The 144,179-nt window shown below is 30.1% G+C and overlaps 2 protein-coding genes across 3 annotated transcripts; one reads left to right on the top strand and one right to left on the bottom strand.

Moving 5' to 3' along the window:
• The first annotated feature begins 20,410 nt into the window (after nucleotides 1-20,410).
• LOC148226095 (netrin receptor UNC5C-like) lies at nucleotides 20,411-98,582 on the top strand. Of its 2 annotated transcripts, XM_088204358.1 has the most exons (14): nucleotides 20,411-20,623; nucleotides 52,636-52,787; nucleotides 58,791-59,200; nucleotides 60,425-60,638; nucleotides 75,139-75,344; nucleotides 75,730-75,808; nucleotides 75,890-76,063; nucleotides 76,158-76,208; nucleotides 76,814-77,017; nucleotides 95,645-95,785; nucleotides 95,867-96,047; nucleotides 96,126-96,238; nucleotides 96,309-96,554; nucleotides 96,620-98,582. In XM_088204358.1, the coding sequence occupies exons 2-14, from the start codon at nucleotides 52,706-52,708 to the stop codon at nucleotides 97,834-97,836; spliced, it is 3,318 nt and encodes a 1,105-aa protein (XP_088060484.1). In that variant the 5' UTR covers nucleotides 20,411-20,623; nucleotides 52,636-52,705; the 3' UTR covers nucleotides 97,837-98,582. The 2 variants fall into 2 exon arrangements, with proteins under 2 accessions (XP_088060484.1, XP_088060485.1); XM_088204359.1 differs by lacking the exon at nucleotides 76,158-76,208.
• Nucleotides 98,583-115,434: 16,852 nt separating this feature from the next.
• Nucleotides 115,435-126,256, bottom strand: LOC148226096 (uncharacterized). Its single transcript, XM_088204582.1, has 2 exons — nucleotides 126,221-126,256; nucleotides 115,435-116,354 (listed from the first exon to the last, which is right to left on the bottom strand). Exons 1-2 carry the CDS (start codon nucleotides 126,254-126,256, stop codon nucleotides 115,467-115,469), a joined length of 924 nt encoding a protein of 307 aa, XP_088060708.1. The 3' UTR covers nucleotides 115,435-115,466.
• Between the last annotated feature and the right edge of the window lie 17,923 nt (nucleotides 126,257-144,179).

Genomic DNA, 144,179 nt, shown 5'->3' on the forward strand with positions numbered 1-144,179 from the left:
TATTTAAATCATTACGTGCTGATACATAGATTGAGGCAATTTCACAAAAGCAAAGGAAACCTTGCTCTATTTAAAAAGGATCGTAAAACGGTTTTTTGTACGTTACAATAATTCGTTTGAAAGTATATATACCACAAACGAATGCATTAGTAATCTTATTCAAAAAACTTTGGGTTGCACCTCGTAATATGGAATATGATTTCATCGTTTCACTCAAAAAAGCAATGTAATTGTGTATATGTACTTCTAATAAAGATAATTTATTTAACAATCATAACTAATATCTTAAAAATAGTATATAATATAATACATACTTGAGTCAATATATGTTCCAATATTTTTATTTCATCCATCATTTCACAAAAGTGCAGTTCTATGCATTTTGATTTCGCAATGATTTTCATTTCTCGAGAAATGAGAATTCTTATTTTTGCATCTGGCACGGAGACACCCTTTCTTATGCAGTGATATAAAAAATTCAACGGTTGTAAAAAATTTAAAAATAATCGTGCACATTTAATTTTTAACTAAAATAATCACCATACTGCTCCTCAAGCAGTTTATCGCCATTTTTTATTTTTTTAAAGAAACCACTAATCATAAAAAGATTTTGAGATTTTAAAACTAAAAGAAAATAATTTGAATAAATTAACAAATCATGCTTGAATTCGGCGATTAATGAAATTGATATGACACTGAATTGCTGAATTATATATATTCATATTCTATCTTCTCATTTTTACCTAGTAAAAATGATTTATTGTTAGTCCTTTTATAGATAAATAATGAGCAATATCTTATAAAAGCGTTATACTTGATTTTTAGGATAATCTTAATATTAGCCTAATAAAGCGATACAAAACATATATTCCTTCACATTCGAAACATGGGGATATAACCTATAGCATATATTTGTGGGTTAAACGCACTTCAGTGTCAGCCTAAGACACTGTCAAGTCATTGTCTCATCTGATTGATTTTCGTCATATTGTATGCCATAGGCAGATACGAGGGTCACTCAATGGGACAATTAATAGATCTTAACTTGCATTCGACATTTCAATTAGACCCGGTATGTTATAACTATTATTTTTTTGTTCTTCACTTTTGTGATGTGCGTTTCACAATCGCGATCGATAGGCAAATATGAAACGGTGGGTTGAAAAACGAAGCCGAACAGTCACCGATAAAGATCACTCGGAGGGTACTCTAAAAACGAACAATGGAGAGAACAGAACCAATCCGACGCGCGATGTCTAAAGGCAATTCAATTTGTTGAAGCCTTACGCGGGGAGTGTGATTAGAATCTGTTGACAAACGAAGCGGTTCTTGTTATTGTAAAAATATATATGTATAGGTATATTTATAGCAACAAAGAGCTGGAAATAAATAATGAAACGGAGTAAATTAAACGCAGTAAGAAATAAATGTGAAGACTTTCATTTTCATATTTATATTATTAAAATCCTATAAAAATATTTTATTTGTGTTATTCATATAATTTTGAAGGTAAGATCTTTAATTATGAGTGTAAGAAACCACCGTAATATTATGATAAGTATAATCCAAACACATTATAAACATATCGTATGGTTTGCATTATTTATTAGCATTCTAGTATTTTCATATTTTACTTTACGATCCATTTCTTATCATTGGGGTGTATAATTTAAATATTTTTTTAATTTAATTTCTTGTTTTGTATGTTTGACGTGCAGGGAAACAATATGAAACGACTTAAAATATACTTATTAGAGTCGCACAAATGATCGCATTAATTTTCTTAAAGATATTTTAAGTAGACAAACAATGTGAAAAATATCGCAAAAGTTCGAGATTTTTCAATAGCTGGATAATGTTGTAGTGCTAAACAGTTTTTAATCAAAAAAATTCACATTGTGTAAAGTAAATTAGTAATATCGAAATAATCATTTTATTCAAAACAATGCAAATATTTTAATTAAAAAAAATGTTGTAGTACTGATTACTTGAAGGATTTTAATTTCATTTATTTTTATCCTATGATCTTCTGACGTATTGAAGAAAACTTCATCTTACTGAGATTACATATTCTATTATGTTTAACAATAAATGTGGGATATAAATTACAAGGGCTACGTTGTTAGGAAATAATGTATATATTACAATTGTTATGGTACCTCACATTTTGTTTGACTTGTTCCTTCTTTGTTGAAATATAAAGCTAAGTTGTAAAATATAGAACAGCTAGTGAACAAGTGTATGTAAATATGTTTAAATGTGAAATCTTAAAAACATGTATTATTAAAAAAAAATATGAATATAGAAACTTTATTTACAGTTTTATTTGACATTAAATGTAAAAAAATGTTATGTTATAAAATAAAATTAAGTATATACAAAACAATAAATAACGATTTTTTTAAATTAAAATCTAACTTTAATATAAAAATATTAACATAATTAAAAATAACTCATAAGCTCATAAGCATAATCTTGTACATACGTACATATTAATGGTTTAATTTTTTTTTAAATGCATAGCTAAAAAAATGATATAATTATAAAAAAGGCATATAAATAATACTTGGCATTTTTCTTAAGCCTTTATACAAATATTGTGTGCTTTTTAAAAAATGGCTTTGAAATACCATAGAATATTAAATTATCGTTTTTTTATTTCATTTATTTTATTACAAATTTACTTAATTTTGGCATTGTATTGTATTGTATGTATATTTTTCAGTGAAATCATATTCGAATATATTTTAACTGGTAGATCTAATTTCTATTAGCGAAAATATAATTTAAATGATAGGGGCTAGTTCAAATATATGCTGCTCTAAAATGTATATGAAATTTAATTTGACAGTTGCGAAACGTTCATTTGCTGTTCATACCCTAACCTAACATAATCGTATAAGCCACACCCAACTTGACTTTATGAAAGTTCCAAATTATATATTACTTTTAGAATTTACATTAGGTCAAGTTGGGTTTGCTTTGGGGTTGAACAGTTAAATTAAGTCCCAACCTAATGTTAGTAGAAAAACTTTAATTATTTTAATAATTTTCATTAAGTAAAATCAAGTTTGGGTAATTCGCTTAGGTTAGGTTTGGATTTGAACATAAAATCGAGTTTTAATGATAGTAGGGCGACACATTACCTGTTAACTCAAAAATATTTAGAACTTATGCATTGCTATGCAGTTTTACTGAAATGCCCAATAAATTAAAAATCAATTGCTGAATATATTTTCACTGACCTAGTTAGTGAAATTATATTTCTACTAGTGAAAATATAATTTATTTGCCATTTAATAATTTATTTTATTAACTATTACACATTCACTGTAACATATAAACACATACATATTATAAAAAATATATTTTTTCTTCTGCAAATTCTCTTTATCGCTTATGACTAGCAATTATTAAAATAATCCTAAATAAAGCGGCATTTCAGTAAAATTTCAATTGTTAATTTTCTATCAATTTTTTTATTGTGAAGAACTTAATTTCATTTATTAAAATAATACTTTTAATTATTTATTTTCTGAGTGTCGAGTTAAATTATTGCAAACTGTGATCTGTTCTGTGAGCAGTCGTGATGTGTTATTGTGTTGATGCTGGACGATTCGCTGATGCTGTAACTCTTTTGCGTTTCCACTGGTGTCTCTGGTCGCGTCTTTCTTCATCGTCCCTCTATGACCATGTGTCATATATTTAACATTAGTGGTTCGAAACAACTCAGGCGAATCGCAGACGAGGATGTTAGCAGGCCAATTGCAACGCTTCTTAAACAAACACGAAATGTGTTTACGCCTTAGATGTGAAATGCTTCTTTTTATACACATAATAAATAAAAGGAGCAGAATATTGCCTTCAAAAGCACCCACATTCTATGTATTACTTTTACAATAAACATTTTTATTGAATAGGACAGATTAAATGTTTTAACGTTAGTTGTGTTAGATATTTTGGGACTTAGGGATTAAATTTATCCTATTGGAAAAATTAAATCCCTATCTATTTATTTATATAATGATTTTTTATATTTAATATTTGCTTATTTTAATAATCTGTTGTTAGCTTGAAATTTATTGTAATAACAATTGTTCTAAATTATTGCAACAAATACACATTTAAACCTTTTTATATTTGGAACATTTATTATTTTTAAGAAAGCAGTAAGCATGTAAAATAAACATAAAAGCTTCAGAAAACTAATCGGATCGTTCTGATCATTATTTTTTATTCTCTTAATTTATTAATAATACTATCTGACATTTTACCATTATTTCATTAAATATATTGCATTCCAAGTTAAATATAACACATTCACCTAGTGAATATTTTCACGTGAAAAATTATTATCTCCATTTTGTTCCGCTTAAGTGGTCAGCGACACACATTTTCCGAGATCTGTCCAACATCATTTCAGCTTGGCGGTTTGCGTCTGTATATCTTAGTTTTTTATATATACAACTCGAACGCTTCACATTTGCCCTTTATTTATCGGTCTTTATGTTGATTTAGGGCGCGAATTAAAATTAAGTTTTAGAGGAAGACACAAGTTGGCGCCCGCACTTGAGTTATGGGATATTCATTGCGACGCCCGCTAATGCACCGCTAAATATACCATGGTATAATTTTATATCTACTTACTTGGGATGTTCAAAAAGTTATCGAACTTAATTATATTGTTTCTGAGCTTATTTACAATATATATGACGATGTGACTTACATAAGAAGTCTCTCATCAGTTAGTCACAGCTACCAGTTGAAATTGTTTTATTCACTATTGCAAATAATACATAATTTGTCAAATATTTTACAGTTATTATAACTAACTTTGATACCAAAAAAAATACATCAGAATTCGTTATTCGAAAATTGTTTTGTATGATAATTTTTGTCTCTGTTTCTGCGGAATCTGCGGTGTATTATTTTGTTGTGCTTTAATTGCACTGGAAAATAATTTCCTCATAATCCTTCAGATTATTTTATGGCAGTGCATTCAAACACGCGTAGATAAAAAATATTTTACTAATTTTGTGTCACTATAGCTTATCTAGGAAGCAGTACAATAGAGTGATGTGATAAAAAGTAAACTAGCGATAAACTATTACAAGAGTTCGGTAATTTTTTAAACAGCTAGCGTACATACAAACAAACGCCGTGGTCGCTTTACGTTTGTCAGGATGTAAAATTATGGGTTATTAAAATTTTAGCAATGCTCGTTCGTATGCAATAATTTACGGTCGAGCCCGCGAAAAGTGATGGCTCGTGACCAGATTTCGGGTCAGATGTTTTGATAAATCGCCGGCGTGGAACTCACCTTGTTTATTATTGTATGATATATGAAGTGCGTATGCGGGGCTATTAAATTCGTGGTAAGATATTTTGAGGGTGTGCCTGGGTACTACGTTGAATGGATTGGTCCTTTTTCGGTGATAACTCTGCGATGATTCATGTAACTTAGTTGTAATAATAAGATTAATAGACTTGTAGCAAGATGTAATAATAATGTGAAAACTAACATTTAATTTAGCAGTACTTAATCTAACTTTGATTTTTTAGGTTGTAATTAGTCACATTGTAGCAAAAATAAATAATGAAACATACGTGGCCATCGACATTTTTCGGATGATGCAATCCAGAAAATCCAAAATTTTTAAGGCGTGACACCACCGATTTAAGGAGTACTTTTTACTATACAACAAACTGTAATATTCACTAACTTCTAACACAAACAAAAACATCTGTTCAAAGTTTTCTTATTAAACTTATTACATATTAGGTTAAGCTCTTCCCATTCGGCTTTTAAATACTAAAAGGTGTAATAAATTAATAAAATCTCTAGATGTTAAAATTACTACTTGTCTTCGTTAATCTAAGTTTATTCAGGGGACGACAACAACACAACACATTGGTATCCGTTTGTTATTCACACACAGTGTGCTTAATAATATATGGTCGCATTAAGCGCCGAAATTCATTGTTATTCGTCTTGTCGGTAGATTTGAACGGGTCATGATTCATTAAGGCCCTCCACAAAGGAGCTCGAACCGATACATTTCGTTCCGGCACAACGGGGTTAAATTATTGCCTAATTTACGCTACCAATGCAACGACAATGAATGAATATAGAGAATGGAGAATTTAGACGGGCCTAGAGGCGAAACTATCTCTATATAGATATACATACATAAATAAATATATATTGATATGATCACCATAACTTCAAATATAAATGAAACAATTTTGTGTATACACAAAAAAAAACTTGCTGATTCTTAGATCTGTATGATTTTTTTCACCCAAATATAAACATATAAGATGACATTTTTTTATTTAAAACATTTGTAGGAATTGGAAAACTAGATGTATTTTAATAAATTATGAGCTTCTTATATTTAACCGTTTGTATGCCACGGACGCCATACAAAGCTCTATCGAGTCGCGACCGTTTTGCCACGAGCTTCCTACGAAGCTCTCGAAAAAATTCGCAAACCTTTCAAGTTTAGTATTTTATTATTTCTAATTATTTTTTGTATGAAATTCGACTTAGGTAGCAGAAAAAAGGCCTGTTGTAAATCGATAACTGACTTTACCTTTTTTTTAATATTTCAGATGCTATTTAAAGGAAAAAATGTAGAATGGAAAAATTTTGGTATTTAAAAATAAATGCAAAATAAGAAACTTTTAATTTTTAAATTTAGTCTTTAAAATTATTAAAGAAAAATTTTGTAGACGAATAAAAATCTGTATTTTTTGTATTGAGCGATTTAAAAGGCTATTAAAAGAAAAAATGTGGAGCTAGTAAAGTTCATAAAAAATTAGTTTTCTTTTTGTAAAAATAAAAATAATGTCAAATGATTTATTTTGTTTTTTTGAAAACAGTTTGAGAGGTTTTATTTGCTTGTTAAAAAGCTTATTTAAATAATAAAAAACAGAAAAAGAAACTTATCGTTTTTAATATTTAAAGAAAAAGTTTGTAGAGTAAAAAAAATGTTGTATTTTTATGGGTTTTAAATGATAAAAATTGTGAGCCAGAAAAGTTTTTTATAATTAGTGTTTTTGAACATATTAAAGATAGGTTTTGAGTAAAGATTTGAAAAAAAAATTTAGTCTTCAAAAATAATAAGTTTTTTCTTTTCTTTTTGAGACTAAGGATAAATTTATTTCATGATTTGAGGCTGTTATAAAATCTATTTTAAGACATTATTTGTGAAAAATTTTCAGTTATTTGGATAATATGAACATAAAATATACGTTAAACTTATGCTTTAACCGTTTATGTGCCAAAGTACCTTGGCTTAATATAAGACCGTAATGCCAGCCATTGTTAATAAAAATTACAAAGGCACAAGTTGCTTGCGACAGCTCTGGCGACGTTGAAAAGTTAACATCCGTCATTGAATGAATGCTATAGAGTGGTAATAATTTTAAACGTTTCTTTTTAAATGGTTCTATATAAAGTCTTGTAATATCATTTCGGTCGCGACTCGATAGAGCTTCGTACTAATTATACCAGCATTAAACCAGCATTTTTGATTCATTTTTGGAGATTGATGCTACAAAAAATGAAGAAAAATAATAAACTAAAGATTTTTTTACGTGCTTTTTCATTGTTTGTTTTACAAAAGATACATCAATTAACGTAATCAATATTTTTGCGCTACTGTTTATTATATAATTATTAATTGTACAGCCAAAAATTTTTATTTTACAAACCAAAAAATACATAAAATATTACAGTTATACTAATACACATTTTATAAAGGTTTTTTTAATTTATTTGAAAATAAACTGCAAAAAAACTGATGGGTTCGTATTATGTGTATTATTTGTCTTCTACAATGTGTAAAAGTTAAAAGCATTTGTAGAAGTATTTTATTAGTGTAAAATTTAAAGTACCAAATATCAGTTGCATAAGTAATAAAATTGATAAATATGTAAATTGAAATGTAAGAATTGATACAAACGTGTATTTTGTTATGCTGACGTACGTGACGATCGGAGATTTTGACGGATTAGGGAAATGCATCCCCAAAATGGACATCCAGTGCCTTTACAAATGTTATTGTTTAATATAACTCATATTGGTAATGTGGAAAATATATTATTTGTAAAAATGAATTTAAAAAGATATGTTTATTTTTTTATAAAATTTAAAACTAACAGAATTACTAACTGGTATATGTATATTCGAAGCTTTTTCGTTATATGCTCAATATTTTATCAAAATTGAGCACAAAAATGATTAGTTTTATTTTGAGAGTATAAGTGAATGAACTATAGATATTAAAATATTGTTCTTTTATAACAAAATTAAAATAAGTAAATCTCACTTGCGTCATATCAAAAAAATCTTATTTTTTGTAACCCAATGATTTTTTATATGAATAGTTATAGAACCATCTCTTATAAATTAGTGTTCCGCTTGGAAACTATAATATTATGGTCACTCTAAATTCAGTCAGATGATACCAAAACTCTAAGAAACTAATGAGAGCAAATAAAATAAGTTACAATCAGGAACTTAAAGACGATTAAGTCAGATGACATGTCACGTCAGCCGCCGGTCATTTGAGAAACATTCTAATATTATGACCGAAGCAGCATAGTGCTGGCGGCACTATAATAAATTCTAGAAGTAGCTTATAGCGACTCGGATTTTGTTGTAAGCCGGTGTGAAGTAATGCAGCTTTGCGAGCGTTTTCGAAACGGTCCGAAGATTGAGTAACAATTTATATTATATGAAGAGCTTTTACAAAGAGAAACTCGCCGGTGAGGGTTTATCTTAAAATATGTGCGTTTCATTCAATGAGCTTTCTTTGAATTCAGATAAAAATACTATTAATATTTTATGCTTTGTAATAGAAATACACAAACTAAATACTAGATATTATTTTTATATACTAAATATGCTTTTTTATGATATATGATATTCTAAAACATTTATACATTAGTAAGTGTCACAGGAACCGATGGAACAAGGAAAAATCAAATTTGTATGTTTAAATTGATTTCTTAAAAAATATTAAAAATAGTTTTAAAATAATATTTTCACGCACTATTTTACTTCAAATTTAATCAGAAATAAAGCTGCTATTAGAATTATTAAAAAAAAATTTATTGATCGTGTGATTTTTAAACATTAGAATTTAATGTATATTGTATAATAATAGGCTTTATAAAAAAAAACATATAAATGTAAATGTTTTGCAATACATTTATTGTAAAATTAAAATATATGAAAAAGATTTATAAATGATTACATTTAATCAGAATGCGCTTATTACTGTTTTTACATCAGTAACGACAATAATGATATAAATGTCGACAATCTATAAATAATTTTAAGTAATATTTTTAATATAATTTACACTGTAATTATATATAATAAATTATTTACAGTCTAGGTTAATAAATACAAACAAAGAATAATAATTACCAATGGTATTGTATTTCTTCATTTCAATATTATATGTACTCATTGAGGTAGATAAAGCAGCATCACAATAGTTGCAAAATGTAATATTAATTTCATCGTAGAATTTATATGACTTTTCATTAAACTGTAATAAGAGTAGTATTTAATTATTGTATTAACATTTATACAATAAAATACAATTGTTCAATAATAATAACATATATTATAATTTGAGTAATTTTGTAGTACAAGCCTTATGAATATCATTAAAAATATTTTTTCTCATCTCATTGACAAGTAGAGTTATAATATAATTTTAAATGTTATTCTAAGTAAATTATTATATTTCCGGATGTTTTACGGCTTCGACGTGGTAGTGCATTTTTGGGTTTTTAATTAATAAATTAATAGTTTTTATATAAATACCGAAATATTTACTGTCAACGTCATTTGACGTTGATTATTGCCCTGTAAAGAATGGGGTTGATTATTGCCTTCAATATATTTCTCCATTTATTTTCTTCGAATATATAGCATGCTTTTAAGACTCGCATTTAAAATATTTATACTGACACCAAGCGCGGGCGGTGAGATACTTTTCCTCTCGATCGCTCGCGTGAGAGATAAGAGCATGCGGTCCGCATGCCTTCATCTCTCATTCACTCTCGTCACTTAGCACGCGAGCGATCGAAATGGAAAGTATCAAACCGCCCGCTCCTGACTGACACATTCAGATTTAGGCGCCCAGGACTGCCACTCCCTTCTCTGAACAACAATTATTTGTGGACTAGCTCAAAATTTTTGCACAATAATTAATTATTTCTATAAGATTATACACACTGACACTCAGGTTAAGACAATATAAATACATAAATATGCATATACATATACTATAAATCTTCTCTAACTCTGCATACACTTCGCTTCTTCGTCAATAATATTTATATTAAATTTTTAAATTGACCTATATATTTTTTATTAAAAATCCCCACCACTTATCGATCATCTCCCGAGTAAAAACGCAACGTTAATTTATACGCCGCGCAAATTTATGGTGGGCCTTGTCGCCTTTCTAAATTATGTCCCCCAGATTTCCCGAAAGGTCCTCCGAGGCACGTTCTGGCAGATTACTTTGGACCATTATAAAGTTACACACGTGCCCGATTTACGCGACGACGTCGTTGCGGTTAACTTACAATTATTTTCCGCGCGCGCGCCCTTGTAATGTTTATTTTCTAGAAGGAAATATACAACGGGGTGATGTACCTGAGATGATAAATTACACAACGTAATGATAATGTGGATATATTTAACTTTCATCTCAAGTTTTGGGTTGGGATATTTTTGATACATACACGTGCTTAATTAGTTTAAATAATTTAATGAAATAGTTATTTTAATATGTCTAGCAAAAGAAGCAAATATTTGTGAAGATGTACTCGGTCAGACAAGGGATGCAAGCAGATTATTTTGTGGAATTCTAGGACACGCACCACTAAGCGTTTCTCATTAAAACATAATTTTAAAATGGTTGTCTGTCACATGAAATTCTCGTCGATATTCTAGGCTGCATGGTTACGAATTACTGACAATTTAGTTAAACCCTTAAATCAGCAAATCTAGATATTCAAAATATGTTTATACCATTCAAACTATATAGAACTACTTAGCATATAGATGAGTTGATAGACGTGCTAATTCATTTTCTTTTAATGGGCGCACAAATGGCGAGTGAGATTTTGACTAATTTTACTAAAAGCCAGTTTTGGCGATAAGTTTTAAACACAGCACGAAACCGAACTAGCGATTAAGTGACAGATAGTTCGACAACTCCAAATTGATTCATCGCGTGCTGGATGAGAAGACACGAAAGGTTGTGGCGCCTTAGGCCATTTCGTATCTGAACCCACGGGATAATTGATGTCACACGTTATAAAATGAACGATAACAATCTGTATGTTTGATGGCGACACAAAGAGCGTGCGTGAGTTTATAATCATTGTGTAAAGTAATGGTTTTATATAAAAATAAACGATAATGGAGCTGTAAGTTAATGAGAACGGACGGCGAACGAACGATCGGCGTGAGAACATTCGCTTATCAATTTTACTTAAGAATTACAGGAAATATCTAAAAAGATTTGGTTGTAAATAAAAATTATATTTAAGCAACTTCAAAAATATGGTATAACTCGATCTATACTATATTTGCGTTAAAACAGTCAGTTCATAGCTATACATTAAATCATTATACATAATTGATTGATAATACATTAATAATTTTAATTTCTATGAATTTGCTTAAAATATAAACAGATCGTGTGTTTTTGAGCTAATAGTAGAGGAGTAAACCCTAACTTGCCATGAATAAAATGGATAGCTCTCGTACTGACTATGTAAACGCAAATATAGTATATATGTAAAATAACACGTGATTTTATATGCATTATTAAACGCTTTCTGATTTATTCTCGCTTTAATAATTCCAAATAAAGTGTTATTTGTTTAAAAAAATCTATTAACAATAATGTGCTTTAATAAAACACTAAAATCATTTACAACCAATTTTTTTGATTTATAAAAATAATTAAATTTGCCCAATTTAATTAAATTTGGAGATGTATTCGAACAAACAAAAAGAGGGATCACCTCGTTTGTAAATTGAAGGCTACACACACGACGGAAGAGAGATCACAATAATTTCCGATCGTCTGTGTAGCCATTTAGACCATTTTTAAAGGCGTAAGGGCATTTCCGGGGTGTTTGCAAGAAGCGACGCAATTATCACGCAAACATCCTCATCTACCATTCTCTAACAATGTCTTGAACAGATTTATAAAATATATAACTATTGGTCAGCCGAGATAAGCCAAAAAACTGTATCGACACAATCAGCGGATCGTCCAAAACACAGCTCGACAAATCCTAGTTGCTCGACCGAACTCACAGCCGACAATAATAAAACTCGACACGCCAGCGTAGACTCTCTGACTTTCAAGAGCCGTATTCGTGATTCGACACTATTTTTGATATTATTGTAAATTTAACCTAATTAAAATAAATTGTTATCATTTCATACGGATAGAAAAAATATAACGGAATTTTAATAGCCCTGCGGTTAAAAAATGAGGACTTTTTATTGCTAATTACAATGAGTCATCAAAATCTTTGAATTTCGTTTCCCAAAAACTCCACCAGGTGAGACATAATTGAAGTCGCTTACGAGGAGAGATGTAAGAAAATTGTTGTTATTATAATATTATTATAACACATGCTATTTTTAAAACATACATTTACGTAATAATACATGTAATGTTTAGTACAATGTTATACTTTTTGGAAATATTTTTACCTATATTCTTGGTATTCTAATATTATCCTATCTTAATCTAACATCTTTAGACCGTTCCTTCCATTTTGGAATGTTATAAATATGTCGTCTTCGACCCTAAGCGAATTTCGACAAATTCTATTTATGTAGACAACTGTGAAGTTTATCTATTTTTGGATATCCTCCTTTTCTTTCGCCGTTTATGTAAATCCTCAACTAAAGTAGGACAGTAGCGGAACTTTAAATTTTGGACAAAACTATGTTTCTCCCTGGCTATAATATGCTGTAAAATAATCAACGCAAACTTTTAAAAACATTTTTAATATAAATCATAAACGTATGTATTTACAAAAATCGGGAACTCTTTAAAATTTAAAAATAACCAAGGGACATTTTGTATTACATTGCATTTTTTGGTACATGACTTTTATGTTTTGCCAAGATACTATTTTGAGTTTATTATAAGCCATTATAAATCTGTCAAAGAAATAGTGCTTAAAAACATTTTTTTAATTCTGAAATTTAATTTTTAATTAAGTGCTCTTATATTCATTAATAATCCCGAGTATTCCACAAAAGTTTATATAATAAATATCTATATATGTATAATATCTACAATGTACAAATACGTGTGTATATTTATCGTCTAAATAAAATTGTTCGAGCGGAAATGAAATTCTTAAGCGATTTATAAGTAAGAATCTGATAAATTTAATCTCGTTTTAATTAACACTGCACCGCCACGAGTAAATACCTAAAACAAGATAAAGCCTTACAGCGCCTTTGAACAAAATACAGACCCGCATTATAATTTTTAACTTTTAAATAATTCGTTATTCCATTATATTTAACAGTATACTCTTTTTTACTTTTTATGTATGTATTTTTTTGCTAAGAATATATCTTCAAAAAATATTTGATAAAAAAACTGTCACGCACTTACAGATCATATTATGGGATGATTCACTTTACAAATACGAAGCTTGTGTTGAATTCTCACATTGGATAATTTCAGGTATTTTAATTCAAATAAAGGTTTCCTTGCAGCAGTAAAAGTTGCTCTTTGTGACGGAATTCTGTGTTATGATAATTAAGTCTCGTATTTTTTTCCTTCTTTTTCGTTAGAAAGAGAGAGAGAGGAGAAACTGGAGAGCCGATAATGCGAGAGAATTAGACACCTGAGGGGAGCCAATGAGTTTTATCTCCTCTTGTCATGCTACCTGTCTTGTAACTGGAGACTGAGCAAGAATTCGATACCGCACGTATTTCATGATTCGACGCCCAAAAAATATAAAATAAAAATAAAAATAAGCAGAGCGACAAAAAAGTTGTCAGATGAATTTCTGGTAGATAATCAAGAAATACATTTAAATAATCGTTAATAAGGTGCGTTAATGGAACGTTTTAATAATAGTATTTTTAGCACTCCTAAAAGATAAAACTTTTAGCTTCATATAGTAAAACAAATTAATACTTTTTTGTCTAAGCAAATTCTTATAATATATATGTACATATATATAATATATATATAACTTTCATTTTTGCTATTATTTCTTTAATAAATATTTTATTTTTTATACTATATAGTATGATACTAAACCTTACTTCAGATTATTAGGCTATTTTATCTCACATCTTTCAATGCTGTAGATATACATACATATGTACATATATATTTACTTATGTATATATATATGTACATATGTATGTATATCTACAGCATTGTAGATATACATACATATGTACATATATATGTACTATATATATATATATATATATATATATATATATATATATATATATATATATATATATATATATATATATATATATATATATATATATATATATATATATATAATTAAGAACGCTCTTACATAATATACATATTATTCCATTGCGTTTCTTTGTATTAAATCAGATTATTACTTATAATACTGCAGTGATATATTTTATTATTGAGTTTCCAACGATCTCAAACTTTTATTATCGACTCAATATTCTCTTGGACAAAAGTAGCATTGCATATTACACGCTAAATGATACATGCCACACAATCCATGACGGTGAAGTCAGCGTGTCAGCAGATTTTCTGTTTTAGTACAAAAAAACTGAAAATATACAAATTTGCTTTATATTGTTTCGAATGTACAGTTGGCTTTTACGTATTAATTACTCAAAAGTACTAATAGCGAATAACAATTATGTTAAATAAATATATTTTTTAAATATTGTAGTCTTCAAATTTTAGAATCACACACGTATACAATAAATAACAACACACTCCGTATTCTACTCGCAGGTTCGTATTTTATTAAATACCGGAAAGCGAGATGTAAAAAATAAGAAAAAAACAGGTTTTTCCATGTGTTGGTAAATGTGGATCCAATAATGGAGAAAAGAGCTATAATTTCGGATTACATCGTATGCTGAGGTAATAAAAATTTGTGATATTTGAGACGTTTGACTAATGTTGTTTTATTGGTTAGTCGTTTATTTAAATTGTGGGAAGTCTCGCGTGTTTTACATATGAATTTGTAAAATTTCAATTTTAGAATCGTTAGAATTTTTAACTAAAAATTAATGTTTTTTTAATTGAAACCGAAATGTCTCGCATAAATTCCATCGTAAATTTGAAAATACATTTATTTTTTTCAAAGAAAAAAATTCTAAAGCAGCAAAATTATTTCCTTGAATTTGTTTGTCATAGGAGTTGCGAAAATATTTCTCATGAATTTCTCAGCAAATATTTATCTTGAAAATCCCTTGTATAATATGTTGCTGTGTATTTTTGTAGTGTATTCGTGTACGTCGAATACATGTCATATCTGAACATGATTTACCTTATGTTCATAAGAGACATAAAACGGCGTTCGAATAATGGATGTTGCAGTGATAAACATGGGAAGCAATAAAAATCTGTGGATTTCCTCACGCACTCGCCAAGGCTTGGCAGTCGTCTCGGGTTAATAAGAAATCTATTGTGTAAATGTTTTAGTATCTTTTACCATAGTCAAATGTAATTTAATTCCTATTCTTTGTTATATGTTATAACAAAACACCTGCTTCAGCATTATATATTGTTAATTTAAGTCTTGATAAATTATATAATTCTCTTTTCTATATATAATATATAAATTAAAAACATCAATGACATTTCATAACTTAAAAGTTTATAAAAAGTTCAGTTTCATAGACGACAATAGCTTAACATATTATCATTATATGGTCAAATATATGCATTTTTAAATCAAATATATTCTTTGCTTAATGTTTATTCTGACACCATAATCAGCCATAGTTTGCTACATTGTCTGTGTTTACACATTTAAATACTGTCTGTATTAAAACAAAATATACAACAAAGTTACGATTAGAAGGTGGATTAAATTACTTTTAAAATTATTCAATTTCTAAATATATAGGATACCAGGTAAATAAAATTATAATATATTAAGTATAATATAAAATACTAACAAAAAATATTTTCCTAAAATAAAATATGTTTTCAAATAATTTAAAGATTAATAACTTAAATTAAGAATAAAATTAAATGTGAACATATAAGCTACTTTTAAATGTACCTCTTTTTGTTTCAGTGTTTAAATCAATTTTATTATAAAATAAAAGATTTGATGAAAAAAAAGTGGACAAGCAAGAATATTGCATGTTTTAAAAATAGTGTCGATGACTGATTGTATCAGATACCTTAATGAGATTTTAATTACATACATATATGATATACATACATACATATATAATATAATATAACAACAACTGATAACTTTTTCACAAAAAAATCGCTTAGCACCAAATGATCTTATGACATAATTTTAATTGACTATGCAAATAAGATATTGCATTTTTTATTATGATCTTAAAATATTGATAGACAGTTAATTAATTATTAATATTTAAATAATATTGTGGTTTATTATTGAGGATTTAATGTGAAAAAATAATGTTAGAAATATTTCATATTCATTCAACTATATAACATTTGCTTAGCAAATTTAATTCTGTCTATAATTAAAAAAAGTATTGTAAATATAAATTTTAAAATATTTCAAAATGATCTTGAAAAAAATTTTATGCAAAAAAAAAATGAATTTGATTACAATTAAAAAAATTAATTGAATATTTTAAATATTATATATTACTTAGATATTATATTTTATATTAAAAAAGCAAAAAAAATAAATAAGGAATGTTGAATAGAATGGTTTGCTAATCAGATAACGATTATATTTGTAATTTTAAATTATACACCGGAAATGCAGGAAGATAGTAAACACGTCGATTAAAGTACTAAACCCCTATCTGGACAAGTTGCATCGTGTTTATTCTGATAATTTTTAAAATAGCGTCTTACTCACAAAATATTTATTTTTACGGAAATAGAACTTTGTAGCACAATCCCGAAAAAATAGTGTCTGCCAGAGTCTCAAAAATATAAAATAAGGCCCCCTACATATGAAACATGGCAGAAAAGGTAAAATGCTTAAACAAATTTGGAAAACAAATAAGAAGAGATTTCAGAATGATATCTACCTTTCATAACAGCCAGATGATAGACACAGAACGTAAACACAGAACGACCAACCTTACAATATATAATGAATTGTAATAAATATATGAGGTATTATAATATTTCGAAAAACAATTGAATAAATAAAAAAAAAATGTTTTGTTTTGTTTTATTCATTCAGTGTCTATCAAAATTTGAATCGTAACGGCAAAATTAAATTCAAAGATTTTCTTTTGAGTAAGGCTAAAGGACGGATGCAGAATTCAGTGGAATCTATCGATTCTGAAGACATTTCAACGGTTTCTACCATATTTTGCTGTGCCCGTGCTGTCGATCCAACAGAAAGGCTTTCGGATAAGCTAAAAAACCATCAACCAATAAAAATAAAAAGTGGGGAGTAATATGCGAGAAGAAAACGTTGCGCTTATTCTGCACATGGAATAAGAAAAGATACAGCATACAAGAGCAGAAGTTGTGAAATTCCTCTTCATATTGACAAGTGTTTTTATAGGTATCAAAAAATAGTGAAATAGATAAAAAAAAGTGTAAATAATAAAAATAAATAGTGTGGTTTATAAGTGTAATAATAAAAATATATGTGTCCATGACAGTTGATGTAGTGTGGTTTATAAGTGTAATGATAAAAATATATGTGTCCGTGACAGTTGTAAGCAGAAAAAGGACGCCGAAAAATTTGGTGAGTGCAAATTATATTATATTATTAATAGATATTTTTTATTAATCGTTTATACAAAAATTTATAAAAGCATTTAAGCATACAAATTATTAATTTATAAATATATGGTTTGTAACAATTGCAACCATTTTAAATTTACACAAAATATTAGGAATGAAAAATACATATTTATTCGTGTATGATTTTATTCCTCAGAGATTCTTTTAAGTGCAATAATATTTTTTTTTCAATTATTTCACAACAAATGAATATGTTGATAATTAATCTGAATTGTAGCGTTCTTCCCCTGGTTTCTTAATCTGTGAATCATTACGGTTACCCAAATGGTGAGGAAATTGCAAAATAACAAACACCCGGTAAAAATGTTCATAAGTTAATGGATGATATTTTTTTGAAGTTCTTTGATTACTGTGTTATCTAATTTATTTATATATACCGTAACGATTTTACTTTTTAATTTTGCAATAACATACAGTATTTTAAGTTGAAAAACTTTGTTATTTGAAGTACTATTAACCGGGATTATTTGATTTCTTTTGATTGGATTTGTTTTATGATTACATAGGCAGACAATTTGACCCTGAAATTTTTTTATGTTCAAGAAGTGTAACGTAATTTTTTTTATGCATACATTTCATAAAAAAAATTCACGAGCCCCAAAAAGGTGATGTCTCATTGTATTGCGTCGCAATGGGATAAGACGACTCTTTTTACAAAAATTTAAAGTAAAATTTAATTTATTTTTTATTTGATAGTACGTACAAATAGTATACTACTATGTTTGATTATCATATAGAGGCAAACTTGATGGTATCTCAGTATTTTTTAATAAAAGAAAACGCATGCCGCAGGACTCATGCCTGAGTTCACGGCCACTAAGCAATGTTCTTTCAAGACTCGTATACGAGTCCTCGGGCGTTAAGCTGCTGAATATAAAAAATGTTCGTAAATGCTTTAAAGAAATTCCCACATTTTTCAGTTGATCTTGAATCGACGACCAGAGTAGACAGTGCGTATCTTTTCTTAGACATGGGTGTACCCATCAGACAGGAGCCTACGCCCTTGGCTTGTCGGGTCGGTTGCTTCTTAACAGGCTAGTGCTCTCGACGCCAAACTTTTGACTTTGATAGGTTGGGCCAACATTGAGGGCACCTTCTAGAGAAAATACCATTTGCGTTCTTACGCCAATTCTAAAGCTATAAAAACGAAATAAGTATACGCCTTTAGAAAGTGACATTTGCTTGATTGATATCTCTGAGGTCGAAAAATTGTGTAACGGAATGTTGTGGCTTATGATACTATTTGTCTTCCAGTGATATATTGTTTCCAGTGACCATTTCATAACAAAGAAATATTCATTCAATACACTGGAGAATCTTTGCGTGCTATTTATGAGGGAACCCATTAGTTCTATTCGTAACGAGAGTCTTTGTGTAATCGCACTATTGTAAAATGACTTTTGGTCACATTAATTACGCGAGCTTCAAAAATAAGGTCATTTGCAAAAGTGGCTCAGTGTGGTCTCCACAATATGATATTATTAGTATAGTTTTTTTAATGACAATTAGGCGTTTCTTTGGATTTTTAATGACATTGTTTTGGATTTTGAGGCCGAAATGGTGACTTTGCAACTTTAATGTGTTAAGCTATTTTAACGCGTCTCTCACCACGTCTCTTGCCGATTCTTTCGTATGCGCTGCTATTGTCATCTGTGATTAAGTGTCACATATTTAGTATTGCTGGTTCGAGACAACTCAGATGAAGATGTTGGCGGGCCAATTGCATCTCTTCTTAGATACACCCACGAAATGTGTTTACGCCTTAAAAGTCAAACGGCCCAAAAATCTACTTCAGAGATCGTTGACAAGTGTGTAGCATAACAATAGTCCTTTTCACCATTATCTATTTCGCTTCCTTTCCACACAAAGAGTAGTTTTTTTGTATTTATGTACCTCTAAATTATAATGAATTGTGCAGGTGGTTAAGAGAAACAAGAAAAATGTAAAAAAATAGGACAATCCCTGTTTCTAAGACGTTTTTCATTTTAATTGATAGCAGTATTAAATACGTCTTTAATGATTTTCAGAAATATCACTAGATAATTAAATGTCACGCTTAACGAATTAATGACGCAATCAACATATTTCACACCACCCATGAGTGTCATGTTTTTATCGTAAAATCACACCATGAATATGTTAATATGAATATACTTTCAGTGCAAAAAATCACAGATAGATAAACCATTTTTTCTCCACATTTTTTATCGCGTCACATTCTCATCGTCTCTGCTGCAGAGGTCTAAAATATATATCTCTCATATGTTCCTCGGCTGCACCGGCGTGTTTTTATGCCTTTTCTTTCGCTCACCTTCCACTTTTCTCTATCTGTCCCTTTTTAACGCGCATGTCCACAAGAGTACTCGGAACCAACCAGTCTCGGGCCGACCGCGAGAGGGCCAGGTCGCACTCTATCGTAAGGGACATATATCCGAGCGGAGATCGCAAAACGCCGGCAAAACGCGAAATATGAATACCACCTTTTGAACCAAGATATCTAGTGACATTTGTGACATAATTACAGTTAATTAAATAAAAAAGTGACGTTAAAAAGTAACACATGTCGTGTTTGTGATCCTTGTTCAATGGTACGTAATATAATATAATAGAATAATATATGTATCAAGTGTCTCCATACAATGTTTTATTTTTGTGTGTATGTGTATTTATTAAACACGCAATGTATGAAAGTTGTTAAACGGCAGATGTTTTTGCCCACCCTTTCACCCTTTTATGTATTTTATATTGGGTCGTTAATTTTGCTTTTTATTTTTTTTACCCCTACACTTAGATGGATTCGTAATTAAATATTGTTTTGAATCATATAGTGAAAAATAGAATATAGGATAGGTGAAAGCATATACATTTTTTGTGTAAGCTTTTAAAGCTTTCGTGATTTTATATTATTTTTTAGTTTTGTAGTTAAATATTATTTTGAATCATGTAGTGAAAAGTAATAAAAGGGTTAGTAAATACACATACATTTTTGTGTAAGCTTTTTAAAGCTATATAATATAAAGTACTGTTTTTGCATGAGACCAATTATATTTCATTTCGTGTGGGAAAAAATTTGCCAGGTAGATATTTCTTTTACACAGTTGATGTATGAAACAGTACCATTTATTATTTTAATTTTTATTGAAACGGTTATATTATGATACAACTCTTACTAATTATATTTTAAATTAAATTAATTTGATACTGACAAATTTGTATATAAATACATATATGATTTTAACGATAAAATATAATATTACTAAATTTTCAGTATATTAATATTTATTAGAATATATTTGCTAATGAAGCTGTTTTTTGTTCTATTTTTACTAACAAAATTATTTTTTATTGATCCCAATTGAAATAAATTAATATTTTATAAAACAGATGATTTGTTTTTACCTTTGACTTATTCTTTAAAAATGCTTAAAAATACTCCTAAAAGGCTTTCTTTTATATTAAAACATTAAGCTTAGTTATTATTTATTTTTTTCATACAAAGCTAAAATATTTTTTATCTATATAAATTAGTGTTTAATTGAATCTTAAATATTTACCTTTGATTAATAAATTTTTATTACACCTAATCAATTAATTATTATTTTATTATGGAAATTTTCATTTACTTGCTCGAAAAGAAAATCGTGACTGACTTATTAAGACGCTGTCACGATCTTTTTACTTATTTTTATTTTCTTCAGCTATACATATTCATTATGACTAGATTTCGATTTCGAAACATAAGCTAATAATCTTTTTGCCATATGATTAATTGCGGCTATTCATATTTATATTTCAACAGACCGAAGCGTGTGAATGTTTTTATGATATAATTAATTTACGACTGTGGTTTGTGCATATATTTAATGCAGTTTGTGTTCGGAATTTTTACTTTTATAAATAGAGGTTTATTTGTATGCTAAACGGCTATGAATATAAAATTACAAAATACACTTTTAACGTTTCGGTAAATCGAGCCACTTATGTTTATTAAAATAAATCTAAAAACAATAACAGCGGTGTATTTTAGTATTTATATAAAGATAATCCGTTATATTTATATAAAGATAAGTATTTTGCCTGTAAAGTAATATATAAGCACTGAATATTATTTTATATATTTAATTATTGTAAAAAGAATATTGTTTTTTATGTAAAAGTAATTATTAACAACAATTAGATAAGTTTATGATTTACTTTTGTTGAATAAAAGTTTCAGGATATTTTTTTATTAGGTTTTTGCAATGAACGGCGGTAGAATAAGAAATTTATTGACCATTGAAACGATTTGTAATATTTGATTATTCATTAAGCAGTAAAATTGTATAAAATAATTACTTACATATTGTATTTGCTTATTAATCGCTTGTCTCATTCTACCGGTTACTAGGAAGAATTTATCAGTCTATATATACTTGTCGATATAAATAGGGTGCTACTTTCTATCAATCTTGCGATTCTGATAACACGTCTTTTCAGTACTGCAATACTTTAATGAACGTGAAATTATATAAAACAAGATCGTTGAAGTAAATATTTTTTTATTTTTGTACAATGTTCGAGTTTGTTAAAAAACAAATACATAACATTATGTATATAATTCAATTGAATTGGTATTTTTAAAGAAGCCTATTATATTTTTTATAAATGCGTATAATATACGTTAAAACGTAGATTACGTGCTTCGTGTCCGTTGACAGTCCACGTCACAGAATCGAGTTCATTAGACGGCTTACGAGCAAAATCCTCAATTTTGAATAATGATGCGTCGAATGGGTTTTTAATTTTTTACCCAACCCCAGCCCATTGTGCTTAATTTTTTTCATTCCAAAAAGAGACCCTTTGAGCTCGAGCCTTGAATGTGCTTCCTAATCCATTTTTTGAGCTCATTTGCGTCGGTAATCGGTTTACCGATCCGCACAAATGTGGTTTTTTTCCCACACAGAACAAGGGCCACCCCATTTTTTATTCCGAGAGGCGCATAACAAGATTGTATCTAATTTGATTCAGTTCCGTATCAGATTTCGTTTCTTTGCCGTCGTACCGATAAATTCGACTAAATGAAACCCCACCCCTATTTAAAATGTAATAGTACATGTCGTACCGTTTTTAAACATTGCTTCCAGTGGCGTTTCGTGATAAATTATATTTGGGTGTCGCATACATTTTTTTTGAAAATATAATATGTAGTCGATGAACGACGACGATAGGCGTAACGCAATCTCTAGGATAAAAATGCTCTCTATAGCGGCCAATTATTGTACATGGCAATGGGTACGAGAGAAACAAATCAAGCAAATTTTTTCGCATACGTACTTGTCGTATTTGTGCATAAATCCCTCATGCATGTGCATATAAATTTAATGCTGTATGTGTTATCTTATGAATAATCCGATTGCTGCAATTTTAAAAAAAAATTTGGCGTAATAAGTGTCGCCTCACAACAAATTTCTGTCATATAAAACGCTTTTTGTGTATTTTTTTTATTTGCAAGATTATATTTGCTTTGGTAGTTAACTGATTACGCGAAATAGCTAGTGAGCTTTTCCACCTACAAGCCAGTTCAGTTGACATAGAGCCTGCTCATTGTCTTTGCTAGAAACAGATTGTAGATAAAAATTATTTTTCATTTTTTGTAGCAAAAATCAATCTAAAGAGCTAGAACTTTATGGAACTGTAAAAATTTTGCTATTTTTTTTCAAATTTTATTCAAAACAAGCCCTTTTCTTGAATAATGTAAATTTAATGTGCGATGATTAAAGATATTTACAGTTAAAAGAATAAAAATAATATATTACCTAGCCGCGTGTCTCAAACTGTATTTAATTATTGACAGCAGCCGTCTTGACAATAGCGCTCTCTGATTTTTTACATCTATTAGGCTAATCTTATTTTGTATGGTGAGAGATTTTTTTATATAATAAATACTTATGCATAGTTTAAAAACAGACAAATATTTGGTAATCAAATATTCTAATATTTAAATTTAAGTCTTTGCTTGTTACCCATCACATAAAAATGAAGCAAGAAAAGTTCAATTTTCGTTATTGTCTTGTTAAAATTTCCCATACAGTTCCTTTAAATTTTATTTTTAAATCTGGTTCATCGTTGGTTTTTTTCTTTTTATTAACAAGATAATTCTTATTTAATGATAAATTTTAAATAGAATTGTTTATATATTTTTATATTATGTATATATAAACATACTTTTTGTATTTTTTTTAAATTGATATTTAATATATATTTATAAAATGCTCATTAGTATTTTAAATTTATACAATTATTAAAGATACGCTGTTCATTTTTAAAAATTTCAAGGAACAGATTAAAATATCAATATTTTCACAAAATGTGCTCTAACATACATATGGTGTAAATATGTACGAATTTAAGGATTGATAAGAATCGACATAATTTAACTTTATCATACACTTTTATGGGACGCAATATATCTGTCATTATGGTATTTTCTAAAAATAAAATTCGATCGAAGCCGATATTACTAGTCATGGAATTCGTTTGGAAAAGTATTCGGGTCGAAAATAGGTGCGGAGATCACAATCGAACGTTTTGGATCTTGATAAAACGCTTAAATTAGCCTATTAAAAAGTAATACTTATTCGAACTTTTATTTTTGTTTTCTAAATGTAGTACTATATATTATTGTATTTATTGAGTGGAAAATAGAGGCACGTGTTCGTTGGCAGCCTAATCCCGATTATGTATTGATAATCGTATTAGTGCCATTGAAAAGGCATGTAAAGGAAAATATTGTTGTGAATTAAATTCAATATTAATTCAAAGGATTATTGGTTATTTATTTTTAACTGAATATTTCAATAAAAAAGTCGCAATCAATAATTTAGAAATTTTTGCAGATGACTAGTTTAGGCAATCAAACATCTGTAAAAATGTAATTAAAATATGTATGTATATAATATAAATTGCCAGTAGATAAATTAGTGAAAAATAACTATTATAAAAAATATTTTTATAAATGCAAATTTATTTAATAAAAACCTATTTGAGTTATCGGATATACAAATTACATCTATATCTTGGCACGCTTATGAATAAATATTCGCCATCTCTTATGTATGTATGTAAACTAAATACTAGACTGTTTATCCAACACTAGTATATTTTTATATTATACTTCGTAAAATTCTCTTTTCAAAGGTAAACCATAAAAGAGATTAAGAAAAATGTAACTGCCATATGAAAACAGTTTCTTTGAGCGCTTTTCTTCGGATTTATATTGTAAGAACGCTGCAATAAATGTATTACAGTTAATAGAAGTAAATATTAAACTCAATTAGTTACAAATCTTTAAAATATGTATTTTATATCAATTGTGAGATTAAGCATTCCGGAAATAAAAGATTGCTAAAATATCTGGTCTTTTTTATATTTACATTATATTTTATTTGGTCTTTTTTAATGACATATGTTGCTTTATTATATAACATTAAATTATAACAACCGTGTGAAATATTTAACTTTGGTCTTTTATCAGATTATTAAAATATAATTTTGTAAATAAATTTGAGTAAAGATAAATTGTATTATAAGCCCTTAGTTTCATATAGTATTTTTGGCAGCCACTATTTTTTATTAAAACTTGAGTTTCTAAATACCTAATTTTTTTAATTTATGCGTTTATTATGCAAAAAATATTTAAGTTAAAACCATAAAATTAGGGACTTTTTAAAAAATCATATCCATATTTTTTGTAAATATGTATATTATAAAATATTAGGTAATGACATGTTTAGTTTGAAATGATTTATATTCTTATTATTTACAAATATTTTATTATCATTAAAAATTATTTTTGCTTTTTGATAATGTTGCTGAGGTTCAAAAGAAATTTTATCTGTCGTTAATCTAAGCCAGATGGTCTTTCTTTGACTACTGTAATGTTAAGTAAATATTATATAAATATATTAAAATAAAAAATTCTGATTTTATCAAGAAAAAAATGTCGGTTTTTAGCTTATCATTTAATTAATTAATCGGGACATCAATCTTTTATCTACTCAGTCATAACATATGTTCACTCTTATAGTTTTTTTGTGAAAATAGATATTAAGTTAATAAAAACAGACTTAAGTTTTCGTTGGTTGTGGAGTATATGCAACAGATTTAATAGCAAGAAATAACATTATAAAATATAATATATGTAAAATCTTTCTAAATTCTCTCCAAAAGTATTATTGGTCGTTCTTATATAAAGCCACAGATGTATAAATATAAATTCAATATGCTTGTACAAAAGCAACACGTTTATTTGGCGAAATGTTTTAAACAAGCCCATAAATACAATTTTATCCGAGGCCCCTTATTGTTGCTCCCATCGAAGCAATTCCTTTTATCAGCTCGTATTTAGAGGCAACAAAAGCCCGTTTTCCACCCACGTACGGGGAGCATAATGGAATCGAGATTTTCTGCATCAGAAGGCCATTAATAAATTCCTCACTTTGAAGTTCGGTTATTAGCTTCAATCTTTAATGCCTTCGCCGAAATTTTGGCTTTTGCCATCCGGCGCGATAGGCAGTAAACCAATCTATGGCCAGAAAGGCTTAATGGTAACTCTTAGCCGAGCGGCGTTGGGCTGAATACTAAACCGCTAAGGTTTCCATATTAGGGCAGCCTAATAAGTGTTACGAATACAAAGTTGGATGCCTAAATTAAGCAAACTTCCCCATCGGCCAAGAAAGCAATTAGTTCGAGCCAACCCCCGGGTAACACGAAAAAGTGAGCCTACAGAAACACTAAATTCGCGCCACCCCTACACAACAGTTGTACTCCTCCAACGTTATTACACCTTTAATTAACTCTAATTTTTAATTTATACAAATTGCCCATGGTTCCGGCTTAAATCCGCACTCGGAGCAGATGTTAACTTCACGGATTTAAATATCTATCTGACTTTGGGTTCAAATGTACTATGCTGTTTTTAGAAAGAAAAATTATGAATTATAAATTTTAAATCGATTAAAAATTTAGTAACATGTTTAATAAATGTTTAATCACAAAAATAAAAAATAGCAATAAATAATTATATTAAACGAATTAATAATGTACGTATAAATGTGCTGGGACCGCCCGTAATCGTTGCAATGAAATAAGTAAAAGTCCAATAAACTAGTACCCTTATTTCTGTCTTTCAAAGAACATATCTTAATCTCGTTGGCATTATACAAACGGTTCAAAAGCACTTTCAAAGAGAGACTTCAATGGTCAGTGCCAAATACAGAGGATACGGTCGATGCATAGTGCGATAGAATTCACCAATAGGTAGCGAGTGTCACTCGCACACACATTCCATAGAATTACATCGTTGTCTATTTTAAACTATTTTCGAATCATGGTACGCGGATGGTTAAACTAGATATTTATTAAGCAATAATAAATAATATGTTTCCGCTCCGAAGCATAGCATTGGCCAGAAGGGACGTAGACTTTTCGAGCCCGTACTAAATTCACTTCCGCAACTTCAGGAATATATACTATTTTAGGAACTTAATCCAGAACCATGACTTCACTTTTAACTTAGAATAAACGAGAAATCAATTGAATTCAAACCATGTAGAGCTACGCTGAAATGAGTCTTAGAAGACCGAGAAAAGCAAAAAATAATCTCAATAGTTTAATATGCTCTTTGAATTGAAAAGATATCTCACTATACTGTAAGGATCCTAATAATTACTTATCCGAAATAAAGAGGTTTTAAAACGCATTGAAGGGTTGAGAGAGTAATATTACATATACTAAGTACATTACAATAGAAATAAAATATTTTATTTCAATGAGCTTATGTTTCATTCATTTATAAATTTCTTAAAGAAAACTTTGACAAACCATCGTCTCTATTGTTACTTTTTAAAATCTTGATTTACGTATTCGTAAAAGATTATGACACACAACTTATTTTCGTTTAAGATAATCTTAGAGCGTTATTTATGACGCTGATACTAAAAACTGTTCTCGATAAAATAGTTATATCTAAAATATGAACGCATATTCAATATTTAAAAAATCTTATCTCAGCACGATAGTAAAAACATTCAATATTTTAAAACGCCATAAATATCAACAGTTGGAATAGCGGCGAAAGTCCCAATATTTTTTTCTCCCTTATCTAAAGAAAAAATATAAGATTAATGACTGAGAGATAAAGCGATATTTCGTTCCGCCTATCGCTCAAGTAATTAATCCCGGACACACAACGGCAAGGGTGAAACATATTTTCGGAAAACTTATTACCGCAACGGAAAAATATAGGCCAGAGATTCCGATAACGAAAGGCCACATAAAAGAAAAATACATTCTCATCTGGAAAATTATTGGCCCCGTGATATTTACAACGCTTCCTTCTAGCACTGTTTTACCATCAGGATATAATAAGTTGTATAAATAGTGATTATCCTATGGCCATAGTAATCCAAGACAGACGCCTATACTAAGCCATTTCTCTAGTTTCAATCAGTTGTAGTATTAAATTATGGTAATTTAATAACGCCGTTTGCTGCAGGCTAGCATTAGAATGGAATATTATTTCGCACCATGAAAATGGATGAACTATGGCGGAAAAGAAGGCGGAAGGGAAAAAGTTGAAATTCGCCAGATTCGAACGCTGCAGATGACAACGAGAACAAGAAGGGAGAGAAAGAGGAAGATAAGAAACATCCGAAATAAAGGAAGGGCCTTATAAGATGAATGACGCTGCAGAAAAAATGTAATTGATTAAGCCCGCCCTATGCTGTGTACTATGTATAAGACGAACGGAGGATCGTGCAAAAAGTGACTGTCTATGGATGTTCGATGAAAATCTCATAAAGGCGGAGTCTGTTCAAATAGAAGATAAAATACCTATCTATAATATATGATATTGAAGAAGGTTTTCTTTAAATATTTTTAAATATTATATTATATATTTTAATAATGGCGTACTTAATAATTTTATAAATAATTTTCAATAATAATGTAAAAATCATAAAATATTTTTATTTACAGTAACACACTCTATAACATATATTATTATTATTCTCATACATTATGTTTATTGTAAATGAACAGATTTTAATACAATAGCAAAAACTGTATTAAGCTTTGAGTAAATTTATACTACTTTTACTCTGATATTAATAGGTGTAACAGTGATTTATTTTATTATTACCTTAAAAAAACATAATATCAAGAGTAAAGGTCGTATTAAATAAACTCAGCAAATATAATATAATTCAAACTTTTCTTTATACAATGTATGTATATGTTTATATGTGCTACGTGCGGACTTAATACGTACTTATAAATGAACATACATATATTATTGTGACTATGTATACTTCTATCAATGACTAGTATTGCCTTTGTCATATAAAAAAGAGGTGATAAAAATACGTTGAGGGTAATCAACCATTCAATTTAGTTTCTCTCTAATTATTAAAACAATCAGAATAATTGCTTTATTATATAGACTAATTGTATTCTTTATATAAATGTCTTTATTAAAAATGTATTTACAAAGTGCTTAAAGTGGTATATGAAAAAAAAAATACAAAATAAAAAAATGGTTATTCAAAGTTAAAGATCATTAAAAATAAATATTTACTATTGTAATATCAGTATAATGATTCAAGAGCTTAGCTTTTCATAGCTCGTACATAAAAATCGATTCACTTATATTGCGATATTATAACTTTTGAGTATGATTCTTAAGTTATATTGAAAGGTACACAGTACAGTGGGGTTCAGTTCAAACTGATTAGGCAAAACTTGAGACGTACAATAGCAATGCTTATGTAAAATAATTGACAAGGTTGTAAAATATTATAAGATTTACGAACCCTCACGAATGAAGGCTCGTTACTTGAAACCTTACTTCAGTTATATTTAACCTTATGTTTCGCTTAACTCTTTTTGCCATTTATGTGCTATATTTATTATCATTACACTACAGTAAAATATTTATTACGTATAAACCTTTTAAGTTATTTTATTATTTTTAATAAATACTATAGGAACTACTTGACTATTTAAAAATATTTTTCACTATTTCGTTTGTGTTTTCTTTATTAATTTTCCATTTTAAAATGACATACTTTTCTGCTTTTTATTAAAAGAAAATTGCTGAAATACGCATGGTTACTTTTTTCAATATAATATATTAATCAACAATATAAACCCTAGTTCAACGAGAAATCGTTTATTAGTTACAGTTTTTTTCTATTATATTTGGTTTTGTTTTTTGTGTAATAAATATCGGTATTTTTTAGCTTTACTGTTTATTTTAAACAAGTACCTACATACTTAACAGCAATATTTAGTTTATTATTCTTGCTTTGAATATTCAATTAAAAAAATAAAATAAAATAAATATATTTTATAATATATATTAATATTTGTTAAATATATATTAATCCTTGAAAAAACTTTAGGGTTTTGAGGGCAATGGGCTGTGACTTTACAGCCAAATATACGTCTAGAAAGCAAATAACAGTTTATTTGATAAACATATATAAATTATCACATATATACAGAAATGTAAATGCCGATTTCAGGCGTGTCGAGTTGTATTATTGTCAGCTGTGAATTCGTGGAGCAGCTGGAATATATCTTGATGTGTTTTTTGTGATAATGATGGACAATTTGTTGATGTGCAGTACCTCTGCTGCTGTGATGTGGAAGATAGATCTTATGACTAATATGAGATCTATCTTCGATTGTTATAAAATACACTGTGTGTGGCAATACTTTTGAGGTGTGTTTTCAATTGTTCATGTGTTTTTGAAACCCACAAAAAACTTCATAATTTTTAAACCCTCTTATATTTTTTCCCAATCTCATGAATGAATTAAAAAAAAAGCTCTGCAATAACCTAATGTAACTCATTAAATTAAAAGTATAAAAACGTGACAGAATTTGCCAGTATTATTCGTTTGCCTTGAACAATTTACAAACCACTGAATCGAACCGTTCTCAGACATTCCATTCAATCACCCTGCTCATTTCGAATTCCATCAACAGAAAACTCTTTCCTTCACTTTGGCAAAATTATATATGGATCCTGTAATTATCGTTGTTCACAAGTCGACTTCTCGTTATCCACTTTCGTCTGTGAACTGAATCGATTTCGCGTTCATTCGTTAACGACTCGTCTGGCTCGACAGTCTGGTGCTCATTCCTTTTCTTAAAGTGAAATACATATATACATGTACACATACATACAACCATAAATATGTGATATGTATCCACGTTACTGTAAAAGTTTGAAGATCAACAAATATTAAAAAATACTGTTGTATCACAACATTAAATTTAACTAGTAGATAAATAATTTTAATGTCACTTTAAAGCTTTTTTAATGCAATAAGGTAAATTAAAAAAATAAAGCATTAGAAACGAATAAAAATGATCAATCAAATCTAGACGCTGCATGAAATCAAAAACCTATTAATATACTTGTACTTTTTCTATGTATAATAAAATTTAATAACGGAAAATTATATAATATTAATAGATCATGCAACAACATTTTTTTAAATGAACTTCATTGTTCGAAACTATTAGCCAATTTTTTTAGGATCAATTAATATAGATTTATATTAAACGAAAGAGAAGAGGTAAAAATTTGATATAGAATAAACATTTGTCGAACGTTTTTCACACTCTATTATCCCAAATGAGCAATAAATTTGTGCAAATAATTGCTTGAGTATTTATAAGCATTGCTAATATATAAAAAAACAATTGTAGTGCCGACAAGTATATTTTTCCATAATATCATTTAAAATGATGATGTACTAAATTAATTTGCTCAAATAAAAGCCGTAAAGGCACATGTAAAACTAGTTCCTGCTTGTTTCGCCAGATATTGGTAAGCCTTATAAATTACTAGAACGTGAAGGTTTACAGTAACTTGCACCCATTCGTAAGACATACATATTGTATGTGTACATATAATATAAATCTACAGGAAAATTAGATTAGTGTTCCGTGACGGCGGACGTCAAACAGAGCGCACAAAGAGTTTTACGGCAACGTTTACGCGACATAAATGTAATTTAATTTCACGTCTTTGTCGCGCCGTCTTCGTCTTTTTACGGCAAAGACCTCCCCCCACATTAATAATGCGGATTTGCGAAATTATTTTGCATCCCCGGCGATATCCGAGGGTCGTCTGTGGACTTTGGGCTTAAAAAGCCGCAGCAGCGCGCGACATAATGGAGCTTCGGCTCTGGAAATTCGGCTGAAAACGCGGAATTAACCGTAATGCGCAAAATTTAATTTTGATTAATAAAAAATGAGGAAAAATAAATATAATTTAAAGTTAATACAAAGTACGAGCGAGCTTTATTTGATTATATTAATCGCTTTATTGTAATAATGATTAAAGCTTACGTAAAGTTTTCTTAGCGCTATGTATATTTATGAATATATTTATATTATAATATATGTATATATTTTTTATTTATTGAATATGTATTATGAATACTTATACATAGGTATTTAAAAAAAAACACTGTTTTAATTGGTTATTTAATTTATTTTATTTACTAATTTGTTGTAGAATTCAAGTAAAAGTGCAAATTGTTGAAATATTTTCATAAATAAAATTAAAACACAATGAAATTTTATTGTGATTTATTCAGAAACATACTCTGTTTTAATATTGCTTCATTGTAATATATTCAAAATTATTCAGTGTAAAATTAGATTACTTAAAAAAATACAAAATAAAAATATATACGTATGTATTGCCGATATTTCATACGTAGTATGTACAATATATCAAACAAAGCCACTCTTATATTATGTTTTAAAAAAAATATGTTAATTTTTACGTTATTCATAAATATAATATAAACACATATACTACTGGATTGGAATTATTTTATTATTAATGGACATACATATCTATGTAAAAAATAAAACATATAAAATTCCTTTATTTTAGTCTCATTTTTTAGGAGTAATCTTAGATACATTTTATTTTTTTGGCAGTATCTTTCGTTTCTTGACTTTATCAACATATTTGTTTTATTGTAATTTACTATATAGTTATTTAACTTTACTATCAATTATTATGAATTTTATCAACAAAGCTAAAATTGGACTATTTTTAATGTCTCAATATTTTACATGGAAAATGTTTTTTTTTAATATAGATAATTGCTATAATTATTATTGTTGAAGCATATCTTTTTTTTCTTATATTAAAATATATCACTTAAATTTGATTACAAGCAGTATATGTGATAGTCTTGCGACAGTAAATTTATTTGGTTTTAACCAATGGTTTAAATAAAAAGCCAGTTGTTTTTAACGAGTAATCAATGGTCAGTAGTTAAATTAAATAGTATTATAGGGTCCGTCCGTTTTAAATAATAAAAGTTAGATTAAATAAAATAATGTTTTGCTTAAATATGTATATTTTGATAAAATATTATATATTTATTAAAAATAGTTAGTCACTGACCAGATAATTTAATGCCAAATAAGAAAAAAATATATAAAAACACTAAAAATATATTTATATTTTTTTTTAATTTCTGCTTTAAATAATATAAATCTGCTTAAAATAATCAAAAAAAGTAGCTAAATTTTTACAAAAAAAATCTAAAATAATGTCAGTGTAAAACACACATTCCTCTAATATTTTTTTTTTGGTACATAAATTTTATTTATTTATTTCGTTTACATGTAACGCGTAATTATTTGTAATATTTTGCTAGTACTCATATTTATTAATATATTTATTAACTAAAAGCAATCATTAGTCTGATTTATATGTAAGACAAATTAAATACACATTTTTTTTTATTTTGTTAATAACAAAATGCATACATAAAAAATATAAAATTAGTTCTCGACTATATAAGTTGAATTCCTGAATTTCATCATTGATTTAGCTAAAAGCTTCAGCCATGTCTTTTAGCACAATTTTTGGGTAATTCTTCGAGTTTATCTAGTTATTTTAACTTCATTACAGTTATTTATGCAGCTCAATCAAGTTCTGGGTTGCGAGATCCTTAACAGAATTTCTCAAAAGTTGAATTTCATCTTAATTGCAAATATTGGTTCTCTTTTACTTCCTTCTTAAAATTCATATTGTGATTCTACTGTTTAAAGAGATTGTTTCATATGCAGTTCTTATATGACATTGTTACGTTGGACCATCTTTCTCGAGTATTTTATATTGCATAAAAGACGTTGTATTTTTTTTAATTCTCAGAAAGTCTAAGTAAAAGTGATTCTTAAATAATGAATTTTGCCGTTAACAATACATTTTTAATCAATCCGCTGTAGAATGCTTGTGGTGTTGAGCTAAAAAAACACGTTTATGCTTGAATTTGATTCCAAGAAGTGTAAAGGATGACCTGGAGCATTATTAAAAATTAAAAATATTTTAAAAGCTGTTTTTTTTTCATTACAATATTTCTTTACTTTTGGAATAAAGCAGTCTTGAAAAATGCATTGAGTCGTCCATGCCTTTTTATTTCAATGATAATTCAGCGGTAATTTTGACTTATCGATTCCCTTAAAGGCTTTTAGAATTATATATCAAACATGGATTCAGTTTAAAACCGGCGACATTTTCACCCAACAAAAGGTCTGCGAATGCTTTAAAGCCGGATATGCATTTAGCCTTTTTACGAAAATATTTCCGTTCGGGCATTTTATTTCCAAACTAAGGCAGTTTCATCGACAGTTTATTTTTGTTGTTAGTGTGAATGGAGTGGTCGTAGTCGAGAACTTTATATTGTATAGTATTTTACAATATATTTTTTATATCGTTTACCATGACATAGATCTTTCAAAATTCTTCTAAATTCGCAATCTATAAAATTAATTTTTTTAAGGTTATTTATCGCACCCAAGTCATGAAAAAAATTATTCACATTTCCCTCAAATATATTTTTTTTCAATTTTAACTTCATTACCAAAATATTAATTTGCGTATACATCGAACGGAAACGCTCACGAGAGGTTTTAAGTAAAATTATGTTTACAAAATTGTTACGTGTTTGTCGTCCAAAGGGCGAAGGTTTCGTGGGTCCATAATAAGGCGCTGGGGGTTATTTGCGTTTAATCTGACGCTGAAATTGTGTTTGTCAATGTTACCACAGCTACCATGCGGGCCACGTATTACCCACTTACATTATAGTTTCACTATCTAACATACGTGGTTTTAATTTTGTAAAATTTCATACTTACACTGCGGTTTTCGTAGTGAAAATTCCGCACTAAAAATAAGCCCGGGGGGCGTCCCCGTGCCGGTCGGTTCGCCTTCACTGATTATGATTTACAACTTTACTCGGAAATATATTTACATTGTGTATGTATGGATGTGTATTTGTGTGTTGTATTTCGGAGAGTTTAAAACGTCCGGCGGGTTGCATTCTTGTGGCTTAAAATAAGGAGAAAAAATAACAAACGATAAAATGTAAATTATTTACAATGCGTGCGGATGCGCTTTTTTTCTAGAGTGGCTACTGGTTAAACTTATGCAACAAACGATACTTTTGTGATGCATTATAACCTAAAATATATGTTTATATATTATATGTATTCATCATTTCGCAAAAAAATGTATTAATGTGGTTTAATATATTTCATACCTTGAACACTTAAATTCAATACAAACGTTAATAATTATATACAAAAAAATCTTACAAATAGCTTATTTATTTACTTAAATAAACATTTATTAATAAACATTAAACGCCCCTGACTAATTTTACTATAGTAACGCTGCACGAATAAATTAATTGTCATATAATAAATCGTATCATCAATGCTGAAAATTTATATTTTTGTATACGTAGCACAAAGATACAATTATGCTAGAATCTGATTTATTTAATATGTTTCATAATATAATAAAAATACTATAATATAATAATAAGATAAGAATATTACTAAAACATGAAAAGTTAGAACAGCTGTTTTCTGACATATAGCCGCAAGCTATCTGCCAAAATTCTTTCTTTTCTTATCTATTACATGAAATATGACATATTATATTCCTAAACCCTTTTTCAGAAAAAAATATAAATATATATGTATAAGACAAGATATATTTTGTATATAATAAATTTATTATTTAATATAAAAATGTTTTTAATATAAATCTTATATTTGTGGCGACCACACAAATAAGTTTTCTTAACAATTATTTAACAAAATAATTATTTTTGAAAGATAAATTATTTACTTAAATATTATGAATGATCTGTAAATATACCATACTGATTAAATTTCTTAAATACACATTCATTCATTAGGCAACGTGAGATTTTCTTCAAAAACCATACACGCACAAGTAAAGAGCTCTTATGAATCTCAAAGAACTATAAGTAGGCCCTACAAATTTATAATCCGTTTGATTATTTCCAATGTTTGTCCAGCGCTCTTGCATTTTCGGCAAAGAAAGTCGTTTCTGAGACACATAGTTGAATAAAGCCACGATATTTCTACGTCAGCTTTTTAACGAAGGGCTTTGGTCATCGTCGACGTTGAGAGTCACTTCAGAAGCCAAAAGGGACTTGACAGGAAGCAAATACCTAGGTACGCTGCTGCGATTACGTATTCTGAGCGAGGGGAACGTTTTTTCACATGAATATTAATGCTCTACGTCCGATTTCTTAATTTTATTTGCATAAAAAAATTCACAAGCAACACCACCAATTTTGCCGCTGCGGAAAATCTGGGTCGGGAAATTGACAGGAGCCATTAGCGGCTATAGCGTTAAACACTTTCCTTTGAACATAGTACTTCGGCTGTTCAAAATATTCTCGAACTTTTATGGCTTATAATACATTTCAACCTTATTAGGAATTTAAATCAATATTAGCATTTTTAATATCGACAAAATGCTTTTAAAAATAAACCATCACGGAAATTTATTTTAAACAAAGCGATACAGTAGAATATTATCTATGTATATATAAAACAGTATATTACTTTCAATTTAAGCTAAGAAAACATCTATTTAAGTTCGGGAAATCTATGAATAAGTTGTGTAATTAATATATAATTTATAGTGATCCATCTATGATACACTGATCGTAAAAACTACTATTTTAATCATTTATTCAGAGATTCATTGACTGTAAGTAGGTTTAATTGCCTATTTAGCCTTGTTAGCTCAACTGTTAACAGCGTTTTTATTCTAAACAGTTTTAAATGAAGCCGCTCATGAATATTACGTCTAAATTATCAGTAAATAATATTTTTGTAGATATTTTCCCATTAAAAGCTATGTGAATATATTCCCATTAAAATTTCACATAATTTATTTATTTATATTAGATTAATTACATTGCATTTTAAGATTAAAAAGTTATAATACATGCAATTTTGAATAAATTGTTTACTTAGTAAAAAATCTGCCTTCATATATTTAAGGGTTCATATGAAGTCCAATTATGATAATAACAGTAAAAGCACGACTGACTTTTAAAACTTAAATAATAATTTGGGATTACCTAATATAATAAATTCAGTATTTTTTTTTTCAACTACTTGAATATTGATTATGATATTTGTAATTTATTATTATATTCCTAATCATTTTTAGACATTTGTCATATTACTATATTTTCATTAGGAATTTATATTATCATTTTTTTTCTATTCATGCTTACGCATGTCTATTTGTATATTTTTATTATTATCTATTAAGCTTTCATATATCGATGGAAACAGTTCTAGTAAATTATACTAGCTATATTACTACACATATATATAAAAATACAGCGCATTAAGTCAAGTCGATATTGCCTGGCCGGATGATCTGGTAATATTTTAATGAAACGACTTTAATCCCCATAAAAGGTTCCGCCCCTCTGATCGATACTCTAGACCCGCAACTGCCCGATAGTGTAAAAGCAAACGTATCTCTATTGAAATATGAGAGAATATTTAAGCCGATAGAAAAGTTTGTCGAATAAATTTCAAATTCATGACGGAAACGGGCGAGGACAGAGTAAAAGTTCCGTATATGTATATATTTTTTTTCTTTTTCACGCCCTGGGCGTCGGACCCAATTGCTTTGCGAGTTACGTCCCGGGACCGTTTTTATAAAATATCTCTCTCTCGGACATATGATAGCGTAACGAAAGAAAGGAGTAAGTGGGGTCGTTTCGTCGACTCTTTGACCCGTAACTATTTCGCCCTGAGACCTCACGGCATTGAGACGTAGAGGTATATTCAAGAGGTATATGTACATGTTAGGGAAACGCGAGGAAACGTGAAACGAGTGCGGGGTTGAGATACGGCAAACGAGAAAAATATTGTAATAAAGAGTAAATAATGCAGCCGCGTTGTTCAGCACAAGATGTGCGTTTATAAATTTTAATAAAAGGGTGTTTTTTTATGTTGACTCTTATGGAATTTATTATTGTGTATGCATGATGAAAAATAACATAAATATTGTTCTTTTGAATTAGTCGGGATTAGACAAATATTTTTTTTATAATGTTTCAAGCACCTGCTATTTAGGAGTCATTTAAACAACCATTTTTAACAAACGAAAAAACCGTACCACAAATACCGATAAAAAACTTTATTTATTTATTTTGAAAACACGCGCGCTAGATAATGCTTTTTAACATGGGCAAAATACTATTGTTATACTGCCTTTTAGTTACCGATCGCTAGAGTGGCCATCTGGTCCGTTTATATTTTAAGGCGAAAATACTTTTCGTATCTAAAAAGTGATGCAATTGGCCCTCAAACAGCCTCATTTGTGATTCGCAGAACTGTCTCGAAACAGTTTTATAAAATATGTGATACTTAATCACAAGGGAGAGGGACTTCACGGAGTCACAGCAGCAAAGACGAGCTTGGAGACTGCATGAGCATAAGACACGTTTTTGGGGGTGTTTCAAAAGCGATGCAATTGGCTCACAAATATCCTTATCTGCGGTTCGACTGTCAGCGATATAAACAATACAACATTTAGTCAGAGAGGTAGAGACTCAAAAGACAATCGAAAATAAATGAGCTAAGAGATACCAATGTATAGTGAAGAACGCATCGCGACAATTCTAGTTACTTTACCGAATAATACAACTTGACACGCCAGCAAAGACACTCTGCGACTTCCAAAACCTGCAACTTTAACCTTACTATTACCTGATTTTCCGTAGTCTATTTGGCTGCAAACTTAAACCCCTTCGGTTTATAAAAAAATACATTTCTGCTTTTGATAATATATATGAAAGGCCGCCGAGAGCGAATCCGGGCGCTGGAAAAACAATGATTCCGGGCCTTATGACATGTGTGGAGCAATATGTGAAATGCGATATCGGTTTATGTTTATTCTTCCTCTTACTTTCCTTCGTTCTAAAACTATGATTAGTTTAAGAACTTTTATGAGGTTAGGTTTGGGTTTGAACAGAAAATAGACGTTTCGCAACTGTAAAATGAAATTTCATAGACATTTTAGAGCAGCAAATTAGCACATAGAAGTTAAATTTTATTTTCGCTATATATATATATATATATATATATATATATATATATATATATATATATATATATATATATATATATATATATATATATATATATATATATATATATATATATATATATATATATATATATATATATATATATATATATATATATATATATATATATATATATATATATATATATATATATATATATATATATATATATATATATATATATATATATATATATATATATATATATATATATATATATATATATATATATATATATATATATATATATATATATATATATATATATATATATATATATATATATATATATATATATATATATATATATATATATATATATATATATATATATATATATATATATATATATATATATATATATATATATATATATATATATATATATATATATATATATATATATATATATATATATATATATATATATATATATATATATATATATATATATATATATATATATATATATATATATATATATATATATATATATATATATATATATATATATATATATATATATATATATATATATATATATATATATATATATATATATATATATATATATATATATATATATATATATATATATATATATATATATATATATATACTGTTGAAAATGTATTTAGAATTTACTATTGAAAATTTAACTTTACCCAACAATACACATTCGCTGTAACACTTATATATCGGATGTAAATAAATAACGATAATTGTGTAAATATATATATAGCTACATATAGAAAGGTTAAAATCATATAATTTTACTAGCACTTGCCAGATAATTTATATTTTCACTGGTAAAAATATGTATTTACTGGTGAAAATGTATTCCGATATGAATTTATTGAAATTCAGGATAGATTCGAGACGGTTTTTTCTAGATTTTATTTTAGTATATAGGTTTTAAATCAACGTTTTATTTAAAAATTAATTTATCTCATTTTTGTGTATTTTTTTTATTTTTGTCAAATAAAAAAAATACCTATTTAAAAAAATCAAACTCGATTTGTCACTTGATTCGTTTATAAAAATGTTTATTTTAATAACACATGTGACTGGTTTATAACTATTTATATGTATAATATGTTATAAACTACAATATAATAAAAAATAAGGATATAAAATAAATCAAATCATAAAAAACACTTTTTAAAACTATAAAAACCATTTATATTTTTATTGTTGAAATATATTATGGACTCATTTTATTAGTAAGTAGCATTTTTAAAGCGTTAACGTCACAATGGAATTTATTAATTTTTAATTAATAAGTAACTCGCTAATTTATGAGAAGCTCCAATTATTTTTGCAGATTAGATTATTGGGACGAAATGAGTCATATTTAAAATTCCTTTTTACTGCTTATTTATAGAAGACTGGAAATTGTCATTCTTGTTTTGAGAATGACATGTAATTAGATTTGTTTATCTTGTAAAAATATTGCAGAAAAATAAATATATGCAATACTTGAATTTTACTTCTGTCGCTATGCCTTTCTTGTCTAAATAAAAATTTTTCCCTTATCAATCCATGGCTAAATTGGCTTAAAACTGTTTTAGTAGTCATTAATGAAACTAATGTTATTTTTAATAAATTGCTTTTTTATAATTATATGTTATACAATGAAAGGGAAAAGAATCGCTTCGCTCAAGAATTAATTTATTTTTAATTAACCTTCCCAAATTAGCTCAAATTCATCCTACGCACCCAAAGCACAAAAAAATAATCGGTAACATCCCGACAACATAAAATAAACAAACCCATATCTGATTGAAATTCAAAACGCATCCGTACAAGTTACGCTCGGTAATTAATGTTAATTGCGTTTTGAACGGGCGACATTACATACGAAACGGGGTGGAAAACGTTAACGTATTTTTTCGCCTCTTACCAAACGGCAGTTTCTGATTTCATGTACGTCCACATATCGTGTATGTATATTTTTTTTTAATAATTATTTTTTAACAAGGCCCAAAGCGGCCCGCATAAAATATGATATACGATGCAAGCCAACAGCGGGGATTCTATTTCGTCTCGTGTTTAACAAACGCCGAAGGCCCTCCTCCTACGATAATAAACATGTATTTTTAACAATTCCACGCTGAGAATTCAATATATTGGACGGACAGGAAAGCAGGCGGCAAAGGTATAAATAAGAGTATGTATATGGAATCAGAGCAATATGGTTAGCGTACCTGCGCGCAGGTGAAAATATTAGATAGAGGCGGCGGCGATCGTAAAATATGATAAAATAATAAATAGCATTGTGATGTAGGTTGATGTCAAGGGTTTTACAACAAAAGAAAAATGTGTACCGATACATTTTTGTATTTTATTGCGGTTCTCAAAGTTTTTTCAATGCGATAAAATAGTATTGCGAATCTATATTTTTTTTGTGATAATTAAAAACGTATTTGTTTTAAATAAAATGGAAGATATTTAAAAGTAAAGATTTTTTGTATATACTAGGTATATTTAAAAAGTTCATATATAAGTATCACTGATCGCTCAATGAAATATATTTTTTTTCGTGGAATTTTATCTAGGGACAATCTTAAGCATGCACTGCAAACACAAAATAGCTGCCAAGTAAATTAAGGCCTAGTTGAAACACCTTAATAAAAACAGTAGTTTTTCAACCTCATTAGGCAAATTCACGTCTTATTTTAGTAGCAATATATATTTACTTTCCAAAATAGGAAATGTCTTAATTCTGATATTTTTAATTGAAATTTTAATATAAATATATTGGTATATTCATTAATGAACAAATCATTATTTTATGTAACTTAAAAAAGAATACTCAAATAGATTTAGAAAAAGGTTTGATAAAGATCGCTATTTAAAATTATTATCATATTTTCACGTAAATATTTGGAGAATAATTTACATTTTATTGATTATGATTCATAAAGTATTTATTAATATGCTTTGAAATCATATAATGATTATATCTTGATCCACTGATATTACTTATATATACAATATTTGAGTATAAATATTATAAATACATAGTTTGTTTATTTATTAATAAGCCTTAAAATGACATTATTAAATAAAATTATTGATGATAGTATTATCAAAACTATTTATTATTAGCCCATTGAGTAGTGAGTTAATTTGTAAATTATAATTTACGTATTTTTCCATAATTATTATATGTTTATTATTATTTTATATTACATTTTTGGCAAATTATAAAAAAAATCATTGATTTTCAACGTTTTATTGCTTTGATTATTTTTTGTATTATTCAATTACGTTAATTTAATTTACATATAATTTTTGACTTTTGTGGTATTTTTTATATCAATTCAGAGGCTCTCAATTTTTTTTCAATAATATAATTTCTTTGCCATGTTAATTTATTTCGTATTTTTTAATCTATTAGTATTATGTTCTTTAATAATCATTTACATTACATCAAATTTAATATTATATAAATATAATATTTTATATTTACTATTTCTTCAGTTATATATGTAAATATATAGCTATCTGGGGTACCTTAAAACAGTGAAAAATCGACCACCGTACATGTACGGCGATACTCCTCAAATGACATAATGATCATATCTTGATTCATTGCTGTTACTTATATTTAAGTAATAATAATATAAACATATTTAGGTATAAATATTATTAACCCATAGTTTTCATATATTCAAATCCAATAAAACGAATACTGATTTTTCGTCTCTCTCTATAAAACCATTTAGATTCGTCGGAGAGATGGGCTTCGGTGAATCATTTACCGTTCAGCATTGATTAATGTCATCTTGTAACATTTTCTAGAAAGCTAGACGCTGAGAGATTTCCTTACGATCTCGAAGAAATGCTTTACAAAGGATATTGGCATTTGGTTTAATGAGAATTTGAATTTCCCGTTTCTTATAATTAATATTTATGAAAATGGTGTTTCTGATGAGAAATGCGAAACACCTCAATAATGCAGTGTCAGTATTTTAAAGGACACCCTTGTATTTAGCATATTAAAATATGGATTCAATAATATACAAGCTATAAGATAAAATATTCCAAATTATTAAACTCATATTATCTAAGCTGCATATAGATTAAAATTAAATACATTGATTTTTTTAATATAGTATAATATTATATTACAAAAATAAACCTTTATTACTTTAAAATATTTATTATTAAAGGTAAACTAATTAAATTTAGTTTTATTAGAGATATAATTAAAGTCGACATTTAAACACATATATATATATGTACATGACGTTATAAAAATGTAGATACACGTCGATTTTATCGTCGCTTAAATCTAACTAAACTTTTAACCGTACATGAAGGAGGAACCGAACGAACAAAGACAAGTACGTAGGTGCTTAAATTACGACAGTCGTAAATAAATAAAGCAATAACAATTACACATAATTACATACATATATATACACATACACACATACAAGTATATTTCTTTCTTTTACTTGGTCTGAGCCTCGGGTTCGAGAAATTCTCGCGGTTACGGCTCAGAGATAAGAAATCTTGGCGTATAGCATGATATATTCTAGTAAGAAAAACATATAATTTTACGATATGCTTATTTCGGCGAACACGTGACGTTAAATATAAAATATATGTGTGCGTTTTGCGACCCCCCGGTGCCAACCCCCGATCAGGGGATGCGATATTTTCTAGTTTTTTTTTGTGATCAGGGTTTGCCACGTTTTATTACACATCAAGCAAAAAAGCTCATATACACATTATGTGTCAGTATAGGAAACGATTAATCACGCCGTTATGTTGTGGTTTTTTTCGGTGTGTTCTCGTAACAGCAACGCATCAATCTCAATGTGTATAACAATGTCCGATTTGTAGCATAAGTTTGTAATTGAATTCCGTAATCAAGCGTATTCTTGCCGAGGATAATGTGTTAAATTATAACTTAATATTAATAGATTGGAAGTACAACTTGCGTGACGACTCACACCCCCTATGGTTATAAAGGAAAGCTGCTATTTGCTGGGCTATAGAGATTTTTTAATATTATTATTTAAAAATATGTATGTAGTAGAACTTTTTTACCTTTTGAATTCGTAGAAAAAAACGGATGTTGGATTCGTTGAAATTTTTTTTTAATTATCGCGCTATCTTGCAGACGATCTTCTGTTGCGCTTTAAGGTATTATATATTATTATACGTATATGTTTAACCCTTAGAATTCCAAAGACATGTATTTCATGCCTCAAATGGTTTTACTGTTGCAATATATATGCAAGTATATCACGCTAATGCTAATAAATTATATTTTTTAAAGACTTTTTAAACGATTTGGTGATAAAAATTCCAGTATTTTATTCCGTAGGTTATTATAGTACATATATTTTTATTCTTATATTCCTTTTTATATTTTACCTAGAATTTGCCAATTATTAAAATTCGGCGTAAAATCAGTTAATTCATCAATAAATTTAAGACTAGTCAATGCCGACTGCTCGTCGAGAACTCGCCAATTGTTTTGCGAACGTTAAATATAAAATGATTTGCGGTTCACAATCTAAAAAGTTTGTTTTAAATTTACGTATACATTTTTTAAATAAATTTAATAATTGTTTCTAACTACAGCTGTCCATGCTAATAGAAAATGTTATGAAAGCAATAGTAATGAAGATAAAGAGTTATACTTTTATAACTAGTATGGCTAACATATTTGACGAAAAATATTTGCTTTAAAATTAAAATAATATTTCTGTTATTGAATATAATCTAGCAACATAGAAAATATTCCCGATAGTTAAAGTGATAATACCTAGTGAGATTTTGTCTGTGAGTCTAAGTCAGTATACGATACAGCTTCCAATTTTTACTCACGTGCTAGAGCCGAGTCACAAGAAAAAAGTCGTATACATCGCACTAAAATACAATTGTGTGTTGTTTTTGTTTCTACCTGTGCTGCAATAACGGTTATTATCAAGAAACTGCCACGTATCGGCATACTTTGGCGAGATTAGCAAAGGTTGATAAAAGTATTACACGTATGATATGTTATTTAAAAAATGCAATTAAAAACATTTCACAAATTAATAAAAAAAAAATTCTATACATATAATAGATTTAAATTTATATACATAGAAAATATATAAACAGAAAATTTACATATTTTAAAATACAATTAATTTCATTAAAAAAATATTTTTTTTAAATAAAATCACGGTTAAGTTGGAAGTAAAAATTCTATTTTTTTTAATCATATATTATATATACATATATGTATATATGAAAATCTACAAAAAATATTAAACAAACAATTATAGCAGTCTAGCTTTGATGTTTTCGGTTGCGCTAGTTGATGATTTGTGCAGGACGCTTATACAGCGAACTGTACACAGTGACCTTTATGAATATCTGCTTCTGGAAGGCGTCAGTGATTGTCCTTGAACTCGTGTCATGGAGGTTATTGCTTATGCAAGAAGCGAGGCGTAAGTCTGAGGTCAAAGAATTCCGTTCAGCGAAGATGTTCTTCGAGCCAAGGAGTAGAAAAGGTCCAAACACCATCCTTCACAAACACAAACGCCCACAACTTTAAAATTTTAAAAATGTATCGCATATTCCGTAATATTTTCATTCTCGAGCAATATTGTCGTCTAGGAACCGACTGTATAATAATTCAACAACCACAAACGACCACATACATTCACACTTCTTTAATACTATGCCATATTTACAGCCTTTTCCTTGCTCTAGCGCCTCGAATATATGAAAATAGCACTACGATCGATATCGAGATTGGCAAGTTGTTTATACAACGCGAATTCCCATAACGTTTTACCTCACATCACTATGCACTCCCAATCTGAATGTTTCTCAGTGTTTACAGCCTCCGTATACGCACACACACACATACGCTGTTTATCCTTTTTAGACTCTCCATTGCCGACACTTTTCGCGATCACAGATTTCTAATGGAATTTTCGTGTACTGATAGCTTTAATACGGCGCCGGCGAGCTTTGCACAACAACGGAACATATTTCGAGCCTTTTGCGCGAAAGCCTCGTTTGGCAGAGGAAAAAATATGTGTTAGATAAAGTAGGCACCATAACTTGAAGGTCTTCGAAGATTATACCTCCTTATAATAATAATAAATTATCTTGCGGTAAATGTAATTACATTTAAAAAATAAAAAACATCGATATTTATTTTTCAAAAAAGTGTAACAGTGACTGTGTTAATCCTATCAATTTCTTTTAAATGCTTTTACTTCAATTCAATTCAACAGATTTGCCTGCTACGTGTTTCATACCCAAAAAGCTGCTTTCATGAACTGTACGAAATACTATTTTCTCTAGTAGTCTTCCAAATAGTATGTTCTTATTTTTTCTTATTTTCATAAATATTTAAAAAAAACACTTCTTTAATATTTGCATAAATTATTTCAATTGCATACCTTTTTTAATGCAAATTTTGCTCCAAATTAATTTTTTTAAATATAGAAAACGGCAAATTCTTTCCCACTGAAGACAAAAACACATACTATTTCGATCACTCCTATTCCGTTTTATTGAATGTATAATAGAGGGACTCAAATTAAGTTTATTTACTAAACAGTTGTTCACTTTAGTTGTACATATTTTGGATGGTATGGGGGTCATTTATTTGGCAAATATTTATGTACTTTTCTTTGGGAAAGTATTGCAAAAGACATATCCCGCATAGGGGCAATAACGATTCGTCTCGGCATTGTGTGTATAATACATTATATACATTTATAACAATCAACGGCCTGTATGCAAATGCCGGATTGATTCATAAGACCCGATGAAAAATAACCCTTTGAGGGATGACCCGTTCGTGTGTGTTTTATGTAAAGCATGGGGGTCATTACCGATTTACATTTGTATGGTTCGAGTGTCATAAATTTCCATATTTATATAGCGGCTCGATCGCTTTTTTGACGAATCACCATGACCACGCGAGAAAATTGATCTCCGATGTGAGCTTTTTATACACATATATTTATTATTTATTATCTAAATACATATTGCATACAAACAATAATCATGCATTAAAAGTCTAAAAGTATACATAATATAAAATACAAGAAAACCACGAAATCATCAGTTTTAATATTAAATAAAATTATTACTCGTAAGCTTGAAGCACGCTGTTATAATCGGATCGTTATTATACCCATATATTTCCACGGTCGAACAAGTTCCTCGCCATACCTGTAATTATTGATATAATTGATCGCAAGTCTCGTTACTCAGTCAATTAATGATGCGGGTTTTGTAAAATATGACCAGAGAATCTGCTGAAAAGCTCTTTGTGTTCAAAATCCAAGATTTTATTTCGATAGTTATAAACGTTCGGTTATAACCTTTTAACCTTGCATTTATTGCCCAAGATTTATTAAAATAAATGCAGTTAATTAACCAGAGGTATTTAGCGATAGAAAAAATTGAATCAACACTAAGCAAATATTTATTTATAAGAAATAATAGATCTTTGGTAGAAATCTGGGTAGAGTATTGGTTTACTTATGGTAATACGATACTGATATATAACTTTGGGTTGGCAGATGTTACGCATGTGTTAATGGAGTCTCGGTTTTTATATGGATTTCTTGAAATTCAGTCGAATTTTTGGTCAGTGTTTACATCAACGTGTTTTGGAATATCTTATAATATTGAAATATTTGTATTATATGTATTATTTATTACTATATACTCCTATTAAATAAGCTTGAGTTGAAACAGACCACGAATATAAAAAAATATTATGGTCGCGAAAAGACTTTTGCCAATTTTATTATATTGATGTTTAAAATATATGTAGTTTAGAACTAGGTTTATATTTTTATAATTTTATGTACTTTTAAGAAGATAAATTCGAAAGTATGTAGTCTGAGTCAATTCTATCTTTACCTGTCAATAACAAAAACTTCAAATCGCTATATAACAATAGGTTAAAATTCAGAAAACCACAAGTTTCGTTTTCTAAAAATATATTTAAATTAAAAAAAAAATAATTCATGTATTATGCGATATCTTAAAGGCTTATAAAATCTTATCTATTATTTTTGACATAATTGGTAAGACAGGTGAAAATATCGTCTAGTTCTATTGCTTTTATTTTATGAATATAAGTTGGTAAAATAAATCAAGACTGAATTTTTTTACAATAAATAGTGTGAGTTAAAAATATTAACAGAATTTTTTTTTCGCTATCACATAGTTATTATTTTTTTATAGTAAGTTTTAAAAACAACTATTTTAAAATAAAAATATATTCCTAAAATTTTATAAATTTAATATACCTATATTTACATTGTGTCGATTTAGTTTTTAACTAGTATAGCAACGTATTACATTTAATCTAAAAAACTTGATATTGTACAATGTTATACAATGTATATCGTCGATCGTTATTAAAACATTTATTTATTGATTTTTAGCACTTTTCGTTTGGCAAAATACTCGAAAATCATTTTTAAAACATTTGTTATTTTGACTAAGATACCTGTTGTATGTTTTATTAGGATTCTTATGATTTCTATAAACGCTTTATTTCATCAAGGTTTTTTTTTTTGATCCAATATAATTACAATAGCAGATATTTTTTGTATCTAAAATATCTGTATTGCAAAGATACACTTAAATATTTATAGGCTACTTTTAAATGCGCCACTATATAATTATTTACTATTAAAAGTTCATTCAAAAGTATTTTTATCACAAAGATGCGGAGAACTTATTTTTATTTATTGTCATTATTTATATTTTTGCACAAATAGTTATTTGGATTTTTATTTAAAGTGATGAGTTGATTTTATGAATTAATATCCCTCACATTTTAAACTTTTGCCATATTCAGTTATTTTGGCAAGCAGTATAAAACAATTTATGTATATATTGTACATATGTACATATATACAATATTTCCACCCGATTATCTCGAGGCATAGCATATATTTATATTATCTACTTTTAGTAAGCATTAAATCGAGGTGTGATATTTCTAGTAGGCGTAAAATATTCCACTTGTATATTTCTTCGTGCTTAATATTTTATTGGATAGCGTATTCGAGGTGCGAACAAGCAATCATTATCTTGTATTCATCTGGCGCTGTCAATGGATTTCGCGCTTCAAAGTCAAGAATCTCTCTCATTGTGCATGGGACATTCGGGTTATTAGATTCGGATTTGTAGCTATGAATAGGTCGCAAATCCTCTCCTTGAGTGCATAATGCTTTTACAACGGTGCAATTGTTCGCAAACGAACAGAAGCCAAGACAATGATGCGGCGGCGGGACAACAATGGACTGTGCGGAGGTCTCAATTTCACACACGGAACAAAGTCCGAGCTAATAATAAGATTATTCCTTCGGGGCAAAAATTGTTCAATAGTCCTACTTTTGGTCCCTTATTTTTTTTGTTGTTATACCGTAGGGTGCCTCTGAAAGGACACAGTTAACGCCCCGCAACGGCCGCATCTTTTCGGGACTGGGTCGTTCTCAAATATTTATAATATTTTTTTTAATACAATATTTGATGCATTTTTAATTGAAAACCATATTGATGATTAATGATATTACAGGACATCATTAATATTATAAATAAATTATATTTATTTTACTATCTATTTATTTATAATACTGTATTGTAAGTGTCTGGCCTTCACTGTCACTAGGTACCGCAGCTAGTATAAATATTGTATTTTGTGACTTGTATCCAATATTTTAACTAAAGCATTCTTATTATTCTGGTGTCATGTTCGATTCATTCTAATTAGTGAGTATCCCTCCCGGTCCTTGGCTACACGAAACACTTCTTCGGCTGTCATCTTCGTCTATTTAGCAACCAAGACATCTTCTTTCTTCCGATCCAACTTTTAAAATTATCATGGTATGAAAAACTCATATTTCAGAGATTGAATCATATGTCCAAGGTACTACTATCTACTTTCGTTTGATGGTTGAAAGGAGTTCTCGATCGCGTCGTGGGTCTAGACCATAGACCTCATAAATCAGCTACCAATAAGCATATTTATTTTATTTTTTTATTTTTTCGATTAAATTAAGACCATCGTGGCCTAACAGGTTACCCCAATGCGCCACGATGGTCGAAAGCAAATTATAAATTTATAAAACATAAAAAAACGTATATATATAAATAAATATAACAATACTTAAACATAACAAAAAAAATTATAAAATATTAAAATTAAAAGATATAAACCGGATCAGATCCTCGTAGCTAACATTAAATAAAGCAATTTTCAATGCCAGCGTATTAAGGAGCCGTATGGCCACAGCTATAGGCGAGTCGGCAAGTGCGGATGTCCTAGCCCTAACTGCCATCAAAAGAGGTCTCGATCGTGATTCTCGAAAATGTTCCGGAACCCAAAACTGGAATTCCTCGAGAATAGCTGGATTGTCGACAGCACCTTTTAGTAGTTTGAAAAAATGCTTAGCGACATACAGCTTTCTGCGAGAACTCAGCGAATCATATCCCAACGCTCCTAAAAGAAAGGCGCTGGGATATAAGAACGGATAATAACCAAATGTCCTTTTGTAAAGGTATCTTAAATACCTTTTTTGAATTTTTTCTACTAAAAGGGAATATTTGGCTATTCGGGGATTCCAAATTATAGATCCAGATTCAAGAATGCTACGAACTAAGGTGTCATAGAGGATGCGAATAACTGACGGATCGTCAAAGTGAAAGGCATTCCTCATAACAAAGCCGAGCATCTTGGAAGATTTATCACAGACGTCGTGTATGTGTAGAGAGAACCTCCATTTGCTCTCGAAAGTGATTCCGAGATCTTTAATGGAAGTTTCTCTAGTCAAAATGTTACCACCGAGATGGTAGAAATAAGCTGATGGCGAACGGGATCGAGAAAATGACACAGTATGGCACTTTCCGACACTAAAGGGCAGACGGTTAACGGAAGCCCATCTCCACAGAGAGTCTAAATCACTTTGTAGAGAGAAGGAGTCAGCAACAGATCGAGTGCATTTATATAATTTTAAATCATCTGCGTACAGAAGAAAACTTGAATTTTTAATTGCTGTATTTATGTCATTAATAAATAACACAAAAAGCAGAGGTCCCAGATTGGATCCTTGAGGAACCCCCGAAGGGGTAAAATACTCTTTTGATAATCGGCCACCATAGGTTACAAACTGTCTACGATTGATTAAATAACTCGAGAATAACCGAGTTAAATTATCTGAGCAACCGAGGTATATATGACTAATTTGATAATGACTAATTTTCGCCCATATAATTTATCTCCTTATTTAATTTTTTTATTGTGCTTAAATGTAATAATTCGCAGTAAATTTTCAGTTAAAGCAAAAATTTAATGCAGTTTAAAGCAAAAATTTAATGCAGTTTTTATTTATTGCGTTTTCTGTTTGATTGTGACAATGAAATTAAAATCAATTACGATATCTATCAAGTATGTATATTTCTCATCAATATACTTAGTTGGAGCTTACAGCTTTTAATTGATCTAAACCTAATAGCTTATAGATACGAATATTCATTTTAGTTTGCCCTAAACAATGCATGTATTAATTTATTCTCAATCTCGATATGCATTAACCGCTATTCGTCGACCGCTACAAAGCAACACCACTCTCCTAATCATAATCACATCCATCTCAAATAGAATAATAACATCCATAAGTCCAGTCATCGCACTAATCATTCGTTGTTCCGGATTGTTGCTAAGTCACGTAATCGTCGTAATCCACTTGTTGGGAAGCTATGTTCTGATCTTTGTGCGCAAGATGCGCACCCCGCAGGAGTCCCGGTGTTACCTAGAAAGAAAAAAATCATAGAAGAAAGAGACAAAAAAATGACACACGATCCCAGATGAGAAGGAACGAATATTTTTTCTCGGTAGGTAAAAGGGAGATGGTGGTGGGAATGAAGGTTTTCGGTAAGGTCAGGTATATTTGGTTAGTGTTGTTTGCGGCGTCGAACTTTTCGGTTAGGTTAGCTCTCGAGTTTCGTGTAATAGATTTATAATTGTGTTTTGAACTACAGTGCAGTTTTACAGTGCGTGTTTTTTGTTTTGATTGCAGATCGCAACTAGTAAAATCAAAGTTATAAACATGTTATAATGAGACTGAAGGCAGATAACTCTTCGGCATCATGCGGTGGTCATCGTTTGTGTTTGTGATTATTGTGCATTGCTGCTTCGTTTCTTCCGGTGGAATAGAAGATGCTGCAGAAGGTATGGTATAATTAATAATCAAATTAAATTTATAAATTTTATCTAGTATCTCAAATATCCAAAGACATTCATACAAGAAAAGTTTTTTACCCACTTCAAACAAACAATCTTAGTGTGTTATTACGTACTTTAAAAAGCAGGATAAATCTTGTCGGTAACCATAAAAAGCAGAAGAAATCTTGTCGGTAAAAAAATATTACTTCACTTATATAGACTTGTAATTGTAAATTAATAATATAATCTCGCTTTGGATATACATTTTTTTAATATAAAAATATGTTATGTATTATATTATATGTATACAGATTACTAAAACTCATGTTTATTTTTTTTACTTGTTAATAATAAACTGTTCAGTAAGTCTACTTACTCATATTAATTCATTCTCTAATATTGATCATTATATTAACTGTGTTTTTTGTTCCAAATATTAGATGATACAATTTGTATAATATATCAAATATTACATTTAAAAAATCTTGCAGTTTTTTTATCAACAGCTACCAAAAATACACAAAAATGTGATGAATGTATAATATATTATCTTGAAAAATATTTGTTGAATAATATTTTAATACGCAAATATGCGCCGCAGGCATTTTTATTTAATTTCTAAATAATTTATAAATAAAAAATAGACATATACATTACATAAATTCAGTTTTGCTCAAAACTATATTTTTGTCATATACTGTATTGCTTAAATAGACATCTGTTTTTAAGTTGTGAAACTTTCAAAAACGTATTCATTAGGTTATGCGAAACATAGTTTGAGTATCACTTGTATAGATCATGTATAGCTAAGCATCATGTGATTTATGTGGCAACATTCTCATTAGTCATTACTAAGCAACCCACCTAGTCGGCTTATCTTTCATCTGCCGAATTGTCATTCAGATTCGCGCTCCTATGTCGGCATTTTTTCATCCAAACACGAATCTGCGACACATATTAACTAAATGAATATCCGCGAGCAATAAAGTATATTTAATTTTACTTTTAGTGTCCCCTCGTGAATACTTTTAATTCGTGCCGCTCGTTTCCTCTCATTGTCGTGGCGTAAGATTTTTTTTGTACGGTCTTAATAATAATTTAATTCGAAATCACGCGATTCGGCCGAAATCGGATTCATTGTATTTAAATTCGGACCCTTTGGTGGGAGCCGAAGGACCTCGGGATCGTTTTGTCACCCCTTCGAGAATAATAAAACGTGGTCGTTTCCTCTGAATAATGGGAATGTGCGCACGTAACAATTTTTATTTACAGATATACAACGTTTTATTGTTTTCCGAAAAAAAGATACTATGAAAAAATATGAATATGAAATACGCTTTTGGAACTGAGTTTTACAGCAACGCCTGGAGTTAACGAGTGAGGTTAAAAAAATAAACCAAGCATTGCGATTTTTTACATCATTTATCTCTTCGTAGGAACGTCGACAGAATCGATTTCGTTTTATAAAATATATGTAAAAAATTAGTTCATGGTTAAAATTTTAAACAAAAAATGACGTGTATATATCACTATTTTAACAACTGTATGAATATGTATATAACAATGTAAATAATGCGAAGTAGAGATATACTACGCGTAAGGGGAATCTACCCATCTTTTAAAAAGGGACAAAATTTTCAGAGAGAGGAAAGATTTGTTTGCCGCATATAAATAAATAAAAACACCCTTGTCGAGAAATGGCGGGGTTAAAATTTATATGTTAAATATACAAATACGGAATACCAAAACTTATCCTCGTTTTAGAAGCACCATAATAAAACAAGACATGGGCATGATAATATGTATTTTTTCGATTGAATTATTTATAAAATAAAAAATGATTTTACCTTTAGTATATGAGGTATTGTTTTCGTATAAAATTTGCCTTATCTATTTAATATCTTAAATTTAAATGTTCTGACAACAGTTCTATGTTCTAATTGTTTAATAAATAATTATTGCCGATAGTGTAGTTCTTTGTAATTATAAAGTATTGAAATACCTATTATTGTAATCAATTATAAAACCGACTTTAACAAATTAGCTATACTTGCTAGCAAAAAACCCATGAGTAATGCCACGTTCGAAGTAAGCATGTAATTTTACACGCAAATTTCATTACCATAAATTTGTAGCAAAAAATTCAATTTGTTGCTCAGTAACCACTGTTGTTTTTGACGTATTTTTATTTTATACATTCCAGCCATTTGACACGTCACTCTGACACTCTGAATTCGCGTCATCTGTCATATGAAATTGCTATTGCGCCGATCGCGACCGTTCGGGGGTGGTTGGAGGTCGCCAGTTTGGGGGGTTTTTGTGTCTTTTTCAGCCGATAAATTTTGGGTGAAAAGCGCGAGCGTGCAATAAACGGCCGCCACCATATAATCTGGACGCCAACTTTGGTTGTTAAACGTCCGACGGTGGACCATTCATCACGGACACTACGTTTTTGGACCGACAACCAACGGGGGCGCTGTGATAAATCGACCGGTCGTCACAGGTTTCGGAGGCGGAGCTTTTTCGACAGTTTTTCCAGTATTAGTGCCACTGGATTTTCTAGGCTTCGAACTATTGACCGAGTTTTGTTCAGGGCTCTTTAAGGGAGAGAGGTAATTTATCGGAAGGAACAGGAGTAAATATGTGCCCAATATAACCTAAAGATACGCGATCCGTCCCATAAAAAAATTCCCTGAATCAGTAGCGTAACTAGAAAATTTTGCACCCTTCTGTAAAAAAATAAATATTTGCCACTCTCCCTACAACACTGATCTTAATCTTAATCAATTGATTTGAATGTTTATTCTATTCAAATGATATTATTAAAAACGATACACAATAGAAAGTATTTTAAGAATCATCAAATTTATTTATAATGGATAGATATTGTATGTATGTAAATATAACTTTTCAGACACATGTGATGTGGTGTAACTATAGTTTATTATTTTATTATATAAAAAAAACAGCTGTTAACATAAAACTGTAATTATTTATAAATAAATAGTTATGAAATAATTTTATATGCAGCGTAAAAATTCGAGTTTTTTTTCTAAAAAAAAACACGCAGCACTTAAATTAGGATTTGTTTTTTTATTTTCACTAAGCTTTTATGTTAAAAATTAGTCGCGCAATTGAAATAGTTATATTACTTATTAGTTATAAAAAAGTTAATTTAGAATTCGGGCGCAAGATAAATTAAAATAGCATTACAACTTCATTCATTACAGCAATCTAAATTTAACTGGTTGTTGAAATTAACACATCAGCAGTGCTCACTGATGTTATAGCTGTAATCATTTATAAACTCATGTCTTAAAATGTTTGTCTGGTTTTCTAATTAAACTTCATTGCTTGAACGTTTGCCAAAACATTAATATTTTGAAATTATTTATGGCTATTTCTAAAATGTCTTATTCGGTGATACAATTATTTTGACTATTTTTATAGTATGCTATATTGCTATTTTAAAACTTGTATTTTTTATCTACTCTTTTTCTCAAGTCAGTGCAAAAAAAAATACATGCAGATTTCACGTGATTACTGAGAATAGAACTAAATAAATTAAATTTAGAAATATACGTAGTGATTCATCAAGTGAACTACTTTTTTATTCACAATTAGAGGGAGCAACTCACTCTATTAAATAATAAAGAGGGATAGCTTGGAATATGATAAAGCGTTTTAACCGTCTAAGAAAAAGGGAATTTTTGTTAAATAGTAACATTTGAACAGATTAAGTTTCAAAGCAGGCGCAATGAATCAGATAAAAATAAAATATCTGTCGCCTTGAGAAAAAATACGCGTGCATTCGGGTTTGCCGTTGAAACGGCTGTTGCTTATTTGCTCTAGTGGCCAACGGCAATTTTTTCAAAAAAACTTGCTTTTAAAATATATGTATAAAACATATTTTTTAATATTCATATATTTTTTATATATGTATTTTTTATTATTTTATTACATATATTATATTATCTATGAGTTGAAGTAGCTCGTTATTAAAGATTTTTTTAATACCTAATATATACATCCTAGCTCGATTTTATTTAATCATCGCAATATTCATCAGTGAGATTAGGAAAATCTAGGTACAGCTAATCTGTGAAAATCGATCGGAATTATATTTATATAATAATCACTAATTCTGATCTCCCAGATGCGATAAAAAATTAAAAACGCTAAGGTCCACATGGGATTTGAACCCAGGTCATTCAGGACAATAGTCAGAGACTACCACTCGTCTATCATTCTGGTTTAAAGAATACCTTGTGATGATGTGCTTAGTCATGGAGCCAAAGTTTTTTTTTATTATGCACAAATAAATTGTTCCGCTATTTTGTTTTAATATATGTTGATTTGATCAAACGATACCAATATTTTAAATATTTTCACAATAAAAACCATTTTATTTACCTATTTAGCAGCTAATTTTTTTTCCATAAATTGATTTCAAGAAAACACTTTTTGTTGCGTTTTTATTATATATTTCATTACTTATTTTCTTATATATGTTTTTAATTAAAAAAATAAACTGAATGTTTCTAATCTATAAAAAGCTTAAGATTATATTCTGCATCTAGCTTTGTTCGTGATGCTGATTTTTATATTTTATATATAAACAATGCTTTAAAAATCGCTCTGCGCTTGATGTAAGTAATACGATTAAGTGTTTCTCATTTTTTAAGTTATAATCTAAAACCCTGCCTTAGAATAAAGACATAGCAGATTTCACACATTAAAAACAAATCATTTATGGTTGAATAAAAAATACATTGAGGGTTAACCGGTAAGATGTATTATTTATTCCTCGTCAAAAAATCGACATTTATTGCCCTTTAAGGGTTAAATTGACCCAATTCCGTCCGGCTGAGTTGCTAAACAAAACCCTCTTATCGCAAATTCTTGCCAACAGATTGAATTCTGTTTTGACTTTTTAATGGGATTTTTCAGGATGCGCGCGTGGCACTGATTCATCCCGATTAATCCTTATCTGTCGGCGTATATCAGCCGTTGGCACCGAGGCGGCCATGAAAGCTCACACGAGAGATCAAAGGATTAAAGGACTCCATTGTACATAATAATTAATCACCTTGAAACCGAATAAGCTTTGCGCTTCGGTAACACAATAACCGTTTATTAAATATTCATAAAATGACACCGAATATCGCTGCTGGCTTCCTACATTTTTTTTATTAGACGAGACAGGTTATATGGATTTAATATTCATTTTAATCAATTCTCTTGGAATTTTTTTGTCAATTGAGGAAGAGGAAGTGTTTTTTTTAAGTTAGTCTATCATTAACTTCATTGTTTATTGCTCGTAAATTTGTTTAATGTTTCATTGTTTAGATAGAAAAAATTATGCATATCCGACTTTGTAATTAGAATCTATTACTTTTGATAGAAAAACATCTGTATATTAATATCATAATAATCTATTGTTTAGCCTTATATAACATCAATTCTAAAAAATATTTGCATATACTATTTCTGTGTTAAAAAAATAACGTAAATTGTGTTAAAAGTGATGTTAATAAGTAATTGAACGGTACATTTACATTATTGAATATGTACTACTTAAAAGTGTTATTTTTATTTATTTTTAATTTTGCGAATAGTAATTAATTTGACTATATATTATATTTTTTGTAAAGTAACTTTAAAATACGTATTTTAAATTAATTAATATTCTGGCTATCTGTCTATTACGCGGATATTTTTAGCACACGTATATACACACCACATACGAATTAGAAATTAGTTAATGAGAATTTTACATACTAGTCCTATACTACCGAAAGATTAATCATATAAACGCACGGATGCGAGTGTCACGTGTGTTTTATAGTATAGTTTATTTTTTTATATTCCACGAATACATGAATATATAATAGACTCCGACTGAAAATAACAATGGGCGAATATTTTCGTCAAAGCGTGACTAAATTTGCATATAGTGCCAATCCCAGGTAAATAAATTAATCGGTTAAATTGCATTTTTTATTTCAGGTGATCTCCTGACCGAGCACATACCACCAACGGAAGCTGTCAAGAAGACTAAGACCAAAACTGATTCTCCTTCACCGCCAGAAGACAAAGACAATGGGGCGCATCACGTGCCAGAATTTCTGCATCCAGAACCCTTCGATCCATATAATCCTAATCATAAGTTTTCATTAAACGAAGAAAAAGGGGACGAGTTGGACTTGGATTATGATAATTATGACGTGAAGGGAAAACTGGAGAATGAGCAGGATCATGACGAAGACGACAATCGAATGTTGGATCCTGTGGGCTCTGATAGATTATTGCCGCCCAATTCTGATAACTTGCCGATATTTCTGGAAGAGCCGAAGGATGCTTACATCACCAAGAATAAGCCTGCAACTTTGAAATGCAAAGCAGCCAACGCTTTAAAGGTATTTTTGATGATTTTTATAAATTAAATAGCCTCTATTTAGAAAAAAATGCTAATGTATTTATTACTAAATTTTCTATAAAAGCATTTTTACAACTCTCATTTTAAACTTTAGCTCGAAATTATTGATTACTAATAGATAATATTATTTAATTTTAATAAACATATATTTTTATAAAACCTTTAATCAATGTGTGGCTCAAAACAATTTCGCTCAGAATATTTATTTTTTATTTTAAAAGAAAATATATGTTTATTTAACATACATACATCTGAGCTAAGTTGGAAATTTCAACAGACAATTAAAAATATATTACATAATCAAAGAAACCAGATATTGATGTCATTAATTAAATATTTGCAAAATTCAAAATCTTTCACTAGTCAAAAAAATAATGAAGTCTTTAGCTATTCTTCAAAAGCAAAAAGATATAAAATGGGGAAAGAAATTATTCGCATATTGTTTAATTGCTCGACGACTCTATTAAATCATTAGAGTCCATTGAATAAATAAAAAAATTATCATTAGCGCAACGATAAGAATAATAACTTTTTTAAGCCTTACAAAGAATAGTGTAAAAAAACCAACAACGTACGGATTATTGGAAAAATAATTAAAATATTTTAATCCACGGGTAAGAGAACGAAGAACTTACAGTGTATATTTGAAGCCTTGATATCAATTAACCCAGATATGCCCAAGAAATTTTGTTCTCTTAAAATTTCATTTATAAATAAAAAAACAGTGGCACGAGTTTAGTGACCTACCCATGGGACAGTGGGCATATCTGGGTTAAACCAATATCAAAACAAAATTATTTAAAATAAATCACTGGAGAAGATCGAACTTCTGTGCCACACTGCACTTTAATGACAAATACCAGCGTTGACGAATCAGCGACTGTCCTTAAAAGAGAAAGCGAGACAACGAAGTACACGCTACATCGCTTCTCCCTCTCATATACATGTACACGCACACAATAACAAACCGGCATCCTTATCTCGAGCGTACTCAAATTTTAAATGCAGCTAAATACTTGTTTTATACATGTTTGTAGTAATGATTATATGTATTGTATATTATATATAATTTATAAAGTTTGTAATAATTATTATTTTATAATATGATTGTAGATCTTTATAATAAAATATATTAGAGTATACAATTTCAATATTTACCAAGTCAAAAATATATTTATACAATTCCTAATTTTTTTTCCATCAGCTATTTTTCAAATGCAACGACGCTCAGTGGCACACGGCCTCTTCCGGTGACTTTGTGGACCCACAGACTGGAGTTAGATTATTGGAAGTTGAGTGCAACGTAACAAAGAGTCAAGTTGAAGAATATTTCACCAAAGAAAGGTTCTACTGTGAATGTATTGCCTGGACAGGACAAGGGAAGATACGAAGCCAGCGAGCTTACGTGGAAGTAGCATGTGAGTATAAAATTATTTTTATAAAATACTAATATTAATCAAGATTTTTTTGTACCATCTTGTGTAATAATATCTGTTTCTATCAATTGGATATAAAATTAATATATTTTTAATTAAAATTATTACGTAATTCAGCCGAGTAAATCATTGAAAGCTTGCTCTTCACTGATAAAAAAAATTTGTGTTACTTATTAAATTATATTTATAAATTAAAAAATATGTATAACAGATTCAAACGTATAACATTTTTATCAAACACAAATTGGCTCTTAACTTTATTGGATATCAATCCAAAAAGCGAACAACCTACAGATAAAAGGCATATAAAGATACGTGTATTTTTTACATTGAACCCAATTCCAAATCAAATCAGTCCGCGCGAGCGGATTGTTTTTTAGCGCTTTTATTAAAAGCGGCTCATCGCTTTGGTCTCTTTATTTGCATTTCGCATAGGGATGCGGATTCTAAAAAAATGGATTTATGATTAAGCTAATGGACGCTGCTCTGCATCTGTCCGTCCTACTTTCTCTCATCCTTCGAGCTACTCTGACGCCTGTCCATTTACGAAATGAAAAAGGTCCGTTCGAATAGCTCCTTTTATCGGAGCAGCGCCTATTAGTGGAATTTCTTTGATGGAGCAGAAAAAACTCGTACGTGTATTAGCAAAAAAGAAAAAAAAATCGGGCGAACAATGGAGAGCAAAAAGATAATTGTGAGATATTAAAGAGAAACGGTTTAGTGAAAAAACGGCGAGTGAGATAAAAATGCAGCTATTTTGCTAATAGGTACATAATATATTATATATCATCCACAAGAACTAGTTAACTCTCATATGTTGATTCTGCATAATCCCTTTTACTATAGAGAGACATTGGATTTATTTTAAAATGTACACTATTAGATTAAGTTTAACATACAGTGTATATGATTAAAGAAGTGCATAAAAAATATGGAATATAACTTCTAATAAATATAACTTTTAGTTGTAAAATTAATCCATCAAAGTTTGAAGTTAATCAGGGATCTTAAATGCACCTTACACGTCTTTAAACAGCATAATTTTTAGTTTTTCCTTACTTAGGTTAACTTTAAAATATATTAAGTCTATCCGAAACAGATCGATGAAACAGACATTTTATTCTTATCTTCTTTCTTTGCTGATATAATTTTACGTGAGTTAGTGGTGCAAAACAAACTTTATTATGTTTCTAAAAAATATGAAGGTTGAAAACAAAGAATGTCCTATTTTATTATTCCAATATTATATTATTTAAATTCATATTTCGTTACACTTTCGCTGTATGAGAAAAACTAGATGTTCCTAAAAATAAACTTTAAGTAGTTGCTTTTTGCCTATAAACGATATATGTACATATATGTCATATATACTCTAACTTTCAGCCTATATTTATATAACTCGTATATATTCCATAACATTTCATATTGCTTGTTCTTGTATTTACTTCGAAATTATAAATACATAGATTTAAAACTGTGTATAAATTAAGATAACATTTAATTTATTTTGTGACGATTCTCATTTAAAAAAAAATTAACCGCCACAATATATATTTTAAGCGTCGATTTTCATATCAGTCTTAATCGGCATAGTTTGCCGTAGTCCAAGAAAGCCCCACAGTTACCACACACACAGTAGTACACATTGCAAATTGCAGTCGCAAACTTCTAGCCGCTATTATATCGAATCAAATTAAAACTTGAACAGCATACGTGCTTGCTGTGAATTCGGGCACAAGTGGGCACAAGAAGTGATGCACAGCCTCCAGCTAGTAACCAACCAACCGTGTGTTGTATGTATTATATTGTGAAGTTGGATGGCCATAACTTTAAATCGTCTGCAAAGTTCCGCACAATAATTCAAATTGTGTATTTATTTGTATTGTATTGCGCGCAGCCAACTTACACAGTGTGTGGTTGTTTCTGAATTTACGACGGTACGCTAAGCGAATCGTTAAATTCGGGAATAAATTTGAGCTCGCATGTCGGCCGATGGCTTCAACTTTTTCTCGTTGGGGTCTAAAAAGTAGTCGAGACAGCAGCGAAACACGGTGAGTACAAGGCGTAGTCACGAAAGGACATTATGGCAAAAAGTAGACGCTGAGATATGATCCTTACCATCAGTCAAGAAAGTTAATTCTGACTGGAAACGTAGTAAAAAAATGACAATAATGTGATTAAAGAAGAGAAAATAAAATCCAACTAAAGCAAGCACACTCTTAACACTAAACCTTTTATGTTACAAATGAAAAATAGCTCAATAAATATGAATGTGAAATTATTCGTATTTTTATCTTAGAATATTTCGTATCAATTTTTACTGTTTTTTATATAAAATATGTAAAATATATTAAATAAATAAACTAGAACATATGATTCACATTTTGACTGAATTATATACTAAATAATCATCTCAATGATTATCAATGTTCTATGAGATCAGGATAAATTTGGAAAATCTGATAAAAATTATCGTATAAAAACAATTTAACTGAAGATTGGGCTGAACTCTAGATTTCGGACGCCGTAGCTGGAATATGGTTGACGTGAAGAGGGAAGCGGCTGTTCTCTCTGTCTTGTATCTCGATCAATGTTTTGCATAAAGCGGTCTCACAAATGTCTCCCAAGTTGGAAATAACTGATGGATGTTATCAATGAAGTATATTCTGAATATAAGTGCCCGATATGCGCATATATGTATATGTTTGGACGAGATAGAGAAGATTACTGTGCTTTGGCTCTTATCTTTTCGTTTTTTTTTCGAAAGTGAGAAAAATGTGGTTTAAAAATTTAAAAACAAAATGGTAAATTTTTTGTAAATATTTTAATAGTAATTTTATTTTCTACTTTAGAAAATTCCAATGATTTCAAAATGCACTGTTTTATTTACTATGTTTAAATAAAAACGCAAAAAAGTAATCTACAATTTTATCAATGAAAAATTGTTATTCTAGTGTAACTTCGCGTCTTAGCAGTGCTTCGAAGGACCAGTGAAACACTTAATATTTTTTTTACACATTTTACTAAAAGTGAGTTCATGACCGCATCTAAGCTGCATGATTGCCAATGGTATAAAAATGAGCATCACAAGTAAGCAAAACTTGTATAAAACTATAAACATTGACTATATCGACTTATACTAAGAAAATAGTAAAACAAACTAATAAATATTTGTATATGATACTAAATTAAGGATGTAACGGATGTGATGTTATTAACATTGGAAATTCTAAAACAATAATGTTTATCACATATTTGTTAAGCTAATTTTCATTTATCTACAATTTTAAATAATACCTTTTGATATATCAAATTAGGATTTATAACAATAATCTATATTTTTAACTCGATACTACAAATATTGTTTTTATTTTAAAAGTCTGGGGCGTGCCTTAATTGCGCTTTTAACTGCCATATAAATAAATTTAGTGTTAGGTTATGTGCAAATAGATTATATAATAAAATTTTAGAGAAAAAAATTACATAAGAAAGAAATTGCACTTTGATAGAATTATTGGACCAGACGCAAATTTTGAAAGAATTTGAAGTCTATGGTAATAATTAAAAATATATAATGATTATTAAAGTAATTTTATTAATTCCATTATTCTTAGATATCAGTCAACTAGAATACAATTTTAGAGAACAAAAAAATACATAAGAAAAAAATTGCACTTTTAAAGAATTACACAAGAAAAAAAATAAACCTGATAAAATGACATGGCTAGAACAGGACATAATTAAAAAAATTACACACCTAATAAACTTCACACTGCAGTAATTTCACGTATCATGTGCGTTACATGCGTTACATGCGTTCCGCACGCCCACTTCTTCTCACTCATTCTTGTCACTTAAGACGCGAGCGAGCGAAAGGGAAAGTATCTCACCGTACGCGCTTGCTAAATACACATATTTAAAATTATTGTTGATGTGTTCTAAAGATTTTTTTAAATATAATTGTAATAGTAATAAAACTTGTTAAAAAAACTACTAAATCAATGTTATTGGTAAATTTAAATTACAATTATTGTTTTTAATTATAAAATGTTGATAACACTGTATAAATTAATCGAGTTTGACGGAAATTATTTGGGGTCAAGTTCACTGTTTTAGATAGCATATATTTGTAATCTTTCATGTACAATTTTTTTATAAATGACATTTTTCTCTTGAGTCGGATCAACCTGTATTATATTACTTAACAAGTAATGAAGCGCCTAATTATAAATCCAGGTAATTTACCCGCCATAATTATTTATTGCGTAGCAACATTCTTGCGTCTATGAAACGAAACTGCTCCCCATAAACATTATCCGATAGTAAAAATCGTTACGACGCCTTTCGTAAAATCTCCGTTTACTACCCACATCTGAAACATCACAAGAAAAACGTTCTACGTAAACAGAACTGCGATCAAAGAAGCGAAAGGGAAAAATTACACAAACGTCCCATAAACGATTGATATTTGCCGTGTGCATTTCGCCGCCGTTGTAATACCCACAATAACAGTAATAGTGCTAGGAGATAAAACTTTTGTGTGCACTTATTTATGCGGCACAGTCTCCCGTGAACGAGGAGATTACAGGTTAAATGGTTTATACATCATTAAACGGAGTGAGGAATGAAACTTGCGAGTTAAGTTCTTGATAACGCTCGCGTAAACGAGCCATGGTGTGATGACGCATAATAAGTACGCAGTTGTCATATAATAATACAGTGGTTAAAGCTTATACAAAATAATTTCCATGATTTTCGATGACTTTGCGCCATCTATTTTGTAAATCAAAAATTCTTTTCTTATAAAATTCTGTAGGTTTAGAGTTGAAAAAGGACGAAAGTGTCGATTTCATCTCGTCTTGTGTTTTGATTTTTTTCTTTAAATAAATGTTCCAATGAGCGAAAAAGATGGTAGTCAGCTGGAGCCAGATCTGGAAAATAGGCCGGATGCAATAAAGCCTTCAAATTCAATTCGTCCATTTTTTTGGTCAAACCAGCTACGTGCGGGCGAGCGTTGTCATACAGAAGGATTAGTTTTTCGTTTCTGTTCACTAAAGCTGGTATTTTTTCACGTCACAGTACACTTGTGATGTCACTGTATCGCATTATTTTAATAGTTCATAATAAATTATTACTTTTGCATCCCACCACACTCAAATTAAAGCTTTTTCTTGTAACGTTTGAATAGAGTACCCATTTCTCGTCTCCAGTGATTAAATTATACAGAAACGGGCTCGACTCTTATTTTTCTAACAATAGTTCGCAGATAGCGCGCCTCGAGTGCTTGTTACGGTCGGTCTACGCATGTGGGACCCAGATGCCTTCTTTTCGAATCTTCCTCATTTTTTTCAAGCACCTTTGAGTTGTCCACTATGAAGTACGGACTTGACTCGATAATTCTTCGATGGTGAGACTCGGATTTTTTGCGATTTTTTCTCTTATGGCTGCTTTATCCAATTCACGGGGTCGTCCACTTTTCGGCTTATTTCTTAAATCAAAATTTCCAGATTTAAATTTATTAAACCATCTTTGGCATTTCCGGGTGGGCCTTCGTAAGCCTCGCAAATGTTTTTTGTTGCCTTCGATGCGTTATTTTGCGTGAAACTGAAACAGCATGCAGCTTCGCAAATGTTCTTCAAAAGGGGACACCTTAAAAAATATTTGTCTCTGCAAAATGAAGATAAAGACCTTTCACAACACACCAAATATTCGGAAACGTCTTTCTTAGTCAAAGGACTGAATTCAACTAACCTAAAACAATGCTTTCCGAGAATGCGTCAATACCCCTAATATATATTGATTAATAATTCCATAAATCTTAGATATCGGTCAATGTAAAAAAGACCTTTGCAAGATACATATGATCAAATTTTGTATGATCATATATCTATGGCTTCAAAAAAACATATTCTGCACACAATCAAGTTCTAAATAGTAACATAATCTTAAACAGTATCATATTTTTTTTGTCATCAATTAAATTTAATTGACAGAACTATCACGAACGATATTCCGGTATCAATTCGAAATCATCACGTCGGGCCATCGAGATAAATTAACTAACCTCGTTTTTCACTTTCATACATATGCAATGACCATCGACTTTTTTTTCATTTCATTCGAAACGTTATCCGTTAAAAACAATCGGAATACATTTGGTCCACTTAACCAGACTCACAATAGATACAATTCAACGCATTTGAATGAAAGCCGGAAACAATGTGCAGCGATAAAAACCTCGCTGCGTTTTGATCCAGTGCATACGCGTATTAAAGTATTACTTTTTGGTTATTTCAATACCCTACGGGTAAACAGAGGTATTTACAGCGTTGTATTTATTACATTTTATGATATAATAAAATATGCTTATAATGATCATTTTGATGTGAACTATTATATGATATAGAATTAATAATATTTTAATGAATACTAAGGTTACTTTATCATATTGCAAATGTTACATTGTTGTCACTATTATATGAATGAACAATGAAAGTCAAGAAGTTTTGAGCTGTATAGAAACTATGGATAAACTAATTAACTAACTAAACTAACTGATGAATTAAACCAATATTTAATTACTATTTCGTTCTATTTTTTTTAAATATTGCTGATTTTTGACAATGAATAGTTCAACTTTGCGCTGAAAGAAAATCAGTTATGTTCTAATTCTTGATTAATTGATTGTAAAATATAGCTAATAGGCAACAATAATAAGCTTAACAGTCAATACACAATAGTTGATTAAGGATGAGGTTTTAAAAAACGTACATACTTTGGCGACTCAAAATGGTAGTCGAATTTAGAATGAAAATCAAGAGAAATAAACCCAGTACCTAATAACTTAACGTTGCGGTGCTTATTATACATTCGAGCTTCTGTAAATGTATTTAATTATCTGTCTTATTTTCACCGAAAATTATTATTAATAATATTAAATAATGGATCTGTTTATTTTATAACACAGCACATCGTATCATCATTAATTATTTTCTTGAATACTAAAGCATTAGTCCGAAAGAACATTTCCACAGTATAAATTACTTTTTCCTGCCGGTTGCGAGCCCCTGCGTGGGATTTCGTTCACCGGCAGTTAACATGGGACACTGGGTTTAATTTTCGCAGACAATTAAACTGACACGGGCCGACACAATTTTTAGATTAAACCAACCAACCAACCCTACCCGTCTTCCTTTCCATTCACCCAGACACCTTCCAAATTGGCCATCATTAATTCCAGCTCTTTTGTGGCTAAGCGGTAATTTGTTGGTGTTTCGCTTTAAAAAAATATATGATTCGTCATACTGACAGGGAAAAGTCCTTCAAATTTCTCGGTTGCAGTCTTGCCCCGGGACTCTCGTAGCAATTATCTCGTGGTTTATGACTAATGGCAATATCTTGATTCTCCCACAAGTGCTCGGTTGTCTTCGAAGCATGAAGCACGATTTCAATTTTGTCCATCACGAGGTAGTCATCGCGTAAAAAGTGCTTCTTGGTTTGTGCCTCGAGGCATCAGAAGATCAATCTTTTTGTTGAATTCTCACAGAACCGTAAATCATATATTAAATGAAACATTGAGCTTCAAGTGGTGAAGAACGTCAAAGTAACACGCGTAACTAATTTTACTATACTAAAAATATTATTCAAAATAGATAAAACTAAAACAGAATATAACAAAAAATATCAAGATGCATAGCGTTAAATAGTTTTAGATATTCATAAGCGAAATTTCACAACATGAAAAAATATTATGCTCATAAAATTCCACCATATAAAAACATATTCTTGATAATTTTATATATGTATATACAAAACAAGCCATTAAAAACTTTAAAACATATATACAATATATTTAATAGTGTAGGTATATAAACATAATCAAAACTACAATCATACTATTTCAAAAATGGTATTTTTAAGACAGAAGCTGCAAAAATAGTTACAAAAACAGAAGTAAATTTCCCATTAAGAAAATGCCTTCATTTACTAAAAATCAGCCAAGAGGATCATAAGATTAAAATGTTTTACTATTTGAAAAACTGTTATTTTTACTTAGAAATTTTTTTTACACATTGTTATTTTCCTGAGAAATTTCATAATTACATTTGGTAATGTTTTTGTTGATAAATACTCATAAATTGCTATTTTCTATGAGGTACGCATTTAATTTCATTATTTTTAATTTATTTATTTGACCATCACAACAGTAAAACTGTTGTGATGGTCAAAATACTTGTACCAAAACGAGCGCGCATTTGTCGCTTGTACCGCTAGCGGCCGTGCAGACCGGACGCGGGCATAATCATTACTGTAAAATATGAAGAAAAGACAAAATAATGGATTTGAACTAGGGTTGTGGAGTCGTTTCCAAATTTACCGACTCTGGCTCCAACTATAACAATTTTAAAAAAATCAACTTTTTTGCCAGCATATAAAATTGATTGCAATAAAAATAATTAAACATTAAAAATTGCCACAACTACTTAACTTTTTATATGCAATGATTTTTTTTTTAATTTATATTTATTATAGCATTCTGTACTAATAAAATTATTAAATAAATAAAATAAGTCGATGTCAGTTCAATATTTATTATTCTGGATCTAAAGCTCCAATTTAAACAATTATCCAAATGTTTCGCTGGTCTTTCGAATCTCTGCTTAAGGCAAGGTAAGCTTCGGTCTTCCCGCAAGGGTTAAAGTCGCACGAGAATAAAAATATCGCAACTTTTCATGAAGGGGAGAATTCAAAACCAATTGCTTGTGTTATAATTAACTGAATTTTTTTAATGAAGTAGGTGGAAAACGTCTCTTTTAAATTGCTTTAATTAGTATTACAAATATATTTATATAATTACTCCTAAATTTACGCGGTACACGTCTACGCGGCTAAGAAAAAAACGTTTTATAAAATACTCCTGTTACTAGCTTACTTGCTTTTTATACGTGATCTATATCTAAAACCTCTTGCATTGCCCATGCAGAATGTCCTGAGTTGCTTTTGGAGTGCAAGCATATTGCTGAAGATACTATTTTGAAAAAGTACGCGTATCGCTGAAGATATTATTCTGAAGATAATATTCTGAAAAATGAAAATACCAATTCAATATATTTAATTTAGAATACCTCATAAACATAAATTGCTCTGGTTTTTAGTTGACTTTAAAACCGAATTTAACTCTTCAACATAATATTTGATTTTAGTTATTGTTTTAAATAATAGTTAACTTACATATTTTTAAATTATTTCTAGCTTTTATAAATAATTTATTGCAGTCGAAGGATCAACATCGTTTCGATTGAATCTTCTATAATATAATTGTTCTAAGCCATCGCTTCCGCTTCCGGACGCGCACGCTTTCAAATGAAAGATTATATCCTCAATCTTCTACTCTGTAAATCGTATCGCTTTGTATGAACGGTGTTTATACACGTAAAAACAAAAGAAATATATTTAATTATATTATTAAAAATTGAATTTTGTTTCATTGATTTCTTAACCGCCGGTAATGCGTTCTGTTGTTTCGACCAATGAAAAATAAGCATTCAAATATAAAACAAGATGACCGACAGTGCCGTGACAACAGTATTAAATAAATATTATTTATTATTAAAATGTTGCTACGCGACAATAATTTTCATTAATTCGTTATGTACGTTGTTCCATTTGACTGAATATAAATAATCGGATTGCAAATTAACTAGGTGTGTTATACCTAAGAAAATTAGATAAAGTGTTATGGATTAGAAGACTACATTGATTAAACTAGATAAACAATCATAAAACAGTCCTCGTAATGAAATCTTCAAATTTTGAATTCTCGTCGACGGGCTCCGAGGCCGAAAAGTGAGTTTTTACTTTTATAATACATTAACATTATCATTGATTCCCATTTAATGCACATATACGTTAGATGTGACTAAACCAGGTACGTTTTAAACGTGAACGTGTAGTATATAATTGAGGTTAATGTCGAATGAACCGTATAAATGCTAATAAAACGTATTTTTTATCTATTGATATTTGGGGATACTATCTTTCAAGACGATCGCGTGACAATGATTGTAATTATTTGGCTGAATAAGTTTGGTTACAGCAAAATAAATTAAAACCAATATTGCAGCAAAAAAATCACATACATTATTCCGTTCCGAGTGACAACTCGCAATATACATATGTGTAGTTTCTTGGATGTTATATAATAGACGACATTAGGTATGGTTTAGGTTTGGGTTTGAACTGCAAAGAGACATTTTGCAACTGTCAATTTGAGTTTCAACGACAGTAGGGCTAAAACATGTTACGAACGTACGTGTAACAATACAGTATCAAAAATATTGCCTAGTGAAATTATAAAATTTTCACTTGCTTAGTTATTTCCATTATATTTATATTTATGAAAATAAATTTTTACTGAAAAATTGTTTTTTTCCAATACATAATAGCTATCGAACTTTTTTAAAAACTCTACCGCAGATTGATCCAAGGACCACACAGATATCTATCGGCACACAATTCACGTCGTGGACAATCTGAATAACTCAATTTAAAGTCTCGCCTCGCAACATAGCCTAGGATGAATAATTCAATCCGCGCCAAATCTCTTTTGTTCATAAGTTCACGTTACACGCACTAGCGGTTCGGTGCCGAAACTTTCGGGATTCGAGATTGGAATTCGACATAATCCCAGTTCCGTGTAACCTACCTGTTTTTGAGACGTGTATCTATCACGTCCGACGGGAATTAGTTGAGACAACTTTTGTACGTGAGGTTCGAACGGACCTGTTCGAATTAGTCCAGCCTAAACGTTAACGTTTTTGGTCACGAGCTTTGAGCCAGAGGTCGGTCGCAGATTGGACGTTTTAATCGTTTCGGTACACTAATGGACTTTGCATTGGACAAACAATGAATAACGATGCCCTGAATCGAACGGATCGGATGCGTTTCCTCTTTTTTGGATTGTGTTTCCCGTGCGGTTTTCGGTGCTATTCATAGACGATTAAACACGTGATTGATTGGTGAAATTCAGAGAGTTTTTTGATGTTTTATATTCTCAATGACATGGGTGAAGTTTAATATTGTTCAATCTTTAAAACATGGCTAAATTGCGTTGAAAAAAACGCTCTGAATTTCTTAATACTCTTGACAGCAAAGATGACCTATCATTGAAAAGTTCTAGATGGAAACAGAATATCGAATAAGTGCCTGAAGAATTGTCACTTTTATAATTATTGCAGAAGATTTTATTTAGAATTTTCATGTGCGTTGAAATTTTACCTGAACGTCTTATTTATGGAAATATTATAATATAAATACATAAACAATATAATTATTTTGAGTCCGAAAGTTAGAGGCTAAAAATTTTCACCTTTTAATCTCAATCTCATATTCTATGCACAAATACCGAACTAATGATAAAGCAGTGACTGCAAATAAATACTTATTGATTCTTGCAACAGTGTATTGCCTATTATTTTTTATATTTACAGCATATATTGCTAGTTGTGACGTAATTTTAGGCAATGTACTTTGTGTTTTTCATCAAATCATTCTCAAACAATTATATCCGGTAGACGACTAAACATGGATATTCGATCTCAAAACAACATAACTGAGTTTGGACTTCCGATCTTGTTAGCGCCGACAAATTCCCTATTCGATAAGCCGACAAAACGTTAGTTTGTACAATTGCGAAACTGTCTCTCCCAACTCAGACAAATAAGTAGGCGTGTGTTTGTTTACAAAATTGATTCAATCGCACAATAGCGGGCGATTTCTCTCGCTCTTCTACAATAACTACTATATTCACGACGAATATTAATTCCACGGTATTAAACACAGTCGGATTGATAAATGAACTATTCCCGTCACATTAAACGGTCCATCATAAATCACAATGGAGCCTCCGCTGTATCCTATTATTCCGACGGTAAATTCGGCGGCTTCTTGTACGAAATACCTAAGTATCTACTAATGGCGGCACAGAGAAACTCGAACAAACACGATCCAAAGAACCGACCAAACTTCCATCCCGCAGGAAAGTTACTTACCGAGACGTCTATTTACCGCCCGCCGGGTAATTCAGGTGTAATTATGGGAACGGCATCGGCTGCGGTTTAACTGCTGCATTTAACTACGATGCTAAAATACACCGAACCGAACGAGAAAACTGCTGTAGCTCGCGGAACGAATCAATCCTCGCCGTTTGGCCATAATTTATATCGCTAATTGCTGTAATTTGAGCGAATATCCTTCATGGGTTCAAAGAAAAAGGAATATCGCCATTAATGATTTATGGCACGGTTTCAAGAGAAACGTTTCATGCTTTTAAACTGTATCAACAACCGAGAAACATATAATGTTGAATGCTATAATAAATCATTGATTTGATGGTGGAAAAATAATAAATTAATTTAAATCTATCGCAAAGGTAATGAAAATATCATATTTTTATTATTGATGGCCAAGCGAATATTTAACAGCTGTTTGTTTCTGCCAGAACATTATGTTTTAGTCAAGACATTTTTACGAAAAGCCGAAAATAGCACAAAAAGATTCATTTAGAATTCAAGACAATATTAATGGTTTTATATCAACATTTTCATGCATTCTTTTACAAAAAAATTGCCATTAAAAGATATTAATGTTACGACTGCATTAAAATAAAAGCTTTAGAGAGAATAAGAATTAATTTTAATAAGTTACTGTTTTATCACCGTTTTAACATTAGTAAAATCATCAACTGGTTATCAAATAAATTATATGGTTATTTTCATTTAAATTTTTCATAAAAAAGTAACAAATTCTAATCCCAATTTAATTTTTCATGTTTTTGTAACATGTTGGCCGTCTTAACATTTTTTATTTATAATGAAACTATTATATAAGGAAAATTATAATAAATAATTTCATGATTCTTTATTAATGAAATTAATATTTTTTGTAAGAGGTTGATAGTAAGCTATTTGAAATATTCGGATTAATTAATTTAACCACTTAGGATTAACTTATGCTACTAAGTCATGAAAAAAACCAGTTCGGCTTGTAATGATAAAATAATGTTTTTTTTTTGTTAAAATGACACTACCGTGAGAAACCTTTTAACAGCCTAAGTCACAAGGTACGCGCTATCTTAAGGAAAAATACGCATGCAGCCGTTTCTAATCTGCCATAGCGGTCAAAAAATAGTCAATCTTTTGTAATTGGTCGTTCTACGGAAAAAAAGGTGGATAACGAAATAATTGATATAAATATGGGAGCGTGGGCAACCAAGAATTACTTCCCCTCAGACACGTCATCTAAGGATTTTCTCTCAGATATACTTCAGAGTTTAAGGCATCGGAGCCCTCCAAATTTTATGACAAACAAGATGAGCCTGACTTAATTTCAAATTAGTGAGGATCAGATAAGCCACCGCTTCTCTCTTCGCATCTACTGATCCAGGTCGACATCAAGAACCCAGTCCACTGACAATAGTTGTGCAACATATTTAATATTTACCAACAGACACTGTTCGTCTTAATATTATAAAAATACACATCTCATAAATAAACACAATTTTCACCGATATTAGCATCAATTGTTTGATATACTTTGATGAAGAATATAATATAGATATTTCGTGATGACATAGAAAGAAAAAAATGTCATTTTGGCCGATCGTTTTACGGGCCATTAGCCGCGACGCTAACCCCACCGGCCATTCCGAACAGATGTTATCCACTAATTACCTATCGCACATAACCAATTAGCCACCGCAAATTATTACGTCATGTGTGATGTGATTTTAGCGGCGCTAGGGATAACGATCGACGATAACGATAATTGTCATAAATGGTTAATGCTTGGTGAATGTGTTTTTAAAAGAGGGTTAACCCTTATTTGTGTCGTTATCATTAGGCAATTTTCTGATTTTGCTTGAAAAATAAATATTTAAATGAAAATACTGAATATTAAACGAAATATTTTAACATAAAACACCATTGAGTGCGTATTTGCTGCAAACCAGACGTTCATCTATTTCAAGAAATGCAATTTATACAGATCTACCTAAATATTCGTGTATTCATAAACTTCCTTGAACGATTTAAAGCCTAGGTATAATGGGCTGCTTTAAAATAATAACTTGCTATCAAACAAAGTGCTTCTATTGAATCTCTTTTAAATATGACACTATTTTTATACTTTCGCAGTATGTATATATATTAGAGCTGTTATTATATTAAACTAAATTTCTTAAGCTGTACACAATTCCTGTTAAAAATCTTACTGGTGTTATTTTTTTACAAAAATGCTAGTTAAAATGTTAACGCATAATAGTAAAATGTATGATCTTATTAAAGTGAAAGAAACAGCTTTCCATGTGTGAAATGAATAAATAAAAATCCATTACGCATTGGTTGTCTCTTTTAACAATGTGACCACTTTTGCTCAATTTTTCTATGCCATAAAACCATAATGGGATCTCTTTGTTCTATTTCAGACATTCGCAAGCAATTCGTCTCGGCACCGGTGGCCTCCAGCATAGAACTATACGGACAGACTTCTTTGAGGTGCTTTGGACCCCTGGCAGCTCCAGCCGCTCACCTGTCATGGTTGAAGAATGGCTCTCCAATTGTTCCGGGGTCCATATCGAATGTCATCGTTTCGGCAGAGGGTCACCTGCTCATTTCTCAGGCTACTCTCCAGGTAAAAAATTTGATGTGGGATATCTACAATAATATTTTCAACCCTTTCAACGCTTTTGATCTTATATTTGTAAATCTATCATTGTAATATGGAAAAAGCAAGGACATTGCGTAACAATCGATACGTACGAATCGGTATTGTAGATCAATAAATTGTCCATTTTATATAATAATATAGCTTATAAAATCTAGTCTAAGATTTTATTTAATGCTGGTGTTCTTAAAATACATTTTTAAATGGCACACACATTATAAAGTATTTTGTAATGCTTCATAGTTTCCTCGTCATCTAAAATTAAATTCCATTATCTTCTTGCGCGTCTAGGTGTAAAAGTTGCGACATTCAACCCTCATCATAATTAAATACTATCATGTGCTTTATCTAGGACATGGCCAATTACACGTGCGTGGCCGAGAACATCGCCGGCAAAAGAATATCCGAGCCGGCCCTGCTCACCGTGTACGGTAAGTGATATTGCAGTGCCCATCAGTTACTCTCCCACCCCCACCCCTCACTCTTTATGAGGTGTTAATGAAATTTTCCAGTTAATGGAGGTTGGTCAGCGTGGTCCCAGTGGATAGAGTGCAGGTGTGCAGGACAAGCGGCGCGCGGGCAGAGGCGCACTAGGTCCTGCACGAGCCCCCAGCCGCTCAACGGTGGCCACCCCTGCCCCGGCACTGCCATTCAGCGGTCTCAAGACTGCCAATTGTGCCACAACGGTCAGTATTATGCGCAATTAATTAAGACTAACCCGATCTCGAGTGTGGAAAAGACTAACGTATTTTGTTGAAAATGCTGCGTTCTGGAATTCAGACGGTGCTTATATGAACACTGCTTCGTTTGATAAGACTGAGTCGTTGTTGGGTAGGTAGTTGTTATATTGAAACTATTTAATATTTTATACATATTTACACAAACGTTTATGGACTGGATATATATATTGTTACGTATAATAGAAATATAAAATTGCAAATAAAATAATTTCAATTAAAAAAATATACTCGTTGATGCGACTCGAGAGAATCATATTCCAGCTCGAGAGAAAAATAAAAATAGATAATATTTTTATTCCTTCATGTATAAGCATCTGAGAAACGCATTTAAAACTTTTTTTTGAATCAGTTGCTTGCATTATTTATCAACCAGACCAGATATGCTTGTGACAGTGTCCTCGATGCGCGTATTGTAAGACAAATCCCAACATCAAAAAAAAGCTTACGATTAGTAAGTAATATTTTGCTTGCTAAAGCATACAAATGTATAATACATTTTTTTGTCGCAAAACTTAAACTAAAGTAATATTTTAAATATTAATATATTTAATGAGTCACGAAGAAATTTATGTCATTATTCTCAATATTTTATATTAATTATTCTCTTTATTTATATATAAAATACAGTCCATGAACTTTTGTGACGCTTTCTATGTACACGAGGAGATGAAGTAATATTATTAAAATAATTGACAGGTGTAATTGGACGCTGGGGTCCATGGTCTGATTGGTCCCGTTGCGGAAGGGATTGTGTCCAGGTAAGAAGACGCCAGTGTATCACAAGCGGAAGTGGCACTAGCCTAGACAACGAGGAAGACGGATCCTGTGTGGGAAAAAATACCCAGACGGCCCTGTGCACCGGAGGAGCTTGTAAGGACGAGACGCAGAAGCAGCACGAGGGTGAGTGAGAATATATATTTAATTAATTAATTATCCGATACGTCCTGAGACGTCTTAATTACCACTAGGAGACTTAATTAGGTCGTGAGAAATTTCATATATAAAAAAAGAGAATACGGAGGAAGGAATAACAATATCGGAAAGACCGGGAGCAGGATGTGTATCCTTGTAGGTACGATCAAGGAAGCAAGCCAAAGTAATCTGATTAAACTTAACCCACTTATTTCGGATCCCACATCCTGCTTTTCCACCTTTTATACGTGCTTATAGCCAAGGGCAAATACGCTCCAATCTAGCGGTTTTCTACCCTCTATATCCTGGGGGATTTGCGTATTTTTTTAACACGAAAATCATATCACAGTATGTACGTACATTTATACATATGTACGTATGTAACAGTTACAGAAAACATATAAAATCATTTTTAATAGTTGCTAACCAGTTATTTTTTATCGAAATTTAAAGGTGTCTAATTTTCTATTAAATAGAAAATAACCTAATTGTATTTTATTATTGCGATTCAAGTCAAATTCTAAAAAATAAATATATGCATGATCAAAAAAAGCCACATTATGTTATTCCTGACAATAAAAACACTACATGTAAATTTTATACAATTTTAATTTTTTAAGGACTAAAAGATATATTATACAAGTCTTAAGATATGTGGTGCAGCGGTGACGTTTATTTTCAGCTACTTTTCACAATAAAATTGTACTTAAATTTACTAAATTTAAAATATATTTTTTTGTTTTTAAAATTGCTTAGTGTTTAGTACATTTGAGTTTTGAACTTTCGGTTGCGAGGTTTAGAGTGCCCTAGAGAGTCGCGATCGCGTCCCGTATGCTTGCGTTGCGGCCAGGACGTTAACCCTTAAGAACCCTCCTCTTGCAATAATCATCCAGATTTTTAACGAGCTTGCCAAATACAATGGTATTTTTGGCGATAGTTATGAGGAGCTGGAAAAAATCATGTGTTCATTTATGTTAAATGTGCACCATATTTTTTTTTAAATGATTATTTCATACATATTATTTGTATAATATAATGGTCATTATGGCGCATTAGGAAAACCTGTCAGATTATGATAATCAGATTTATCAAAAATATATAAATAAAAGCGATACATATTTATTTTTATTTTAATGCGCTTTTCAAGTATTTTTTATCTTACTTGATTACTTTGTACTATGTGTTTTGTAATATTATTTTTTAAATAGTCTAATTGGGCTAAAATGGCCTGATTCAGATCACTGCTAATATTAAATCTCGATTGCAATTAATAGTTATATTATCATGTTTTAAAATTTGTAATACTAGCCTAATAAGTAACGATATTTAAAAACTAATAATATGAGTAGTTTTTAAATATCTTTATTCAATACATTGTCCTCCATAAAAACATAATTTTATTCGAAAAAATTTCTACGTTCATAGTTGAATTTAACATAGTTAAGTTCATTAAAATATTGTTCATAGTTAAATTTAAGGGAAAAGGTTAACTATGATTTATCATCAGACGGGATTTAGTTAAAATACGGACATAATTATCTATCGTTACCGATGCATTTCTAAAATTTTACTAAGAAGTCTATATGATAAATTTAATAATAGTATGGTTATGGGTTTAACATATAGCTTCATAAATTCATACATTTACTTTGCAATACAAATAAATTTCACTGTAAATATATTTATGAAGCATTCTGTAGATTTAATGTAATAATAAATGATTCGAAACAGAGAGAAAGAGAGAAGAATAAAGGCAAGTGCCTATAATTATTTTTCATATATCAAAAACGATGAATTATTAAAGCCGTCCGAAGCAATTAATAAGCAGTCAAGATGTAAATAATTGGCGTCTAAAATGGACGTCGTAATTCAATTACGACCGCTTGAAGCCTAATTAGAACTTGATTAGATTAATTCCGGGGCTCGAGCAAAAAATGAGCCGTTTACCTCAGCATCCCGGATACATTCTGCCTCCATCTTCCGGGATAAATGGCAAATTTGATTGCCCATTATCCAGTAATAGCATAGCGGAGAGCTTCTTGACTCAATGTACGGCTATTAATTCAATTATGTATCTGTTTTTATATTTATTGTGTATTATATTAAAAATGTATATCAGATTTTTATTGATAAAATCAATAAATACATCTTATAATAATTAAAAATACATTTTTTTAGCTGCCTATATTATACAAGAGTATCACTATTTGATAAGAATAGCTGGAATTGAATTTCCGAATAGGTTTCACCACCGTAAACGTAAAGCAATCCATCTTTGTCATTGTGATACTTCAAGATAGTGCTAAAATGGTATATATAGGGACCGAATGATGCGATAAAAATACTAGGGCACATTTAATTAATTAAACTCGGACTAGTATCAATATTTAGTTGCTATAGAAATCTAACACCGTTATTGAATTACAACATGCCGCCACAATAAAGTATTGAACGGGTCTTTAGGATGAAAAGAAGCGGACTTTACTGCTGCGTGATTTATTTTATGGTAGTAATTTATTTAGTATAGGCGTAAATCTTTGAGGTGTGACCCACGGGTCACTACCGGTCCTAGCGTTTTTTTTTCGAAAACTTAGAAGCCGCCATAAAGCGACATCGATACTTTTTTTGGTCGAAGGCTACTTGCGCCTCGGGGGTTTTCGAAAAGAATATCTATTATATTTTATGTCGTGTGATAACAGTGAAATATTGTAGGTTTTTCATGTTACTATGGACAGGTGTAATAGTGGTATTAAATTACGTATTTTGGTCGGTTTCTAAAACAGTGAAATCTATAGATTGTAAATTATACATCTATCTACATTTGTACATTAGGTGTACAAATGAGTATTAATTTGTTTATTACGTCAGTAGTACAGATAGTGTAATATTAGTAGTAAATTATGATTAATAATTATTTTAAATAATAGTTTTTTTTTTTATTAAATATGAAAAAACCTGTTTAATAACAAGATATTTTGTTTGTCTCTTAGTTTATGACAGAAGTTTCTAATGTGAAGATAACAAATTCAAGTGTATTATCTCTCAAATTAAATTATTTTATGCAGATTTAGATAAGCAAAATTTATAAATTAAGTGAAGTTTAGTGGGACGATTTCTGTGGCGGCTGTCAAGTGTCACACATACAGAGAAAAAATAATGGTAACTCAGTGATCCCAGCTGCTAGCTAACAAAATAAGTAATGACACTCAAATGACAATTAAAACAGCTAAATTCTATTCCCATTTTTTTTGTGTATTTAATATACAAACATTTTGATTAATATAAATATTTTTTTGTACTTTTCTAGCTGTCATTATAGAAAATTCAGTAATCATCAGAATCAATATATTTATCTACACTATATTGATGAAAAATATGAATAATGATCTATATTACTACCAAATTAAATTTATCCTAGACCACGAATATCCAATATATTTTGGTTTAGTTTCAAGGCTTCAATCTAAAGTTTTAAATTTAAGGTCAAGCATATACTAAAATCTTTTCTATATTTGATTTTATAATCAACACCCATTATGATAAAGACGAGATATAGACAAAAATTATCATAAATAATTCCATAGAAAAAAAATTGAGCCATAGAAAATAGTCAACATAATTAGTTAGAAGTATAATTGCTTTGGCGCGATTCTTGTACTGCTTCATGAATTTAAGAACTGAGATTACTACATTTATTTAACTAGATTTTAACATTAATTAGTCTATTGCCCAAAAAAAGTTAGAGCTTAGGCGTGACAGCAGCAATTTCAAAAACTATTAGCTTAAGAGTTACTATACTATTTATTGATCTCTAATACTACTATGATACGATAAATTTAATTTCGCATTTAGTAAAAATATACAACAGTCGTAATTGGAACTGTCCTATCCATATGCAAATATCCTAATAAACAATGTGATCCGATAAGCTGCACCCCTCGCTTTACTCACAGCGCTAGCCTGCGTGCTTTGCAACTATTGAACGCAGCCGTTAATCACAATCTAGCTTACAAATGAAAGCTCCTCAACCATTCATAATTTCTTATTATAGACAAACGTCACGTTTTACAAACACGGCATGTTCAGTTACGATCCTAAACAATCAAATTTTAAATCTAGAGATTTCGGTATTTGCTTCCATCTCTGTTTTTGTTTCATAATAAAGCAAATACTACCAAATCATAGATTTTCCTATTCTATTTTTAAAGTAAAAATAGTTTTTATATTATTAAAATAATAATATTTTCGTGTCAGGGATTTTATTTTCGTTTTTTAAGACGATTCTTTTTGTTATTATTTGACATTTATGTCACGTACAATTTGTATACATTAGTTCAATGTGGTCTTTCTACATGATTCAATTTTTCAAACCAGGAAATGCGAAGAGAGAAGCAGTGGCTACGATTTTCGATGATCTGAATTTGGGTCGATCTACTCTTGGTTGAAATTGTCGAAACTCCATCTACTATTGAAATTATGATGCTTTGAACAGTGTGTGAATACAGAGCGGTCGAGAGTGAACCATGGGAAAAAATGATTCCAGGCCTCATAAAAAATGGCATTTTATGTATTTTTAAAATCGTAATATAATTTATTGAATAAACTCTTTCTATGCTACAAATAAATATGAAAATTACCAACCATCGCGACATATTTTCTGAAAGCTACAAAAAAAAATATGCAATTTATTTATAATGTATATTTATAATTATAAGCACGAGTCTAGATCTAATTTCATATATATTATGTATTGGATGATATTACGTTAAGGCATAAAAATATAATTTATAACGTTTAGTAGTTGCAAAAGCATTAAAAATAGTGAATTTCACCTTTATATTTAAAAATTAAAAAACAGGATTGGAATTTCGCATGATATTAAAATTATTTTATATGTGTTATACAATATTATTGATAATCTAATAAACTTAATTATAATGGTACTTATTTAAAATTTATTTCGCATCATTGATTTTTAACCATTGGCGTTGAATCATGAAAGAGTTAAACAAACACATATAATTCAAAGCCGCTCGACCGTATCTCTACATGTCGCATTTTAAAGCATACAATGCCAGTAATGGCTCAATTGGTAACGTTCAGGACATTGAAATGTTAATCTTTTATGTCCTATTGATATGATCGTTGTTTTGAAGTGCATCTAGCACATTCCACTTGTCACTCCTCATACAACAAATCCCTAAATGAATTGGTGTTAATTTCTCAATTCAATCGCCCCAGCGCAATTGAAACAGGAAACAACGACACAATTGCAAACGACCGTCCTAAATCACGGCGGCGTCCATTCTGCGATTCATCCGACTAATTAGATAGAGCCGTGCAAATATTTATCTAAACGTCCATAAATATAAGGGGCGCGAAACCTCCCCTAATTGAATGGCCCTGGCCATAACTAAATTAATCAAATGACTAATGTCGCCATCAGAAATGCAGCCGCTCTCCCTAATGGCCACTAAAACGCTATCTGTTAACGAGACACAATCGGCCGCGGCGATCGATGGCTATAATTAATAATTGGTGGTGATATAGAAGATATACATTTAAATGGTGCATAGAAGTGACGAAATCGTTTTGAATAAGCAATACTAAAAAATAAACAGTATGTACAAGACATTCACTCAAAAGTAAACATACAAAGTTCATATATCATTCCGTATTTTAAACCTCAACATTTTAGATGTATTATTATAAATGTTGAACAAGAAATTATTATTAAATAAAACGCGCAGATATTTTGTTTTTTTAGTGTAGCAGATTATTTGATATCTTCTTATGCTTTGATATTAGAGCTTGTGGAATATTATTGAGTGTGATATATTTGCTTGTGCTTTTATCATAAATGGCTTTCTTTTTGAAAATGATGAACGCCACCCATCTAGCAGTACAAGTCCATAATTGATGAGTCTTCAAGGATGTCGCATCAAGCTCGCAAAACTTTTCCATTTAGCATGCAAATGTTATCGTCGCTATGACTCATCCTAGGCACCACATAACGTGACGCAATACGTTTTTGTGTGTGTGCATACTGCGACGGATGACAAGTCGACAAGTACGAGCGTGCGGATGATTACTCAGTCGGCTAATAGCAATGACTAAGACTCCCCGAAAAGGAGGAGAAAAGGATATATGGCATATAGAGAGGGACCAAAGGGCTTCCGTGCAGAAAGAGGGCTCTTTTTGAGCTTTTGTTTCAGCGAAATGTGATTGATCGGAGGGATGGTGACACGATGTACAAACATGTTCGTGAATATGCCATGCGGGTCGGACGACAATAGACAATGGGGGTGGTGGCGTAATGAAAGTCTTGTTTGTTTTGTGCAAATTGTGCATATTCGCAAAGAGGAGATTTTTTATTCGTGACTAAAAACAGCTCGATTAGTGCAAAATCCACTGCGGCGCGGATTATGCGACGGAGCGTATTTAGCCCTTTTAGGGTGATGGATTTGACGCGATGTAATTTTTATTTTATCTCTAGGCTATGGGGTATTGGACAAGTGTTGGATTCGTTGTATTATGTATATATACGTATTACAGTATTATTTATGACTTTCTGCTAGTAATAAAAGGATAACACTAATTCATAACTTTATTTTTTGTACTTGGTCTTCAGCTCGACCATCAAATTATATCGGCTTTTCACGTTATTTAATAATGACAAAAATACGGCAGCTAAAAATTCCAGTTTTTTTTCTGTATGCAGTTTTAAAATTGTCATGCCTTCGATTTGGGGACTCGTTCTCATTACATAGTATTTAGGGATCTCTATGAAAATGCGCTTCTGTCATTTGATGTCGGAAAATGAACCATCATAATAATCTTACGATCTGGGTAGGAACGCTCTGTCTAAAGAAATTTCTACTACAGATTCACTTTTGAGAGCAAGTGAAGCATCTGTATCTGAGTACCATCTTTCAAGTCGCTCGACTTTGTTATGAGGAACGGTGAACGGTAGTCACTTTCACAATTCATCAGTTGTTTGTTTTTTTTTGTGGTAATGGTGTCCAACTAATTTGATATCTGACTTGCTTAAAATTTTGTTTAAAATTATTTAAGTCATCACTGTATCACATTATTTATGGGACTTTAAGGAACTAGTAGAAAGTTGTATGCATCTACGGTGCTGTTGATAATCCAATTATTCTTCAAAAGTCACGAATGCATATTGTTCAATGCCGGTTAGAATCAGGACGTCCGCACTAGCCGACTAATTTATGGCTGTCGCCATCCAGATCCTTAAACTATGTATTATTATTTTTATTGGCATAACCAGGTAGGTCACAATGGTCTTAATTTAGTTTAAATATATTTTTTTTATTGATGTCTACGTTTACAGGCACTTAACAAGCATGTATCGAACGGTCTTGTTAACTTATATTCGAGTAACTTTCTTAGTATTTTGCTTGTTCTTAAGCACTGTAATTCAACTCTGATGTTCCTACTGCTTATCAACAATATATAAAGGATATTCTGATATGCTTGCTGTGTGTATTTTAATGGTTCTTTAGCGATCTGTTTCTTCTTAAAAAAAGTAAAAAATCTGCTGAAATTCATTATAAATTTATTTATTTTGATGCAAATGACATTATGAACAAGTGTTTAAATTTGATTTTTCATACATCTAAAGCAGAGGTCCCTAAACTTTATTGTCTCGTAGACCACTTTCCATGTTTTTCGGTTTTGGGTAGACCCCCTCTGCTTGCTTGATATTGATTTTTTGCAAATTCATCAACTTCAAATGTGTTTTTGACCGCTGGTATCGTGCTACTCACTTTGAAAGATTTCTACTATCTGTGTATGTGGATTATTCCATTCATTGAAAGCCAAAAATAAAGTCACCCACATTTACATCTCATGGATCCCCAATTTTATTTTTCACTGAAATGGACCCCTTGCAGGTCGTCGTCTACCCCTAGGAGTCGATATAGACCACTTTGAGAATCACGGTGGTATATCATTATGTGCAGGTTTTTACAAGTTCAAAATGTATTGCGACCACAAAGCGAATGCCTACATCCTACAACTTACACAATTTTATAAACATATATAATATAATAAATTTTTTACTTCATAGGTACTTTTATAAATAATGTATATGTCTTTATTTTATAAGATTATAATGTAAGTAGATAGGTTCTATCGGTGGTTGTTGAGATTTTATACCCCCATTTTTATTTCATGGACCCCCAAATTTTTTTTCGCTGACGTAGACCCCTTGCAGGTTATCATAGACCCCTGGGGGTCGATATAGACCACTTTGGGAATCACTAATCTGAAGCATAAAAAAGTAATCAAAATTCACCATGGTTTGCGAGTTCTAAATAATATCTCATTCGTTCCCTAATTTATATCGTTCTCAGATCGAATCCCACTGTCTGAAAGGATTCAGATAAAGTTTTTGTCTGTCACTTAGAAAGAGTATCGGTAGGGAATTTTACAGAACTTTGTTTGAAACGTTTGTCTGAAAAAACTAAATGAGACAAAAACCATTGCCTCAAATCTTGTACCTTTTAATTTGACTAAGCAGAACTTTTAAAGGAATTTATTTTATCACGCTATACAAAACATGTAAAAAATATATGTGTACATCCAGTAGGCGTTTTATGTATATATTTTTTAAATCACAGCACACACACATCGCTCTTCTCGCATGAACGCATACCGAACGAGTACTCATACGTCAGGGCTTTTAAAAGGGGAAACATTTGAGAAAGCGCGCGGGCCAGACGTTTCATTCCCGCTGCGCCGTTTTCCCGTAAAGAGCGCTCCTTTCATTTTTTCTCCTCATCCTCCTCGCGCTCGCTTATGAAAAACTACAATGTAGAACTGTCATCCGAGCGAGGCTTTTGATGCCACACACTCTTTCTCTCCCGGCTGTCATCTGCCCCCCGTAAGTGTCTCATGAATCAAGACTAGGGGCCAGAGCAGAGCAGAGCAGAGGGGGATTGCCCACTGTCATCTACAAATGTTTGTTTTTTTCAGACCTCTATTTATTATAACACATGTACGCTAGTTGATCGTGACAATGCGACAAAGGAGATACACTTTGCTGAAGCGTGCTGTGTGCTCTCTGAAAAACGTTTCAGACTCAGAATGTGTCTATGTGTGTGTCGGGTATAAAAATGTGTTATATACACATGACGTGTCAAATCATCGCGGGTTTCGGCATAAAAAACGGGAAATTACACATTTTTCATGCATGGAATATGCACGTCGGATGAATTTATTTTGTGCGTTAGTATTCGCTGAATCTTATGTGATGTAAGAATATTTTAAAAGAATGAATAAAGATTATATTTTATATATTTAATAGCAATATCTTACAATATCGTGAAAACATATTAGATACAACAGATTTAACAGACGTTTTTATTGTATTTCACATACATAGTAGGTGTGGAGTGATATTGGATTCGTTGAAACGACAACGCCATCAAATTTCCATGAAAAACTGCTAAAAAGCATCATGTAACATTCAATAGTTTTTACAATGATGTAGGCAATTTTTAATAATTAACATTCAATAGTTTTTACAATGTATATGATATTTCAATTAAATAAAACTGCAGTGAATATTTATAAAATAATTTTAGTAAAAATCAAACTAGAGTTTTTTTATTCAATTGAAATTAAAATAATAGTAAATATAAATATTAATTTTACTATATTTTTTTCTAAGATACATACAACTATTTCTCAAAGCTTTGTACAAAAAAAATATTTAATAAGCTTTAAATTGTTTTATTATAAATGTATACAATGTCGCATTTAAAATATGTCTTAAATTATTGTAAAATATATTATAAATCTTCTTAGAACGCTATCACTGACTTACAAAATTATAAAATTAAAGTATTTTGATTAAATAATTTTAAACTTTGGAGAATTGCTTTAATTCTAAAGTAGCCTATTTCTATTAGGCGTTTGTTTTTCATAACAGTATATTGTATTATTCAGCAAGAAGTTTAGCATTTCACAACCCGTCTTATTAATTATTTTAAGCGCTCGAAGGGGCTGAATAACAGACAAGTTTCAAGTTTTCTACGAGACCTTGAATCGGAATATTTAGATATTTTCATAATAAGGTTTTGTTTCTAAGCCAAGGAAATTTGCACCGACAAAGGTGCTTTTACACTAGACATCGTGACATATGTAATATAAATATAAATAATAATTGTTTAAACGATTTATTAATAAGTTTAATACCAAATGGCACCTTCGGAAAATATTCTGAAATGATCATAGCTTTAAATGATTTACTATTATTTTTTATTACAAATCTAGAACATAGCTTGCTAGTAATTTTTGCAATTGAGTCGTTTTTTGATCTCGAAGTAAAAAAAAAATCAATTTTCTACCCATTATATAAACAATTATATCAGCTCGTTGCACTTTTACCGGCACCATTAAAGTGCACAGTACTGTTATTGTACTTAAGATTTTACCTAATAAATACTGACTAAATTATTGCGCAAAAAAAAATTGCGCACACTAAAACTGCGAACACGAAAATTCCACACAGCATAAAATTCCATACAAAAATAATATAAAAATAATGAATTTTGGGTACTATGCAATCAGCTAGATATTCTTCTCCGACTCTTCGAACCAAAAACTTAAAAATATATTTGGTGTAATTATTTTAAAAAAATATTGCTTTAGATATTTTTTAAAAAAGTTTTTATTATTTTTTTTATATTAACTAACATTAGTTTAAAATTACTTCAAAGTGAAATTCATAAAACAAAATAACCCAATCTTCAGATATCCAATCTCGGTGATTTTTTGGGCCCACTCTTAGTTTTATTTATTTCTGAAAGCCACACACACCGTTGAGCCTTTTTCTCACCGTCCGCGAAAAATGCATAGTCTTCCACTTGCTTTCTAGACTTTAGCATATAGATTTGAACACATTTTTCGACGATTTTTAAGGGACGCAAGAACCAAGATTTGATCTTCCTGGGCAGTTGTCTTTCGTTTTCTTTTCATATTTGGCTTTGATTTATAAGAACCACATTCGTTGAACCGAATTAATGTGTTGACTTATTTCCAATTGATTTAGTCCTTGGGAATGCAATAAAATTGTATTCTTTCTTAGCTTCACTTAAATCTTAAACTATTATAGAATTTTTTTAATTTTTATTTAATATTTAAAATAAATTATTAAATAATAAAAATTATAACGACAAATTAAGGCCAAAATCACGCAACTTAACATAACGGCCACATAAGCGAGACTGAACAATTAGACCTGCAACCATTTTTTAAAACTCAGGTGAGTTCTCAAAATTACGGTTAAACTACTTTTTACAATATTTCAGTTATTTATTAAATAAAACTCAGACAGGAAAAACGTATTAAATATGATAATATATATACAATTTAAGGTAAGAAACGAACAAATAATATTTTTGATTAGTCTTTTATAATTTTAATTGCCACTCCAGGAACTTTTCGATGTGTGGCGTACCCGTGTGTTTATTGTATATGGCCGCGATGTAAAATCGGACAATAATTCACATTTCAGCGCCATTATGCGCGCACGGCGCTGAATAGTTGTATTCAAACCTCAAATTCGAACTAACTTCGGCAGTTTCGGATAACAATACAATTCCTAAGCGATAGCGCATTGTTTTGTCCCAATTTGATGACTGGCCAAAATTTCGGATATAACTTTGCAACCAACGCGGATTATGGAATATAATAGATAAATAATTCGATAATTGCGCATAGAACTGCAGAACCCCTAAAAATAATTAGTATTAAGATTTTCATACGAAAAAAAGAAACGTTAATAATAAATTACCTATTTACATAAATACTTTTAAACTAACTTATACAAAGAATGGTTAACTATTATAATGTTTTATAATTTCGTCATAATTTACAGCCACGAAGTAATTTGCCAACTTCTTCAAATTGCGATTCAGCTGAATACTTTTTGTTTCATTTCTTTCGTGAAGTTGTTTACAATTTTTATTACAGACAAACTTTTGTGTTGGAATCTGGAACCATTCCAAATCGACTCGCTTTATCATGTTTTAATAAGATAACTTAATTCTGCTGGTATTTATTCACATATCTTTCATCATATGATTCTGCACTTATCTACCTTAATTGGTATTCGGTCTCGTGAACTTACACTTGAAAACCGCGAGGCATTCGACGCTCATAAGCAAATAAATCAGCCGAGAAAATTTTAACTGCTCCTCCTCCTTGTCTTGACAACTTTACTGCGGCTAATTATACCGTGTGACCTATCCCGGTGTAACGTGTGTAGGCCCCTTTACCGGGATTTACGCGCGGCACACGCGCATTTAAACAATATTTACTGTCGTTCCAATTAAAACGGTACATTCCCGCGTTGACAGGAGAAGACGAATGGAGGCTGTGTGGGCGGAAGGAAGCCCAAAGACGAGAACCGAAAAGCCCGAGGAAAAAGCTGAGGATACACGAGTCTCGCGTGTACTCTTATTAAGCGATAAATAATGCCCCACGTGCGTGATTTATTGCCGGTCCTTTTAATCCTTTGGCAATATTTTCCACATATTATGAGTAATGCTCGTAATGAATTTCGCCGAATCCAGAACTGGTGGTTAAATTGATATTTTGTTATAAGGCGTGCTTCGTACGAAGCATATAACTGGCCTTTGTAAAAATAAGTATTATTTACATATGTTTAATTCTTTTATTCGATCCATGAGACAATATAATGCAAGTTTTTTAATTAAAAAGGTTTGTGACATTTCTAAAGCAACACTAAGTGCTTCAAATAATATTTGGAAAGTAAGAGTACAATTCTTAAAAAAATATAATATTTAAATTATCTGTAGAAATGTTTAAAAAATTTAATAATGATACACAGAAATTAAAAAATACAGGTTAAATTGTCATATAAGGGATGACAGTTAGATATTGAACAAATTGCATTTGTGCCTCTTCTCATGTATGGTCCACCCTGTGTATTCGAGGTGCTAAATCTGTCGTCGGCTTAAGCTTTTTGGATGAACAACACGCGCGGGTGTGGGGCTGTTTTAATTATACTTAATTTAGAGGCGTTAGTGATGTTACGTTGTTGCCTAAGTCAGTATTTATGTCATCGAATAATACAAACAAATGGCCCCGGTTTAATTGCCCCATCGCGTGCCGGAAACACCGTTTTGTAATGATGTTTTAAATATGAACGAAAAAAGGCGACATCATACACACCCTGCCACTGTTCCATAAAAATATCTGATTTAAGCTAAAAACAAACTCAATGAATCTAAAATCTGTAATAATAAGCTATTAATCTTACCCAAGAACTATCATTAAATCGATATTTTTTTTGAGATAACTTAAATTTTATTTTTGATAATTAAAAATAAAAACATTTATTTTAGCATCTTTGCTTTGACAAAATATATATGAAATTCATTTAAAACTGATTTGCGCTCTACATAATATCTAATTATAATTTTTAAAGAATATACATTCATTGGTATTGTGATAAAAATAGTGATGGCAGTTTGGCATGAAACTATAAAAAAAAGTCAAACTTTTGCCAAAAATTTAGAAAATGTTTTTAAACACAATAGCTTATAAATAAATAAATGAAAGCATCCTAGAATTTGAGCGCAAAAATAATATTGTTTAAAATTCAATAATTTAAGCTTAGGTGTAACTCCGAATTACAGAAAAAATACCTATCAGAGAAAGGTATACGATTTAATTTATTTGTATTTATTTGCATATTTAAAGTAAATTAAAAAGAGGTTTTAAAAATAATAATTAATAAAAAAACTAGAAAAGATGCCAACAAACCAGTTAGCCTTTTCCCGATCATATATAGCAACACAATGGATCAATGGTATAGGTCGGTGACTTAAACCTGAAAGTCTTAGGTTGAAATCTTATATGAACCGTAGAGAACCATAGAACTTCTATCGTATCTGTGAGATTTAAAATAGTGGTTATTATATAATAGTAATTCCTATCAATTATCACAGATTAGGTTTTCTTGAATCTAATTAATTTTACGGATGAATAATTTTAATAAAATTAAATGCTCTGTGCATATTGACTGTAAGCTGTAATAATAGTTGATAATAATTTAAATATATGTCACTAATTTACAGACTTTGCTTTCAGTTTGGTGTCTCACTACTTACTTAGTTGTTGATATTGTTTATTATTTTTAAACGCATTATATATCTTAGAAAAGTCACACTCATTAATTCGATTTAAGAGATTAACATCCATCGTCTGAATAAGTGAATAGAATTGGTTATAAAATATCAGAAAATCTTAAGAAAAAAGTTATTTTAAAGTTTCGCATTAGGGATTAATATAAATACAATTATTATAAGCCTTACTTATTATTTCTTTATAATATTAAAGAAATACATCAATAATCGCCATTTATTTATTAAGCATGAAAAGAGTTAACCAGTCATACCCACTGCCTTTTGATAATGGATTGCAAATATGATTGAACACCCGCTATTCCCCATTATTTTGACTCTCTATCAAAACCATCAGTCTCTGGGGCAGAGTAGTCAGATTCGGTTCTGAGTCTATCTGAACACGACGTGATGAATCTAGAATGATGATGCATGTGTGCGGCTCCGGGAGGGTTGCCACTCGACCTGCGGTCGAACAGGTCCGCTTTGATTGTTTCCCTGGACTTGGGGTGTGTCCGACCCCCTGTCATTTATCTTTAGCCGTGTTCGTTAATTATTCAAAATAACATCCCCCACGGCCTGCTACTAATGCGCCCGCGTCTCTTGCACTCAATGTTGCGGTGAATATTAAGTACGGCCCGTTGCAAAAGTCACTGTCCGAATATGACGTATGACGAGCGGCGCTGTAATGAACCCTTTGAGATCGATTCAAAGACTATACATAATAACTAACAAATGGAATTCAATATCTAGTATAACTAAAACGGTATCCAAGATGGAAAATTTTATATAATAAGTGAAAAATTATTAGTAAACATTTAATACATTAATGTTATTTAACTTCCCGTATTCAAATAATAATTAAAATGTATTAATAAACATAAAATAAGAACCAATACTCTAGTGTGATAAATTTAATAAAAATATTTTTTAATAATTAATCAAAGACATTCCGTTTAACCCTTAAATAATGCAATATACGTTTTCTCCACCCTTTGTTTCATGATACTTGATACAACCAATGATTAATTGCACTTGGATACTTTGAGTCATGGATAATGGATTATTGTGTTTTGACGTGCATTGTCTTGAGTCATAGTAAACGTGCTATTAGCTAATTGAACGTAGCATTAAATCTGTGTTTTAATTATTTTAAATTGTTCTATATATTTTAATTTGTAAGAGAGTCTAATTTCGAGCTCTTCAAAAATATATTATAAAATTGAAATCCTATAAAGTAATTAGTATTTATTAAAAAAAATGATTAATTAAAATATTTAAAATCTCAATACTATTGAGATTAAATATATTGTATATTTTTTATACACATAACCTAATTGTAAAAATATTTGAAATATATGTTCAACTAATATATTATTTACAATATAGTTACGTATAATTATTTTACCTACGTCTGGTTAATTATTGATTCTTTTTGCTTACTTTACAGTAAAAACTATAACTTTACAATTAACATTTTTAATAAAATATATTTATTGCATATGAAGTAGCTAGATCAAATTAATCATTTTATTAGCAAAAATAAGTAAATCTGTATATGAAAAATAAAATATCTCACACTGATTACCCCCTTCCCCCTGCTTCCCTCTAAACGGGTTTTATATTTTTTTAGTTGATTCAGAATATACTAAATACATCTTTGCTTAAAATTTATTTCAAGTTATTTTAGATTTTAAACTTATTTAAATTTTAATAGATAATAAACCAATATAAATTTTAATAAATATTTTTTTAACAATAATGTTAAAAATTTAATTATTAACAAATTTAAAAAATCATTATCTTTTAGCACGGCTTCTAGATACAATTTCTCATAATTATACCGGTGAAATTAAATTGCAAAATATACGTCAAAAGAGCCTTTAATAAAAAAAGGACTAACAACTGATATTTGTTGAAAAATAAAGCTTTTTTCTGCAATGAAATAAAACATAATCTCTAGAGATATAAAATTTAATTTACATCAATAAAGCGACGTTTATAATAAACGATATTATAAAAGTCGTCATTTATAAAATAAATTTAAAAAAAATAAAAAATATTAAATCACCATTAACCCTTTTAGTAGTGAGTTAATTTACACAAATTTGTTAGGGTACACAAATTATATGTATTCTTTCATAATTATTTTTGCTGCAATTTATATATTATTATTACATATTGCATTTATGTTAAATTATAGAAGAATTCTCAACATTTTATTACTTTTATTTATTTTACTTTTTTTTAGTATGTCTTAATAATTTATTTCAACACATTTTCTATGATTATAATTTATTTTTCATATTTATTTTGCCTTTTTAAAAAATTTTCAAATTAAATTCAGAGGCTCCTAATATTTTTTATAAAGTTATTACTCTCTTATTCGATGGTATTATTTTCTATAAAATAAAAATAATATTATCTGGGGTACTTCAAAATTATTAATATCAAGTTTCTGAATTCTCTGGAAACTAGCTACGGATACACTGTATACTTTACTGCAGTATCACTGCTTATTTAAATGAACCGAACATTTTGCAAACAGCGTTGGCATTTAAAATTAAACTGAAATTGTGCTTAACTATGAATAAGAACAGTAACTAAAATAAGTTAGAAATACTAATTAAACAAAGCCACATAAAAATTAAAAAATATTCGGCTTTAATTGCTATTTTATTAAGTGACTTTGAGATTATAACTTAAAATTTCAGAAAACAGCAACTACATTGCAGTATATTTGCTACTAAATTTTCATCGACACATTGACTGCGAACTTGCAGATATAATGTATACATTTAAAGATCAGATATGGAATTTCAAAAAATATTTATTACATTTATACAAAAACACCATGTACTATATTTATGACATATTATTTGGAGAGTACGTGTTTATTTTTTCCCGTATGAAGCACCCAAAAAGTTAAATTAAAACAAACAATAGATGTGCATCTTTAAATTTTTTGCATTATTAAACTAAATATTTATGCACTGATATAGAAAAAACAGCTTTATTTACAATAAAAATATTTTGGGTAAAATGCAAAGTTGTAATCGACCAATTAATAATATGGTTACACTGTAGAAACTAAATAATACATTTTATATTCGGTCCTTGACCTTTATTTGTCGAGCAATTCAGCTCAGAAGATTTAAAAAATTGGACACCCCTGATTTATATGGTTTATTTTAGCTAAATATTATATATACTTTTTGATTTAAAATCTGTTATTACTTTTTGGTATATAGGTACGTATGTTTAATATATATTTTCTTCCGAAAACATTTAAGACAAAATCTAAAAATATTTTTTATGTTTATTTTTATTATTCTGCTGAACTATAATATTATTTTAATTATTTAAACCTTAACAGATTCCCTTTATTCTCTTATTGAAGATTTATTGCATTTATTTATGACATCAATTATATTTTAGAATATGTATTTTTCACGAGCAAAGATTAAAAAAATTGTATTTACGTATTATACATTGAAATTAAAACCTTATTTTCAGAGTTTTAGCAATAGTGAAAACACAACATTATTTTTTTTCTCTATGTCATCTCATATTTAATATAATATTATAATATATAATTAAATATTTTCACTTGCTTCACACAATATAATAAGCTAAATAATCTTATTTATTTACTACAATTCTACAAATGTAAACCTCTGCTTATTTATGATATTCCAAACGCGTGCCTCCAAAAAAGTAATCGTCCATTAATTTCGTATTCATACAATTTCCAACTGTCGATATTGGGCGAGCTTATCATAATTTTATGACAAAATATTATCCCTATTACATATACGTAGGTATAACATACGACCGCGTGGTTTCAGTTAAATGGCCCATTCGTACAGAATACATAAATTTAAAAATAATAATAAAAAAATTAAAGCCCAGGTGGGAAACGAGGGAAGCTAGCAGCATTTCATCGTCCGAGTTCCCCTTGGCTGACGTTGAATTCCTAAGGTTAAGGAATTCGGTGCTTGATCTCATCCTGTTCCTGTCCTTGCCGGGCACGAGTGGTTGCAGTCGATAAAATTCCGCATTCCTCACCTGAAATTTCACCCTGTCTTCTATCTGCGAGGGTTAGTCGTGATGAGCTTCCTTGCGCGTCTACACCTTGGACTATCATCTAATATTTTCCCCCAAATGTATCATGCAATTCGAAATCTAATAATATCCAAATTTTTACAATACTGTTTCTTGGTGTTGTGTAAAAAACATACATTAATAGATATTACATATCAAAGTGGCTTTGCTTCTTTTATATTAGATACATTATTTTTTGAGCTACGTCTATGGATATTTTTACTTAAATCTTACATTTTATTTATTTTATATCATATAGCGACGAAATTGCTTCTCTTGAATCTCGACCGACCGGCAGCGTATTTGAAAACTTTTGTATTTTTGTCAACAGTGCCTGCAGTTTCCAATAACGCCCCACTTTACATAGGACTGGCTGTTGCAGTTTTCGTGTTTGCAATCGTTGCATTTTTGGTGTTTCGTTTCCTCAAGAGGAAAGGCAGAGACCGTTCACTATACAACAATAGGCGAGCCGGTGAGCAATTCAATATGCACTTATACAGCCATAGCAATTTTCGCACATTTTTACCGAAATTTATATACAAATGTATCTTAGATGTGAGACCGCAGTTTTTCCAAGACATTCACGACAAGAAAAACTTACAACCGGATCTAATGCAGCAAGCAGAAGTGCCTCCATGCTATGAATATCCACCTTTTTTGACTAAGCAAAACAATCAACCTATATGCAGAAGTGTAAGCGAACATCACTACGATGTTCCGCATTTGAGTAACAGGTATATTTTAATTCTTAACACTAATTCAACCCTTTGATCCAAATACATATAACACTCACTATATACATTTTTTAATAGTTATGCAACACCCATTGACTCACAATTACCTAATTCTTCCAATGAAAGCGAACATTACGATAAAAAGCCTTACTGTGAATCGGAACATTCGACTGCTAGCTGCTGTACAAGTTGTAAGTATACATATATAAATCATTTCCTGTGAAGTGGATCAGACCCTCATTTAAAATTTTGTTTAAACAGCTGATTCACACGATCCTTCTTTGGATAAATCAAGTCTACCAATGCACCCATTATTAAGAGGCATGTTCACTGACATCTCCGGAGCTACTAATTCTCAACCAGTGACTTCTGCTGGTGCTTGGTTGGGCTTAGATCATGCTGGAGTTGCTCTATCCATACCGGAAGGCGCTATTCTCAAGAATAAGCAAGAAAACATGTACATTACGGTGGTGAAGGACGAAAAATATAGACCGAGATTATCAGATGGTGAGTGTTTTAAAATGTTTTTTTTATAAGAGTTTGAATTGTGAATTTTAATGTATTATATTTAGGTCTCACGCAGTTGAGTCCTGTCGTCAGAGCTGGTCCAACTTCAGCGCAGTTGAGCAAAGCAGCCGTAGTTAAGATTCCGCACTGTGCTAGTTTAAAGCACGGTTTTTGGAATCTGTCTCTCTTCGCATTCGATAAAGACAGCCACCATAAAGATAAGTCAGCCTGGAGGAAAGTCGTGAGTTTAGGTCAAGAGACGATCAACACTCCCATATTCACTCAGTTGGACGCCGAAAAAGTGTTTTTAGTCACCGAGTTCTTAACCAGTTTTGTTATCGTAGGCGAAAGTTTGAATGGCAAATCTGTTAAAAAGTTAAAGCTGGCTGTGTTCGGTCCTCATTCCAGCACACGTTCGGCCAGTGATATAAACATTAGGGTATATATTTTGGAGGACACTCCTTGCGCTCTCCATTATTGTTCCGATCAAGAGAACAGATTAGGAGGGGCGCTTATGGACACTCCAAAGACATTGTTGTTCCAGGACGGAGGATCGAATTTATGTTTGAGCTTAGAAGACTTAGGCTTAGGTTGGAAAGCCAAATCTGGCTCTAGCTACCAAGAAATACCATTTAATCACGTCTGGAACTCAACGTCAAACTCCCTGCATTGCAGTTTCTCATTAGAACAAACTGATTCGATTAACATTTTAGAGTTTAAGATAACAGCGTGCCAAAAGTCAAATCCATCTTATAAACAAGTGTTTAACATCAAATACAACGATGAGTTCTCAAATTTCAACTCTCCGCTAAGAAGTAATAGAAGAACGTACTACAACAACGACTTGAATATTATCATAACTGAAAATGCTCTGGAGAGTAAGACGTTGCCTGGTAGAACTTATTCTAATTTAGAAGACTCTGATATGATTGCCAAACAGAAGAGCTTGAGTGTTAACGATAAGGGTATTAATACTTGTGTGGTGGATAACGTGGTTCCATTTAGACTATCCAAATCTGTTAAGAAGCAATTGTGCGCATGTTTGGATCCACCGAACTCTAGGGGTAATGATTGGCGATTGCTGGCGCAGAAGTTGAACGTAGATAGATATATAAACTTTTTTGCTACCAAAAATTCTCCCACCGAGTGCATTTTGGATTTGTGGGAGTGTAGGCATAGGAACACGAGCGCTTTAGCTGATTTGGCATCTACTTTAAAATCCATGGGAAGGAACGATGCCGTGAAAATAATAGAAAATTGCCTGGGTCCCAGTTGGTTATAGACACAGCTATAATTTTATTTAAAATTTTGGATTAGAAAAATCTCCTTCAAGCGTAGAACGGGACCATTAAGAATGATTTTAATTTTAATTGATCATTAAAAGAAAGACTGTAAATTTTGTAAATATACTTTTTAAACACTCGTTAAGTGACACTCGATGTTTTTAGATTTTTCTAAACGGACTATCGACGATAATAGTTTCAAAGTTTGATATTTTAACACGACTTTTTATATAATGTTTAGGGGTAGTACGTGTAATCTGATATAGTGATTCGAATATATGATTGCCTTATTTCAGTTGAATTGTGAAATTTTAAAATTTATATACGAAGATTATTTTTTAAAAATAAAAATAAAAGTGTATAACGACACTGTAAAATTTTGTACATAACGAAAGTAGTAGGAATGTTCGCTGTAATTATTATTATTGTTATGAATAATGTAAATCGTGCTTTATAATTTTTAAGTTATTTTATTGTTTTTGTTTTAATTTTAAATTTAAAAGTGCCAAATTATTTGCTGATGATGTAAGATGATTTTGCCATGACAGTTTTTTTTATTGAAAAAAAAAACATTTGACAATCTATGTATTTATGACTTAGTTTTTCAATGTTGTTCTATTTTTTTTTTATTAAAATTTGATGTTGAATTAACTTCTTTTAAAAATATCTGTGATACATATAATGTAAAATGTAGAGACTTAAACATATTTGTAAAAGCCTATATATAATAAATATTCTAATACAATATTCCGTTTTTTTAATAATCATAATATATTTGATTTTACATTAAAAGGGAAAATTTTGTGGCGACCACACACAGATTCCTACGCTTGAAAAGGTCTTATTCTCAAAACTCCTAATTAATTTACTGTAAAAAAAAGCATAATCCAGCAACAATACAACAAGACAATAGCGTAAAGCAGGCCTCGGCAACCTCTTTTGGCTGCGGGTAAAAATAATTAAAATGTGACTATTAAAAAGACTATTCGGGTCAGTGAATATTTTTGGTCCTAACAACCATATATGTGTTCTAGTCCTGACATCGTAACACGTTAAAAAAAATCATATTTGCAGAACTGAAATGGGTCACTTCAAATCATCAAACGGGTCACTTGGTGACCCGCGGGTCATAGGTTGCCGAGCCCTGGCGTAAAGGATGGACCACACAAAAGCCCTCTTGACGACCACAAAAATAAGTACTGTAAATATTCTTCGTCATTGAGGGAATATTTCCTTGTTGCGAAGCGGTTACGGATATAATAAATCACCGGATCCGAAAATTCCCGTTGCATGCAATACGACCTTGGACAATGCTTATCAAGCGAATGTCGCTTTCTAAAGGCATCGATTGCACCGATTGGCTGGATGATTGCTGCATACTTGTGATTGGTAAGTAAGCTTTGCAGTCTTGGATACGCCAATGAGGAGAAGGCAGTCACAAGATGCCACTCGAAAGCAGACACTCTACACACCGTCACCCGCGGATAACATACGATCATTCCACCGATAGCTTCTCCACCACCGCTCGGAGAATGTACTGTAGCTGCCACACCAATCAGAACTCTGAGGATCGTCCACTGACATCATCCGTCCGCAAGCTTTTCCACTACCGCTCGGAGAAAACATCTCGACATTTACCGTCTGTCGTAACAATTTTAAATATAATGTAATAAAACTAGATTCCACTAAGCGTCTCACTGGCTACGAAGTCATCGCCCTTTAGTGTTCTCAACCATAAAATTTCATAGAATTGCTATGTTAAAATTATAATCAAAGATGTGGAATGAGAACACTTTAAAATACAATTTTGTTCGGTTATTAGGTTTACAGTTTTAATCAACATAACAACGAGATATTGCCAAAAAATAATAAAATGTTAAAAATGAAGAAATAATAAGCTTTCTTTATTAATAACTTACGATCGAGTTCTAGTAGTCAATATTTTGGAGGCTGATGGACGAAAGTAGTTTTTAGCAAACGCGTGACTTTGATCGAGTGCAGCAAAACAGGTAAGAACAAAAATATGTATTTTGATTAATTGCATTATGCTTATTTAGACCATTGAAGTAATAATATCATAAATAACAAAAAAGGATCAAAACTAGAACAAAACAAACACAAAAATTTGTAAGTGATTCAAACTTTTTCTGCGAGTTTTACATTAGATAAACAACCCTTCTATCTATGGTAATCTTTAGCTTTATTTACCATGAAGTTTTTGATTGAAATCTTAAATATTTGAAAAGGAAAATAATTTTCTTTTGATGGTTACATATTAGTTGGCAGCTTAGTTTAGCCGTTACTTACTGTTATTGATTTCAAGCAAAAATATATTCCTTAATTAATAATAAATGAGCCGGGCTTATCACAGACAAATCGGCCTTGAGAGGAATTTGAAAGACACAGGAGGTTTATGGATTCTATCTACTACGTATAGGTAAGTTTCACGAAATCGCGTTCGTCTCTGAGGGCAGACCCCTGGCGCTGATTCAGACAATGCTTTTAACAAAGCTCGCTTTCATTAAGTCTGGAGGTGGCCGGAAGTAGACGCCGCCAGCGGACAGCAAATTTATTTTGCGGCTTCCGGCGAAGCAGCTCTGCTAGGGAATAAATCTCTCTTACTACTTTTTCTGCAACCACGTCCCCCAATTAAGGCCAAATTTTAATTGCAAGCCTATCCGATTTAGACGAACCCCTGAAATCGCACCGTCACACGCACGACGTAGGTTTTAGGTCGGAAGCCAAAATGAAAGCTATAGAAAGCTCATGGGTTAAGCGGTTTGGATTTAAATATACTTTGCAAAACATATTAAAACATTATGATCTAATTTTCGAAAAACGATGTGTGTATATGTATGTGACAATAAATGTGTATTATTATTGATGTAATAATGTCACTAGTAGAAATTTAATTTCACTAAGTCAGTTAAAATGTATGAAACAATTGATTCAGAATTTCACCGCTTAATATCAGTGAAACTATATTTGTTCACAAACGAACGGAAGTATGCGTTTTTCCACGTGATTTAAGATTCACATAATTATGACGTAAAATACTGCAATATTAAAAATAAATAAAACGAATTAGTTTTAACTCTAAAAAAGTGCGTTGTCTTTTCTACTCTGCTTGACGACCAGAAAAAGTGGGTTCTCGAAGGCACTAAGAAACGTGTAATAATACAGCGATTACTACATTAGAAATATCTTAATACGATTATTTTTTAAAGTAGTTCCAGATAACAATTGAAAATTCTTAATGCCAAATGAATATATTATATGTATAACTCCCATCTACAAAAAAAATGCATGTTTGGCTTATTTTATTTGGTTCAAGTATTTTTAAAAATTTAATGATTTATATGCAAACATACATTTCCATCAAAACCCAGATCAAGACCATAAATTATCTTGATATATTACAGTACCTCTGGACGTTGGATCGTATCTTGAAATATTCAATGGCAAAAAGTTATTGTCTGTCTGTGTATACCAAACTTTCCACTCGGAAGAAATGGAGTATGGGTATAGCATTTAACGCTTTATTCGCGATTTATTGAACCGATCTCTGAGAAAAAGGCCCGCGCTGCGTACTATAATATGACTCAATATGAAATTTTGCGAATATGACTCAAGCTGTTCCGGCAATGAACCGTAACCCTAATAAATAACAAATGTGACCCACATAACCATCAAACTCATTTACTTACGCGTGGGGAATACGAGGAAAAATGTAACGATGTGACTCATATTATAATTTATTAAGAATCGAAGTAGCTAATTCTGGAATAATAGAGATCTGATTTATATGGAATGACTAATTTTTGGAACTAATCTGTTTTAATAAAATAATGAAATTTCGACTTAAATAATTCCTATTAAATAAAAATATAAATGTAAATACAGTATACCTTTGATTAACTGAGCTGGAAGGAATAGCACGGATAATACGAACAATATTTTTTTTTTGAATTATTTATAATACAGGTTATCAATTTTTTTATTTATTAAAAAAATCTCCTTCACGTCTGCTTTTGAGAATATCTTTTCTTTTGAATAACATAACTAATTTTTTCATGAACCATTACCCTTTGCTCGATGTAGTGTTAAGTTTCAGCAGAAGTCAGTGTTGTTTTGTGACTAATGTAATTGTTAGTATTTTCACTATCACTCCCTTCCTCTTATGTATGAGTGACAATAGAAACGATATCCGCATCATTCAAGCATTGAAAACCGTTGTTTTACCAATGTAAATTATCAAAGCATTTTAAATTTTCAATTAATCTGCATATTTCAAATATGTCACTTGCTCCAGTTTTTTCAGAATCCAATACATCTATTTCCATGTTAAAAAAACAATCACGGATATAATAAATCAGCGGATCCACAAGATTCCCGTTGCAATGCAATACGACCTTGGACAATGTGCATCAAGCGAACGTCGCATTCTAAAGACGTATACCTATTTCGCCGTTCTAAGAAGCGACTGCAGCGATTGGCTGAATGATCGCTGCTTAATTGCAATTGGTCCGCAAGCTGTTTAGACTCCAATGAGGAGAAGGCAGTCACCAGCAGACACTCGAAGAGACCAGTAGACGCTAGCCCGCTGACAACATACTATAACGAACTCATAAATCCCACCGCCAGCTTCTCCACCGTCGCTCGGAGAAAACATCTAGCCATTTATCTCGCCATATGTAAATATAATGTATTAAAACTCTAACTAGATTCCACCTTGAGTCTCACTGGCTACGAAATCATTACCCCTCAGGGTTCATAAACCTTTAAATACGCTTTTTAGATAATTTTTATTTTTGAAATTAAATAAAAATAAACATTAATTTGATGGACGGATAAAATACACCCAGATAATCGAGAGTAATTTAATAATATAATTAACTCCTAAAACACATTTTATAATTACAAGTATTTAATTTTAATAAAAAAAAAATTTTTTCAACAAAGAGAAAACATGATTAATTGCAATGTAGTACATAATAAATTTATTTGAAACTAAATTTTTGGCTGACACATTAACTGTAACGTTTAAATTTTCTATAAAAAAATTACAATAAAAATATGTATTGCTCAGTGGTTAAAAAATATATTTTTGCTATCGTAACAATGTATATGTTACAGTAACTACAAGTGTAGTAATACTATATATACACTGGCGTTTCAGTGAAATCATATCTGAACATATTTTCACATTTCTACAAGCGAAAATATAATTTAACTGATTGGCACTAATGAAAATATACGCTGCTCTTAAAAGTACTATGTTAATCTTAATTCGACAGTTGTGAAACGCCCATTAGCTATTTAAATCCAAGCCTAACCTAAGATAATTAACCAAGCCCGACCTTTCATTAGGTTAATTCGTTTAGGTTTGCTTTAAATATTTTAAATTTTGTAGAAGTCTTTCAAACTATGTAACATCGAAATTCTGTAAATTTAAAAATAAATTTATCCTAGTTTAATTTAAAATTCTATAAATAAAGTAATTTTATCTTTGGGAAAAATATTCTGTCAGAAAAATACTTTATTTTATTTACTATTTTATTATTTTGTACAAATTTTTTACTGTAGTACATAGTAACATATTTTAAAATACTAACATAAATTTACATGAATTGGTCTCATAAAAAATATGCCACGTTGAGTCACAAAAGCTATTCATTGAAATTTTCATCGACCATTGAAAGAGACCATACCGACGAAAGGGTTAGATCGTTTCAAGTGAATATTCATACTCTGGGCATCCCGTGTAAAATTCGGGTTCACTTTATACATGTTTGGCATACGTTTTTAGACATCCCCTTTCATTTCTGAGTGTCGTCACTGTAAACACGTCGTGAATATGGCGCCAGGGGGTGGCGAATTTAAAGTGGCGGTAGGGTAAGGTGACCGCAGAGATTGTCACTTATCTGCGAGTACTCGCCCTCTGTGTGTCACGTACGGGGGTAGTTTACAAGGAACTTTATGATACCCGTCGGGGTGGAACCTGCTTCGACACAAAGCACTGGAGTCTGGAGAATGCCTCATTTCGCTGCACTGGATAAGGAGGAAATTTTAATATTAAATCGAATAATAAATCCAAGTTCATATAGTGTTTTGCTTCCTCCCTTCTTCGACGTTGATGAGGATTGTGACTCTCAATCACCGCTTGGTTCTGCAGATTTTAGCGCTTTTGTTAATGGTACTTAAAGTTGCGCCATATTAGGGGAGATATTTCACTCCCTCATGTTCCTTAGACGTTTGTAGTGAACCTTACAGAACCTACGGATAAGAACGTTTTTTAAATGTTATATATTTACTATAAAACAAAAATACCATCAATATTTGACACAATATTAATCTAGAAACGTTTGTATTCTAATGTGTTTGAGATAAGATGCAGATTTTTCTATCAAAACCCAAATATGCCTAGACTTATTCAATAACTTATTGAACTCTGCACTATAACAGTAAATCAGTAGATTGAGATTCGTTAGCTAAATATTTCATTCTAAAAAATGTGAAATATGAACGGTCCGGTTTAGGTTATGGAATTTTCCAATCAAAGCATGCCCAATATCCGAACCGACATTTCCCGAGAGGCGCAGTAAAAGTTTTTTGATATTCACCCGTTTTGTTATGAAATTTATGAATTATTGATGTTCCCCTTTTCGAAAGTTGCGGCAGGTGAGTTCAACTTTAGACAAAAAACATTAAATATAGGATTTCAAATAAGATTAAAACACATTAGAAAAAAATCATAATCGATAAATATATTTTATTACGACTACTTTAAATGGGTTATATTTAAGATTATGAGAATATTAAGAGCCAACTCAACAACTACATGTTTTGAGGTACTTAAGTTTTCCATATACTTTAATTGTAAATGTCTGAGAATGATAATTGGTTAAGAGCCAACTAAACTCATGTGCTTAGTAGTCACAGTTTGTTAGAATTATTTAGTTTTTTTTGTAGATGTATGGAAGATCATTTGTCACGAATTGAGTTTGTCTTTATAACGAAAGTTAAATAAATAGGTTTTGTTATTTAACTTTTATAACGCGTAAATATATAAGTCATGTACCATCACTAAAATTTTATATTCTCATTGCATATAGAATGTTTTCAATCCCTGCAAGCTCCCCAGACTTGGACGTCTCGTAAAACTTTACATGCCGTTATCCCACTTTTTATGTGATTTATAAATATCCATTCCTTTATTGCTGTTTCAATTTTATGGATGGCACAAGCCATCGAAAGTTTTGCGAGTATATGGAGTTGGAAAAGTAGTTCATACAAGTATATAACCTTGAAATGATCGATTACCTTTGCCTCCAGACAGTCTTATTTGCTTATGGAAATATGTACGAAAAATAATCTCAATTGAAAAGTAATATATTACATAATAACAAGAACGTTTTTACTAAACAAAATTTGTTTTCCAAGAAAATTTGAGTTATAAATATATTTATAAAATAATTAATAATTGAGATTAATAATAAAAGTTAATATTTATTTACATTATTAAGTCATTATATCACACAATGCATAATATGTCTAATCACGTACTCTGGCAAATATATACATATATACTATACATTGAATCAAATAAAAATAAATTTTCTTCTCTCTGTATTTCCCAACGATTTTTTTATTTTCTATTTGTATTTCTCTATGGACCGGAAGAACACTTTAATCTGATGTGATGTTTCCCTTTTCCTGATTTCTTTGTGCAACTTTATATACAACGTTTATATTTATTTTGCCATGTTGTTTAAGCACGTCCAGTGTTCGTTTACTTTTTACAAACAATTATACTCTTGCGTAATGGTTATTTATGTGATGTAGACTTTGTTCGATTTTATATCTAATTGAAAACATTTGCTTTTATAAAAGTTTTGAAGCAATGTCTGCATGGCTGTGTGTAAATATAAACATTTTTTCGTTTATATATAACCAGACATTCTCAATTTATTTATTTTGTATTCCAAACATAAAAAATAATTATGTATATGCTAAATTTCATTGTTATTATTTGTAGTATCGTTAGATTTTCCTAAATTTTAATATTTTAAAAACGTGTAATAAACATCTTTTTGAATAAAGCATAATAATTAATTTAGGAAATGAACAAAAATCATGATTTGCGTTCTGTATAATAAACTAGTTCAGTGATGGCGAATCTATGACACGCGTGTATATGTAAGATTGTTATGAAAACTTTCTGTGAGCTAAACATTGATATGTCTAAAGTTGTGTCAGTGACGACAGATGGGGCACCCAATATGGTGGGAAAAAATGTGCGATTTGTTAAATTGTTTATGGAAGCTATTAGACGTCTACTTGTTCCATTTTATTGCATTATCCATTTAAAGATTAAAAAATAATTTTCTACGATTTTACGGAAAGTTGATTCTATTCTACTTACAGTGGACTGTTAATGTTAAATAATGATCATAAGTGAATCAACAGATTTATGTTTTTTACAGATCAATTTAACCTAAAATTACAAGTTATTGAAGAAAAAGTATTGACGTTATGTTCGGAAACTTAAAAGACTTTGAAAGTAACTTTTTTAATCCAGATGTAGAGCCTTAAGTATATTCATCGATTAATATAGTATTAAATTATTATTTAAATGCTTATATTATTTTTATTTATTTTTTTTTAAGATGTTGTCAATCTGCTAAATCTAGTCATTGCGTTGTAATTGAGACAAATGGTAATTTAGGTTATGTTAAGTTTTAAACTTTTCTATTATAAATTAGCAACTATAAATACAGCGTACAAACAACGCATATTATTTTAAAAATCGGCAAATATTTCGCAGGTGCAATCACGGCGTACCAAACGGCAGCCGAGCATGGAATTTTCATGGGGAAAATTCACGCTCGGTATGGTAGCCATAAACGCCTTGTCAACAATACAAATGCACGGCCATTTTTTTCCTGAAACTCCATCCGGCACTTTCGGCGGAAAATGAGCTTTTGCGCTTGCAGCGAATGGCAACGGACCACGTGTCAAATCCCACGACACGCTCTTTGACGTGACACGCGATTTATATAAAAAATATACATTATTTATATCATATTTATACAACATATATGTTGACATGTGTTTTTCTTTTATTTTATATTTTTTTATATTTACATGCATTCAGTAACATTGGGATTATACCGGATTGGATTTGCGAGATAAATTACGGATAGCGATTTGCTAGGAATTTGTAAGCTACCATTTGGTTGAAAAATATTTTAATAAATATTGTAACATAAATATATTAGGCATAGAATATCATTTTAAAAAGCAAGAAGAATTGAATTGATATGCTCTTATTTGGTAAGTCACTTACTTGTTATAATTTAATCTAATTCCGTCGTTGAACGACGATAGCCGGAACGCACGAACATTTTTCCATCACTATTATTATTTTCCTTTAACGCGTTAGTTGATAGGGCAGTATTATAATGGCTGTTGTAAAACAGTTGTTAGCTTAAAAGAGTTATGTATGTTATTAAAGTTATTATTAACAACCAATAAGATTTGAAAATGTTTCAGTAAACCCTACAAATATATATAAATTATAAACGTCTCTCAAACAATATGTTAATAATTGGTAAAGTATCAAAATACATTTTTTCTTATACTGACCAAAAAAAATATATCTGTGCCTTAAATCTCGGCGCACTTCCACCATTTTCCGCTTTTACATAGCCGTCGGCATTCTTGGGGTAGGTTTGCATGCCGGAATATAAAGATCGTTCCACACAATGCTGGAACAACAGGAAGTCAGCAAAGCAACTGGGTCACGTGGCTTTTGTTTCACCAAGGCCTGACTACTTTATGCACTCGGATACGTGGCATTGTGAGCCGCTGTAAATAAATCCACCGGCACAATATGCCCAGTTGTAACTTTGCGGAAACTTATTCGTTTGGAATAAAGCGAGTTTCGCAAAACAGATTTTCTTATAGTGGATTTGTATCTACATATACATATATATCAATTTTAAATAAATTGATTAAGGCAAAAATTAAATTTCTTTATAAGATTGACTATGGAGAAATTTTATAATGGTTTGTTAAGATACAGACGTCAATTGGTGAGAAGAGCTATTGCTTTTCAACATGCTCCTCTAATGATTAAAAAAAATTACATAATCGAAAATTGAAAATCGAAGATAAGGCTGATATTTAAATATTCATTCATATTGTTAGGAAAATATAGGAAATCTTATATGTGATAATTTATCGTATTTATAAGAATCACTAATTTTTATCTCAAAGATTCAGTTGCTATTTCTGGTTAGACTGTATTTAAAATATTTGTTTTAATCTTAAGGGTATGTTAATAATAAGAAAGTGTTTTTATCTAACGTCAAAAGATACACTATACGCTGTCCTGTTTATTTTCAAGTCGAACTGTATAAATATAAACATATTTGCCGCTGCAATGAAGCTTTAAAAGCGACGCTCGAACGCTTCAAGTGGGTTAACTTTCAAGCACCCCATACACCGTCCGACGAATGAGTGGTCGGTCACAAACGCGATACAAACCGTATTGATCTAAAAAAGGACAGTACTGCAACTGTACTGTCAAGTGGCTATAGTAAGAAACGTGATAGAATTGACCAAATAAGCTTTTTAAAGAACATGTCACTCGGAAGTCATTCTTTTTGAGCAAACCACTTTAAAATATCAGTGTAAGAGAATAAGACTTCTATGGAAATAATCAAATTCTATATATTATCAATTACATATGTCACAAGTTAAGCTCATAGTTCTAAAAATAACTATTTTTACTACTTAATCACTATATTGAATTATGAAGGGTGACAGTTAAATTTATAATTTACTATATTTCATTAAAATTGTTTTTTATTATTCCATTTTTATTTTATTGCAATGGTGCTTTAATTTTTTTTATTGTACCTCTTAATTTACATTTTCTATTCATTTCACAAAAAAAGAAAATTAATTGGATTATCTTTACTGATATTTTGCATTGTTGTTTTCAGTAAAAATTAAGTTTTCCCCATATGTTTTCATACCATGTGATGGTAACATAATGGCGTTAAAAATTTTTTTAACCCAAACGTGGAGTTGGGTTATTAAATTCACGGAAATTCACAATACAAAAATCAACTTTCATATATTAAAAAAAAAGTTTAAGGGTCAAGTAGTGCTACTATGTAGACCTTTAGTCGCCAGAAAATTTAGTAACAGTTTATTTTATAAGCATATACAAATTATCACATATATAGAGTAGGGATTCCAATCCCGGGCCAAAATTATGATCCCGGGATTTCGGTATTGCACTTAGTCGATCCCGGGATCCCGGGACCAGTCCCGGGATAATTTTCATGTTATTTTATCGATAAAAATAATTTAAAATGAATAATACAATATATTTTTACATCTGTTTTTTATAACGTACAATGTATAAAGTACGTATAATTTTAGTCTTGGACTTAAAATCGAAAATAATATAATAAAAATAAAAAGGGAAGGTTATATATTTATTTGAGAAGAAAAAAATGAACTTTTGACAATGAATGTACATAGGTATGTACATTCATAGACACAATTAATTGAAAACATTATTTTGAATAAAACTCACGAAGTAACATCAAAGCATCAAGTGTTTTATCATTTAGCCTTGATCTGATTTTGGTTCCTAAGCAGCCTGCTGCTGAAAAAGCACGTTCAAACTCACAGCCTCAAAGATTCACAGATGACACGTGCAACTCGCGCAAGTTTGTACACGAAATATAACGATGTTGTCAATAATAATTCGATTGTGCTTGATAAATCAACCAATCCGAAAAATTCGGGATTATGTTTTATAATCCCGGGACTCATCGGGTATTGAAAATCGTTCGGGATCCCGGGATCCCGGGATTCGGGATCCCGGGATTGGAATCCCTAATATAGAGTAATGTAGATGCCGCTATTAGGTGGTGGAGTTGAAATGGCAGGTCAGAGAGTCTTCGCTGGCGTGTCGCGATGTATTATTGCCGGTTGTGATTTCTGTGGAGCAACTGGGATATGTGGTAACGTGTTTTCGTGATGTTCTCTGGACAATCCGCTGATATCATTCATTTCGATGCAGTTTTCTGACTCATCTCTGCTGATGTAACTCTGTTAAATATTTTATAATACTGGTTTGAGCCAGCTGATGTTTGCGAGAAATTTCATCGCTTTTTATACACACCCCCAAAATGTGATCACACCTTAAGATAAATGGTCCAGATGGTCACCCCGGCGGTCGGCAACCAAAGAGTCGAAGAACAATGGTCATGTGCGCAGGCTAGTACATATGTATTATAAAGCATGCGTCCTTTTCCACAAAGAGTATTAACGTCTTTAAACAGATCCGTGCAAAATTTATTTAAGATATCAATATATCTCCCCTTTATTATTATGTAAATATACTGTATATGGTTACATTTTGAGATGGGTTGATCTCTTTTTTCGTTAATAATAAAAAAAAGGCTTCAATGACGATTTTTGTTGTATACTAGATTTTCTATTGCTACTAGATTTTAATCCAACAATGTTTGCATTTATGTCGAATCCTTTAATATTTGACACTAAACAAAATAAATAGGTATTAGGATAATCCTTTATAATAACGCTTCATTAAATTAATTTTGAGAGAAACACCGAAGTCTGTTGGGTGACTACATGTGCAGGGCTGCAAAGCTTGCTCACCAATCACAAGCATGCATCGATTATACAGCCAATCAAGGAAAATATCTCCGAAGTTGAAGAATTATGTAACGGAACATTGTGGCCTTACGGTGCTATATTGTTTCCTGTGACCGTTTCATTACAAAGAAATATTCATTCGATGCACTGGAGAATACTTGCGTGTTATTTATGAGGGAATTCTTTCTTTTTAACAAGAGTCGTAACGAGAGCCTTTGTGTAATCGCACTATTGTTGAATAACCATTTTTGGTTACAGTAATTACGCGAGTTTTAAGAAAAGTCCTTTACAAACAAACGCTCTGCGTGGTCCCCACAGATATAAATAAACTATTTCTACACTTATCAGAAATAAGTTTTCATTCACATGAAACTATATATTATCATTTAAAATTAATAAAAAATAGCAGTTTTATTTTTAAATGCGATATTTTAAGAAAACCACACGCACGTACTTATAGAGCCGCATTTTAATTTGCTGATCCTTGATATATAAAAAAGATAAATAAATACTCAATTTTTGTATTATACATTCAAATCTATGCATAGTATATATTATATAAACAATGGATTTATGCTAATTTATCAGATGCTTGCATAAGTACAAAGCTTTGTGAATATGTTTCGTGTTGTTTGGTAAGTAACGTGAAGCACGCAATTGCTTGAGCAGATACAATTTAATAGAGCAAACAAACATGGACAAGCTACAATTGTATCACGATATATTGTTGTTGATTATTGCCGTTCTAATTAAAATCGTTTACTCTCAACGGACTGATATTGTAAAAGTCACCATCTGTGATCCCACGCTCACGTAAACTTGGACATATTTTCTAATCATGTCCAAGCGATATCTCAAACAATCTCCAGTCGATCCGTCGGAATGCCCGTCTTAATTAAGCCGAGGTTAATTAGGATTAATTCGCTTAAGTGCTTGCGTTTCTATCGGAGTGCCCATGGGACGACGGTCACTTGTAATTTATCGCGTCTATTGGAATCCGAAGCAAAAAGCTCACGAGTCTATTGGATTACAAAGAAAAACCCTTGCTCGCCACCTGATCTGGATTAAATTTTAATTTAATTCCAGAAAATTCAAATAACGATGAACAGGATCAACGTATCAGTGTATTAGTCTTTATAAACAGCATTCGAATAGAAGCTTGATTTACCATAATGTATACATTAACTACGAATTTTGACTCGATATTTTTCTATGATTTAAGAAATCTCTCATCAATTTTTTTTTTAATATTCCTTGTATTTAAAATTATAGTATTAATAATATTATTTATAAAATCACTTTCATTTCTCATTTTTCGTTATATTTATATTAATTTTTAAAAAGTTTTACAATATATTATATTTGATTCTACATTGACAAATATAAGAAATGTAATGAAAAAATCAAGGGCGAAGTCTTGTACGAGATGTAATATGCTTAAATTAAAAAATCATATTGTCGTTATGATCCTAAATTATTTATATTATTAATGATAATCATAAACATTAAAAAGTGTAGAAGAAGATTGCATTTAAGAAACATTTGAGATTACTATTCTTTTGGGTCAAAATGTGTTCATGTTTAACAAATACTGTGAGAATATTTAAAAAGATCACAAATAAAAAAATCAATGTTAAATTATTGAAATATGTAATATAAAAGTGTACTAATTTACAGATAAGGTAAAATCGATAATTGATTAAGCGATTCATAAGTAAAGCTTTGATAAATTTTAGTATGGCTAATAATGAATCCACAGAAACTTCTAATAAATATTTCTCCCCTCAATAAAAAATAAAGATTATTTTATTAATTGATGTAAATTTTAATTATAAATATGGGAGTTTTAAATTAGTCTGTGTCGAGACAACCCGGGAATTCAGAAATTTTCGGCTGTCTTGAGTCCAGGAAATAAAAAAAATCCCCGGGACTCATTGTTTACAATTAAGCCAACATCGATAAAAAACGAGCGAGTGTTTTCTACGGCTGGAATATTTGCCACAACAACCAGGAATAGGCTATGTGATTCGTCTTAAAATTCCTTGTTGTTTTTAAAAACATATTTGCCTTAAAAAGTAATAGTTTTTTTTTATAATTTCGAATAAAACATTTGTAATAAATTAAATATAAATAAATTATAAATAAAATATTTTTAATTTCTTTAAATAAATTTTAACCTATCGTACCTATGTTTATCCACAAATAATTAAGTTACCTTTTTAACATCATTTTTTTCCATGATTTAAACGAAAAATAATCAAAGTCTCGATTCCCTGAAATTTCCGGGACTTAAAAAATTTGGGTCTCGTGTCCCGGGAATTGAAAAAACCCGAGACTTCAGAATCCCTAGTTTCAACAGTGCCATTAAAAATCATACAAAACGACAATGGCGTTGTTCAACGTCGGCTAGCCGCCAGCGACTAGCGGCCGCCGGCCCAAAAACGCAGGTAGCTAGGCTAGGCGGCTAAGCCGAGCGACTCGAGGTCGGGTAGTACATTCGCGAAGAAATTGCAATATTAATTTTAAAGAGAAAAAAATAATATTTTAATTTCAATATAATATTCAATTTACCTGTATGAAACGCTTTTTGTTTCCCAAATGCAATTATAAATGTATCTGTATTATGTTAATAAAATTAATTTAAACCGAGAAGCAAGAAATAATATAAAATAATTATACATATTATTTCACAATATTTTTTTTTCGTTATCAATATTCATATAAAATTATTGTAAACAATTCGGGATTTAATTTCTACGATGAGCTTTTCTGTGTCGAAACCATTTTGTGTGAATGATGTATAAGTTGCCTCGAAAGTCGCTCCTCGTGCGAATGCACTCATCTAAACCCATGCTTTTATAGGTTGCCGCGACAGGCAAGTCGCCTGTGCATCACCTCTGCACAGGATCGCGCCTGACGCTCCGGCGACTCGGCGCCTGCGTGCGTATGCACCCATTTAAAACCATATAAAGTACAGTCGCCGGGCGGCTAGTCGCCGGCGGCTAGCCGACAGTGCGTATGGGCCCTAAACATCGACAACGCCTAGAATTGCACAATAGCCCCTTAAACGATTGCCTAAACAATGAGTAGCTTTCAATTCGGTAATGTTTCAAGAAGTGAGGTTTAACCCTTATGCTATTGGCTTTGAATTGACCTCATCTCCTATTCGTTATAAATGTTTAAAGGATGTGACACTAAGTCACTTACTCAAACAATTACCGGCAATCAACAACGACCATGGTACATACTCTCGAACTCTCAGATTCGATACTAAAATCTTGATTTTTTCTGTACACATTTTTAGTTAATCATATCATTTCTTTCGGCATTGGCTCCAAAAGTTACACCATTCGTCAGCAATTTCCAAAATTACAATGGTATCTATGTATAAAAAATACTCTGGCACTTAACATATACTTATACAAATTTAACAAAATAATAAGAGACCCGTTTAAAAATATCATTATAACGCAAAATGATGTGCTGTTTGTATATAAGTAATGAAATTATTTTTAAATCTAATTTATTAACCACTTAAAGAGTGACACGACAGGGGGCGTTTAGTCCCAAAATTCTTTAACGCATGTGCAATTTGCGCATATGTCGGTCATGCGACGGCTTCATCTGATGGGCGGCTCGTTTGTCTGACAACTGCAAACTGCATTTAGCTTATTGAGACATTGCCATTGTCTTAGCAACTACTTAAAGTGTGTTCTCACACACGTGGCATAGGAAAATTAATAATTTACATATTCAAGTGCACTTTCTCAAATAAATACTGATATAAAATTTATTTTTATAGCTATATCCTTTTAAAATAATAATTAGATAAAATAAATTAATGTATAAATCTAACAATTAAGTGGATGGTTGTCGCATGATTTTCATGGAAACTGAACTGTTTGTTAATAATTAATAACTAATAGTTCAGCTTCCGCGAAAATCTACTATATGACTGTAATTAACTAATATGGCTAATTATAATCTATACTGTAGGATCCTTATCGGATGAATTTTAACAGTTTTCCAAGTAGTTATACTATAGATAAATTATTAGCAAGCGTTAAAAATGTTTGTTTAGTAAAAAATTGAAATTTCAGAAAAGTTTTTAATTAACATGGTATTTAATTGATAAATTCTGCGAATATTTTTAATGACTAGCCTGCAATAGCGGCCCGACTGCATAAAAAATAGTAATGCGCTGATCTCAATGCACTGTTCGACAACCTAAGATCAATTAAATGCTGCTGCTCCGAACTGTTATTTTTCCTAGCGTCTGCGAAAGGAAAGGATTTTTTTATACACTTAGAAACATGTGAAAGTCGATTATTTTTTGATGTCTTGGTATCTTTATGGAATAACAGTTTTAAATTGATTCTGAGAAAGGTTTTATTTGGCAAAAGATCGCATAATTACCATATTTTGATTACGTTCGCCAGTTTTATAATAAATATGTTTGTTTTTATTTTTTATTATTCTAAATTTTTTAATTAAATTTTACAAGCCGTGACTCATAGCTAAAAATCCTTTCCTATTTTGTAACCGAAGACGTTACAGACTGCTATTCAGACCCTTATTAAAAACCAGCGTTTAACATTTGTATCAAAAATATTGTCATATTGTGTATTATATAACACATTTTTAAATATGTACTTATATTTATATATTAATAATATAATATAATTCGCAAATTACCATAATATAAATTTAACCTATAGTAAATATATAGTTTATATACAAATTTATATATAAATGTTTAATTGTTAAACTTATTACCAAATTATAAAAAGAATAGGGTTCCTTATAATGCAAAGGACAGTCATAATATTATTAACACGACCTGTGCTAATAAGTATATTTATAGTAATAAAATATATTAAAAATAAAAGTAATTGTGTTTCTAAAATATATATTTATATACAATTTAAATACAAATTTTTACATCACTTTTCCATAGATCTAGAAGTCTTTGATTAGGATCAAAATATTCTGTGCAATGTGAATTGGTATGGTCTACACAAGAAATTTCTTTACCGTTTAACAAATTTGATGAACTATCTTTATTTACTTTTGTAGAAGAATTTTTCACATTTTCCGCAATATCTAGCAAACAGTTGCAGTCCCATGGATTTTTGTCCAAATATATCATGCGGGCAAATTTTTCAATATTAAAAAAGTTTTTAGGTAAATACGTTAGCAGATTACACGATACATCTAAATTTCTTAATTTCTGATTTCCTATAAATAAATTTTGCGGTAAACTTTGTAATTGGTTGTTTTTCAGACTTAATGTGCTAAGATTAGGCAATGCGATTTGAGTAATATATAATAATTTGTTATTTGAAAGATTAAGATCCTTTAATATGTTGTTGCTCTTAAGCATATCTTGGGGTAACTGCTTGATTTCGTTGTCATTTAGCAACAAGTCAGTTAAAGCCACATTTTTTTCAAAATATTCATTCCTCACCTCCTGCAATTTATTATGAGAGAGATCAATTTTTTTCAAGTTTGGCAAACTTTTAAAGATTCGGTCTATGTTTGTCAAAATATTATGGTTCAAGTATAACATTTTTAAATTTGTATTTTGTGCAAAAAAATTTTTACTTATTGTTTTTAAAGAGTTGTGGCTCAAATCTAAATAATTTAAATTTTTGAGCGAAGATAACACAGTGGGGTCTGTCAATTCAATCAAATGGTTCTTATTCAGAATAAGTTTTCTTAACATTATATTCTTCGAAAATGTTTCACTGTTGAAACTTAAGCTGCTTATAGAATTATTTGAAAGATCGAGGTACACGAGTTTTTCTAAATGCTTGAAAAAACCCGTGAAATTGCTTAAACGTAAACCATTCATATGCAAAGTTTTCAATGTTTTGAACTTCGCAAATGAATATTCATCAATTGATATGTCGTTAATATCGCCTATTTTTAGTGTTTCAATTCTGTTATTTCCTATAACATCAGTTAAATCCAAATAATTATTACGCGATACATCAAGTGTGACTAAATTTTTAAATTTATGAATTGGTATTGTGGTCGTTAAATATATAAACAACTTATTGCCAGCTACGTTTAAATTCCTTAATGTATCTTTCATTAGGTCAAAATTGGTTTCTTCCATGTCTATTAAATCATTATTATTCAAATCCAAAGTTTTTATTTTTGGCAGAGTTGGAACCAACACTAAGTTATTTGATGACAAGTCGAGTTCTGTGAAAGAATCAATTTTGAAACTTTCGAATGCTGTGTCCGCAATTGACGAAATTTTACAATTTTTCATGATGAATTTTTTCACCACTATATCTGAACTGTTTAGGCTTATGGTATTTATATCGTTCATAGCATCGTTAGTAGCGTGACATATTACATCTTCTAATTTAAACCTACACATCATTTTTGAGTAAGTCACATCAGAAGCGATCGACATATAAAATAAAAGCGTAAAAATCCTCATCTTCTTTTAAAATCGGTATCAAGTATCTGAAATATATAATGAACGTTGTTACATATATTTCATGTATAACATAATATAAGCATATTTAATATACACGAACCGAGCCACGTCTTCAGATTATCCTATTCGTTAACAATATTGTGTAGATTTTTTTTGCAATCTTTTGTAAATGTCTATACCAGAGTTTGCTTGTACAAGTTTCTATAAAAATATCGTTTACATTAGTATCAAAAATTATAACTAATATTTTTACATTATAAGTCTTAAAATACATTAGATTTTAGAGCTCACCAGCTTTAAATTTTGTACTCAAAATCCATAATTTAATAATAATTTACTGCGGCTTAAATATTTTTTTTGTCAATTATACAAAACATTTAGAAATTAAAAAAAAGAGTATTTAAATGTAAGTCAAAATGTATACAAAAAAATAGATTAAAATTGAAATTAAACAACTGTTTAGTGTATCATGTAAAAGCAGATAATTTTGTTATATTACATTTCAGTACGGATAAAAATAATGTTATACTAAAATAATTAATTAAATAAAAATGAATATACTTATAATTATTGACTTTTAAATGTTTTATTAGTTACGTCTCAATATGAACATGTCTTCAGATCCTATCTAGCAATTAACAATGATGGAGCTACTTTCATATACATATTCTTACTTATTGTAATATAAGATATTGGGTTGTTTTATATCAATTGAACAATTTTTACGAAGTCGAAAACGACTCGGTAGAACAAAACATTCGTAGTAAATAAAGTCAGTGTGAAAATAATTTATATTGATACATAAGTATTGGTTTGATAAAATTAAAAGTGATCGGTAAAAATAAGAAAAAATTTCTTACTGAAATATCAGGTATATGTATTATATATTGTATATTATTAAAAAAAGTATTTTTTACATTAAACTGATAAAAATGGCTTTTATTTGGCATTGAAATATTTTTATAAATATATCAACTATTTATATCTTTTTAATATGTACTAAAATCAAAAATCACGGATACTGAACTAAATATAAAGACCAAAAAAAATATTTACCAGTTAAACAAATGGAGTTTGTATTGTATTATATATATTTATCACGACACGTGCTATCGTTACGAGTACCAAGAACAAAGTGTTATTATTAAATTTTTCATATCGCTTAATTCAACAACACTTAACCTTAGAATACACAATTAATTTAATTTTAAGATTTTGAAAATCATTTAAAACTTAGTTTTATTTTCTAATAAATATTATTTTTTTAACTATACTAACTATGTAAAATATTTAAGTTTAAATCCTAACAGTTATTATGGCAAACCAAATAAGTTGCAATGTCAATGTAAAGATACAAGTAAACCTATAAGAGACTATGGTGATAATTGCTGATAAACTAAGAGTCACGCGATCATTTTAGGTAAATGATAATGTTTTGCTGACTAACATAAAAAACACTATGGATATAACTTTGAAAATTATATTTTAGTAATAATTTGATATGATGTTTTTTCCTCACTTTAATAAAATGTGCACATTAATGACTCAATATGAGTGATAGATAGTAAATAAATTTACTTAAATCAAGCATAAGTCAATCGTACTAGACGAGTCAGTAACTACTAAAATAAATACTTAGGTTCAAACCCCACGTGGATTCTGTCAGTAACATTGATAAAATCTATATACTATATTTAAAGAATATAAATGGCCATAGCATAATATTTTGTCTGGTTTCATATATAAGTTATTTTTAAAGCATGTTTCTAATTTATTTTTGAAGAAGAGCTTCTTTTGGTGGATGATATTTTAAATATTGCCAAGAATTTCTTCCCTATATTTACATTGCTGATACAGGGATTATTGAAAATTCTTCTCATTATTTATATACTTCTTAATTAAAAACAGCAAGAGTAAAACTGTAATATTTTTGTATAGACTTTATTAGAAACGTTATAGTGAATTCTATGATTGACGAAAGTTTAAAATGCTTATCAAGACGCATTTTTTACTAGAATAAAAAACATTATTACTCAATGTTTTATGTTATTTTTTTGTAATTCTTTAGTAATTTTATACGAGCATCGAATATGTTACAAATGTAAAGAGATTAACTCTATTGTTTTTGACACAAAATCAATCCCGAATTTTTCAGCATTATATTTACTTATCCCTGAATTCATATATATCGTAAATCATCCAAAATACCGGAATTAGATTCCCAACTGAAGATTGTTTTACATACCATGGTTCCATATCTTCAGATTCTTAATTTTATTTACTTTATTATTAAATTCAAATCCCGCAGAGCTTGCCCGAGGATATTCAGTGCCCCAAGATCTAAAAACAGGTCATTCGGGAAATATTGATTCATTTAGAGATGCTGCGAGAGGTTTGGAAATTTTTAAACAAATAAAAATATCCGAAGTGACCTTTTTTTAGAGATTAATTTTGCTTGAAACTAACTGAGGATGAGTAAATGGCGCCCCCTTTTGGAGTTGACGCCTTTCCTGGTCAATTAAATTAAATTGGTAGTATTATTTTTACGTCTCTTAGCAAATATTTTGAAAAATATTTGGGGAAGGGTAACTATATTGCAAAAAATTTAATTTTTAAGCAAAAATTCGTTTACTGACAATTTAAAAGCTTAGCTGTGATAATTTATTATTACTTTTTGTGAACAAAGAATATTTGTAATCGATCCATTAGTAATTTAAGTTGCAATAAAAAATAAATAATAAATTATTTACGCGATCCTTGACAATTTTCTGTCAGGCTATACAACTCAAGGATTGAACATCCTTGATCTATGTCATAATCATATTCTCTTTAAATAAGACTCAATTTCTATAATCGTGTGAATATCACAAATAACCTGTAAATATAACGAGAATTTTTATCTATATTTTTGAATATGTACAAAAAAAATACTTTTTAAATTGTTTAAATTAAAAAATATATTTTAATTCAAATAAATATAATATTTTAAGATCGCTTTAAATGGTTTGAAACAACTATTTTGCCTCAAAATACAAAATTTATCATTTTAACACTTGACCTGTAATATCTTCCATAAATACCCATTCTTTATCACAACAAACATTTTTATATTAAATAAAATTATCAGTAAGTTATGCAAATTAATAAGCTATCTAATATAAAAACATATAACAATTAATTATTGGTTTTGTGAATCTGCTAGTATTAATTACACGGCTAACATATGTGTAATATAAACTAGACGATGCGATTATTTCTATTATTAAGTCATTTTTATATTTTTTACGACTAAAAAGATAACAATTATTTGGCTTTAAATAAACTTAATTACATATTTTATTCACAAAGGTCTTAAAAAATTATTTATTGTATAATGAAATATTTATTAATCTATCATTGCCCTAGTATGTATGTATTTTTAATTATCGGTACTACAAACTTATAAGAATTTAAAATCTTATCATCAATTTTTAACCTTTGTGGCAGAAAAATAAAAGTATAATTTTAGCGAAGTAATTTTATTATGTCTAACAAATAATCGTAAAAATAATTAAATTGATTTTTTGTTACAAATTGAACTTGAGTTATAATGAATCAGTACTAAATAATAGGAAAGAACATAACATTGAATAAAAAAGTAGTGTAAAAATATATGATATTTTAGATATTACAATCACCTTAAATAATACTTTATTCACAAAAAATAAAAATATAAAATACTACGGTCTACTTCTAGAAAAAAATATAACCAAATTAATTATGAATTATTTTTTTATTAATAGCAAAATTTTTTGTGAACGGACTATTGCTCCCAATGCGATCGCGCCCACGAAATATTACTCCTACGATGATTTTATTTTTATTATTTTTAATTTATTTTAACTTGAATATTATATCTATAAGAGGCGTTAATATTCAGAGGTTGTAGAATCAAAAGTCTTTAGCTTAAATCCACTGCCCTGGCTGTACAATGACAATGTAAATTATTTTGTTAATCATCATAATTTATACTCTTATGAATTTATTTCACTTAAAATACAAATTTATAAAAAAATACATTAGCAAATTTGACTCTTAAGACAAAACAAAAACATGGCAAATTTATCGCCTCCTTAACAATCTGCTAAGTAGTCGCATATTTTTTTCGCACACGTCCCGCCGTGCGATTGTAAGCACATATCACACGTCGCCGGCCAACCGTCAGTCGCCTTTTGTCTCCGGCCCGGTGACTGTCCGCCTGTTTGACAGGCCTGAGCCACACTTTCTCAATGTCACTCGCGTCGGGTAATAAGTCAAGCCGAGACGCCGCTCGTAAATAGCGCCCGGGGCGGACGCAATTTGCACCGCGAAATATGCTCGCAATTTCTTAAATGCGCCCTCGACAACGTGACCCTCGATGCGCGCAAATACCTAGCCGACGAATAGCTATGGCCTGGCCACATAGTTCGCCTGTACTTTCATTCCGAAGTTATAAATTAGGATTTGATATTAGACTCGAATATGAGCTTATGGCTATTTTGACTCAAAGAACATTAATTTACCTTAAATTTTGCCTTTAAAAACATACTTCGTTTAATATTCATCGACCACAATTATCTGCTAGATTTTTTGTATATAATTGCTAATTTGATAAATATATAAATTATTACTTTACAACTCACAAGGATTCGGATATCGTAATTTCAAGTTAAGAGTGTGACTTTACAGCCAAAATAAAAAAATCTGGTAACAGTTTATATTATAAACATATATAAATTACCACATATATAAAGAAATGTAGATGCTGCTATCAGGCGGTAATGTTGAAATGGAAAACAGAGTCATCGCTGGCACGTCGAGCTGTATTTTTGTCGGCTGTGATTTTGTGGAGCATCTGGGATCCAACGTGATGTGTTGTTGTGATGATGCTGGATAATTCGCTGATGTGTCTCGTATGTCATGACTCATGAGTCTTAACTTGTCTCATGTGTCTTGACTCGTCTCTGCCATTGTTACCCCATAGCGCCTCTCATGGTGCATCTCACATCGCGTCTTCATGGCGCATGTGACATTTTGTGATCGTTTTTCCCTTTTCAAGGTAATCGATGTGAATTATACTGTTCGCATCCCAAAAAACTGTAACCGCCCCTCGTACAGCTGATTTGCCTTAAATTACAAAGTCTAAAGAGTGGTGCGAAGACATTGGAAATACAAGCTAAACGAAGTCGTACTCTTCGGGAAGAGATTCAAGATGCAAGATTCTGTAATTGTCGTCTGCGTGATTTGTAAAACTGTAATAATAAAAAAAAGCATACACTATGAAACGGCATTATAAAATTCATGAAGATGAAGCTGAAAAAAAATGCCCCATTACAAACTTTCTCCAAAAACTAGTTGAAACATTTAAGATTGAACTTTATTCACAAAAAAAATCATCATGGTGTTGGCGATGTCAGAAGGTTGCGTGTTGAAATCACGTTGGGAGTCACCATTTTTGGACCCGCCTTCCAGGGGGGCGCTGTTGTTTCAGAAGCATAGACGCTCCAACAATAATACGACGGTGTGTCTACTGTTTAATGTTCCCTATTTATTTTAGTCGCTTCATATTTATACTATACATGTGTATAAATATTTATTCGTTGATGCTATGCGAAATTATTTTTAATAAAAATAATACGCAGTTGACTTAATAGTTTCAACATATATATTAATTTTTCAATGATTCTGCATCATAACAAAAATTATTACTTCTATAAAAAAACTAAAATATATTTTATTGTTTGATACATGTGCGTCTGTGTTTTTATGCTATGGCAAAACGTCTTATCTCAAAGGCATTAAAGACATAAATAAAAGCTCGAAGCAAGAACAAGTGTTAAAATCCAGTTTTGGCATCATGGCGTGTTATTAGGAGTCGCTCGAAAATTGCAAATGCAGATAAGCGAATTTATGCACTCAGTGCATTATAAACAATCGAGGCGTATGGCTATGCGCCAAGGAAGTGGGCTTCTTCATTGCTGGAATAACAACTACTAGCAGATGTTATCAGCGCAAAGAACCAACACTCACGTTTTTCACTGGCCGGAAAAGCCTGTTTCAAATAGAGGGAGAAAAATCTCAAATTGGATTTTGCGCTAGTCGCAGATTTTTATACGCGAAAGATTTGCCGCCGCGAACTTTGTTATCGATTTATTGACTAGAATTGAATATATATACAACCACATACCTTTGGTTCTCTTTTGTTTGAAATGTCATAGATCTAAATTGCTTTTTTTATCATGTCACATAAAACCTTGTAGCCACCCAGTGACAACCATTCATCCATATTACAAGCGCTTGTCGTCGAATCGGGCCGTTATTGGATTACACGCCTTAAATTTCATATTAACAACGTCGGCGTATGCCATCAGCAATTCATGGTGGCGCGTATATAGTTTGATATAATATTTATGGCGGTGGCGCCTCCACGTGTGTAGTATGTGTCCCAAGGAGCTCAAATTGGGGCAAAGTGGAATCAAAAAGCGTGTCACGCGATCCGCTCTACGAGTGCTTTTAATGTTGAATAAATAACGAGAGACCATTCGCATCTGCTGCTCCTCCTCACGGGTCGAATAAAAAGAAAGGAAAAAGTATGAAAGGAAACCCAACCTATGACGAAATACAATATTCATAAAAAGCAATGGCGTTTTGATGGGAAAATTAGAGAGTCCATGATAAAATAGCAGGCGTTTATTAGAGACTACAAAAGTAGCCTATTTCGTATAACGACTTAAATGTATATGAGCCTCAATTATTAATAAAATATAAGTATAGGTTAACCGATATGAATACGTACAAAGTTTCTTAGTTCAATATTTTATTTTAACTCTTGGTTGAATTATATTAAAGACAACTCTGAACCATTATTTTAGCAAGTAAATAGTTTTAGGGTAATAAACGCAAGGAGTTAGTTAAATACTTCGTTAAAAGTAGTTGATTAAGAAATTAATGCGTTATCATATAAAAGTCGAAAATAGATATTTTGTTTACCACATCATTTTTTAATATAAAATGAATTCAAATGCAACCCATAAATAGAGTCTAGCTTTCAATTTACTTAACAAAAAAGGTACACAAGAACATTTTAGGGTTTGGGAACCCTAGGGGTGATTAACCTAGTGGCTAATGAGACTCAATGTGCAATCTAGTAAGAGTTTTTTTATTGCAATATTTACATATGTGCGTCGGACGATTATTAGTGACGAGCGGTGGTGAAGCTGGCGTAGGGGATGATGTCCGTGGACGATCCTCGGGTTTCTTGTAGCTGTCTGCAGCGAGTGTCAAGAGACAGTTCCTCTTGTAGCGATGGTCGTTCGAGAGTTCCAGGTCGTCTCTGTCTGTGACTGGCGTCTGACTCTCCTCATCGGAATCTAGGCTTATATATCCAGAGCTTGCTGGCCAATCGCATATATGCAGCGATCTTCGTAGAACGGAGAAATATGTCTACGCATTTATAAAGCGACGTTCGCTCGTCCAAGGTCATATTGCATTTTTCGGTCACGAATCTGGTGATTTATGATATCCGTGACCATTTCGCCACAAAAGAATTCTCTTAATGATGGAGAATATTTACTGTAAGCTCGTGTTATTTATGGGATAGTAACGAGGTCTGTGTGCTCTCCGAAATCCTTTACGCTATTGTGTTGTTTGTCTTAATTGTTAATGAATGATCGTTTTCATCAGTCATTAACGCGAGTTTAGGGTTTGAGACAATGACTCTTTCAAACGTGGTCATCTGTGTATGGTCGCTACAGCATAATATTTTTAACTAGTTTAAAACATGTTCAGATCTGTGAAGATTTCAGCCCTTTGCCGTTGGCCACAATTCAGAGGTCACCATAACGATCACTTGAACAACGAAAATATAAATGTTGCACACAACATAATTATTAATCTATTTACTAAAATTAAAGACCTCACACATCACACAGCGAAAAGAATATCTCAGTACCACAAAAGAATAGCGACAAACATATGAAATATTACGCGGACAATAAATAACATTAAGACGTTAAGCAACCATTGTCACCGCACATAAAAACTACCCTTTGCATGATACAATACGTTCGACTCTGCTTCTATTACCGTTGTTCTTTGGATAATATGAAATAAGTAGTTAAGCTGTTTTTAGTAAAGGAATATAATCTTAAACAAAGTAACAAATTATCATTAATCAAGTTTAATTTAAGTACATATAAATTTATTAGATCTAAATTTAAAAAAACGCAGATTGTTTTTAGACAAAAAAAACAGAGCTTAAAATAAAGTCAACATGTGGCAGGAGTTGAAAAAATGAATTGTTGTAATATATAGGTCACTTATACGACAATTTCAAAGAATCGTAAAGAGAGATCAATGCATCTCAAAAGTGAGGCCACACATAGTGTGTTTAAAACAGTGGAAGAGATCTCGTGAGAAAATAATTGAGTTAACAGCTGTTAATAATGCACGGACCACCTAATAGCACATCCGTCCCGAGACGTTAATCATACATAAGTACCGAAAACTACGCTTTGTTTGGAAAGGATGCGCGCTATGCAATGCATTTTACCTCGCAGCATTGGTTACCGATCGCCTATGTGAAGATCTAGACCGTTTATTTGTAAGCGTGAATACATTTAAGGAGCATTTCTAAGAAGATATGCAATTTACTCGTGTTCATCCTCAGCTTTCTTGAATCAGCATTATAAAATATGTGACACTTGGTCACAGAGGGGGAAACACACACAGTGTCACAGAAGCAGCGAAGAGCCAGAAGACTTCATCGCCACAGGAATCATTAGTGGATCGTTCAAAGAGCATAGTAGTTTATATATATTTAAAAAAATAAAGTAATATCCAGCTTGTTGCTACAAATTAAAAAGTAGCTTCAAAGACAGATATGGTAATTCCCTGTTTTTAAAACCAACTTTAAAGTCTACTATTGACTCTGTATCTAAAATAGATTTTTGTCTGAATAAAAAGAGCTTTTTGTTAAAGGGTCAATGTAAATTATAGCGCAGTCAAAATGTCAAAACTTAGCGTAAATGTCAAAATACTAAAGCCTTTGATTGAGAATGAAAGGGGGTTAAATGCCAAGCACTTTGATTTTATTCTATTATGTGTTTTTTATGTCTTGGGGCGCCGCTTCTATGATACTATGAAACTTAAACTATTATGCATAAAATATACTCACTTTTATACAAGTTTTAATTTACTTGAACGACTTTGGAATTTATATAACGCAAACTTTTTAAAAGCATATGTCTGTTAGGATTAAATAATATTTATGCATTATTTATATATCTTTAATTATCAAAGACGGTGATAATAAACTTTCCGTAGCTTTCAAAACCTTTTAAATTATAGACATTATTTTTTAAATCCTTACTTTTAACAGCGCTTTGGGACACGAGTCTTACCAAGTATCAGTTTTGGGACATGAGTCTTAACAAATTGATACTTGTTAAGCGCTGTTAAAAATAAGGACTCAAAACTTTTTACTTTTTGAGATTCTACTTAGTATTAAATACCAGCACTGTTTATCACTATATTTTTTAATAAAACGTACACCAAGCGTTAGACACAAATATTTCTAATAAGGCTTTATGTTTTCCTTCTAATTCTAGACGTTATTTATACTGTTTCTTTAAGAGATTATTTAAGGAAAAAACAAGAGATCAACTAGGAATGCAGTTAAATGTATGACTTCTTGAACAATCGATCTGATTTTCGTATTCAATAAATATGCAATGTACGAGGGTTTTGTTAATCGACAAGGAAAGCTTTACAGTTAGTTAAAATTAAAACTATTTTTACTTGGCTTGTAATATTGAAATTTTCGATAGGATTTGCATGATGTGTAGCAACTTTTCTGTGTAAAAGAAGAAGCCGATTGTTTTATTATATTATAATTCACCGTCAGTTAATTTCTATTTATTTCAATGACATTGTGAAAAGTAACAAAGTTAAAAACAAAAAGCTATTTGTTATCACTGACTAACTTATTAAAAACATTAAAAAATGTTTAAGAGTCTAGTGCTTAACCGTTACGAAAAGATAATATTATCTGAGACTCTCCGCGAATTAATTACAGAAAAAGAAAGTAAGTGCGAAAACAATTTATTTTGGTTTATGATTAAAATAACCATGATTAAAAATAAATAAAGTTGAGTAAATTCAAAAATAATATGTTTAAGAAATATATTTTTTACTTTCTGTACCCTAGAATAATATCAAACATTATAGTTTTTAACATTGCCAAAAAAAAAGATTATCCTTGATAAATGAACTCATAACTTTAGTTGTGCGATTTTACATTAAAAACCATCAAGCAGTCGAAAATACAGCAGCTCTGTTAATGGGAAGCTAAGACGTATTCAAGCTCTAGTGGTAAATTAGTTTTTACGACAACCTGAAATTTCTGAATAAACATTTTGCCGCGGGCGGGCGTTGCCGTGATGACATTTAATCGGCCGTGATTTACGAGACGGGTTGTAGCAGTTGGTGCACAATGGAGAGCATTCCACTCTTGTTAGCTATTAAAAAGCCCGAAAATGTTTATTACCTTATCATTGCGAATTTGCGTGGGCAACAATGCGTTCCGCATGGCCACGACATGTTTAAATATTTTATTTTTGCAATGCATTTTAAATAATGCGACTTAAAAGTTCACGGAACAACTAAATGATGATGAAACAAAGGCAGGCGGGAAGTGAGAGATTTTTATGTTTATTTTATAATCCTAATATAATAAAAACCAAGACAATATCATACCAAATTCAAAAGATTGGTTGGCATACATTAAAAAAAAATGCTTCATTTTGAGATAAAAAAGAGGAATAAATGTTTACAAAAAATATACTTAAATATTTACAAAAAATACGCACTAATGACAATAAAACCAACAGAAACCAATGCAGACAAAACCTTTTCTATGACTAATTTTTTTGTACTCAAAACCGTTAAAACTTGTCAAACAGACCATTGACCGCACTGGCCTTTTTAAAATTTAATTTTTTTAATAAATAGGTCCATACAATTGGAGGTCCATGCAATATTTTTAATTATTAACGCAATACTTTGGTCACGAGTTCTCTCTTCCATTGTTTGTAAATATACTATGTATGGTGTCTACTTGCAAGACAAGTAAATCTCTTTTTTGTTTGTTTAAATAGTTGTTAAAGTAAAATAAAATCAAATTGTGCAGGTCGTTGAAACACTCATTATGGTCTTTGGTCTTGACAAACATGTTAAAAACCAGCCTTACATTAGATGATCGGAAATTAAAAGATATAACGTTACTTTTTAATTTAATTAAGTAATGACTTTTATACTAATTATTCAAGTATGCTATAAAATACATAGTAAGTCACCTACACTTTTGAAGTCCCTGAATGTTTATATCGCGCCACGAATATCAACGCGAGCTCAACGAGCTTTAGTATTTTTTTTTATTTCGTTAATCGTTCGAATATTCATGGCATAGCAAAGCGAGCTTGCACAATGCAATCGCATTATGATGCAATTATGCAGCTCTGCATTCATGTCGTGGAGCTTGCGTGAAATGAAATTCATACAATGAAAGTCATCTTGCGTGGAATCGTATCGGATAAAGTGATTTACAGGTGGTTGTAGGATTATTTTAATTTTAAGCATGAACAACAAAAGCCAACATGCAAATGCAGATTGGACATATGTCATGGTGGAATTTGTAATATCATACATTACAAAAACAATTATATGAATTCTCTAATTGTAATTTAATGAGCTTGATTACCTTATATTTTTGAAATTTTAAATATTAATAAGACAGCTTATATTACAATGTTTTATTAAAAATAAGTTGTGAAGGCAAATCTATAATAACTGATTATGTATATTTAAATTAAAAGCAGTAAAATATGCTTTAAAAAATAATAATAAATAAATCGTTATTTTTGTAGGGAAAATTCGATTATCAAATCATTAATCTGTACCCTATCATTTAATTATTACATTAAAAAAGCAAAACATACATATTGTATTGTCTTTTGTGCAGCAGAAGTTTAAAATATACCCCAAAAATTTAACACACTGAGTACTCTTTTAAGGAAAATTGACGCTTGGTTTCCAGATTATTACTTGTAATATTTTGTATTTTTCCCTTAAGATTTATTTAACTTTATTTGTAATTATAACACGTTTGTTCTTTTTTTCTGCAAAAATGTTCTAAGACAAAAACAGTTTACTCTTAGTATATTTATAAGCACGTCAATTAATAAAATTTTCGCAATTTATTATGATTTATTATAATTAATAATAGAATAATTTCCGAGTATTGTATTTTATCAAAATGTTAAAAAATATCAGATAATTACAATAATTTATTTCCACGAAAAAAATTGGAAGTCTAATTTCACTTAATAGGAAAAATATATCTCATAAAAATATATTTTATCAGATATGTATTTTTACATTCGAATTAAGTTCTAATATAAAATTGATTTTAATTAAATTATCTAAAACATAGTATATTTAACTGGTTATCCATACACAATTTTAAATGGTACTTAATATTAAGCCAGCTCACCAATGCTGGGGGTTAAAGGCTGTAACTTATATAAAAAGGGGTCGGATGGTCTTCATCGATGTGAGATAATTTATGATTGATGATGATGGGATAGCGTTCGAAGGCGCTCTTTGTTCCCGCTGAAAGGGTTGCCATGAAAAACGATTTATGTTCACGGTTAACACTTACAAACTATGTAAAACAAAATATTAACACGAGAAATTATAAATCAAGGCGACTTCTACTTTACAACGGAGAAAATTCAGTAAAATATCTATATATTATAAGATGATATTATATTGCACGAGTGGTTTTAAATGCACCTAAAGTTTCGGCGTCGTTAACCGCTAACTACTTTGTAATAATTTTAATGCGAGATGCAACATTATCGCGATGTGTATGCTCTCGACGAAAGCTCCATAGTTTCAATATTCAAGCTTCAGCGATTAGGCTTTGAATCACTTTATAATATGCTACATAGCTTATATACGCATGCAACATTGACAAGACGTTTAATCTGATTAAAAACTGTTTATGAACTCAAAACGTAAAACGTTGCAAACTTACCTAGCTCAACGAACGTTTTATCGTTTAAAACTTCATATGATAATACACCATATGTTACACAAGTTTTCTCAAAGTAACTGCTCTCAACTAAACATACTAGTTTACCTGCGAAACTCAGGTAACTAAGTTGCAATGCGCACGAATGTTACATTAGCGTGCATTTTTAAAATCGGATTAAAAATGTAAAAAGGTAGAATGAATTTATGATTTAACTTGTATCAAGCAATAATTCGCCACTATACCACTCACGTAGTGCGTTCAAACGTATAAGATGGTTTAAAATTTGAAATCATGTTCTTAAATTATATGTTAGTATTTAACTTAAACTTCTTTAATGTATTTATGAATTAGTAATGCTGACCTAAAGATAGTTTAGATCCGCAAAGGTTTCTTCAGCGCTTAAATATGCGTCTTCGATTACGGCGTCGTAAAAGTTTACAACCCTGGCGTTTAATTGTCGTTCGAAAACCGCACTTTTACTACTGTCGAAAGGCAAACGTTAAAATTTCACGTGAGCGTGAAAAACTTTTCTCACTAGTCTTATGTACATATCAGGGGTAGCCAAACTTAATGTCAGTATGAGCTACATACAAGAATCTCAGACTGGAGAGCCGCAATATTTTTTTATTTAGGTGTACTTTTTAACGTTTCTATAAAAATTAAATAACTGGGCAAATTTTTAGTGATACGCTTGGTCTCCAGCCTCAAGACTCAAGACACACTGCAGGGGCAGTGGAAGAGGTTTCAGATGTAGGTGTGCAAGAAGTGTGAAAACAAATGTGTTTGATTTGGATTATTTTAAAAAAAGATCTTTATGAAAATCAAAATATGTACATACATATATGTATGAATTATATATGTTAAAATTATTTAAAAAAAATGTATTTGTAATAAAAAATCAAGTGAATTTTCAACAATTTTAACTTATTCTGTATTAGACTATTTACATACATCATAACAATAACAATAATGAAATATACAGATATTTGACTAACATAAAATACCTTTTATACTTGAAAAAAAAAACAATTATCTTAATAAAATTATATATGATATTAATTTATAAATTATAGCAAAAAGGATGTTATATATAATATTAAATTGTATTCCAGAAAGGAATGTACATGTTACAATTTTCAATTACAACGTAACCTATTAAACTGGGGACCGCAATGTAAAGTGATGAATATTAACTTTTATTCATCCTCATTTCGACATAAACGCGTTGAAGATTACTATCTATAATAAATGCGGTCGTAAAGGGGGTCCATTATGACTAAAGATCTATCCACTCTGTGTGTATGTGTATGTAATTATGAGGACCTTTATCTAACAGCCACGCCGTGTCCGTTATTGTCGTCATTTGGACCTCGCTTTAATATTCTGAGCACACTTCTTCGGTCTCACCACAAGAGGAGACAGGAAGAACTACGTGTGGGTTCGGTATAATGAGAAGAGTACAATCATTGTATGAAGATTTAAATAAAACCGGCATAGCCAGGAGATAGCGATCCGAGCTCGTCGGAAACGTTTGAAACATATGATGGATGTTTTTCATCAAAAGTTTTGGTATTAAAGAGTGTGGTTGAAAGGTCGAGTGTTGAAAACAACTAGTTGATGATCATATATTATACATAGGTTGCTTGAGAAATAATTTCGATTTATGAATTTCAATACAAAATATTTCTGGAGTTGATAAAATTTTTAAATTCACATCTAGCAGCAGCTTAATTGTTAATGACCTAGACCTATAAGTAGTTATAAAAATTGGTAAACGCGAGTATAATGCGGCACTTATTAATCAAAATTTGATTTTTCTATATATTTTATATGGTTCAGAACTAACCCCTAACGTTAGTCTTGAATTTTTCTGCTTAGTTCTGATTTGAATAAACGTCTATTGTTTATCTTTATTAGGAATAGAAGAATTACCATAATATTTTTCATCTTAAAGGATAAAAACCTAAGCACAAAATTTTTAGAATTATATTTTATATTTATGGCAACAATTATTAATTTCAAGACAATTTTATAACATATTTTTTAAGCTTCAACATAATTTACTGAATTATATTTTTTTATTAAAAATGCATATATGTATACAAATAATATTAATGTATAAAAATACAAAATGTCTTTGGCTCAAAATTGAAATTATAGTATGGAGATTATCCTTTATATCCGGATTACGTTTTAATATAGGCAGCAGAAATAAGCTGCGTATTACAGGATGATGATATATTTTTCATAACTTGTATTATTATTTTTTTACAAAAAATATGAAAAATTTGGATTGAGAAGAAAAGCGTCTCAAAAGCCGCTGGCTCGTAAAAAATTGAAAGTTTCACGTTGTTTTTGATCGTTGTAATTAATGATATTAGGCGAGGGAAGAATTGTCGTAAAGATGTCTTCCTTTGCTTTTTATAAAGAAAAAAATAATAATTGTTTCATTGAAACTTTTTGGCTTTGTCCCCGCCGAGTCGAGTCCTTTCATATTTTTTTGACGTCACGATCTCTTTATGATATTTTTTTATGGTAGCAGATTATAATAATGAAACAGTGAGAATAATTAATAAAATATAATATTAAAAAAAAAGAATTTATTATTACAAAAGTACTATTATAATATAACTTATGAAAGCAGAAACATAATTTATAATTTATATAGTATATATAAAGAAAGCAAGAAAAAATTGCGGATCACATTTCTTTAATATAGTGAATGCTATCTATAGTATTCATATGTATATTTAATATGTTTAAATTTACAATACTATTTTCTAAGCATATGAAGATACGTTTGGATTTATGTTCTAAAATTTTCAAATTTGCTCCTATCTTATCTTTGAAGTTAGCAGAATTTGAACTATTATCTAATATACCCATTATTTATTTAATCTACAATATATTGAATTTTTAAAAATATCTTCAGTTTATACAAATTTTGACCATTTTATTTATCGTAGAAAAATAAAACATGTACATATTTATGTACATGATTTACATATATACTTATCTCTTGATACTTTGAAAATATAGATTGAAAGTTACAAATAAGTTTTGGTCATTTTAATTTTATGATAGTTTCAGAATACGATTTAAATTGTTATGCATCTCAAATTTTAGAAACGGTAGCTAATTGCAATATCTGTGTTTTATACGTAAATAATAAATTATTCTATCAAATATTCTTAGTTTATAAAGAGTTACTTAATATTATTTATTTAAAAAAATGCGAGAATTTTTTGGTTCCCACCAAAGCATACAATATAATTAATAGAACACACATGTATTTAAATTTACATCATACATAAATATATAAAACACAAAAACACCAATACAATGCGCTACTAATGATATAATTCTAGAGCATATTATGCGGGGGCACAGACCATCGGCGACTCACCCTTATGGGGCTGTTGTCGGCGAGGTGCATTATATTGACATCGTCTTTAAAAGGACGAAGTTACGCAGACTCAAGGGTAATAATGACGACTCTTGAAGGGTCTCATTCCGTGAATGCAGCGTGTTAGGTGCTGGTAGCAGTCATGAAACGCTTCGATAAAGGATTCCTTAAATCTGACGAAGGCCAGCCAAAGACGAATGGCGGATTGCTACGAATGATGGCATGCAAAGCGAAAGGCTTAAAGAAACCTATGTACCAAACTAAGAAAAAGAGGAAAACGCTGTCCTCTCTACCTTTATCTGACGACCTAAAATCAACTATTAAAGTGGCTCAGAACTGTTGTTCACCCATGCGCTTGCCGAATGATGCTTTCTTGTTTTCTCGGAAATACTAGGAAACGTGTGATAATAAGACAACGATTAATTTATTCCATATAAAGGTCTAATCACTGATATCTTTTAAATGTGGTTCCGATAAACATCGTTATCCTGTTTTGTACTATTGAATTTTGTGGTTTATTCTCAATAAATAATGTAACAATAAGTACTAGCAAATTTGAGATATAAATTTAGCATAAAAATCTTAGTAAAGAAACGGTAAATTTTATTAACCACTTATTCACCACAACCATCAGTTTTACTAATTAAAGACTAATATAATATTTGTTTTGAATTTATACAAAATTCATTCTTAATATTTTTGCCATTAAAAATACATACACATGTATAAGAAATTCCCATTGGGAAGTAAACGCTCAAACACGATTATAAGCTATTCAATTATTAACGGCGCTGAGGAAAACTTTTTTCCGTGAAACGTTTCCTAGATCTAGGTGGAAGGGGGTGGCTACATACAATGTTTCACATTAACCGTGAGCCATGGCCACCCTAGCGCCAGACGTTACAATACACATCTCCCTTCGAGACATTTTACTTAACAGAACGCTAAGAAATGTGGGGTCGCATTTCAACGGGGATAAAAAGAAATCTTCCCGTCGCCATGGATACCCAGATGAGGCCTCGAGCTAATCCCTTTTCGCCCAGCAACGGCATAGTTTCTTATTAGCTTTTCGTCGATATATTTGAGATTGAAAATAAATTTATAATATACTTCGATCGACGCGTGCAAAAAATTTCAAGCAGCAAAAATCTAGCGCAATCTACTGGCAAAATTACACATAATGTATTAGTGCGACTCTTATAAATAATTCATGAAGATTATACCTATTTATTTATTAATGGTATGAATGAGGCCGTAAAAAATGTATATAACTTTTCGCAAGAAGTAAAACTACTTCCAGCATCTCTCAGAATTAATCTTGTGGCCAAGACGCGAAAGCTACTGCGAAGCCTCAGTAATAATCATGTAATTTATTATGTGTGTGACGGTTTGCTTTAAGAAAACTTCTCAGTTTCATTTCTAGCGTAAATCACAGCAGAGACGAATGTAAGAAACTTTTGCAAAATGTTACATGCCCAGAAACATATAAATATATGTATGTGTATATTTCATATTTATTTTTTATTAAAAACGAAGGTTTAATAAAAAATTACATAATAAAGGAAGACTATGATAAAACCAAGTTTAAATTTAAATATCAGAACAAATTTCTATAAATGCATAGATACTGTGAGAACTCTCATAATATTTGAAATGATTGTTTAAATGACTTCAAAGTTAACGGTCAGCTGGTTGGACCATCTCCCCCTAAAAAATTATTTACTTTTATAATTTAATACTTAAATTTCACAATTTAAAACAGTTATTAAACAGTAAAAAAATAAAATTTAGTAGTAATACATTAATTATACATACATATTTCTGTATAATTATATTAATACTACATATGTAGGATTTATTTTGTATTAAAATTCAATTTGCTTGGAATATCCAATAGTACGTACATATATATATTTGTTTACCTACATACATACATACGTATATGTGTATATATTCCAAATCGCGCGCTCATATTTTAAAATATAAAAGCGTTTTTTTTTATAAAAGTAAAAAAAACACAAACAGAATAAATATTCATTTTTATATATCGGATAATCCTGGCGTTTTATTTACGGCTTGACCCTACGGCTGAATCGGTGGAATTAATCAATTCGCAGCGCTTTTTTTGTTATTCATTCGGCTAACAAAAGATCGGTGTATTAAACGCGAACAGAACAAGGGATATTAAGCGGTTTGCAAAATTTACGACCAACGCACAAAATTAAATAAACAAAGCTACCAGAGAGAGAGGGAAAATCAATGTATATCCGCCTAATCGAATCGAGTGGAATAACGAGAAAACACGTTTAATTTAATGCACACAACTTGGAGTACTGTACAGTATGGGTATTTTATGAAAATATGAGTCAGTAAGTATAAATGGCAGTAACGTGCCACCTGACTCTTGATAAATTTTTTTTATAATTATTTTTAAATTACTCAACTCTTTATCATTAGTTTGCATAGCTGTTTGTGAACAAAGAAGTGATTTTGCAAATACGAAAACCATGTTTATTGAAGATAAATATATCTTTCAATAGAGATATGATAAAAACGTAAATTTTATTTAAGGGTTTTAAAGAGAAACTACTTGAAAAAGTATTTAAAAATAAAAACGATTAAATCACGAAGTACTTTGAAAGCAATCAACGCTTAAGCTAGAATTATTATAAACGACACAAATAATTTATAGGTCATTATAACGACCACTTTAAACGAATTAAAGTAAATTGTAACTCATCCCGAAATTAAGACTTAACAATGAAAGAGAGATCTCAAGACTTGACACTTACATTAATAATTGTTAATATTTCACGTAGCACATATTAACACATCCCTCTCGAGGCGTTAATCACTCCTAAGCACCCGGAATTTATTTCGAAAGGATTCGCGATAGACAATGCATTCAAGACTGAGCAAAGTACTATTGTTGTTTTTACCTCTTGATACGATCGCCAAAAGTAGCTACCTTGCAATTTCACTTTTAAAGAGTGAACATATTTCATAGGTTTGTCCAAAGAGCAATGTAATTAGCTCACCAATTCGCCAGAGCAATATAAAATATGTGACACTTAGTCACAGAGGAGCAGGGCCGGCCCTAGGTGATTTGGCGTTCAACATTGTGATCTGTTCAACACGTGATCTGTTCAACATTGCCCTAGAAAATGTAATCCGAGATGCAAAACTGGATATAGCTGGCAGTGTGTAATACTATGTATAATAAATCTGCGATCGTGGGCCTGCGTTGTGCTTCTGTGCAACTGGCCGAGGCGCTCACGACCGACTCACGCAGAATTTTTAAAACGTTAAAATGTCACAACACGTTGTCCGATCGAGTCGAAACTGGTGTCAAACTTCGAGCGCCGCTTTGCTCATGATTAATTAATTACTAGCAAATGCAGTGTAGTTTAAGAAAAGAAAACCCGTTGGTCCATAATAAAATAGCTCAAAACGCAATAATTTACGGCGAGGAAAAAATCATAACAAGGTAAGGAATCAAATAATTGATTTAATTTATTTAAATAATGAATTAAATTTAATAATTAATTTAAATTAATTCAATAATTAATTTAAAATGTTTTAATAAATCATTTAAATTAATTTTATATTCCATTAAATAATGAATTTATTATTTAATTTGAATATTTATTTTAAATAATTAATTTAATTTATTTAATTATTTAAATAATTAATTTAATAATTAATTTGATATATTAATTCAAAAATTAATATTTATTAAATAATTCAATTTAATAATAAATTCAAATAACTAATTAAATCAATAATTATTTTAAATAATTAATTAAATTCAAATATTAACTTAACTAATTAATTTATTTAAAAAATAAACAAAAGAAGCGCTCAAAGTTTGCCACCGGTTTCGACACGATCAGACCACAGGTTGTGACATTTTAACGCTTTTAAAAATTCTGCGTGAGTGGGTCGTGAGCGCCTCGGCCAGCTGCGGCGCTTTGCGGGTCATCGCTGTAACCGTGTCACGCGCGCGCCGAACACCCGCCCATCCCGACCGGTTCAGACAGGGAAGCCCGCAGCCTCACGATCGCAGTTTTAAAAATTCAGCGTGAGTCGGTCGTGAGCGACTCGTTCGCGTGTCACCGCTGTAGCTGTGTCACGCGCGCGCCGAGCACTCGCCCGGCCCGGCCGTCCCAGACAGAAAGCTACAAATCAGAAGCCCGCAGACTCACGATCTCAGTTCTTTAGTACTTTTATTTATTTATTTTTTACTTGATATACAATTAACTAGTAATTAATTATTCATTTACTTAATAATTAAATTTAATTAAATATTAAAATTTTAAATAAATTTTATTTATTTTTTTTAATTCAATATTAAATTATTTAATTATTAATTCAATAATTTTTTGAAATTAATTATTTAATTTTTATTTATTTAAATTACTTTTTTAAATTTCATATTCTATTATTTAATTATTAAATAAATAAATTATTTATATTAAATATCAAATTCAATTATTCATTTAAATTTATTATTAAATTAAATTATTTATTTAAATTTAATATTACATTAAATTAATTATTTGAATTATATGATAAATGAATTATTCATTTATTTATGATTTATAATTTAATTAAATTCATTATTCATTTAGGTCAGCGCATTAGCGCAGCAAATAATATCATATTATATTCTTCAACAATATTGTTTATTAATTTTAGGTTAATATTGCGCATTTATTGTATCGATCTAGTTAAAACCTCCTAGGCAAAAGTTAACGTCTCAAATAACTTCCGAAATATTAAATTGAGATAAACACTTTTTTAAACTTTTTATAGAACTAAATCTAATACACAACTATGCATTCAAACATTTGCAATTTATTACAAATTGCGAATTTTATCGATCCAGTTAAAACCTCCTAGGCAAAAGTTAACGTCTCAAATAACTTCCGAAATATTGACTTGAGATAAACACTTTCTTTAAACTTTTTATATAACTCAATCTAATACACAACTTTGCATTCAAACATTTGCCATTTTTTACAAATTACGAATTTTATCGATCCAGTTAAAACCTCCTAGGAAAAAGTTAACGTCTCAAATAACTTCCGAAATATTGAATTGAGATAAAGACTTTCTTCAAACTTTTTATAGAACTCAATCTAATACACAACTTTGCATTTAAACATTTCCCATTTTTTACAAATTGCGAATTTTATCGAACCAGTTAAAACCTCCTAGGCAAAAGTTAACGTCTCAAATAACTTCCGAAATATTGAATTGAGATAAACACTTTCTATGAACTTTTTATAGAACTTAATCTAATACACAACTATGCATTAAAACATTTGCCATTTTTTACAAATTGCGAATTTTATCGATCCAGTTAAAACCTCCTAGGCAAAAGTTAACGTCTCAAATAACTTCCGAAAGATTGAATTGAGATAAACACTTTCTTTAAACTTTTTATAGAACTTAATCTAATAGACAACTTAGCATTTAAACATTTACCATTTATTACAAATTGCGAATTTTATCGATCCAGTTAAAACATCCTAGGCAAAAGTTAACGTCTCAAATAACTTCCAAAATATTGAATTGAGATAAACACATTCTTTAAACTTTTTATAGAACTAAATCTAGTACACAACTTTGCATTCAAACATTTGCCATTTTTTACAAATTGCAAATCTTATCGATCTAGTTAAAACCTCCTAGGTAAAAGTTAACGTCTTAAATAACTTCCGAAATATTAAATTGAGATAAACACTTTTTTGTTAAACTTTTTAAAGAACTCAATCTAATACACAACTTTGCATTCAAACATTTGCAATTTTTTACAAATTACGAATTTTATCGATCTAGTTAAAACCTTCTAGGCAAAAGTTAACGTCTCAAATTACTTCTGAAATATTGAATTGGATTAAGACTTTCTTTAAACTTTTTATCGAACTCAATCTAATACACAACTTTGCATTCTAACATTTGGCATTTTTTACAAATTGCGAATTTTATCGATCCAGTTAAACCTCCTAGGCAAAAGTTAACGTCTCAAATAACTTCCGAAATATTGAATTGAGATAAACACTTTCTTTAAACTTTTTATAGAACTCAATCTAATACACATTTTTGCATTTAAACATTTGCCATTTATTACAAATTGCGAATTTTATCGATTCAGTTAAAACCTCCTAGGCAAAAGTTAACGTCTCAAATAACTTTCGAAATATTGAATTGAGATAAACACTTTGATTAAACTTTTTATAGAACTCAATCTAATACACAACTTTGCATTTAAACATTTGCCATTTTTTACAAATTGCGAATTTTATCGATCCAGTTAAAACCTCCTAGGCAAAAGTTAACGTCTCAAATAACTTCCGAAATAATGAATTGAGATAAACACTTTCTTTAAACTTTTTATAGAACTCAATCTAATACACAACGTTGCATTTAAACATTTGCCATTTATTACAAATTGCGAATTTTATCGATTCAGTTAAAACCTCCTAAGCAAAAGTTAACGTCTCAAATAACTTTCGAAATATTGAATTGAGATAAACACTTTGATTAAACTTTTTATAGAACTCAATCTAATACACAACTTTGCATTTAAACATTTGCCATTTATTACAAATTGCGAATTTTATCGATCCAGTTAAAACCTCCTAGGCAAAAGTTAACGTCTCAAATAACTTCCGAAATATTGAATTGAGATAAACACTTTCTTTAAACTTTTTATAGAACTCAATCTAATACACAACTTTGCATTTAAACATTTGCCATTTATTACAAATTGCGAATTTTATCGATTCAGTTAAAACCTCCTAGGCAAAAGTTAACGTCTCAAATAACTTCCGAAATATTGAATTGAGATAAACCCTTTGATTAAAGTTTTTATAGAACTCAATCTAATACACAACTTTGCATTTAAACATTTGCCATTTATTACAAATTGCGAATTTTATCGATCCAGTTAAAACCTCCTAGGCAAAAGTTAACGTCTCAAATAACTTCCGAAATATTGAATTGAGATAAACAATTTTTTAAAACTTTTTATAGAACTCAATCTAATACACAACTTTGCATTTAAACATTTGCCATTTATTACAAATTGCGAATTTTATCGATCCAGTTAAAACCTTCTAGGCAAAAGTTAACGTCTCAAATAACTTCCGAAATATTGAATTGAGATAAACCCTTTGATTAAACTTTTTATAGAACTCAATCTAATACACAACTTTGCATTTAAACATTTGCCATTTATTACAAATTGCGAATTTTATCGATCCAGTTAAAACCTCCTAGGCAAAAGTTAACGTCTCAAATAACTTCCGAAATATTGAATTGAGATAAACAATTTTTTTAAACTTTTTATAGAACTCAATCTAATACACAACTTTGCATTTAAACATTTGCCATTTATTACAAATTGCGAATTTTATCGATTCAGTTAAAACCTTCTAGGCAAAAGTTAACGTCTCAAATAACTTCCGAAATATTGAATTGAGATAAACCCTTTGATTAAACTTTTTATAGAACTCAATCTAATACACAACTTTGCATTTAAACATTTGCCATTTATTACAAATTGCGAATTTTATCGATCCAGTTAAAACCTCCTAGGCAAAAGTTAACGTCTCAAATAACTTCCGAAATATTGAATTGAGATAAACAATTTTTTTAAACTTTTTATAGAACTCAATCTAATACACAACTTTGCATTTAAACATTTGCCATTTATTACAAATTGCGAATTTTATCGATCCAGTTAAAACCTCCTAGGCAAAAGTTAACGTCTCAAATAACTTCCGAAAAATTGAATTGAGATAAACACTTTCTTTAAACTTTTTATATAACTCAATCTAATACACAACTTTGCATTCAAACATTTGCCATTTTTTACAAATTGCGAATTTTATCGATCCAGTTAAAACCTCCTAGGCAAAAGTTAACGTCTCAAATAACTTCCGAAATATTGAATTTAGATAAACCCTTTGATTAAACTTTTTATAGAACTCAATCTAATACACAACTTTGCATTTAAACATTTGCCATTTATTACAAATTGCGAATTTTATCGATCCAGTTAAAACCTCCTAGGCAAAAGTTAACGTCTCAAATAACTTCCGAAATATTGAATTGAGATAAACAATTTTTTTAAACTTTTTATAGAACTCAATCTAATACACAACTTTGCATTTAAACATTTGCCATTTATTACAAATTGCGAATTTTATCGATCCAGTTAAAACCTCCTAGGCAAAAGTTAACGTCTCAAATAACTTCCGAAAAATTGAATTGAGATAAACACTTTCTTTAAACTTTTTATATAACTCAATCTAATACACAACTTTGCATTCAAACATTTGCCATTTTTTACAAATTGCGAATTTTATCGATCCAGTTAAAACCTCCTAGGCAAAAGTTAACGTCTCAAATAACTTCCGAAATATTGAATTTAGATAAACCCTTTGATTAAACTTTTTATAGAACTCAATCTAATACACAACTTTGCATTTAAACATTTGCCATTTTATACAAATTACAAATTTTATCGATCGAGTTAAAACCTCCCAGGCCAAAGTTAACGTCTCAAAGAGCCGCCGCAGTAACATTTTATTGTTGTTGTTTAAGTTGTTGACATGGTTACGGGAGCGGGGCGAGGGATGCCAGGCGAAATAAAAACAATCACGCAAGTGTTACCCAAGTAATACTAAATTTTTTCCATAACAATGCTGAGCTCCCATAAAATTTTAAATAAATAAATTGTAATATAAATCACATCAAATTTTAAATGAATTTTTATCAAATGAATTTTACATACATAAATTAAATTAAACAATAATTAATTGAATTTTAATTTTAAATTTTTATTAAATAAATTTTGAATGAATAAATTTTAAATAATAAAATTTCAAACAAATGAATTCTTATTAAATAAATTAGAATTTTTTTTTTAAATAATTTTTTTTATACAAATTAATTTTAAAATGAATTTTAAATACATAAATTAAATTAAATAATAATAATAAATTAAATTTTTATTTCTAATTTTTATTAAATAAATTTTGAATGAATAAATTTTAAACAATAAAATTTTAAACGAAGGAATTTTTAATAAATAAATTTGAATTTTTTTTAAATAAATTCTTTTTAAAATGAATTTTTTTCAAATGAATTTTAAATACATAAATTAAATTAAATAATAACAAATTAAATTCTTATTTCTAATTTTCATCAAAAAAAATATAAATTCATAAATTTTAAATAATAAAATTTTAAACAAATGAATTTTTAATAAATAAATTTGAATTTTTATTCAAACAATTTTTTTTTAAATTTGTCAATTTTAAATAAATAACTATTAGCGACGTCGTGGTAACGGTTGCAATTACAAACAGATTGAGACGCTGCAGTAATATTTTATTGAATTACAAAGTTGTTCACGTGGTTACGGGAGCCCGCGACGCGCGCGAACAGGGCGAGGGATGCCAGGCGAAATAAAAACAGTCACGCAAGTGCTACCCAAGTACCACTTTATTTTGGCCATAACAAATCTAGGCTCTTATAAAATTTTTAATTAATTAATTTCAAATTAATAAATTTTAAATAATAAAATTTCAAATAAATGAATTTTTAATAAACAAATTTAAATTTTTTTTTAAATATTTTTTTTTAAATAAATTAATTTTAAAATGAAATTTCACCACAGCACGTATATAAATTATATTACAATATTGCACACATTTTATGATCACATTTAAACTAAAATAATTTTTAAACCTATGTAATATTGACTTTATAGCACAAAAATAGAACAAACTATATTACAAACAGACTTAGACAATGTTTTTATATAAATTAATTTGCAAATTAAAAATAAATCTTATCATTTAATTATAATAGCAATGCATATATTATACTATTTTTAAATTTGATATTACTTATGGATTTATTATATGTTTCTTAACATTGTAAATATTGCTTCGTCACTTTGTTAGTAACTGAAAACAATATTAAATTTATGGGTATTTTGCAAAAATAAGATATTCCAGTGCTGTCTTATAATTAATCCATCAAACCCGCAGGAACACGTAAGCATAATTAAATCGACATGATAAGCAAAGCGTTGAAAATCAATTGGACTAATATTGATAAATGATCTTAGCTCGTTTGGGTGTGAATCGTTTTCAATCCAAAACGTATCCCATTCGATTTATAATGGTTAAAATTACATGAAAGATCATGAGTTTAAATTCATTATGTTTGGCCATATTCTTAAAGATACAATGGTCTAATAAAAATATATCCAAGAATCGTAAAAATAATCTGAAAGACATTTAGGTCATTAACCACTGAAGTCTGTAGACACAATTTAACTGTAAAAGTATAATAATGATATAATTAAACTAGAACGGTATTAACATATGATTATACTATCAACGTATTCACTCCCGAAGCAATTCATATGGTGATCGCTTCACTTTGCCTCACACAGACAATGGATCAACATCGTCGGTTCGGCAATGTAAATATTTATATAGAGTTTAACGTAACCACTTCACAATTCATGAAGATTCAAATTAGAAACTTGGAGTATATAGTGTTCAAGCAAGAAAGTTGAAGCGATCTTCATTCTGGATGATTGGAGATGCATTGCATTTCGGAAGTCTGTTTTGCG

The sequence above is a fragment of the Plectrocnemia conspersa genome, unplaced genomic scaffold, assembly GCF_051122295.1.
Source record: "Plectrocnemia conspersa isolate PC_06_02 unplaced genomic scaffold, ASM5112229v1 ptg000014l, whole genome shotgun sequence".
Lineage (NCBI taxonomy): Eukaryota > Metazoa > Arthropoda > Insecta > Trichoptera > Polycentropodidae > Plectrocnemia > Plectrocnemia conspersa.

Coding starts and splice junctions, on each gene's coding strand:
- LOC148226096 (XM_088204582.1), bottom strand. CDS start 126,256: ATGCTTTTAAAAAGTTTGCGTTATATAAATTCCAAA. Junction 116,355..126,220: donor TGCGTTATATAAATTCCAAA/GTCGTTCAAGTA, acceptor GGTTTTTTCAAG/CATTTAGAAAAACTCGTGTA.
- LOC148226095 (XM_088204358.1), top strand. CDS start 52,706: ATGCGGTGGTCATCGTTTGTGTTTGTGATTATTGTGCATTGCTGCTTC. Junction 75,345..75,729: donor TTTCTCAGGCTACTCTCCAG/GTAAAAAATTTG, acceptor TGCTTTATCTAG/GACATGGCCAATTACACGTG. Junction 75,809..75,889: donor GGCCCTGCTCACCGTGTACG/GTAAGTGATATT, acceptor GAAATTTTCCAG/TTAATGGAGGTTGGTCAGCG.